The sequence below is a fragment of the Alosa alosa genome, chromosome 18 (assembly GCF_017589495.1).
Source record: "Alosa alosa isolate M-15738 ecotype Scorff River chromosome 18, AALO_Geno_1.1, whole genome shotgun sequence".
Taxonomy (NCBI): Eukaryota; Metazoa; Chordata; class Actinopteri; order Clupeiformes; family Clupeidae; genus Alosa; species Alosa alosa.
This window is the reverse complement of record NC_063206.1, coordinates 25951816-26095994: the sequence shown is the minus strand read 5'-3', so window position 1 is coordinate 26095994 and position 144179 is coordinate 25951816. Positions and strand designations below refer to the sequence as shown.

Genomic DNA, 144179 nt, shown 5'->3' with positions numbered 1-144179 from the left:
GTCTCTTTTATGGCTGTATTCTATTTTATGTGAAATCTTCATTGTCCTGTTTGTAAAATGCTGTGTGGCTCAGTCAAGGCCTTATATTCTATGCCATGTCATTTTATGTAAAAAAGAGAAAATGAAAATCAGGACATCATGTTTATTGAATGTATTTGATAATGCCTGGTTGTCAAGACCTTTGTTTGATGTTTAGATGTTTAGATTTTGAAATGTTAATAAAGAAAAGAGAGCTTGGAGATTTTTAGACAGCGTTTATAGGTTTTTTTTGCACTTTTAAGTTTGTTAGTTTGTTTATAATTTTTTGGTTTTGTAATTTTTACATTGATGAATGAATAAAACTTTCTTCAAGGCACTGATCTTTTCTGAGACTCGCAATAAATTAACCTTATCTCACGACTTAAGAAAATGTGAATGGGTTGCTTTTATAGGAACATAAAAAATGATGTAGTCTGTGTCTCAGTGCAGTGTTCCATGCCCCTTGGTTATAATCAGAGTAAACTGGCTCAGTCTTATTGATTCAGTCTTTACAGAAAAACAACATCAAATATAACTGTCCAGTGCTTACGTCTGTATACAACATATATAATTCAAAACAAACATAGAAGTCGAGTCGAGTCTGGAGACACAAACATAGCTGGCATCACTCATAGTCCACGCTAAACCAGCAAACCATGCTAAATATGCAATGAAATAATATATTAAAATAATGATTTAAGCCTCATAATGTTATTGAACAAAAATACATAGCACAATGTTAAAGGGAATGGCAGGGGTTTGTTCAACTCAAGTGGAGCATATTAGTTATTTTCAGCTGCCCTCACTCTCCACAGTGGACATCATCACATCATCAAATGAGGAGATCATTAGTCTGGTGAGTGACCCATTTCCATATGAGGTCCTCTCCTTGTGGAAGCACCATCAAAAACGAATGCCTTTGATGTATGACTTTCAAGCAATGCTGCTTCTAATCAGTCAGACAGAAAATGCACAGGCCAGAAATCATGTGACCGGTAATCCACGGGTTTTTACCAATGGGAAGGACTTCTAAACCTTTTCAATGCAGCAACTCCATAGCTAGAGTTGAAAATGGCTTGGGTGTGAGACAATAGTCTGTGTTCTAAAAATTCTTCCGGATTTCTCACAAATTCCGCAGCGAAATAATTGACCCTTTAACGCTCTGCTTGTCTCTTTCGTTCTCTCTCTGGCAGCTTTCTGCCACAAGTTAGCACATTTGAAACCTACAGTTTCCTACAACCTATGGCCTCAGCCAGAGACACACCAGTAGATTATTGCTTTCTGTGTGTCACAGCATTTGTATCCATGTGGAGGTTCCCTCAGGGTAGAAGCTGTAAACTGCTCAAGTAGATTACGAGCTTGCATTGACCTCACCTTATCAATGTGGCAAGCCCCTGAGCTATGTTTGCACAGTTTTTACTGAAGACGCCCGCATCTCATTTTCTTCTGAAAACAAGAGGGGATCTCTGGGTACTGCAGACAGAGCACCGGTGACATTTGGACTGTCTCTTCCATTGTTGAATTGAATAACATGGTCTGTTTTGAGGACTTTCAGTATAAGTATAAGTATATATACTCTTTTGATCCTGTGAGGCAAATTTGGTCTCTGCATTTATTCCAATCCGTGAATTAGTGAAACACACTCAGCACACAGTGAACACATAGTGAGGTGAACCACACACACTAATCCCAGCGCAGTCAGCTGCCTGTGTACAACAGCAGCGCTCGGGGAGCAGTGAGGGGTTAGGTGCCTTGCTCAAGGGCACTTCAGCCGTGCCTACTGGTCGGGATTCAAACCGGCAAACCTCCAGTTACAAGTCCGAAGCGCTAACCAGTAGGCCACCGCAAAACAGAACATGACATGACAAAACACAACATCAACATCAGTTGAGGGCTGCAACTTCACTTTTTAAATGACAATAACCTGGCCGGACTACTGTTGTCAGTGATATAAGTATTTGAAATGAACATGATTTTTTAATGTTTAGTGACATGTCAGGGCCATTTTATGATTAATTGAAATACATTTCATATGGTTCCTTTAAAGTATATTTCATTTGAATTGAGTTAAAAATTAGTTTGTGAATTTTCTATCTTTTTCTCAAAAGTGCACTTTTTGGACCTTCTTAATTCTCAGTAGACAAAGTTGACGTGTGTGCCTACAGCACAAGACCCATGCCCTTGGTTTTAACTTTCCTGCTACCAGTTCTGCTGCAGAATCACCCTTTGACTTCACCTCATATCTCCCTGTCAGGCTCTCTGCACACACATTGAGGTTGGTTTGAAAAGATCCGGACATAAAAGAAAAATTGGTAAGAGCATAATCCTCACAGTTCACATGCACAAGGACATTCAGGCGGGTTTCGATATGCCGCAAAGACATCATTTGACAGAAAAAATAATCTTAGGGGAGGAAAGGCCAAAAAGTTGTGCAAGGGCAATCAGAATACTGCTGGTGGTTTCCATAACTGATAAGGCTATCTCTGTTTAGGAAATTTTGCCAAAAGTCTGTTGCTTTTCTCTTAAAGCTGCAGAGTGCTAATTCTGATGCTTTTTAGCTAAGAAGCTAAAAGGACTCATGCAGTACCCTCTGACCATCAGATCTTACCGTCCAAATCCACTGCCACCCGCTCCTCTCTCACTAAGCACCTATTATACACTGTGCTGCACATGCCAAAATGATTGATGAGCAGGTAGATGAATGTTTGCAAATAGCTGCTCTCCTTAGCGTGTGGGAATAAATGTGTGAAAATTGCCCATTAACTTAAACAGAGCCACAGGCATGGAGGTCAGTTCTGGGGTACAGTGTTCCTAAAAAGTTTGAAGCATAATTGTCCAAAATGTGATCTCTTCACTAACCCAGGCCCAACCCCAATGACCATTATGCCATTATTCCTTCACCAGCATGACTGTGCAAAGTGCACAAAGCAAGGTCCATAAAGTGATTTTTGGTATGAAAGCGCTTGACTGGCATGCAGAAATCGTTCTCTACATCGTTCTCTGCACCTCTGGGACAAATAAGAACAGACATTGTGAGCCAGGACGTCTTGTCCAAGATCAGTGCCTGACCTCACACATATTCTGAAGGAATTGGCAAAGTTTTTTTACAGATACGAAAATCTTGTGTAAAACCTTCCCAAAAGAGTGGAAGCTGTTACAGCTATAAATATATCTATGGATTTAGAGTGGGATGTCACTGCAAAAGCACAGTCCCCTCTACATTTGTATTTGGTTTTGGGTACAGTGAGCAGAAAAAGATCAGAAGATCTGAGACTTCTTACAAGGGAGTATTTGTGTAATTGGTCTGAGAGATAGGTGGACTTACGTTAACTAATCATATCATTATCAGCCTTCCTTTCCACCCGCATTGCCTGCAGACTTATATCAGAAGCCCTATGCACACACACACACACACACACAGATATTGTCAGGAAATAAGGAAAGCCTTCTGATTGATTGATAAGGTGTGGACTTAGCATAGTTAATGAGATGCAGTGGATGGCTAGCGTTTGAAATAACAGACTCATACCCTCTTCAACATCACTTTCAACAGCACCTTCAGGCAGAGAAACCTACAGATGTTCTTTGATTTTACACAATGATTCTCCCATGCCTGCATGCGTGCGTGCCTGCGTGTGTGCCTGCGTGTGTGCCTGCGTGCGTATGGAGGTGAGAGGTGTGTGCATAAGGCCACAGTACGGTGTTCAAAAAGCACTATATTCAGCAGCATACTGCTGGATCTCCAGCAGATCTCATTTACCGGTGGTCAGCACATCTACAAAGCCGCAACTCAGAGTCCAGTACATCAATATCCTGTATATTCAATATTCTGTAGGCAGGTGCCTTTGTCCCAGTCAAAAAATTAACCAGCAAAATGTGTCTCCTCGATCACCACAGAATCTCCCCTCTTCTTGTGTGACAATCTCCAGTCCTCATTATTGTCCCAGAAAATTGAATATATGACATGAGTGTTTTTTTCTCTCCTTGAAGGGAAGCACAGACACCAACTAAGATGAACAATGAGTCCCATTGGGAGCTCTTAAAGTGGCGCAATAATTCCCACAGCAATGTGGAACTTGACCATGGAGAATGATTAACAAATTTGATTCACAGGACAGCATTGAATTTCAAAAGATTGCTAAGCTATTCATACAGTGTTGTGAGTGCCTTAATTTTTTTTTTTTTTCTTGTTCCCCAATGTCAAGGAGACAATTACTACCCTGAGACAAAGTGAGCGCTGTGAAAGGTTATACTAATTGTCTGCCTCTCTGCTCTGCAAATCGGAAAAAAGTGCAAAACAACTGACCCGGACCTCATGGAACTCGTGAAACTTATACTGAATTAACTGAACAATTAACTGGATAAGTGACACCTCCTCAAGTCTGTCTTCTCAACACAGTGTCATTAATATTCTCTAAATTGCTCGTAATGCCATGTGCATGTACATGGACAAGGCCGACTGCTAATGTCATGATTCTCATTATGTTGGGAGCTACTCTGCAGCTTTTTATACATCTGGAAGACTTAAAAGGGATGACCATGCATGGCGGAGACAACAGCCAACATTCATTTCTTCTCTTTTCTTTCCTTGAGGCTGTGATATATTGGGTACACGCCAGAAGGGCCCCGAGTACAATGTTGTGCTAATTAAATATCATGGCAAAGGCCGCTGGTCAGCTGACCCGATCTTGTGTCTGGCTGTGGAGATAACGCTCTCGTGCTCGACCGAGGCGGAGGAAGCCAGAGGACAGAGGAGGAGCTGGGGTTTGTATTCTGCCTGATCATTCAATTGTTCTCTGGCCTCACGCTAGGGGATGTATCCAGAAGCTGTACACGTGTTGGAGACCTGTATGGTGGAGGCATTAAATTCTAGACAACAGCGGGGGCTCTGTGTGTGAGTGTGTGTGAATGTGTGAATGTCTGCGTGTGTATAACTGTGATGGACTCGGTTTGCTCCTGAGCTGTGGAAGCTCCTCATTGTGATTCATGGCATTGAGGACTCACACGAGTGGATGGTCCCCAAAGCTTTGAGCATTCAGAGAGAGACCCAGGAGTCCTGGTCCACACAAAACAAAGACATGGGCGCAGGAGAATGGTCTGATGTACTCAAATATAAAGGGTCTGACTCAAATAAAGAGGCTTATTTCACATAGTTTGTTTTTTACATCTGTTTATATATGTGGCTTTCTTCTGATGGAAAGATGGAATTCAGGCTATGAGAAATGTTGTGAAAAACTGTGTTAGGCCTAACTAAATTCAGAACACAGCCATAAGGGTTATGTTCTTGCATTGATTATCTGGGTCAATTTCAATGTTGGACCTTTTACATGGCTTATGAAATAAAATGCTGAACTTGGCTGTGTTATATATTTGTTTTAGTTCAAACCAATAATGATAATCCAAAAAAAAAATCTACCAGCAGCACAGAGGTTCCCATGGTAACTTGGCATGTGGACCTTCCTGCACACTGCAAACACGAACACACACACACACACACACACACACACACACAGAATGGAAATCTTGTGAGGATTATTGATGCAGAGCCACTGCAGAGTTACACCTTGTGCAATCGATATTTGATCTCATAGGGCACAGATTATAGAGGCAGCAATTCATTGTTACTAAAAGGAAGTTTTTTAAAAAAAAAAAAACCCTTTTGACATATTTAACTTGTTAACTGACAAAGCAGATCTAGATCTAATCCAACTAGGAAACGGCCAAAAATAATTGATCAGAATTCTATTCTTGAAATGAACAAGGGTAAAATGACATTTATCAAATATTTGAACCTCGAAACTGTCTAGCAGATAGCTCTTAAACCATTGCTCAGTCATAGAGATTCTTTATGTTTCCCTCTTTGTTTCCCTCAGCACAGCAGAGCAAGACATGGAGCCCACTGAACCACTTCTTACAGCTCTGACAAACCAACACCAGGCAGCCTCTGTTTGTAACTCTGTTTGGGACACAAACACAGAATCACCACCAGTGTGCAGTGGGGCGGCTGTTATCTGTTGAGCTAACTGAAGCGTTTTGCACTCAAGTGCACCATCTAAAAAGGGCCCTTTTAATTGGCGTCTTCGGTGAAGGACTCTTAACATTGGGAGCATGAATTAACTGTGTTCATGGGGCACAGTCAGGGTCAGAGAGCTAGCCTCAAATAGCTGCCCTGCCGGGCTTGTTTACAGTCAGATGAGCCCTTTGCTGCTCGCAGCCTGAATCTGTATGTTGAGTGAAACATACAGGTAAATGAGTTAAATAGAGTTCATCACATATTTATCTCACCAACATCATCAGTATTCTTACATTGAGACATGTAGTAATGTATATGTGAAGAGTTCAGATGCAAAACCCTCTAAATCCGTCTGATCACTTTTCTTTTAAACAAGCATTTAAGTTCAGGCTCCTATAGGTTTTTGCCTATAAATCGATATTTCAGACCAGGAAGAGAGTGGTATTTAGTGGATTTAGAAGTTAAATTATTTGATTAGCGTATACTATGTGTGGAGAGCATCCCCTCACCATCTTTATCTCATTTTTGACATAGGTGGCATTTAGAGGCTTTTGCATCTGAACCCTTCATGTATAGTTTCACGGTTATATTATATATTATATATATTAGTACACAATAGATTAGTATGACAATTTTATACTTCAGTTCAGTTTATTCTGTGTCCCAAAAAAGGGCAATTTGGATGCAGCAAGAAGACATCACATGAAGGACATACAACACAAACCAAACCACAATTAACACTGGTAAGAAAACAGCAGCTTCAGTCTGAGTAAAATAATAAATAGTTGCAGAGTTGTGTTGGAGTGAAAATACAAGTAATGAAGAACTACAAGAAATAAAAACCAATAAATACTAATAAAGATGAAATAAATAGATAAAGGGGGGGCACTAATGTAACAAGGGCTATCACCTCCCCTTGGCTGAGTCAAGTGCCTGTATGGAAAGAGGAATAAAAGACTTTTTGTTTAAGAGTCATGGGGGTGCTAAAACGTAAGCCAGATGGTAATAACATGTATTCTCCATACAGAGAGTGAGTGGTGTCCTTGCAAATAGACATGGCTTTTTAAAAAAATCTGTTTATTAAAAATGTCAGTAGGGCTACTGAACTTCATCATCTTGCTGGCCAATTTTTGAAAGCGCATTTTTATCCTTGGTAGCGAGGTTGCCATACCAGCAGCTGATAGAAAATGTCAGGACAGACTCAATAAAAGTTTTATAGAACAACATCATTAATGTTTTGTCCACCTGGAATTTGGGAAGTTTCCTGAGGGCAAAGAGTCGGTGTTGGCCACTCATCTCTGGCAAAACCTGTGCAAACCAACTCCGGACACTGAGAGCGCGTTTCAAAGAGGAGTGGCATGCTCAACTTCTCCTACTCCTATGACATACCAGTGACTACGCGGACTCCTAATCAAAAGGGTTGAGATTTCAAAGGCCTTGGCTGTAAAAGGAATGCAGTTCAGATAAGTTAAGTGCCAGTCACATCGAGTGAAAGCAGGTGAAATTGACAGTTTACAGCCCATTCTACCCTACTGCAGAGGGGTTGCATTCTAGAGTCTAGGGACCTGTCCTTGGTCCTGAAACCAGCTCCTGCTGCTCTCTGCGCTGTCCGTGGTACTGAAACTAGAGTCCGTCTTTGCAGGCCCCCACATCTGCCAAGCCTTTATGGATTGGGTTCACCAACTGACCTACAATGTAGAACACATCTGCACTATCAGAGAGACAACTTCAATGGTTACACTATTATGCTTGAACCACATTTAGATAAATATAGATTTATTTAATACACTTGAAGGTCAGTTCAGTAAATCACTAGGCATTAGGACCACACTTGGTGATGTATTACAGACATGAATGTCAAAGAGGGTGCTGACTCTGAGTCTGAATCTGCGCCAAAGCCTTTTTTATTCAGCCCGCTCTCTACCATTCTAACTGGGGTGGAGGTTCTGCTATTCTAACTGGTTCTTCACCATGCCACCTACCAGAAGCAGCAGCCTCGGAACCGGAAGGTATTTTTGGCACGTTCATTCTCGCCATTTTTGGACACATTCTGCCATGTTAATCTGTGGAGGCCCTCCCCCACTATGTACAAAGACTTGAGAGCATACTGCAAGATGACATTGAACTCCTTCCTGGGTACAATTGTTATAATGTTTCTTTCAGCTTTGGGGAACAGTGAAAAGCCTTGTGGTTTTGTCTTTTTGAGGAGAATTTGAATGAATAGGATATCAATTATAAGCCTAACAACAGCCTTCACAACCCATTTTATGATGCTGAAGACGTTATGTGAAAAGAATATTTGGACTGGAATATACAGTGTGCGCTCCCAGTGTGACTAAATCATTTCATGCATTTTTTTTAATTTGCTTTGATTACAATAATTAACAGAGAAAATGGCCCCAGCCTCTCATGGTGAAAAGCACATCAAAAAGCATAACCAAGGCCAGAGAATCTCTTGCTAGGAGGTAATGAATGTGCTTTTGGATCAGAGGATCCTGTGAAAGAAAAATAGTTTTTGTTCAAAGCTGTATTGTAATATCATTGTGTGCCATCAATACTTATCTCACTTAAAGCAACACAAATCCATATGTAGCCAATGTTAGACAAACATTGAATATGCTGTTCAGTTGACTGCTGAAAAGTTTTTTAAAGAGTCTGTTTGGAAGAAATAACCCTGTTGTAGTGTCAACGTTACCTAAGATGCACACAAACTAAATGCTATCTGGAACTGACATTTTTTCACTTTCACCCTGCAGACCTCTGTGAAGACTATCCTCTTGCAATGAGATTGATTTCTTTCTTAAAGTCGCCCAGCCATCAGAGGCTTATCTTGATGTGTTCATTTGAGAAAGGGAGCATTGTCAACACCAAGCACTGAAATACAGTATATGCTGTTATATTCTATGCATGTATTTGTAGTCTTTCAGTTTCTCCATAGGAAGTACTTATCACAACTTAGGGTTTCAACTCTCCTGAAGCAAGTGCTGGTGTCCACGGGGTTCTGTCCATTGACATAACCAGAAGGGTAAAAATAATAACCACACACACAGACACAAAGAGAGCCACTCAGCCAGTTGATTGCCAGCGCCATTATGTCCTCCCAACACTCTCCAAAGAATTCCAGTCGCTCGCAATTCATTCCATTAACAAGGGGGTCTGTGGGTTTCCATTCTCCCTTTGATGTGTCATGCTCTAATATGGACTTGTTTTTTAATACGTGTGACAGGATCCACTTGGCGGCATGAGGAGGACGAGGAAGAGGAGGAGGAGGAGGAGAGACTTATTTACCTCGAGCTGTGAACCCCCCAATGACTACTTTCCAGAGAGGAGACACTACCTCAGAATGCAGGGGCATCCATTTCAGAGTGAGACAGGATTAATAAAAAAAAAAACCTGATCTGTGATCGTGAACATGGGGTGAAACTTGGGTGTTTGAGCCAATCGAGCGAGCCACAGTTTCAGCTCTTTCATTGCTATTTTTGTCTGCCTTTGTCACTTAATATCCAATTAAAATTAATGACAAGCCCATATCCCCATTCACATTATAATGAATAATATTCAGATCATCTTCCAAATGCCCTCTTACAACTTTATAATTTGAGAAGTTTCTTGTGTCTACAATTCCGTCAGTTACCATGTCAACCTCTCCTTCAGTGCATGTTCGTCTCTCCTAGATATTACCTCAGATCACAGGAAGCTTTCAAAGGCTCCCAAATGATCAGGATACAGGTTGGACATTTAGTTAGGATACCCAGTGTGTAAGCATCATTAATCAGCCAGGTTAGGCCAGATAGCCTCCAAAGAGCCTTCTGTGACATGCTGATTCATGATCTGCTGCATGCAAAATCAAACTCTTTTTCCAGAGGTTGTCTCCAACTTAACATTTAATCAGTTGTGACAGTATGGCCGCAGGTGGGGCTTACAGAGAGAAAGAAAGAGAGAGAGAGTGAAAGAGAGGAAAATAGAGCCAGATTGAGAGAGAGAGAGGAAGAGAGAGAGAGAAGAAGACAGAATATGAAAGAGAGTGAAAGAGAGGGAGAGACAGACGAAGAGAAAGAGTGAAACAGAGCGACAGAAGGAGAGAGAGATAAGGACGAGACATTAATCAGATATGCAGACAGAGGTCACGTGTCTGGGAGGTTAATGAACTAAATATCAACAGAATAATGAGAGGTTTACACGCGGCCCCAGGAAGCCAGTTTCCAATTTTGCAACCAGCAGGGTTTTAAGCATGTTGTGCAGCCCTAGCTAATTTCATCACAGAGACGGGACTTTGATGCTAAATGCCATTTTGTTCTCTTTGATGTAGACTCTGGAAGTTGCCTCCCCATGGAGTTTTCCATATGGATTGCAGCTAACGACAACAGCGTAAGACAGTTGAGGTGTGGTCACCTGTGTGGTGCGGCAATTATGGTGTCAGTTCCAAACAACAGCCCACCAGGTGCCATTCAAAGCAGTGGGACATGTGGATGCCACTGGGAACGCAACGGCACAGCTGCTAGGGGAACTCAAATTAAGCTGGAATACAAGTGATTGAAGTTAGGGGATGCTTGATGTTTGGAGATCACAGGGAGGTTGAAGGTACACATTAAAGGCATAATAGATTCATGCACCTGAATGTAAAAAATGCTTTAGCCATTCTAGCACATTGCAAACATGGTGATTTACTAAGAATGTAGTAATCTAAACTAATCAATAAGTATAAAAGGAATAGCACAATAAAGCTAATTACAAACAAAACAAAACACTTACTCGCTCTTCTCTGAAAAATCGCCAAACAGCAAAAAGATTAATGACCCTGTTATAATGGCAGGCTACAGGGCACAAAAGCGAGTGAAGGGTTCTCACAGGAAAAAGGGGGGTAACGTCCCCTTAACTACTGGAGCCTTAGGGCCTCCATCCACCATCCACTATAACACTCCTACATTTAAACCTCTCCTTCTTTACTTCTGCACCACAGGCTATTAGAGCTAAGAAAGGGTGCATTAGACAACAAATTGTTGATGTTGTTATTGTTGTTGTTGATGTATAGTATAATATAATTAAAGTATATATACTCTTTTGATCCCGTGAGGAAAATTTGGTCTCTGCATTTATCCCAATCCGTGAATTAGTGAAACACACTCGGCACACAGTGAACACACAGTGAGGTGAAGCACACATAATCCCGGCGCAGTGAGCTGCCTGCATCAACAGCGGCGCTCGGGGAGCAGGGAGGGGTTAGGTGCCTTGCTCAAGGGCACTTCAGCCGTGCCTACTGATCGGGGTTCAAACCAGCAACCCTCCGGCGCTAACCAGTAGGCCACGGCTGCCCCAACTGTTACTGTTGTTGTTGTGTTATCTGTATCCTGAAAACAACCTTGAAGTGTTGATATCGAAATATTGCTTTATAGATATTTAATAACAATAGATCAATAGCAAAAACAGTGTTTTCCTTCCAGGATCTGGAAACGTGTGATGTTTTTGCAGTATTAAATGTTTTTTCTAGTATTTGTGGTATCTGTCAGATCCAACATATCCAAGAACTTCCTTCTATTCACTCCTTATGCCTTTCATTCAACTCTGTAGCCCAGCATTATTTACTTCTACTTTTATAACACTATTATTCTAACAGAATGGTTGCTAATGTTCAAGTTGTTGATTTAATTATGTAAAACAATGAATTGAGTTATGTTGATTATGAGATGAAATGATGCATGTTAACTCATTTAATTAATGTAAACAAACAATCTCTTCACTATTTAACCTTTTTTCAGATGTATATTATACTGTAGGTCATAGTTTGGTGGTTTTTATCCATTGAAAGCATCTCTGTAAAGTATTACTAAATGTGTTTCTTATTTTGTCCACTTGGTATCTTTCCCAAACATCACACTGTTTATTTGTTAATGTAATAAGCAAACTATGGCAGTCTGCAGTACTGTTGGTTACATTTTTTGTCAAACACAATATTGCGTCTCCTCCTTTGAATAGGCTTCCTAGTTCAGTCAAACCCCATCAGTGAGGTCTCTGGACATTTACTTGGTCCACACTCAGCCGAGAAGACCAGAAAGGCTTTATCTTCGCATTTTACCATACACACTGCTGAATTATGAGCTTTAATCATTTGCTCCGAGCTGTTGTCCTAAATCACTCCCTGCAATTGCTACGGCCTTCCCTGGTGGCCTAGAATGGCGTCTAGATGTAAGCAGAGGAGGAAAATGTAAATCCCTCCTGGAGCTCACTGTGATTGTTGTCCAAACCTGTATTTTATAAGGCCTAGCCTACTTCTTATTCTGGACCATCACCTCAGGTGAAATATTGGGGTCACTTCTGAAGCCGGATTAATTTTATGGCACAAAAAGGAATGACTTTTTTTTCCTGGTGAATCTTACATTTATTTCAGCTTACCATCTTTTTCCTGCCAAGTCTAAAAATAGATTTTTTGCTGTTGTTTGTTGTTTATTGTTTCTGAATGTTGTCTGCTCTGCACGACCTTGCACGAACCTCATAGAAAGAATAACACACTACACATGTACTCAAATTTAGTAGATTACTTAATTAGCGTATGTAAATACTATTTGGTAAACAGAAAACATACAGAACTGAGTAAATCGTTGAAAAACTCTAGAATTCTGTGCTGTTAGTTGGTTCCTTCTTGAGAAACTGTAGAATACTGTGCTGTTAATTCCTTCTTGAGAAACTCTAGAATACTGTGCTGTTACTGTAAGTTTCTTCTTGAGAAACTTCTTGTATAACTGAATGACTCAATCAAATCTAGCGAATCTTTATTAGACAGCCCTGTTCCAGCCCTGACCTGATGACAAGGCAGGGAAGAAAATAAATCCCCTCTCACAAAGGGCTTCAGCTACAATCCCTCTGCTTGTAACTAGGACAGAGGAAAACAAGTCATGACAGAAGCACTGCGGTTGTGGCTTTTCAGGGTAGTGACATCCACTTACACTCTCTCAGGTTTGGCTGGTATCATTACAAACTCTCATGATCCTTTTTTTGTAATGACTTAGGTTAGATTTGCACAAGAGTATTTATTCCAGTTGTTGCAGAAGGCTTGTTTGTGTTTTCAATTATTTTTACAGGGTACTATGTATTTATTTCCACCGAGTTTCACATTAGGTTTCAGGTTGAGAGGTGACAGGATTCTACTACTATTGTGGCCCACTTCCCAATCACAGAATCACTCACCGTATCCAAAATAAGAGTTGCACAGAGACTATTATCAGAAGATAAAATCATCCCCAAATCAATCTTCACAAAGCAGTGTATTTTTAAGCATCAAACTGGGGGCACAGATAATTAACCTTTTTTTCTGAGGCGGCAAGCCATCCACGGCAGTAAGTGATTTGTGGAAGCAGATTTGATTAAAATCTGGCTGCAGAGGATTTCTCACAGTTTTGATTTCCACTTTTTAATCAAACTGCTCGTGCACACACCCACTCACACCATCAGGCCGTACACCCATACCGTGTCATGCCACATTCAGCCTCTAAGGAGGTGCTCAGTGGGAATTTATTTTAACCACACTGTGGCAATCAGTCTTCCATTGCCTCTGTATACACATGCTCTCACTGTGCAACAATGCACTTCAGAGAAAATGGCTTTTAAATGGCTAATTTGAAAATCACTTTGAAGGAGACACATTTTTCCTTGACTTTTTTTTCCTCTGGCAGGGGCAGAGCTATATCTCTGATGGGAAATGTATAGGCCTACTTAGATGACATTTCTTTCGATGCCGGTGAAACATCCTCTCTTTTTTTCTGCCCCTCTGACAGGATAAAAAAGTTATTTCTTCTCTTGTTTTACACTGGGCGGTATGTGTGTGTGTGTGTAACAGAGAGGAAGGAGAAACAGAGAGAGAGAGAGAGAGAGAGAGAGAGAGAGAGAGGGGAGAAAGGAAGAAAGAAAGAAAGAACGAGGGAAGTCAGGCCGCCTGGGAGAGTCGCGTCTCGGCTCCTGATGAATGAGGGAGCTCCACGCGGCTCATTTATTTCCTGGCTCCTGGTTGCCGTGGCAGCCACAGCAGGGGATTCGCCCGCCTTGCAGCGCTCCCGTCCTCCCTCAGCGGGCTCACCCGGTGACACCACAACACCACAACACCAACTTATTAGAGCTATTTGTGCCATTCACAACACGGATAATGATGTTAGCCCCGCCACCTGCTCAAGACTTCTCTTGCTGTGGACAGTGTCTGGGTGGATGCATTTCGTAGGACAAAGGGAAGAAAGGAAAGAGAGAGAAAGAGTGAAGGAAAAGGGGGAGAAAGGAGAGAGAGAAAGAGCGAGGGAGGTGTATGACATGGGTACATGATAAACTGTTCTCCCAAACAGGCACATAGCGGTTTGTTTGCCTGTGTAATGGCATATAACCAGTACCCACATCATCACCCCTGGCACCCATATAACCAGTACCCACATCATCACCCCTGGCACCCATATAACCAGTACCCACATCATCACCCCTGGCACCCATATAACCAGTACCCACATCATCACCCCTGGCAAAGTTGAATGTAAAGCTAGAGGAACAGGCCACTGCTCGGCCGATGATAGCTATTGGACAGCTGTAATGTATGGCGCATGGTGTATAAGAGAGTTCTGTCATCATCTCTTTTGTCTCAGACATTCAACAAATGAAGACAAATGATGCATGTGGTAAGCCATTGCGTGTTTCTGGATGCACAAAGCACTGTCCATTTGTTCCTTTGAGAGGAGCCTTTCTGTTGTGTGCAAGCATTTGTCACAGACTGTATAAAGAGATGAGTGATGACCAAGCACATTTTAATTGTGTTTTCATCAAAAACCTGCCCATCAACAAATGGCAGATTTGTTATCATTGTGCATTTCTAAAATTATATCTAAAACGATACGTGTCTGCTGCAGAGTAGAGAATCTACCTGTTCTTTCACCATCTGAGATTTCATATAAGCCAAATAACCCTCACCTACCACATTTAATGGAAGCTCACTATTTAAGGCTGACAGTAAACATGCTCATTTTCATAGGACACAGGAATAGTGATTTCCGCATGCAATTTAAACATCTACATATTCATGACAAGTGTGAGACAGAATCTTACAGCACATCAGTGTCAATGTTGAAATAAAGGATTGATAGCAATAATTTTACGGTTAAAATTATTAATAATTTAATTGCCATGTGGCCCTTCTTGGTTTAAAACAAAGACACCCTCCCCTCCCCCAATCAAATGCTAATGTAGTGGTTCAGGTACACAGGACAAAGGATGTTACCTTGATATAATGTATCCATGTGTCATGAAATGTAAATGTATTCATGTTCGGTATCATTGTGATAGTCTCAGTACAAGGATTGTAATGATTTGATTGTGAGAATGTTTGGAACATTCTATAAGTGATATTTCTGATATATAAGATATCTCTCCTCATGCTATTCAGATAGGTGTGAAGTGGGTGTGAGTAGGTGTGTCTGATGCCAAGTGGAGAGCCAACCAATTGGGCTTGTTTTGGCGCCAAAATTCTCCTTTGTTTAACCCTTACAAAAGTAACTAAACTGCAATGTTTGTCAGATTTTGGATTTAGACTTGGACTTAGACTAAGATGTAGAACGGAAGAGAGGAGAAGTTGGCTACATGCCAACCTAGGCCTTCCAGGCCTGGGCTAGGCCTACATAGACCATAGACCATTTTTTGTACCCTCTCTGCTTGTAACAGAATAAACTTGATTCCTGTGTTTTTCCTGAAGTTTGCCAGTCTAAGATTAATATTAAGTAATTATTCACCACAATTACTTTCAGGATATTGATTTTAGTGTTACAAGCTGTATTTTCTGCATGGAGATTCCAACTGATGCCATCTGTTCCTGAGCCTCTGAAAGACACTGATCTGATCTATCTATTTATAGGAGATGTAATTAGCTGTCAACTGATTATTTGCATTATTTGATGGCAAGCTGTTTGATCTGATTTTCTCAGGATGGTTGACCACGTGCTACACACAGCAGTCCAAGCGATTTAGGGAATAATTCCGACATTACCGTAGTAGAACATCAACGACACATAAAAGTCAGCCAACAAGAGTACACAGACTTAAGGACAAGCCGCACTTGAGAATGTAATATAGGCACAACATCAACAACCACAATAATAATGAAACATCTGTGATCATTTGGCTGAGACTACAAGCAATATGAATATGAGACTGCAATAATATGCAAAATAAGCTTAAGGCTGAGTAATTACCATGGTTACAAATAAATTATATTGTAGTAATAATAACTCTACAAGTTAACTGTTACCAAAGTCACATGTAAGTTACCAAAGAAGAAAAACATTCTAAGAATAAAAAAACAATTCAAAAGCCATAGGTGAAATGATACTCATTTTCTGGATTCATGATTTTACTAAATCCAGAAATATATGGAAAATATCATTGGAGGCATATAACATAGTAATAAAATGTAAAAAAAGGAGAATGAGGAGTACCAAGGGGAGTGTGTGTGTGTGTGTGTGTGTGTGTGTGTGTGTCCCTGTGTGTGTGAGTGTGTCTGTGTGTGTGTGAGTGATTATCAGGGTGTGTCTGTGGTAGATAGATAGATAGATAGAGAGATAGATACTTTATTGATCCCTAGGGGAAATTCAATGTGTGTGTGTGTGTGTATGGATGTGAGGGAGAATGAGGAGTACCAGGGGGAGTAATAGAGAAGGTGGGTGCGTGAATGGGACATTGAAAGTGCTGAAGGCAGCTGTGTGTGTGTGTGTGTGTGTGTGTGTGTGTGTGTGTGTGTGTGTGCGAGTGTGTGCTCTGTCTCTGAGCCTCCCAGCACACATCTGAGGGAGTCATTTTCAGAAGTGAGGGTTGGTGGGTCTCTCTCTCTCTCTCTGCTCACACAGCCCATGCGGAGGACACCCTCTCTTCTTCAAGACAGCGCTCTAGTAGGGGAAGGAGGAAGTGGAGTGTGAATAAGTCCTCTGTTCCCTCACCTTTGTTCAGGGCACTTCATTAGCATTTCAGGGGGCAGGTACAAACGCTGGCAGTGAAGGGGGTGCAGTGGAGTAGGGGAGTTTGTAAGGGGCCCTTAACTCCCACCGGCTACTCTGACTGTCACAGAAAATATGCTGCCCGCCATTGTGGCCTACTTCATTTTCGCCAAGCCTGGCATGAAGTCAAGTCCGTGGAGCAGGTGTGTGGTCAAAAGTCAGGACAAATCACTCTCTCTCTCCTGTGCAGACTCCCCCCCTCCCACCCATACTATGCTATTGCAATGGGTGATGGTGCGATGGGTGATGGTGTACGTATGTGCACAAGGCTAATTTGGCTTCGCACACTCTTGTTTTTGCCAGGGAGGGTAGTGGGAATATTTAATTAAAGAAAACATTTTATGATGCACCATTAGGCTGCAATAGAGCATCCAGCACCACTCCCCAGTGCAGCGCTTTGTCTTGGGCTTTGTAGCGCCACAGAGTGTGATATTTCCTGGGTCAAAGTAAATCCGTATATTTTTGGAAAGCTTTTTCTAAAACCACTGCAAGCCCCTGCATCAACCCCTAAACAAATTATCACCATGACCATGAGTGTAATCTCTAAGGAGGGGTGCTACGAGAGAGGAGGCAACACTTGCACAAAAAACACACAATACCAACATGAGAAGCTATCAAAGACCAAGCGCTTTCATGAGAGATCCAGCCCTTTCTCTGTGGCAAAATCCAAATCCTTCTCTCAACTTTTGTGTGATATTGTACAAAGACCACAAGAATCAGGGGGAAACTGGAGTTGTTGCTAACCCATGTGCCCTTCCAAAAAATTTTGAAACCCTGTTCTGGCAAGCCCAGGGATAATCTATCAGTCCTGCTGCTCTAAGAGTGAGGGGAACATGTTATATTTCTGACAAGGTCAGAAACTTATTTCCAGTCCCTGGTCAGAACTCTAAATATGTGTCTAATTCCTCTATGACAAAATTGGCTACTTTTTGTCCCAGAGTCCTGCTAGGATTTGGGGGAGGAGTGCAGAGTCGAATGGATGGCTGAAGTCTTTCCTAAAATAATTAATTGGGGCGACAGAGCATTTGAGCTTCCCCCCCCCACAACTCACAAGAGAACTTCCTGTGAGAGTCCATGGGGACAAAGTCACATTAGCACAAGACTGGATGATTTATGAAGCGAGGATGACTCGAGCTCTATGCTCTATGCTATGCTATTTGAGAGACCGGATCACTCCGTGTGGACACTTTGAACCGTTTTAAAACACCATGTCCCAGAGCAATGGTAATTAAGACAAGGAAAGTCAACATTGTCTGAAGGAGAGAGAGTGCTGAGGTGACCAGGCTTGACGTGAGAAAGATGTTTGAATTGGGTGCAAGCCCTTGCTTGTTCAATCAGCCATGGCTCTATATAGTATTAATAAACCTTTTTTAAAAAGGTATCTCGCTTCGGTCAGCTCTTGTCTAATACAGAAACAACATAGAACAAAATACACTGACACAAAAACATCTCTGCTATGAGTGGCCTCAGTTTGTGGTCTCCTTCACCTGCTCACATAGATTTTTACATAGGGGACCCAAGTCTATGATTCTGTGGTTTACTATGCAAAAAAAAAGTGAAACTGATTTTAAAAACGGTCCATGAAAATGTCTGTATATATTAGCATACTCCTACTGTCCTCCCTTGTCCACGAGAAGGGGTGTATAAAGTAGATTGTGCAAAATATCTCTGCGGGGGCAAGATTGGATCCTGAAATTCTTTTTAAATGAGGCCATTTCCTAGATCGTGTTTTGCTGTCTGATGTTCTTTGCCTCTTGAAAATGACAGCAAACTGTTTAATATACTCTTGCTGTCACATGCCTCACAAACCTGCCCTGATATGAGACCTACCCTGAAGGTAAAGCATGATCTAGTCCATGGCTGGGCACAAAAAAAAAAACATCGCAACTGAAGATTTTTGTCATTTGACTCGAGAACGGGTCCTCCTGATTTTATGTCTTTCACCATCTTATCTCAAGCATCAAATGATTGGCCATATCAGGTGGGTTTCTGCCTGGCTAGATTAGAAACCTGCAGCCATATCATATCGGTCACTGCAGCCATATCATATCGGTCACTGCAGGAAAAGCCAATCCAGCCCTGATCTGCCCTGTTATCATCTTCCTTGTTAATGCCGGCCATTATGGGAGTGAGCTTGTAAGAAGATTTCTGTATCATCAAAATTGCTCTGATACAGTCATATGCCGACAAGATGGGGGCAGGCCGGAGGCCGAGGAACAAGAAAAGATTGGGCCGCATAAAACGGAAAGTGGTTCTTTCCACAATGATGATATCAAACAGTGCCACACTCCTATTACCCACATAAAGAAATGTCCATGATTCCGATACAGCGCGCAGCGATGCTTCATCAAAGTAATGGATGTTCTGTCCACACGCATTTGTTTTCTCCTATTACAGTACATGCACTGGGGCTTTGAGATTGCTGGAGAGCACGGAGGAGCCGTCATCCAGGAGCAGGCAGGAGAAGATTAGTGCCAGACGTGGAACACGGAGCTCGTTATCCTTGTTTCCATCCCTGTCCAACTGCAGCTTACGCTTACGTGTGTATGAAGTGATGCCTTGTCCAGTCACATTTTGCCTCTAACAGAGATCAGGTGGAGCCCAGTGTCCGCGAGGGTGTAGGTGGGGGTGGGGGGGGGGGGGGCAGAAAGAGGAGGGAAAAACATGCAGTGAGGTGATGGGCATGAAGCAGGTGTCATGGTGAGTATCCATAAAGAAACCTGAAAAGAGGTGAAAGAATGTGTAGCTAGTAAGGAGGCCATGGTGGAGCAGGGGTGGCATCACACACTGACAATCGGTCATTGATTCCCACTGTTGCTAGCCTGTGTCGCTTTTGGATAAAAGCATCTGCTAAATATCAGTCAACTAACTTTAAAAATATCAGATAACTAACTTTAGTGAAACCACATCCAAGCCAAGGACTAAATCTTTGCTAAACCTACACTAGTGTGCCGTTCAAAAGTTTGGGGTCACTTAGACATTTCCATTTCACTCCATTATAGACAGAATACCAGCTGAGATCAGTTGCATTGTTTTTTTTAATCAGAGCAGCAGTTTTCAGATTAAATTATGTGCTTACGTAATTGCAAAAGGGTTCTCCAATATTTTCTCAGTTAGCCTTTTAAGATTTGTAAACAGAATGTGCCTTTGGAACATTGGATGAATGGTTGTTGACAATGGGCAACTGTATGGGTCAACAGTAAGAGAAAGCAAAACAAACAAACAAAATACACAAGAACAACACTCACTCAGTTATGGAGTGGGCCACATGAGCAGACAAAAATGCAAAGGATGAAAGACAGAGTACCTACCACGTAGCTACTATATATTCTAATGGCATTAAGACGTGCAGTCATTAAGACGTGCAGGAATGCATTGAGGAGCACGCTGCCTCATGTCAGCTGCTGTCTCACCACAGGATGACAGGCCAAGCCTTCCCTACTGAGATGAACCTTACTTTCTGGCGCGTGGCTGTTACCAGGCACCAGGCTGCCACCCCCTCGCCCTCCGAGGCACTCGAGCGGAGATGAAGACCTCATGCTTGCCAGCTGAAATTAGCAGGACCACCACTCGTGCCCTCCTGCATGTCTGCTTACTCGCTCCCGCAGGCAGCCGCATTGCAACTGCGACGAGACGCAACGTTGGCTGCCACCTCCACCACCTTTGTCGCTGTCGCCGCAGAGTGATTGAATGTGTTGTGATGCCGCCGCGACTCGCTTTGCCTCCGACCACCCCATTCTGCCGGCGCCCTGCTTGGCCACCACCACCACCACCACTCTCACCCACCCCTGGAATTCCTGCTGCAGTGGGATGCTGGAATGGAAGAGAAAATGATGAGTCTGTGTGAGAGCTGCCGCCACCACCACCACCACCACGCTCTCACCCACCCTTGTGTCATGGACTGCACGGATTCCAGGTTCAGAAGCGTGACTGCAGTGGGATGCTGGAATGGAAGAAAGGAAAATGAAAAGAGGTGTAAAATAAACAGGCTGTGTGAGACAGCTGTGACTCCACACACACACACACACACACACACACACACACACACACACACACACACACACACACACACACACACACACACACACACACACACACATGCACACACACACACACACACACACACACACACATGCACAGAGAGAGAAAAAGAGACATACACACACACACATACACAGAACTACGGTAATTATTCAAATTCAGAAGTGATTAAGTGCATGGAAGAAAGCTGAAGTATGTCTGATCATCCTGAGGCCAGGCTTGAATGTGCTAGGCAGAGCTACTCTAAAATCTGTACACCTTTAATCTAGTCAAAGAACCAAAATTATTCATTACTGCATCACAGCAATGCAGTACTGGACATCCATGCATGAATTTAAAGGATTACATGATTGATTCACCAAATCCATAATGTCTAAACATGCACATGTAAGCATTTTGAAATTCTATTGTCAAGAGCCACGAAATGTGAAATTCTAATAGCAAGAACTGTGACGGCGAATAACTTTGAGGTATAACAAATGTTACAATAATACAACATTGAAGAACCCTTAGAAACTAACAACTTGCTAGCCTAGAAATCTAGACGCACCCTAGCGGCAGCAAATTAATTTGCTCAGCCTGTATGTCTAGTAGCAAACCATAGGGATTTCTATTGGCTGACGCCGTAGACGTCATCCAATCACAGTGCTCTATTTTGTTAGAGTCTTAAGGCGGGCTTAATAGGATGACGACAGTCCTGCTACGGTGAACAACAAGGAAGGTGGCTATGGCGAACGAAAAGCGGTTGTTTGAATCAGCGTTGCCGTCATCCTGCTCTTTGTTCTGATTGATCTGGTCTATTGCATGCCTAGGCCTATTCCAGACTATGCCAATGATATAGGATGGCCCGCCAGGCTAACAACTTGCAGTTTTTCTTTTTGAAATGTGTGGTGAAATTCAACTTCCATTGGCTTTTACGACCACTTCTCTATAAAAACAAACTGAGCGTTTGTTTACTCCTTTTGGTTGCAGAAAGCGAAATTGTTGAGAGCAATCGTTTATAAGAGCATTTTTTTTTTATTCATATATCTCACTTTGTCGACACAAACCTTTACAGGAGACCTTAAAAGGTGCCTTTGACTATAAACATTTCAAAAATGATAAAGATGATCTTTGCATCTTTTTTCATCACAAATGTGGAAAAGCACTGAGAGCATTCCCCGAGGAAAGCCCGGAAAGTGCTTATTTCTGACATTTCTTTTGTAGTTTCTGCAAGCCAACCTAGTGAATAAAAGGGCACATGGGGATCAAGATAACACTCTATAGCCCCACCTTGACCCAGAGATAGGAGGTTTTACTCTTCCAGTATGGGGTGGAGGTAGATTTCTAGGCTAGGGTGGAGGTAGGAACAGCACTCAAATTTATGAAATAAGCTTTAGAAAGAGCCATTGTCAAGAGGCGCATCATCAACATTGCTGAACAATGGCTTTTGCGATCACAGAAGCATTGCAAACCCTATTTTATGCCAACCAGGATGTGGATCGACACAGCACCCAGAGTAAATTATGGGCCAGCTCATGGGTAAAATGAGTTCTTGCATACACGTCTGTGCGGTCATATTAACCTCAAGGAAGTCTGACAAATGGACCTAATTACCAACTGGAGGCTAGAGACTTGAGAGTGTGTATGTATGTGTGTGTGCGCGTGTGTGTACGCATGGTGCCGAGGTGGTAAATTCATTCAGCACGTGGCATTTCATCAAGGTCATTTATTCCTCACCATCAACATTCTTATGAAGCTGTAGAACACGATCCTGAAATTGGGACAAGTCGGAATGCATTGATCGCACACAGAATATTCTTCTTGCGTGGGAATCTACGAGAAGAGCATGATGAATGGCAGTTCTCCAACTGTAAAATTTGGCACTGGTGCCAGGACCTAAATAATAAATACACAAGCGGTAGGCGATATGAGGGCGGCGGGGCGTTAAAGAAATTTTCATTTCGTACACCATGGCGCACGGTAAACGCATGTAAATGATTCAAGGCCCGTCATTGTTCCTCCCTCGAGATAAATGGAAAAACAATACCTTCACACGTGAGGAGGTAGTCTTGGAAAACAAAGAGGTGCGTTATGCCTCTCCAGTACCATGGATCAGCTTAGAATTCACTACAACCCCCCCCATGAGATGTTCCTTCAGAAACAGGCCATGGCCTGAGTAATCAGGAGGAAAGGGGAAAAAACACCCTTCTGTATTGGCACAGGGCACTAAAACGGGGTTTATAATTGTGAATCTATTTGTCAAGGTGAATGCTAGTTTGCTGAACTGACACAACACCATGGATGGAGGTAAAGAGAAGGCTTTGTCAAACACACAGGCAAGCAATACTAGATATTAGGCCTACACATCAAGGGACAGATCACTGGTAAGCGTATTGGCAATGCAACTACCTATGTTATTACTTAAAGCAAATTCCCCACCGAGTTGGGCTCAATTTTAAAAAGTAATTTAATTCTGGCGGTGTGGGTAAGGCATGGGACTCCTGTTAGCCTTGGCCTATGTTATGACTGCCACTGTGTCGCATTAAATGGCCAACAAAAGGGAGCAGATGACAAAGCCTGTGGGTCACAGAGAGCGTTAATTAGGATGCATCTGTTTACCGGACAGTAAATAGGGATTTTAATGTGAACAGTGGCCATAGAAGGTGTGGAGACGGCACATGTCTGGAACTGCAATGCAGAGGCAGACATGTTCATGTTCAAGAGAAGTACAGCATAGATATAGTTTGTGTTGTCATCATGCACTGTGTGTGGACTGAGTGACCATACTTGACTGGTTTAACCTGATTTACTTGTGTCCATTTGGATAATCCAAAAAGTGGACCAGAGAAACATGGGCGGATTATGAACTTTTGGGCCCCTGGGCCCAGATGTATTAAGGGCCCCCCACTAATTGTCACATATTTTACCAATTAAGTCCACAGACAAACATAACATTCAAGTAAACAATAAATGAATAAATAAGAAGGCACCTTAACCAAGACTAAACATTCCTCTTGTTGGGTGTATGTGGGTGGGGTGGGGTGGTGGTGGAGGTGTTCCGCCACTTCTGTTTAAACATCAGCCACTGTTCTCCACTCCCTTTCCTAGAGTTAATAAATCAAAATGGCAGAGGTGCATCTAGAGCAATCCCAGACACAGCTTTTCTGTGCTGAAGATAATAAAAGGTTATGGGGTCAGGAGGGGTCCACTGGTTCAGCCTATTAGTTTATAAGTGAAACAAACTGCGCCATTTTATGTCGGTCATATTATCAATGAAGTACTATTTGGCCTTGCATACGGATCCGTGGGAACTATTTTAGAAATAGGAAAATAATTTAGGTACAAAAAAGTGTATTTTGATGTTCACTTGACTTGACACTCCCTGGGGCTTACCATCTCTATGGAGTTCATTTGTTGGTCAGGAAGATCTTTCTGTCGAGTTCATATTTAGAAACCTACAAATTGCATCGATTAAAAAGAAATACCGTTGTTAAGACCTCAAGAGACCCCATCTGTGGTCCTACGTTCCAGATTAGACATTTAATCACTAATAACGGTGTTTGAAATAGTGGACACAACACTAGGTCTTAAAGAACAGCATCAAAATACCCACTCTGGGGTGAGAACGCTCATTCAATTTGTTCTATAATGGCACCATTACTTGGCTTTCCCTTACCAGGGGACCCATTTGCATTCACGATGCAGGTCCCAACTCCACTGTGCTCCTAATTGCCTCTAAATTTAGCAGCCCAGGCTTGTTCAGAAGGTACAGAGTGTACAAGGAAAGATGGCTGCATAAAGCCATTATAGAATAAATGTATGCAGACAACTAACTAGAGTAGAGGTGACTGTGCATGTTAAGGACAAATTTATACGGGCAAGGTCATTTTTTCTCTTTTGCACGGAGAAAACGAAATGTGGGCTTTTCAAGTTTTATCTGTCCATGGGATGTTTAGCAAAGCCGAGGGATGTCGGTGTGCATTTTGTGTGAGTGAGAGGGGAATGCATCTAATTAGTGCTAATTTATTCATCATGCCTTATCGCCATGTAGAAAAAGGTCTGAAATATCAACAGGATTTAAAACGAAGACTTTTCATTTCTTCGAGGCAAAGCCCTAGTATAGACACTTCTTAGATGCTTAGGAGGACTTTGTAACACAGGCAAGATTTTAGACTAAATCATTAAGACAATCTTAAATAAATAGCACACCTAGAGGCACTATTTTGGCATGTCAAAATGCACAGACCACACATTGCCATTGGTGGACGATTATGTAAACATAAAAAACATTATTTAAAATCTCCTCCATTCCCACAATAGCTCCCCATGTAAGGGGTCGTGAACTCCACCGGGAGTATACAATTAGAGCTGTAGGTATGCAAGCTGAGGAAAGCCACGACATACATTCAGTATTCAGCACATGCCATGTTGTCCCGTGCATGAATACAAAGACATTCAAACTGGCTCACTGTGTCCCGTACAAGCACTCACCCAGAAAATCAAACAGCTCTATATTAATTTCACTTAACGTTTCCCTAAAGATTGGTGATATTGGTGGTGGGAGTATTTTTTAACCCCTAACTACAGTAGATCGGGATTTGGTTTAATTCACCTCCCGAGGACAAATAAACAACCTCAGACAATCATACAAATATGCCCAGATGGAGTTGGCTTTAAATAAAGAGTGCTGAGCACTATTGAGCAATGGGATGCATACAACAGTGGAAACAGTGTTTACTCCAAGCCATTCGCCTGACAGGAGAATCAGCCGCAGCAGCGAAGGCTCGGTTGAAGGCGGTGGAGAAATATCCTGGTCACGGCCCAGTAGGCAGGCAAATCCTCAGTCTGCTGTTGGACACTGGCGATAAGCCACCACTGTTCACACACCTTGGCAAAAGGAAAACATAACCCCAAAAGAACCAGCAGGCTGTTCCAAGACAGATGGCTAGGCGATAACAAAAGATAACTGAGCAATTTCTTTTATAGGGCAGGGCTTAACAAAACAGAGATATGCCACTCACAGAATTGCATTTCTCATTTGTTTTATTTATTATTCTGAAAGCCAATGATAGTCTATTTGTTTTTACAGTCTGCCACCATGAAGATATATATCAATCAAAAAGTGATTAATGTGTCATAGAAAACAGACATTGCTGAAAGGTATTTATAAGGATATGTAAAAAAAAAAAAAAAATGTAAATATTCTAGACAGGCCGTGTATAAACAATACAGTAAAAAGCTCGATGGGTAAGAGATTATAGGGTCTAGATGCCTGATGCCCTCTAGAAACAATCTACAAAAACTGTTCAGAGACAACAGAGACACTTGAAAGTTCACAGACACCTGAAAATAACTTTCCCAACGAGGCCATTACTCTAACAGAACTGCTATTCGTCCTGGAAGAGTGTGTCAAGATCTTCCATTTCGGCTGCGTCTTGCGCGGAGAGCGTTTGCGTCTTGGGGGCGCTGGACGTCTTCGTGGCCGCGCTCTGGTTCTGGCCTCTCTGTGGCGTCTCCGGTTCCCTCTTCACCTCCCTCACTCCTCCTCCGAGCAGTTTCTGGCTCTCGATGAAGTACTGGTTGGGGTGGTTGAGCGAGAAGCCCGAGTCCTCAACCTAAAGGGACAAAAGGGAGAGAGACAATGTGAGGGAGAGAGAGACAAATGCAAAAATGTGTTTCAGAGACAGAGACGCTTGTTTCACACACACAGAGCAGTCATTTGGACCACTATGAAAGTCCCCTGAGTTTTGATTAACAGCCAAAACCATTGACTGAGAAACAAACAAACAAACAAACAAACAAACAAACAAACAAACAGTAAAAAACACATTTTTACAGATTTCTTATAACTTCTTTTTGTAACGAGTTATCCTCTATACTCCTCCCTTGCACAGTGTCTTTGGTGAGAAAAGTGAATCTATTTGTGAGGCGCAGTGATCCATCACCGCTTGGCAGATCATCGCCCTTTTCCCTCCTTTGTCTCTGCAAACGACAGCTGACTCTTAAGCTGCGTCTCCCTGGCAGAGGCGCGGCCAGTTCAGCACCCCGTTCACCTAGCTGTAAATAAATCCAAGGTTTGCCCATCGGATGCTCGCGAGGGGGAAAACAATCCAAATCCCCGTCGTGGTTCAGCACGAGATCGCCGCGATCCATTATTCGCAAATCTCTCACAGCGCTTAACTGCATTCCAGGTGTTGGGGACCGCAGTGGCGGCGACTCTCTGACCGTCCTCTCTCAGGTGACAAATGAAAAATGCATAAACATGAAAAACTAAACCGAGGGAGCACAGAAGGGGAAAAAAATCAAATCAATAGAGTATTGTTCTTTTAGAGGCGCACTAATCCCCCCCACCTATTCTGTCCTCAAGCCAAGCCCCAAGTCTTTCAGGAGCATCGTGTCCGGCGAGGCTGAGGGGCCTCCATGCACCCACACCCCCCGCCCCACCCTCTTACAACTCTTGCCATTTCATTACTCCTCCTATTGTTTGATTTATTGCCCTTGTGTAAATATTTCATCAGTGAAGTATTACATTTTGACCTTTAATAAATGCAGCAGAGAGGGAAGGGAGGATCGCCGGTGATCTATCTGTTCTAACTCACAGATCTGGAACCAGGGGGGACATATGGTAGTGATTAAAGGCTCTCAGGCATGAGCATATGAGTGCGCTGCCGCAGCAAACTGTGCCAAGGAGGACTCCTGGATGTGGCGGGGGGTGGCAGTAGGCGAGAGAGTGGAAAGAGGGAAATACCCCCTGTACCAACACAGTTCTCTATTTTTAGTGGATGTTTGAAATTCTGTCTTTATATAGACATAATTCCATACAGGGAGGGCCAGATTATCCTTTGATAGTTTTTGGATCATTGTGGCCATCCTAGCATGCATTCTCCGATAAATTTTCTTTTTTTGGTCGAGGCCTACGGATTGGTTTGACTGTAAGCCTTCAGGCAATTTGTCATGCTCTTAATGTTCTTTAGTCCACCAGAACCAGCACCACCACACGCTCCCCTCACCCACTGTTTCCACACATGCCTGCAGTGTCAGTGTGCGCTGTGCTGTCCTTGGAATGTAATCACACAGCAATTTCAAAAGAAGAACACTACAAACCATTACGGCCCCATCAGTGGCACTTTGAGCACAGTGCAACATTAAGGGGGAGAGGGGAACCGGGACAGCAAAATGGCAATTATAAAGTGGTGGTTGTTGGTGGCACAACGCGGACCAGCCTGAGGGCATTTTTACAGCCTTTCCAACACTTGGTATACTGGCCTCATGAAACATCTCCATTGTGGGGCTATTAAAAAGCTAAAGCAAACAATGCTGTAATGTGTTATCTGATCCAATTACATTTATATGGACACGGCGTACACAAACACACACACATGTCTGATTATTGCAAAGATTAAAGAGGCGCTGAAGATAAGGACTGCTGAAAACCTGTCCAGTAGAAAGCTAGAGAAAAAAAATAAAAAATTCAGGCAGACCAGACAGATGTGATTTTAGTGATTTGCAATTTAGAGTTAATTGGTTAACTTCTTGAAAACAACTTCTCTGGCAGATTCTGGTTTAAAAACCCTAAAGTGTCTGAGGCAAAAAAAAACGATTTTCCACAGAAGGTTTGAACCTTGTTTGCACGGTCGAGATGACAAATGTTTGAAGAGCTCGCCTCTCTCTTTCATATCGACTGTTTTCTTACATTTCAAATTGACCTGTCACCTTGCAGATATGGGCGGTGTGTGCATCAGCACACTATGAGCGCACATTTCCATCCCAAAGTGTCAGCTCCGCTGCTTTGAAAGTGAGCGAGCGCGTTGGCACATGTCAAGGAGTTAATCCTGACTGACATCACTCTGGATTATGACTTCCTTGGAGGGAAAAGAGGGGGAAAATGCACACACACACACACACACACACACATAAACAGAAGTGCGTGTACACACATACACACAGATACACACGGAGACAGAGACACAGACACACAGACACACACACACACACACACACACACAGAAACAGAAGCGGGTGTACACATTCACACTCACACACACATGCACAAACACACAGCGGTATCCAACACATGAGAAATACTGCAGTGCAGAGGCAGGGGGAGAAACAAACAAACAAACAAACAAACAAAAAACACAAATAAATAAATAAAATAAATAACAATGATCTCACAGAAGCTGTCAGCACATGAAGGCTCCCTAACTTAGGCTCTCTGAGCACTTGGCACCACCAAAAGGGGCTGCATTCATGCCCTCCGGAGCAGACTGCATTAACAGACCCCACAAAGCAGTGTGAGAGCTGGCTGAACAGTACAGTGCAGTCGGCATAATGAACCCTCAACGGGGAAAAAAAAAAAAGATTTATTGTACTTCCGTAGAAGTTTACAATGGCTCCTTCCACACAGCCCCTGCTTGGCCCATCTAAATAGGGACTGAATATTAATAACATGGGACGAGTTGACTGAAAGTGCTGATCCGAAAGGTCTTTGCTAAAAAGCAGTAGATCAAATAAATTAAATATTCATGAGTGAAATGGGGGTGGGGGTCGGGTGGGTAAATTCATCTAAAGTGCTATAATAAACCCATAAAAATTAAACAGCAATGACAGCTAATGATGGATGTGCGTTCGGTGGCTGGTTGATGCAGAGTCTTCGCGCTTGAGTTGCGGCAACCATCCCTGAGCAAAGCTGACAAGAGACAGTAAGGAGAGGAGAAGAGAAGAGAGCAGAGGAAAGGGGCGTAGAGGAGAGGAGAGGCAAGCCTCAATTATATCCGGCTGCAAACTTACCCCATGTGTCAACTCAAAGTACTTCTGGCAGGCCAGCTGATAGTGCATTCCCTTGACTAAGTCCAAGATCTGCACAAGAAAAAGGGTTGGGGGTTGGGGCAGGGGAAAAAAGGACAACCAGTGTCATAAATGAAAGCAGCACTCTAGTATAGAAACTCTCAGTCTTTGAAGTTCACACCTCATTATCTGAACGGTGTACCATGCATGTAAATACAAACTGAGTGGATCACGTTGCCTCTCTTGCAATCTCTTCCAATGCCTCTTGCCTCTCTTCCAATTTAATAAACAAGTGATGGTGTTAACAGAAATGTTGCAATATACTGTAACTTGCTCCTGGATATTTAACAAAGTTTCTTAATTATGGAACTGTTTGTTTTTGTTGTGGTATACACAGAGAGGTGTACACAGATAAACACACCTGTTATGTACACGGTTATTCAGGTGCCATGTGTACCTCTATAGTCTGGGACAGATGGATGAACAAACATGCAACATTTTTTGAAAATCTTCACTGACTAGCACATAACTATATCGCCACACATCACCAGTTAGCATACAGACAAGCTTTCAAAACCATCTGTTATGTTTCTGTAGGTGAACTATATCCAGATAAAGCGTTAAGAAAATATTTAATTTGACTGCTCCAGACTATTTACTGTATTATAGGCCGCATCCATTTTCACTGTAAAACTAAAAAAAAAAAAAACAACAAAGGAATGACACGATTCATTTTACATGGATCGGTTTTAGGTGTACATTCACAATCGTAATACTGTAGTAAAAGTGATGAGAGTTCCACAGTTTAGATACTTTAGCAGCCAATACCATGCTGGTTAAATTGAAACCTCTGCATTTAGTAAGTGTGGGATTTCACACCTCATGCATGCTTATAAAGGGTTCATTATACAGGCTAGCTGCACATCATTAGAATATGGTGGTTATTATTCTCAAGATCACACATCCCTACTACCCAGAAATGATCCAGCTCTTGTTTAATTACTGCCGCCGGTTTTCCCATTCCCTGTTTGATTAGTCAGATTTTCTGCATGGCGACACAGCGAGTGTGACAGCACCAGCAGACCACTGAGCTTTTAAGTCTGACACAGTCGCTGCACGAGAACCCAAGCTCTGTACTGCCGCAGTCTTGCTGTCTCCAGGAACTGCTTCTGACATGCATGCAGGATTCCAAAGAAACAAACTCAGTTTATAATTCAGAGAGCATTCAAGCACGGTCTTTGCAGGGTGATGTCCATCATTGAAACACAACTCTCTCTCCATGTTAACTATCCTACTGGTAAGGGACCGTTCGTTATTTATAAACGGGGTCACCGGAGTGATTTTGAGTGCTTCAAATCAAAAGTTGCATGACCCTCCCCTGCCTGCAGGAAAATGTTCAATGACCCACCAACAGTATTCTCAAAAAAGACATGACCCTCCCCGGCCAATTGGCGATACCTTCCACCCACCCTGAAAAGCGCTATGAAAACACGTCAATTAAACTATCGTTCTAAATTCACCCTCTGCTTTCTGATCTTAAATATCACACTTCACCAAGATGGTGGCCATTTCAGTAGATTTACTCACTAACATTGTTGTGGAAACACAATAAGCATGGAAACTAAATGCACACTTCCTGCAACTGCATTAGCCTACTTGAAATAAGTTACTCCTCTAGTAAGTATTCACATGAAATAAAACAATAAAACATTGAGACCATTCAACAAAGCACACTGGGTAATAACAAATTCAACACATGAACTTGTTGCTATGGACTCGTCTCTAGGCTTCCTCAGTCATTGTAAAGCCAAAGATTGTTAAGGCGGAGCAAGATGTTTCATCAGGAGCCACTTCCGGGAACCCGGATCGCACGAGGGGGGGTCAAAATCCCCCTTTATGCAGAGCAGAGGCAGCGACTGCTCCATTGAAGTCTATGGGCATAGCTCAGAATTTCACCACATATGCTAAGGTCTTGGTTCTATAGAGTTAGGAATGTGAATTTCGGGCACGTTTTCATGATCATCAAACCCTTCTGAACATTTCAGGTAAATTTTTAGCATTTTTGAGCATTCCAGTCTGGAGAAAATCAACCTTATATCAGGTGTGCGCCGGTTATTTATGCAGCTGCTGTTGGCCGGTTGCAACGTACGCTCGTCAATACGTCATCGACACGCCTCTTTATGCAGACAGGATTCGATCCCCATTTCGCGCCCATAGACATGAACTACGACGAAGTATCTTGCTCCGCCTTAACAATCTTTGGTAAAGCTGCCGAAGCTGAACATTATCCAAAACTCAGTTTCTCAGACGAGCGTCAATTTGGGAGCTTGCTACGCTCCTTCCTTCTCAAATGACTTGAAAAGGCCGTTTGCACAATTTCACAAATAATCACAGGGACCGAAAAATACCTAACATGCCAACTTTTTCCGGGTTTAGGCCTATCATTTTAACTTTTCCCCGCTGTCTTGCCGTTTTAATATTTTCCCGCAGAATATCCCATATTACTGTAATACTCTCATAACATTAGTCCTGCATTCTGGCCTGTCTCTGTGTTGTCCTGTTGTTACCCTTGCCCTTCCAGAGAAACAGATGCATTCAAATCATCGTTTTGCTTGCTTGAATGCGAACTCAGAGTGATGTTAACCTACAGTAGGCCTATTTAAGTTAACGACGTGGTTGTCGTGAGAGCACGATTCATTGGCGCTTGCAGTGTTCGGCCGTAGGCTATGTCTTCGTGCGCACCTGCCAGTCTAAGAGCCAAAGAAATCCCCCTGTATATTCACTCCCAAGTTGGCCTTCCATAACTAACCAACTCTACACTGTAGACCATAAACTGGCTATTTATATGACCAATTTGTTCAACTTTATGAAGCAGAATTACGCACTGCTACTTGGAACGTAACACATTTTTGTTGGCAGGAGAGAGAATGACAGCGATTAACAAATTGCACTTGTTGCTGGTTACTAAAAAATAGGGCCTACTATATATTTTTTTGCAAACAACAAAAACAGAAAGGATGGAGACAGCAAAGCTAGAGATGGGCAGGAACAAGGTCAATTGGTAGAAATGCTTGTCAAAACGTTAGGAGCTGGATGTGTGGATGAATGAAGCACAAGTATGCTTTATAAGCATGCACACTGTTTAAAGTTAGGATAGGCTACACGGTAAACTACAAGTAAACCAAAGTTAAATTTAGCTTTTTTATGGCTGGATAAAGTTGACCAAATGGATATAGGCTGTTAGGCGTGAATAAAGTAGGCTACTTTGTTGTTCCAACCCTTCCAACGTTAATGGGGGCCGGATGTTGACATTTTTCCGTATTTTTCGTCAGAAACCCGGGAAATCTCCCTTATTTTCATTGTTCAATGTTGACAGAGCTATGGAACGAAAGAGAACGTTATATGGCGACACTTTGATTTTTTGCTGTTTTTATTAACCTAATACAAAAGATGGGTGACCCCCCCTCCTAGATAAAACAAGTTAGGTAACCCTCCCCTCAACAAAGAATAAAAAGACATGACCCTCCGGTGGCCCCGTTTATAAATAACGAACGGTCCCTAAGTAGTCTCTCGCTCACAGATATGGACTGCAGAAAGTCTTAATCTTCTCAAGTTCCCGATTCCTGTCAAAGACGGAACACAAACAACTTTGCATGTCTCAATCAGAATCTATTTCACTTAGAGACAATTGGTAAACAAAAGCTTCCCCATCATCTGGAGACATGTCCACAATGTTGTTGACAACCAATGAAAGCAGATATGACAGCATCCCCCAGCATATCAGCATGTGATATAAATCAGGCTATTTATAGTACTCTTTGAGTAGGCTAAAGCAGAGGCAAACACCTATGCAGGCAAGAGAAGCAGCATATTGCAATTTGTACATTTAAAGAAACCTGTACGCAAGCTGGCCTAAAACAAACTCTTCTCTAGGTCTCATGTTGATGTGATGTGCTTTGACTTCATGTCCAGTGTGTCTGTGTGTGTGTGTGTGTGTGAGGGAGAAGGAGAGATAGAGGAAAGGGAGGGAGCATAAATCTGCAAATGAGCAAGCGAAGAGAAGAACGAGAGAGAGAACTACAGAGAGAAGGGGAGACAGAAGAGTCAGGCATGTGGACAGGCATATTCTACACACATGCCAGGGTTTGAGAAGATGCCCCCGCAGGGCCTCTCTGAACATCACAACTCTGAAACACTCCCACATATTGACAAGATGCAGATCTGCATAATACATGGGTCAACACCTAGGCTGCTGTGGCCCTGAACTTTAGATGACTGTGTGTGTGCGTGGACAGATGGAAGACAGTATGTATGTACTGTGAGTGAGTGAGTGTGTGTGTGAGTGTGAGAGAGAGAGAGAGAGAGAGAGAGAGAGAGAGAGAGAGAGAGAGAGAGAGAGAGAGAGAGAGGGTTATGTGGCAGGGGCTGACAGGTCAAACCATTAGTGCTCTATCATGTTGAAGGCAAAACGGCAGTAGTTTATAGATTGGTGAAATTACATCTATACCGTTCTGTGCATTTTGCATTAATAAGTCATTAACCTCCTATAATTCACCGACTCCATCTAAAAGAAGCCGTGAATGCCGCACCACCACAGGTTATGGAAGGTGAGGGGATGTGGCGCTCTCTGCATGGCAGATGAGCTCTTACTCTGCCTGTAAGAGAGACTCTCCTTTGTTTGTTTGACTTCTGGCCTCCCGTGTGTCAGTATTCTCTTACCCCCCCCCATCTGCCTGGTGAATGACAGCGGGGAAAATAACACACAGATTCTTTCTATTTTCTTTTTTTATTAAAAAATGCTGCATATTTCTAACTATTTATCTGTTTGTTTGTAGTGAATCTTTAGTAAAGTTAAAGTATGTCTCAGTCCACCTGTTCAAGGAAATAATAATAATAATAATAATAATAATAATAATAATAATAATAATAAAAAACACGCCTCTGGTAAGCTTGTGTGCATTTAAAAGTTAGCGGATGCACCCAGTCTTACGGCAAGGGTTTAGTAAAATGGCAAAAACAGCCAAAACTCTTGTTGAAATGCCAGCTTGTCAGCTATTAATTCCTGGTTGTTTTTTAATTCCACCACAAAACGGCAACTGTGAAAGGGGGGTGCAGGTGGCGAGATGACAAAGCTCTCGCTCTCCCCTTCCCCTCCGGGCTGCCCCTCCCCCTTGTCTGACACTACAGCCTCTGGCGTCACCTGTTCCTCTCTCCATACCTCTCCGTAACAAGCAGAGTGGACTGATGTCTGGAGCATGATGGCCTTCGCCCATACCCCACCACTCAGGGAACTCATTAATTGAATGCTACGGCAGTGCTGCTCCAGCGGGTGGAGTGGGGGTGGGGTGAAGCTGTTTCTTCCCAGTGCCAGAGTGTCCAGTCCTGCTTACGGGTCTCACTGCGGCTCTTCTTTGACTAGTACTGCCTGTGGCTTTCCACCAACCCCCACCCCTCCAAATTATGCATTTCATTTGCGGAGTGAGCAGCAGGCTACTTGTCCTTTAGCGCGGCTGTCACAGAGTATTAGCCCCATTCTGACTCGGAGCTCCGAACGGCGACACGGGCGAGACGGACAAGGAGGCCCCTGAGTATGACAACCTGTGGCTTCTTTCCAATCATAATAGTGGAGTTGGGGCGTACGCCTGAGTACACAGCAGTGGTGCTCAAACCCTGCAAAATTTCACTTGCTTTGACCTCAATGGAGCGAATCCACCTTGTAAAGGATATATATTTAGGGCGCAAGAGCTTGAGGCTGTCGGGGCATGTTTGGCATTTAAAAGTAAAACCTACATGTTTGAGAGGAGATTTAGATGCTGAAATACAGGCATTCCTTTACACAATTTTACTCCTGTAACTACAAAATTATTGGCGAGTCTCACTTAACTCTACTTTGCGTTGTGGTGGCATTACTACCTTTTAATTGAGTATTTGTAGTTAATTTATGAATTTGAAGAACAAAACATAACAAGTACACCCATTCTGATTGACTCATCTTCTCCGCCACACAGCGCTATTGTCAGTAGGTGGCCAGCACAGTGGATGATTGGGATTTAGTGGACATTTATGAAAGCCTGACAATTCTGATACTCATGGAGTTGTTTGAACATTCACCAAATAAAACTTTATCCACTTACAACATTACAGTACGTTACAAAGGTCTAGCAGATGTTTAGACCACAAACATATGCAACATGGACATGAATAGAAATATATGTGGATCCCTAGCCAGATTCCACTTATATATAGAAACTTAAATGCAGATAATGTCTTGCCAATGAATAGAATTTCAACAGCATGTCAATAACTCACTACCTACACTTTTTGTTTACATATAACAGTCAACAAGACTGTGAGGCTATATTGGCAAATCTGACATTTGGAGATCTACAAGCCTATCTTTATGTGTACTGTTCAGCAGAGGTGACAAAATCAAGTGCATTGCCAGGCATTTTGATATTGAGCCTTGTCAAGTGTTGAGGCCCCACAATATCCAGCTTTGACCTTCCCATCAATTCCAATCATCCTTGGTTATTAGTAATTGCTTAACAGAGACTTTTAATCTAAACCCTTGGCAGTATGTTATACTTGTGATTATGTTGGGAGGTATTAGACTTCATGTATAGCTTCTTTTTAACAGGCACTGAACATTGAACCTTTATGGCCCAATTAAAATCAGGACATTAATTACATTAAATCTGGAGTCTGGAGGTTCATAACTGTGTTAGAACATTAATTTTGAGACCTTACCGGCTTAACTTCATTACCTGCGTCATTGAATCGGCTGTAATGTGTTGAGAAAGAGCTCGGAAAGTGGACTTTATGAGGTGATGGGACTTTAATGGGATTCCATGTTTTCTGAGAGGTCAAGGCCTTAGGACTCGTACTCCCAACAGGAAACCGGTGAGACTTACAGGGAGGCTACACCAGGCATGTATCTGAAGCTCTCTGTTCGCGTAGTGTCTGCTACAACAATTAGCTCCAACTATCATCAATGGAACTGGCTACACCACATGTGATTTTTCAAAAAAAGTAGAAGAGATTTTTCAAGAAAAGCAGTCTTCCAAAATTATTTTTAGGCTACGCCAACGGAGCGCTTCAGCGGACCCCGTGAAGATCGGGTGTTATGATCGGCATTTCTCTTTGGAATGGTGGAACATGGTTGCCACAGTGCAGTGCTTGCTCCAGGCATTTAGGGGAAGACTACAGTCTGGGCCTAGGTCCTGTAAATATTTTAATCGCTATACCATGGCTTAAAGCAAGGTACAGTTTTATGTCTGAAGTTATCAAAAAATGTTATACCCTTTATATATAATTATCTATTTTAAATCTTTAAAAACCTGACTCAGGCCTGAATACCGGTACAGAGCCTAAGAACTCTAAACCCTGAATGGAAAACCTCAAAACCTCCAGCTTAGCACCTTGCAATAATTACTTTACAAGACAGAATAAACAATACTACATTTTTTTCTCTCATTTTGGCTTTAGAGAAATTCTGACATTAATCTGTGGGCAGACTTGCTGGGCTCTGACAGGTTAGCTACCTGTTAAACAGCCTCCATCCAGCGGCACAGTAAATGAACAAACAGGCCCAATGCCGTTAGTCTCATTTGTGTGTGTTTGTGTGTGTGTGTGTGTGTGTGAGTGTGATTTGTGCTTATGTTTACATGGCCCCAGCGGGCCTGTGGTTCGCCTGGCCCAGACCCACCTGAGCGATGCCACTGGGAGACAGCTTATAGGACTGCAGCTTCTGCTTCAACAGCTCCGGGTCACTGTGCCGGAATGGACACCCTGCAAGGACAAGGTAATGAGAGACAGGGAGGGAAGGAGAGGGAGGGAGAGATGGAGGGAGAAAGGGAGCAGAAGGTGAGAGAAGAAAGAGTAGGAGGAGAGGTGGACAGGGCAGGAAGATCATAAATATGAGATAAAAATACAGGAGAGAAGAGAAAGAAAGAAAGAAAGAAAGAAAGAAAGAAAGAAAGACAGATAGTTAGAGATAGAGAGAGAGAATGAGAACAGGTAATGACAATGAGAGAATACAGCATAGAGAAAAGAGAGAAAAAAAACAGGCAAAGAGATGTATCGGGAGAGACAGAGATGGAAGTCTAAGGGGAGGGCTTAATAGAGCTTTGTGCATAATGACAACTAATACACACTTCAGATCAAGGCCAAACTCACATTAAACTGGCACCACCGATATTATTAAGCTCAGGGGCTGCAGAGCATAAAAAAAATACTTCATTCATTGAGAGCCTTTGGGATGGGCAGAAATGATCTAGAATCTATTTGTTTTATTTCTAGAGAAAGGTGTCTTATACCGAGCATTCTGAAACAACTCGAAGGAGGGCTCCGGGTGGTTCTACTACGGCATGCAAAAGGCCAAGATTTATTACATGAGCTGACCGTGGCATAGTTCAGCGGTGGGACTCACCGTGGTGGTCGCCTTGGCTCGGTGTGTTGGACAGAATCACCTTCATGCAGCTGTAGGGGGTGTAGTCTGTACGCTTGCCTTCCTTCCCAAACATGTGGCGGACGTTGTAGGCATACTGTTTGTCAAACTAGAGAGGAGAGAAAGATATATATATATATATATATATATATATATATATATATATATATATATATATATATATATATATATATATATATAGAGAGAGAGAGAGAGATATGGAGAGAGAGAGAGAAAGAAAGACAATGTGCATTAGCATGTGCATGTGTGTGGGGTGTGTGAGTGTTTCGAGGTGAGCGGGAGGGAGTGTGTGTGTGTGTGTGTGTAATGAAGGGAGACAGAAACATGCAGAGAGCAAGCGCACATGTGCAGAAAGTCATGAGAGAAACAGCATGTGCATTATAGACAGGAGTGAGAGAGAGAGAAAGTGAGGAATAGAGAGGGGATGAGAGGAAGGGACAACAGAGAGAGAGAGAGAGAGAGAGAGAGAGAGAGTGGGGAAGGGGTGTCTGTAAGGGTCGGGGGTCGGGTACAGTGCAGTGTGGCATGGCGGGATGGGGTGGGGTTGGTTGCATTGGTGTGGGGGGTTGGAAACAAAGATGTTGTCGTACATCATGTTAGATGTGGCAGGGTGCTTTCCACCATGAAATATAGAGCTATTAGCACGAGCCTGCTGTAGAGGTGTCGCCCAACTCCAGACAGCTGTGACTGGATTATGGATAATGTGGCTGATCCCCCCCCACCCACACACACCTCTTCCTCAAGCATCTACGCTCTGATCTCCTTTTGTGGTTTAGAGTTGCAAATCACTGCAAACACTTTATGATAATAAGATTAAATGATGAGACAGAAAATACAGCTCTTTTATTTCTGTCTCCTGCCTCGTAATAAATGCTCACTTTACAGCAAGGACTAGTGGCGTCCAAGTGCTGATCAAATTGCACACTGGAAGTTACAAATCGAGCTACAGTATGCTACTATGCCTAACAAAACAAAGTAACAATACCAACAACGAAAATCAATAGAGCTCTCCACCCATACACACCCATACACAGAGAGAGAGAGAGAGAGAGAGAGAGAGAGAGAGAGAGAGAGAGAGAGAGAGAGAGAGAGAGAGAGAGAGAGAGAGAGAGAGAGAGAGAGGAGACTGCCTTAGACAGCCAATGCTTCCCAGGCCTGCAGAAATACGACATCAGCTTTAAGGAAAAAAAAAAAAAGAAAAAAAAAAAAACATTACAGTGTTTGCATTCGTTGGGGGTCAGTGTGTTCAATCTCCACAACGGCAAACCCAATATACCAATCATACACACACGGTTGACCATTCAGGGAGGAAATACAGCTTCACAAGGTGCTTAAATCATGCGCATGTGTGCACATTTCTCTCTGTGTGTCCTATCTATCAATCCCCTCCCCCACTCCACACCTATTAAAGAACTCGTAAAAAAACCCTCTGAACTTGACAAGGTGACTATCTGCATAGCCGCAGTAAAAATATATAATAAAGTGATAAAAAATGACTTACCAATCATACATTAATTATGTGGTAGTTCTAAGGATTTAGGAAGCCATTTCCAGTTTAAAGATCACAACCTACTGCATTAAAAACTGGGCGCAAGGCGATTGTCACTGTGGTGATGCAGATTATTTATCCTGCAGAGTGGCCTATGCTTTTAATTTCACTGCTGTTGGTATGCATGCTAATAGACTCATGGCACGCAAACCTGCAACTCAATGAGAGTGAAGGGGGCTAAAAGCTCTCTCAGTGGAACAAATAGTCAAATAAAAGCGTTGTTTACAGCTAGAGAACACTAAGACTAATAAACAAAACTTGGGATTTGAGAATCCTGTTATAATACTGGAGAATTGTTTATTTCCTTTTAATTCCTATTCTTTTTTGTTTATCTTTATTATCAATGAATAAACTCAACTGCCCACAAGTGCACCGATTCATTGATGATCTATAGGAAAACTGTACAATGACTTGCCGTTGTCTCCCATAAGTTTATATTTGTATTCCAGGGCACAATAGTATAATTGGGCATGATCTTGGCAATAGTCCTTCCCTGTATTTGGCTATTGAACATCCAGCTGACTGACAGGTGCTCTACTAAACTCTCCTGGCAGTGTGGTTTATGACGTCAACCACTACAGCTCTATTTACCTCAACTTTAAGGCGGGGATCACATTGGCCAGCATTTTGGTATGACTCCTGTTGCTTTTAAATGTGCTATGATAAAATGAAGTTGCCATTATAGTTCAGCATAATCATCAGCAGCAAAGACCAATGAGGCCAATGGAAGAACACCTGGGGTACGGAAACAAAATGAATACATTTTCTTATCCTTTTATTACCTGTTCGCTTGTTGTCCACTAGTTCTACAGTGCAATTGGTGTGACTTTTCTGTCAATAGCTTTTATGCATTTAGCAATTTTGTGTATCATTGCAGATATTTAAGTTCTTGTGCCATCTGGAAGCTCTTACATGGAAGGCACACTGTTGACCAACAAAGCATAACAGCGAAGCTCTGTGTTATGCCTAAACAACACAAATACATTGCTTCTCCTGCCAAAGAAAGAGGAGTTGAGGGAGGAATGGTTACAAGCGAAAAACATTAAACTAACTGTCTCCCGCGCTGTCTCCTAACTAAATGTGTCACAAGGCGAGCAGAAACTAAGCATAGTTAGCTTTTCCGAGCAAGGATAACAAGTTCTCACAATGATCACACAGTTAAATAATGTTAACATCTCGATTACAGAAGGGTTGGCTATCACAATCAGTTGGATAGTATAAATCAGATGTTTTAGGTAGACTGTGATGTAAGTTACACGAGAAGTCAGGGATTGAGTAAAGAGTTATCTGTAACGTTAACCATGGATACCGCTCAACTGTCCTGCTTGCTGCTGCAGAGGCAGGCGACGTGTAGTCCGTTTGTTTTTTGCAGACTACCAATCAGAGCAAAGCTTATTTACATATTAAATATTCATGAGAAAAGCAGTCGTCTCCTCTACCAGGTTTTTCAGACAATGCTAGAATAGCTTAAAATAAGCCATCCAAGGCATTTCCAAATAATGTTACAAACTCGATCAAAGGACATCAAGGATATTTGGATGCTGCCGTTACTTGTTGTGGTGGTAGTGCTCTAATTACTCCTGCTTAAAAAAGAAACCCAATAAACTTGAAGAGCAAGGAGTTTCATGAAAGTACAAATCTCATCCATTTGTTCAGTGCAGCCATTAGAAAACACCTGTATGTTGGACATTCTTTCAGTTATACATGTGGGTGGCTGGCATACAGCATTCAAAACTGACAACTCATCAGAGGTGCAGAGAACTGGAAATGTGTGATACAACTGATCGAACTGATCCACAAGCACCCCACTACTCAAGTGGAGCAGCTCTAGCTGTAGGTAATACTCTGATGAATGGGATGTGCTGACTTTCACCTGAATGGCAGTTTTTATTAGCAGGACGCTTTTATTCTTAGACTGGTAGAAACTCAGTTCAGTTATGTAACTGGCTCAGGTATATTACTGATGTGTGAAAAACCTCAACCCTGTTAAAGCATCTGCAGTCTGTTCTCACAAAGTAGTATATTATGCCACCCACAATATAAGCCTTACTGCTAGGTATGTCTGACATTCCTTTCTAGGAGAGGTTGAGCAGAGTAGTTGTGTGCACATCCCACTTATTCTGAGACCAGGGACAGGACAAACGTGCATGGTATGAGGTAAAGAATGAATGACCGCACACTGTAGTATTTCCAAATATCTAATTGGACTAAAAAAAGGCCTGAAGAAATCCTGTTGAAGAAGACCGGTCAAAACCTTGCTTTCTTTTTTTAGTCCAATATATTGGGAGCTATTCCAGTGTGCGGGCGTTCATTTTTCCTATCCATAACATCTTTGATGAAGCAACCTCTTAATTTGCAATAATTGTTACAGAATTCTTGAGCTGCAATAAGAACTCCTCATTAATCTTTTTCATTTCAAAGAGACATCAAGACAGACAAGGCAGTGATGGAGGCTTTCCCAATATACTGCAATATTTATGATATTAATAATATCAATGTACTGAATCAAATCCCTCAAAATGACTGAACTGATGCATTGCCTGCCTACTCATTAGCTCCTGCGTTTTTATAAAGCTACATTGATGACTATTCTCCCTCTTTAAAAAGTGGACACTCTTAAAATAGAAAAAAAAAAAAAAAAAAAAACCCAAAGCAACTTACAACATGGTAAACAGTTTAAAGCTTTTTAAAACAATTCTCCCAACAATGCTAGAACAATTTAATACCATTTTTATACAGTCAAGTGTCAGTTCTAATCAGGTGATAAGTGCTAGAATTAGCAAGGCTAGTTGTAAGTAATGCAAAGAGAGGAGATATTCTCTGGAGCTGGGTCTTCAGGAGATGTTTAAAAGATGGAGAGGGATGTCCCTGCTCTAGTAGGAACTGGTAGCACGTTCCACCAACAAGGAACAACAGATGAGAAAAGTTTGGATTGGCCTGAGTGTACTGTATTGGTGGCAGAGCTAGAAGTCGTTCATCTGAGGAGCGCAACGGTTGGGAGGAAGCATATGCCTGTATGAGGGCATTCAAGTAGGTAGAACCGGAGATTACTTTGTCCCCTTTTGTATGTCGCTTTAGATAAATGTGACAGCTAAATGACTAAATGTAATGTAACACCAGTTCCACTTTGTGAGCACAACCTTTTCTTATTAACATCTTATTAACAAGCTTTTATCTATTAGGGGTTTGCACAGCATGTCATCAAATCTGGATGTCGCCATATTGGAGATACTCGCCTCATTAGAAAGCATTAGGCACTGAAGTAAATCCCTAACATCGTCAAGGAAAATGGTTAATTATTGCCGTGTTTTAGGTTGTACCAATAGGTCACACTGAGAAAAACATCTGGTGTAGGTATTGACTTTCAAAAGTTATTAAAAAACCAAGGAGAAAGGAGAATAATGTCAGAAGTTATCAGAGGAAGGGGGGCGCTTGTGGTTGAACTTGGTACTTCGTCTCCCTCTTCCAACTCATATGGATCTGCGCTTGCCAATAAACCGTAATTTCTCGAAATATCTCGCCTTTTCTTGTGGTCCAAGTCCTGCCCTATATGCCTTTGCATCTTAGACGCATTTTGATGAGCTTTTCTGTTGTTTAGACACAGCTACAATCACGTAAGATATCCAAAGTGCATAATACTCCATTGTACTTCATTCACTGAGTACCGCCAATATGGCCACGCGTGCTGGGTTACCATGGTTATCAGCCAGAATGTAACGTCTGTGCAAACCCCTACTACTTATACAAATACAAGCGTTTACCTTTACTTACAATACGTTTTCCAAACTCTAGTTTGTTTTCTTTTTAAAAACACATTTTGTTAATTAAATAAGTCTATATTTCAAAATTGCCAAAAAACTGTCATGTGTAATTGGATTTTGAGCCAGGTTTTCTGTGTTTTGGTACAGTCATTCTTTCAAAACACTAGCACATGTTTTCTATCCATCATGAAAATGTAGTCCATCATAGCACACCAACTTTCAAAACACTTGATGACATAACCAAAACGACATCACTTTTCATGTGTCAGCTTTACAAGTACCTGCACATAATAGACAATATCAAATACTTTTTTACCCTAAATTCAGTTTTTGGTGGAGTGCTTAAACAGACAAGACAAGTGTGTTCAGTGATTGGAAAAAAAAAAAAAAAAGTCATGTCAACAACCTTTGCCATAATGAATGCAAATGTGTCTCCAAGTCAGCATCATACCGGCGTGGCAGAAGAAACAGCTTCTCCCACCTTTATGTAGCCACATATATATACACACGAGTCTGAGGCTTGAATCATCACAATTTTGTTTCAGAGGATTCAAAGAAATTATGACTATTGTGGGTACACCTGCCTGTGGCTTCCTGGCATTCAATATATAAAAAAACAGAGTGACTTTTGTAGACCTTTGATAGGGCACAGGTAATAAAAGAGCTGTTGTTGGCAGTCATAATGTTCCACATATTCATCTGTCCTGCGGGCCAAATTACTGCCTTCCCTTTCTGTGCCCACCGTTCTTTTAAAAGGTCTATCGATTCACAAACACCCTGCACCTGTTCACCACCAATCCCTAGTCAACAAATTCTGCCTGTCATAAAAGTCCAGGAGTAAGGAGCAATTGCGGGTGAATTTTTCAGAGACATACCCCTTCTGAATGTGGTCAGGAAAGGTGAAGGAATAAAGTAAGGGAAAAGCCGGGTGGGGGGTGTAAAAAAAATGTACTGCTTCTTCTAAAAGCCACTGTTAAGTTCCGACAATACAAAAGGCAAGAAGCCCAAAGAAAGCCCCAAACATTGCAGAGCAATCCATGTCAGGCAATTGTACTGCTTCTTCTAAAAGCCACTGTTAAGTTCCGACAATACAAAAGGCAAGAAGCCCAAAGAAAGCCCCAAACATTGCAGAGCAATCCATGTCAGGCGTGGAGGGATGAGGGGCAGCGTGTAAAGCAGGACTGACAATCTTCGCTTAACACACCGCCTGCCTCCCTGCCTGCCGCCATGTGCCCCTGAAGCACCGCTGAGGCAAAGCACAGGGAAACATGCATCTGCATGAGTCAATACTCTTGAGTGCAGGTTTTTCTGTGTGTGTGTGTGTGTGTGTGTGTGTGTGTGTGTGTGTATATATCTGAGGGTATGTGGTAGTGTCCTTCTTGTGTGTGTGTGTACTGTAAGTCTGTTTGTATTTCCACACAGGCAGAAACCTGGCAAGGCCTCCCACCTGACAGTCCATTGTGACTGATGTGACACTGGCCCCAATCCATCTTAAGCGTAATGCCATTAAAATGCTTTTCATTTGAAATCGCCGTTGCAAGGCCCTTTCACAAAGAGCACCTTTGAATGAAGTACAAGAATAAAACAGTGAATTCACTAGCTAATACCATAACACACACACACACACAAACAAACACAAAATGCAACCAAGCTGCCCAGCTAGGTTTAAGAAATGTTACTGGCGCCCACAAACCACATTCCTAGTGAATTAGGGGATATTGTGAAAGGGATGTGAAGTCAATTCAAACAAAGTATTAACATCTATTACATTTTGTGCCTTTTTTTTTGTTTTGTTCCTCTGACACACAATCTCTTCCTGCAGAGAAAAACACTTTTTCCCTCGCTGTGAGACTGAGATTGGCACACTCACTATTTAGTTTCTCCCTCCCAGATAGCTGAGCATAGACGGACTGCGGGTGTGAATAGCTCAGAACTATCACAATTTCCTTGCTGGCGCTCGGCAAAACGTATGACAAAGAGGCAGGCAGGTTAAGAAAACAACAAGCGTAAAAAAAAGTACCAGGGTAGAAACAAGATTGGAAGCAAAGGACGAGTTGAATACCAAGAATTTGTTTGTGTGTGTGAGTGAGAGAGAGAGAATGTTCGCCGTCACCCCCCCACCCCAACCAACTTCTCCCTCATCACCAACCCAGTTATGCTGTTGTTCTAATAAACCAAGTGGCACTTTGGGTCAATTATCTAATTACCCAATGTGCAATCAAGAACAAATCCAATGAAAAGAGATAGAGATAAAGCTAAATTAAAAACAAATGGGATTCTGGAGGAGCTTGTTGGTGGGACAGACATGCTTGCCTATTATAATGAATACCTTGACTCACTGCAGGAGATCATTGTAGTGAAAACAAGGCTTTGAGTGCTGAAAATTAGCACATGACAATTGTTGCTAATGATGCTGTGTGAAACCATAGGGTCCACACTAGGCCTGTGTGGCCACCTGACTTGGAGATCTGGGTTGAGGAAAGTGGTTAGGACGACTGCTGGACGTATGAATTAAAACTGAGGGACACAAATCAAGCATGACCCACATATCCTCTCAGCTTTTGCCAGAATTTATACAAATTCCATTGGGTTAAATGAAGATTTAAAACAAACTCTTCATTCCCTGTGTTTTAATTCATTAAACCAAGCGATCAATACAATTAAGCCAGGGTCCACACCATCCAGAAATCATATTTTGTTCCTGATCCATACACAGAGACCTTGTTGTAAAATGCTGACATGAAAGACAAAGTGTGTATTTCTAAAGAGTGATTTGCGCATCCCACAAACTCAAGGACGGAGGCTGTGTCCTGCCAAAACCACACAATGGGCGCACATTAAAGCAGCCTGCCCACCCTCCAAGGCTGAGGCGTCACTGTGACTCGTTGGCCTGTCAATTAGTAGTGGTGAGTGAATGGCTAGGAGGCCGCCTAGTGCCTACACAATGCAACCTCAATAAGTGCATTGTGTATGGCGTGTCTGTAACTACCATTATTATGCACACACCCAGTGTTACTATTTGATGCAAGTGTGTGTCTGTATATGTGTGTGTGTGTGTGTGGAGGTGGTGTAATGTGTAAGAAGGTGAATGTGTGGCTTTATGGAGGCTGTGGAATATGTAAGCACATATCATGTGGTTCTATGGAAGCAGTGAAATACTTCAGAGTGTTCATATGAATGTGTGTGTGTGCCTATCTGATATCTGTCTGTATGTATGTATGGAGGCTGTGGAATAAGTAAAACGATGAACGATGTGGTGTGGCGTGAGTGTGGCGTGAGATGTGTGTGTGTTGTCTGTGGATGTGGAAGTGTGTGTCTGTGGATGTGGAAGTGTGCCGTATCTTTGTGAGTAAATGTGTAGCTGGCTGAGAGTGTGTGTGTGAGTGTGCACACATGGGGGAGATCTTGAAATGGCTGTGCCCATTAGAAGCTTGGGGGAAGGCAATGCAGCACTGCGCCTACATTTCTGACATTGGGAAAGGGATGGATGAGGGTAAAGGAAGCAAATGGAAATCCCACCCACAGCTCACTGCAACACTGGGGCTCTGAAGAAGGGAACACAGGTCCAAGGTCTAGAGGAGTAATCCCCCAAAGAAAAGACAACAGCTTACTTAAAGCTCTGCATACACACATACGTACCAGAAATATAACACTAATAAAAAAATACCAAATTGCACACCAAGATGAAAGACTTCAGCTACATGTATCCACCGACACATTGAGCATTTACTAGAAGAGGTGAATACTTTACACGCTTTGGAGGTTTAACCTTCATGCCAAGCTCATGAGCTTCATATTTATTTCTACATAACGCTAAAGGTTAACCTACTTAAATACAGATGGAGCTGACGTGTGTTTTTTAAAAGGCTCAAGAAAAACAGCCCAAAGAGTATAACTAACAGGCTTGGGAAATGGGGTTAGGCAGCTTTTGGGTATGCTTCTGGCTTGACACCAAATATACCGGTAATGCTTCTGCACTCAGGCCAAATAGCTGAGGTGGGTTCTCAAAAAGCCCAAAATTGCCTTCAAGGAAGGTTGCAGGGCTTCTGATTTGAGGCTGGCCATTGTTGGAAGTAGCCCTGCTTCTGCCTACTCTCTCCTGGAGAGTTATTCAGTCCTGTAGAAGGTTGAAGAGTCTGGACTTTTTCCTCTCATATCAGTCGATGTGCTCTGCAGCTCCCTGAGTGCAGTAGTTTGCTATTTCTCTAGCTTGTCATTTTTGACACTCGTCTGACAATTGCTCCTCTTGTCTGATTGCTCAATTTTGGAAGGCTAAGAGCTTTGGTTATCTTTCCCTATCCTTGTTGAGAGTTCCAAAGGGCAGTTCTCCAGTCTATCAGGACTGAAGTATAAAAGGCATCATATTAAGCATCATATTTTTTGAAGGCTTGGATTGAAATAAATCCATGTGCAACATTCTTTTACTAGATGGAGGCTCTTACACTCTTTGCTCTTTACACTCGTTCTTGCGTTTGTGTCTCTTTGTTTCTGTCAGTGTTTGTGTCTCCAGGTGACTCTATAAGGACGTCTTCCACACATGCTTTCCCAAGTTGCCCCATGACACCAGTCACCAAGCACCTGTGTGACCCTGACAGGAGCCAGATCACAGCAGCAATACCTCCACATCTGTCTCCGCTTTCCTCTCTGGACATGTGAAAGCAGCCTTCCGTCGGTAATGAGGATGTGGACCTCTCCTTGGCAGGTGGCGAGCTGTTATCGCCCCGCAAGTCTAACGAGCTTCACCCGGTAGCACCCCACCACTACAGACTCACTGACACACACACACACACACACACACACACACACAGAGTAGGGAGCAACAGTGTCAGATGAGGAATGAGCGTTCCTGCAGGAAACCGGAACAGCACCTTTAAGGGGCACGGACAAGGCTCCAAACCTGGAGTGGGTGGTGCAATATTGATGAGAGGTTTCAGAGGAACTTGTATCCTTCAAGCACAAGAAAGGCCAAAAGGTTGCACCCATCACTTATTTAAACCCACATTTACATCATTAGATTAAATGATGTTGCATGTGGACTTCTTAACAGGTCACGCTATGTGTAAGTCATCCCAGACTATGGCTTTTATTTAGGGTGTATATAGGATGGCTTCATGAACTACTGTGAAATAGGTTATGCTGTTGTAAGACATTGACAAGACAAAATGTAAATTTATAAGGTCGGTGGAACAATGACTCCTCAAATGGTTAACTAATCTTTCTCGAGTTGGAAACAGTTATCCTGGCCCAGACAAAAATTCAGTACAATTCACTATGTTCATTTTTTTGTCTAGTGAAAGAGCTGGGATCTGTTTTGCATTCATAGTACTGATAATGGGTGTTAACCTGGATTACAGTTGAAGTGAATTGATCAGGCTTTTCACCAATCAGAGCAGAACAGAGCACTGCTCCGTCCCCCTGGTTGTTGATGGCTGTACTCCAAAACCATGGCCTGGGAAACCGTCTAGCCTAACGTATTTCCAGACTACGATCCAGCGAAAACTGACCTGGGGGAGCTTTAGAATGGCTTAGTCGAGCTGGTGAACAGCAAAATCAACAAAGAAATCCCTTCCTGAGAAAAAAGGGTGTGGATGCTTTCCAAACAAAAATAAATAAATAAATAAATAATGTTTAATCACACTGCTCCTCCTTTCTGTGCAACTTGGCCTTTCACAATCCCTCTCTCCTCTCTTTCCCAATCCCTCTCTCTCTCCTTTCTTTCCCAATCCCTCTCTTTTCGGTCTTGTTCGTATTTTCCTTCTTTCCCCTGTGCCATCTACATGCCTTCGGCCTTTTTCTTCCCTTTTGCCCTCGCATTCCTTTTCTCTGGATTTATTCATCACTCGTTTTCTCTGTCTCTCTCCCTCTCTCTCTCTCTATGCTAATCAGAAGGTCGGTGTGGTGGCTCTGTGTGCTGCCATCACTGATGCCACACATACATCACCCTCAGAGCCACCAGCCAGCTAGTTGCCGCGCTGCCAAGCGGCACGTTCTCTTCTGCTGGCTGCGGCATGGAACACCGGCTGCGCTTGGAGTGTCCTGCCCAGTCGCGTCACACCTGGGCGGGCAGACAGAGGGGGCTCAGTTGCCCTGGAAATGGGGCACTTTGGCAAGTGGCGGTGCGTGACCACAGGGGAATGTGTTTGTCGTGCGGGGAAGTATCTTAAATGTGAGAAATGGTTTGCGAGTGGATGGTAGAGGGTGGGGTGGGGGGGGGGGTAGGGGGTTACGGCAGTGGTGGCGGGGATAACAGAGTAGCAGTCTTCCAATTCATTTAAGTCTGTGAAAGTGGCTTAGCGGTAGTCAAAGCAAAAGGGCCTCTTTGAACTGCGTCTTTTTCCTCTAGTCAGTACGGCATGGCCAATGTCTACTGCTTAGGAGGGCTACAGAGGTCTCAAAGGAGAGAGGCTAAACTGAACCGCAAACAATGTGCACTTTAAAACCTAAAAGCATCTCAAGTGGGACAGTATTCATGCAAAAACAGCAATCGCACAGAAAAATGTATACTCACTCACACACTTGAAAAGCTCTTTAAAAACGCTCCATACGCCACAGTATCAAAGCACTGCAAACTTCAAACTGTATGAGGATTAGCCTACAAGCTCAGAGATTTGGACAGCATGAGCTCACAAAACTGCTAAATCACAGGGCTTCATCCTTCTCCAGACATCAAACCACATTCTAGTCATCTTAAAAGGGCATCACTTGGCAGTCCAGAGTGACTCGCAAACGAATGAAATAACAATAGGCAAACAGTGGGAAAATCTGACTCTCACAATATTGTAACAATCTTGTAGCGAGTCAGGGTGTGTGTTTGGCTTCCTTGCCATCTATTAGACACGGGCATAGAGAACAGGTTGTCACTGGACTATGGGCGTGGTGTGTTTGGCATAGGACACCAACTCACATCAGTAAAATCATACAAGGCAGAAATCAATTTTTAACCAAAAACAGTATGTGCAGACTTTAAGTAAGGGAAAGCACAAGACAAATTAATATAGAACATAACATTTAGAAATTAGACATTAACTAGACACAAACAAACAATCACACAATAAACACTCCCATTGCACAACACACACACACACACCAATATATTGTTTGAAAACCTCTGGCATTTAAAACATTTCAGAACATGAGATGCACTACACTAAGTTTAACATGAAGTGAGCTGTGGCATTTTTACAAACTTGATGCCCATGGCATGGTAGATGCCCATGATATGACTACATACACTACTTGCAAAGTTGTCGTAGGATACACTGTACATCACTTCCATGTTTATAACTTGCTACATCAATTAGCAGGCAAGTGTCTTCATTTCAAGCAGGCAAAAACAGTCAAATACAAGATGCTGGATGGCAGAGCAGCAACCATGGTTATCAAGGCAAATATTTATTTATTTCATAACTCAACTAGATGTACCGTATAACGGTACAAAATATGACCGCCGCTCAGTCCTGTACATCCGTTCCGCGAAAATAAATCACACTTCAATTTGTCTCCATATTTTACTCCATCCCCCACTCTTGAAACTTTTGTGTATGCTTGTTTGGCATGCCTGAGTGTGTGTGTGCGGCTGCACAGAAAGTAGCCTACTGGTGCTGAAAAGGTGAATAGATTGTAGAATAGCCAAAGAAGATGTAGCATTGTTATAAAACCTTTAAAATCTCTAAACAATAACAAGTAGGGCAGTTCATCACAGTTCATCCATTGCAACTGGATTGATGAAAGGTCACTTACACCTGTAGGCTACATTGTATTTGGGAAAAGCAAAAGGTATCAGCATAATGTTATTTATTTATTTATTTATTTATAAACAAAAACATCTCTGTCAGTTCCATGCCGTTTTCAACAGCTATCAAAAACAAAGGTCATTTTTGGACGGATGGATTTTTTGTGAATGTTTCTTCTTCTTCTACATAAGATTTTAGTCATCTTTAGTTCATGTGATACTTTATTGTTAATAAATAATTTTTTCCACAAAAATAAATCACGCTGAAAGGCCTATGTTTCTAACTGTCTCACTAAATTGCATTATCCACACTCAATTCTCACTGGTATCTGCTAGACAACAAGTACCAAAACATGATTAGTTCATAGATTTCACATGTAAAATTAATTTTATACAACCCCACCCCCATCTTGCCTGTTCATAATTCTGAGAAATTCTTGAATTGTGTGCATGTGTGCGTGTACATGTTTATGTGTGTGTGTGTTTGCCTGCGTATGTGTGTTTGTGCATGTGCATGCATGCGTACATATGTCTACTGTGTGAGTATGTGTCATACGTATGATTACTGTGAATGTATGTGTGTGCGTGTGTATCTGTTTATGCACTTGTGTGCACATGGAATGGGTTAACATGACCCCTGGAGGCAAACATACGGAAAAAATTGGTCATCCTAGGCCCTACGGTTCTCAAGATATTCACAGAAAACTGTGTCTGCCCTGCCCTCCTTTCGGGGGGTCCAGTACAGCGGGGGGGCTACAGATCAAAACAAAAAACGATGGTTCCATGCTATCCATGTGGGGTTACATGCCCACCAAGTTTCTCGTACCCCGGTCTTTCAGTGTCCCGGGAATCCTTGTTGGTGTACGGTCACTAAATGTACACATAAATTATTTTATTGTAAGGCTCCCCATGAACGAAAGTTCACAAAACTTGGCATGCATTCAAAGGGTGTCAATGATCCTACACTTCCAATTTCGTGCAGTTTTGACTATGTTAGGTCACAGATACCTGCGATTACAACACCTCATTTTTACTTTTTTGTGTTTAACTAGGTGGCGCTATACATGACACGAGTGGTTATGGAATGGGTTGACATGGCCCCTTGAGATCAACATACAAAAAAAAAATGGTCCTCCTAAACCTTACGGTTCTCGAGATATACAGAAAACTGTGTCTGCCCTACCCTCCTTTCGGGGGGTGCAGTCCAGCGGGGGGGCTACAGATCAAAACGAAAAACGATGGTTCCATGCTATCCATGTGGGGTTACATGCCCACCAAGTTTCGTCTACCCCGGTCTTTCAGTGTCCCGGGAATCCTTGACGGAAATTTGGACATGCGAAAAATAAAAATAAATAAAAAATCTGACTAAACCTATATGACCGCCGCTTCGCTGCGCGGCGGTCATAATAACTGACATGTCCAAATGGGCCTTGATGAAATGCGTCGCTAGACTGTTCATACACATTTTAACGGGCCAAAGTTGAAGAGCTGTTGTCCGTTATTGTTCGTGCAAATATAGGCTGATTCATGTTCCCTTGCATTGTGTAACTGAGGTCCATGGCTAGTCTGGCTTTCACCAGACCAAGCTCAATCTTTTAAGAAATCAAAAAATAAATAGCGGGCAGATCAGGCTGGGTTCACCCAGCCTAGTCCATAGGCACCGATATTGTTTAATTTTCGATTGAGATATCCACGCTCTGGCTATTCTAAATGCAAAAATGCATCAGGGAGTTATGACAAAACTGTAACTAACAAACTAAATCCTAATAGAAAGCTGTTAGCTTCCCTAAGCTACAGGTAGGCTTATAAGGTAGGCCTATTTACAACATAAATTGTCAATAGGCTATGCTGGCGACACAAATAAAATCACCTTTGGAAACTAATGGCTTACGCCTTACAGTATCAAGCGGACTTAAATTGCCATATCGTTATATATACATATAAGTTGTAATAAAATTCACGCAGCTCCATGAGTCAAGGAAAGCGTGAATGAAGTAGCCACTTCTAAATGGGACCCACTACACAATAGCTTAAGGTGTGTTGCTAAAGCAGCCATAATGAAATGAAGGTGTCATTGTTTGGATACTTCACACACACATGCTTTTTAATTTCACAGACTACAACTACCAAGCTGGAATCAAAGCACATCGATTCCCCTGTCACACCCTGCACGCACTTAAAACAAAATAAACAGGCGTCTCAGTCTCACGCATGTATAGGCAAAACTGTATCAGACCGGTGTAACGTTGGTAAATCTTCCATTGCACAGAATGATTTTTGTAGCACGTGCAACAAATGACAGTCGAAAGATACAATTACAGTGCTGCTATCAATTTGCTTGGTATAACCGCATTTATAGTTTTCTACAAATGCAATCAATCAAATTGGCCTCCATCACTCAACCAACGCTAACGGTAACATTACCTAGGTCCTTATTGATATTATAGGATTAACGTACCTGCAGTAAAAACCAAGCATGTCCGATAAACATCCTCAGATTTATTTCGGCTTCAAGAAGAAATGGGAATTACATTTCATGTGAACATCGTCCTATCCTTATTAGACATTCTCTGCGGTAAACTACAGTCCTTGTAGGAAGCGTCCATTGTTTTTCCAACCCACTTTTAACTTCCAACAAAATTACGTCTCACTGCAAAGATGCGCCATCTAGTGGACAAACGACTACTTATCGCCAATACTGGAAATGCAGCCATGATGATGATGATGAATATTTGGCTTTCTTTTAATCCTACTGAATTTGTAATTATGTATCTGCCGTTCTAATACCGATAGTATGTGGGTGCCTGTGTGTGTGTGCATGTTAGTGTTAATTTTGTCACCTATTTTTAATTTAGTCTTAGTCTTAGGACGAAATGTCCTTTTAGTCTTTATCATATTTAGTCATTCAAACATAATTTTTGTTAGTCAAGTTTTTTATTAGAGCTAAAAGTCTAGTCATTTTAGTCTAGTTTTAGTCAAAAGAAAACTAAAGGTATCTTAGTCTTAGTCAGTTTTTAGTCAACACATTTTAGTCTTTTTTTTTTTATAACAAATTATTTCTGATTACCATTTGAGTCAAATAGTGTTTCACACATCTCAATTTTCCAACAATATTGTGTGTCCACAGGGCTACTCGTCTGTTATAATTACTCATTCTGTCAGTCATTTTTGTCAGTCAGTATGTTTACATGCACAGGTAAGTCGAGCTACAGTTATAGCTCGGCTGGATTTGACCATAGACAGTAAAAGATTCGACTGGACCACTGTCATATTAAGTAGACCAGTGTTTCTCAAAGTGTGGTCAGGAAATCACTAGTGTCCATAAGCTATCCCAAGTGGTCCATGAGCAGGCGTGGTAAAATATAATATAGAGGAGTTGTTTGCAATATTGAACCAACTTGTATGTAAAAACAGTTCTGCAACACTGTCTATGTAAGATATGCCAGTTTAAATCATACAGTATGAATCCACACAATAAGCAAAGTGCAAAGACAATAAGCAAGGTGGTTCAGTGAGTAAGCCTATAGTGTAGACTAATTATAGGCTACTGTTGAAGTAGGTCTAATCTTTTTTTTTTTTAGCTAGGGTTAGTAGTTAAGTGGTCCTGAAACTGAAAAAGTTTGAGAAACACTGTCGTAGACCAAAGTATTAATGTTTTACTCCGCCTCACTAGATGGCGATATCGCATTAAACACAACACATTCCCCAAACAGACTCTCCATCTTAGCCATAGCTAACTTGCTATGAACTTTCCATATTAGCTTACTTGCATCATCAGTCTAACTAGTTAAATAGTTGACATTACATGATGAACATTTTTCGTATGGACATTCTGGGGGATGTTAATTTGTATGAGAGAAGCTTCAACTTCTGGGTATATAGCATTGTGGCATAAAGCTTAGGTAGTTAGCTTGCTAACTCTGCAAAAATCTCCAGTGTTCTTGTTCCATGTAGTTTAGGTGTTGCAGCCACAGGGTTGCAGCAACAGCACATAGACTAGCCTACAGGAAAGCTGTTTAGCGTATGAACTCATTCGAATATTTTGAAACGTAACAGCTAAATATTCTGTCTTCTCATTTTGTAGATGAAAATGAAGAGATGTTATCTTAGTTTTTATTTCATGCAAAACATTTTAGTCTCGTCTTTTTTTCGTCAACAATAATGCATCTTAAGATAGTCTTAGTCAGTGTTTCAGGACATTACTGCCGTCTCGTCATCGTCTCGTCTTAGTCATGAAAAAAAAGGTTGTTGACGAACATATTTCCTCTCGTCTCGTCTGACGAAATTAACACTAACTCATTCTGATTTTTTGTCAGTCAGTATGTTTACATGCACAGGTAAGTCGAGCTACAGTTATAGCTCGGCTGGGATTTGACTATAGACAGTAAAAGATTTGACTGGACCACTGTCATATTAAGTAGACCAGTGTTTCTCAAAGTGTGGTCCGGGGATCACTGGTGGTCCCATAAGGTATCCCAAGTAGTCCTTGAGCAGGCGTGGTAAAATATAATATAGATGAGTTGTTTGCAATATTGAACCAACTTGTATGTAAAAACAGTTCTGCAACTAAGATATGCCAGTTTAAATCATACAGTATGAATCCACACAATAAGCAAAGTACAAAGACAATAAGCAAGGTGGTTCAGTAGGCCTATTGTGTAGACTAATTATAGGCTACTGTTGAAGTAGGTCTAATCTTTTTTTTTTTTTTTTAGATAGGGTTAGTTAAGTGGTCCTGAAACTGAAAAGGTTTGAGAAACACTGTCATAGGCCAAAGTATTAATGTTTTACTCCCGCTGATGGCTGATGGCGATATACCAAACACAACACATTCCCCAAACAGACTCTCCGTCTTAGCCATAGCTAACTTGCTAGCGAACTTTCCATATTAGCTTACTTGCTAGCAAACTTTGCATCATCAGTCTAAGTTAAATAGTTGTTAAATAGTTGACATTACATGATGAACATTTTCGTATGGACATTCTAGGGGATGTTAATTTGTATGAGAGAAGCTTCAACTTCTGGGTATGTAGCATTGTGGCATAAAGCTTAGGTAGTTATCTTGCTAACTCTGGCAGAAATCTCCAGTGTTCTTGTTCCATGTAGTTTAGGTGTTGCAGCCACAGGGTTGCAGCAACAGCATGAGACTAGCCTACAGGAAAGCTGCGTATGAACTCATTCGAATATTTTGAAAACGTAACAGCTAGATATTCTGTCTTCTCATTTTGTAGACGAAAATGAAGAGAGATTTTAGCTTAGTTTTTATTTCATGCAAAACATTTTAGTCTAGTCTTTTTTCGTCAACAATAAGGCATCTTAAGATAGTCTTAGTCAGTGTTTCAGGACATTACTGCCGTCTCGTCATCGTCTCGTCTTAGTCATGAAAAAAAAGGTTGTTGACGAACATATTTCCTCTCGTCTCGTCTGACGAAATTAACACTAGTGCATGTGTATATGTGTGCACCGCCATCTACAGGCCAATGAATGTACAGTCACTAAATGTACACATAACCTAATTTTTTTTAGACCCCCCCATGGATGAAATTCTACGAAACTTGGCATATCCCCCAGAGAATGCCAGGTCAATCATACACATAAAATTTGGTGCAGTTCTGAACATCTTAACTGAAGATAGGGGCGATTAAAGCAGAATAATATTGCATTTTCATTTTTTACCGGGGTGCAAATCACAAATGAGTGATTATGGGCCAGGTTGATGTGGGCCCTTGAGACCAACATACCATAAAAGATTCTTCATCCTCAGTGCCACAGTTCAGGCAGTTATTTAGGAAAAACTTTGCTTTTTTTGCGGTTCGGGGGGGCCCAGCACGGGGGGAGTGGCCCCCGGGGACGAAACTAAATTTTTCCGTAAAAGTCTAGTGGGGCTACATACCCACCAAATTTCATGTGCACCGGTGTTTCGGTGTCCCGGGTATCGTTGACCAAAAATTCAGGAGGGGGGACTTTGACAATCATTATATGACCGCTTCGCTAGCGGCGGTCATAATAAATCTATTAACTACTGAGATAAGTTTCACGCAGGACTGGAATTTTATCCTTAACGCGGCGTCACACAAGGCGTGCATTTGGACCTTATTGTTATTGGCCCGTGGTTTAAATTATAAATAAATAAATAAATAAATACATAAAACACTGTTGTCTGAGCGCCAGTCAGGGTTCTGTCTGCCTAGTACTGCATCGCCTTTCCTGTGTAGCCATCCATGCTTTCCCGCCCCACTAACAAGCCTCGGAGATTGGAGCAGCAACATGCCCAAGAGGTGGGGAGCCTTGTCACGTTCCTTGCCCATCATCAGCTACACCAGACAGACATGTATTAACGTATCCAGATCAAGATCTCCTCGACCTGCCAATAGTGCTCATGTCAAATCATGCTCCGTGTAGCATTCTTCCATCCATAACCACTGCATCTGACATGAAAAGCCTGTGGAAGTTAGAGCGCGTCAATTCACGACGTTGAAGGCCTTTCCATCTCTGTCTCTTATTTCCGTTCCCTCACCTTTAATCGGCTGTCTACGAAGTCCTGACAACCTTCAACTCCCCGTTCCTTGTGATCTTAATTTAACACTTTCAAAGAATGAAATTACATTTCCGGGAAAATTGTCATGTCTGTCTTGATGGAATGGGAGAAATAACAGGAATTCAACTGTCCAGCAAATTTGTTTTCACAGAAACAAAAAATAAGACTATGGATGGCAGACACATTTCTCACACTCACACACAAAAAGGTGGAGTCATTGTGTTGTTTTGTTTTTAGTTTCAGATAATTTGTGATGCAGACAGTCGCTCTCTTTTTCCTCGCACAAAGGATGCTCCCCCTGCCATTTCTGCAGAAGATGTATATGAAAGCATGCATAATGCATTTCAGTGGATACTAACCACCACAGCCAGATAAAACAGCTCAGTGGAATAAATAAGAACCATCCTGAGGTATTTGTTTTTCTTCACTATAAAAGGTGCACTGAAATGCCCCCCTTAACCCATAAATTATTCAGGCTCAACAATATTAAAGAGCAAAATGGCAAATGAATAAGAGTCAGAAATTACAGTAGAGCAAATACATACTATTGCATCAATGCAAAGAAAACTTCTTAGTTAAAGTTAAAGCAATGTTCATGTCACAGACAAAATAAGCACATCTCAATGTCAATTCTCTGCAATCACCCAACCAGACTGATCACATTAGAAAGTTTCACTTTAGGGTTGTTGGAGACATTCCCTACACGTCCTTACTGAGCCACTAAAAATGTCATCCTACACAAGAAAATGAATTACTTTATCTTGTTTTAACTTATTTTTTATTAGATACAAGTTAAATATTTGCACCTACAAGCTATGGTTTCTGGTGGTGGTTTCAGACAGGTTCCTTCCATATATAGCAAGTACTCCATGACCAGTAGGGCTACCACAATTAATTGACTAGTTGTAACTATAAAATTAAATTGGCAACCATTTTGGTAATTGGTTATTGATATTTTTAAGAGAAATACATCAAATATCTCTGATTATAGCTTCTTAAACTTCTTTCAGCTTTACTGAAGTCCTCTATGACCATAAACTAAATATCTTAGGCGGGTCGACAAAACAAAGCACATGAGAACATAATCTGGGGTTTTGGGATGTCAACACCATAGACTGTATATACAGTCTATGGTCGACACTGATCAACATTTTGTCACCATTTTCTGACATGTTTCATCTAACAACTACATGTATTTGAGAAATTAATGTACAGATTAATCAACTATGAAAATAGTCGTTAGTTGCAGTCCTAACGGCCTGGTTAAGGCAGAGTGTGCCTAGACTTTGATAATACTTATAGTAAAACTGAAGCTCTCCCTTGCAGTGTTTTGAGGAAATGTTGCAGGATGGGGTTATGCAAGAATGAAGACCAGAGTTGAAATCTCAGGAAACCCTAAAACTATGCCTAGAACTATGAGATGACACAACACAGAACTATTAAGGGGAATAATTTTCCACTCAGGCATTTGAAAGTTTCTGCTTAGTTCCATTTTGTAAAAGAATAACATATCCTAAACTTTTCATCACACCTGGCTTTGTCTACATTTCTGATGGAAATGAAGACACTCTTCCCATGAGTGGGTAGTAGAGCATTCAACTGCAAAACTTAATAAAGCTTGCAATAATTGAACATAATTTAAGGTACACTTCATTTAAAAAAAGTATAGACTGAGCATTTAGAGAGAGCTGTAACAAAGGACATGTCCCAGTCAATCACAACCAAACAATCTAGAGAAACAAATATACGTATCAATCAATGACATTTTTTTATGGTCTAACTATGGTCGCCATTCTTCTCCTGAACAGATCATGATGATCATGTTTTTGCTATCCAACATTGCATGTGTTCTGAAATGTGTGCACAGAAGGCAGAGTGACTCAATGTTTTGTCTTCTCTGATCAAATTGGGCTTGAAAAAGCAAACCAACACACAACAGACAGAGGGGGGAAAGCTTTTCAACTGACACACTACCCACTGTCAAAACATCGTCAGTAGAGGACAGTCTAAACATCTAGAGAGAGCACTAATTTAAGCATCTCCTCGAAGACTTACAAAACATCACCAGATTCCTTGACTGACACAGTAAAGTGGCATCAACTTGGCAGAAAATAACACTGTACTGCACTAGATACAACTCTGATAACAAAACACAACATCACACTGGCTCAGCCTACATGTAAATAAAAAAGATGATACTTGCATGCTTGTTTGCAATTTGGAGAGCAAAATAATGTGCAATCATTCTAAAACCTCTAGAAAGAATCACTGAGGCTTGAAATGGGAATGTGACAGACCCAAAGGCAAGGATGATTATACATATTTGTATGTCTCAGGAAATGGACAACAATCCTATCTAATGTCCCTGACTGCAGATCAGCTGAAAATATGCATTTGCCTGATGAATAAATAATTAATAAAATAAAAAATAAGCACAAGACAGGGAATCAGAAATATCAGCCAGGGAGCCTAATTTTCCTGTTAAATGTACCATAGACGTAAAAATAAGATTGCATAAAGCAGTCTGCTGATCGCTCCTCTAGAAATGTGTAATTAAGGAGGAGGAGGAAGGGTGCCCAATTATCTTCAACATCAATACAAATACCAGAGATGAATAGCTAAGGGTTGAGCAAATCAGCCCTGTCTGAAGTCTGTCTTTTCTTTGCCTCTCCTCTAAGCACCTCATATCTATTCATTTAGGAGTTTCACAATCCTTAAGACTTACTGGAGGGTGAAAAGAGAAAATCATATCAGCCAAATTCATAACAATAAACATGCGATGTCTCAGAGGAGAGAAGCAGAGAGAGAGAGAGAGAGAAGAGTGGGCGAGAGAGGGAGAGGGGGTGAGAAAGAAAGGGGGTGAGAGACGGTGCTGAAAAATGAAAAAAATTAATACGGTTGTAGCTCGGGGCTCGGGGGGGGGGGGGTCGGGCCGTAAAACAGAGAGATTTTTGCCAGGAGAACATCATTATCAAACCAGTCAACCTCTAAATGACACTGAGACGTGATGGCAGGCAGTAACCCCAAAAGAGATCACAGATATGTATGATTAAGAAGATGCAAATCAAAGTGGGGAGAGCTTGCAGTCCTACAGACTAAGAAGTTAAAAACTTTTTTCCTTTTATATACTTTACGTACTGAGGTTTCAATTATAGGTCAGTTATTCTATTTCTACATCCATAGATCATGATAATCACGGTTTCTACATCCATAGATCATGAAAGCACCATTTATCAAAGAAACTGTTGCTACAAAGACCATCATCTAGAATATGGAACTAGCAATTCTGCTTTGTTTCACTGTCTGTCTAACACATCAAAAATCAACTGCGTGCCATGCCGGCTGCATATAACTTACCTTGTCGGCGTCAACTTTGCCTTTGACAAATTCGGACCTCCAGAACTGCAGGGCCTGATCCAGCGTGAGGCCGATGCCCTTCAGGAAGAGACCGTACTGCATGCGGCCACCGTGGCGCAAGTGGTGGTTGTCCCTCAGCGCCTTGTGGAGCTGTCTCATGCACAGGGGGAAGGACTTGCCGGAAAGCTGGGGGAGTCAAAATGAGGAGGAATCAGCAGGTCAAAGGGATGCATCATGGGAGATTCAGCAATGGTGGCCAGTAATGACACGTTGGAACAATAACAAACAAACAAAAACAGAGCAAAACAAATACAACTGTAGGCTGTAATATTTGAAAGGACAGACGTGTCGTTGCTGGCCTTTGATTAAGGTGATGAGTTGTGGCTTGACTTTTTAGCTACCACACACCATTTCTCTCAAACAAAGCATTTAAAAAAAAAAAAAAAAAATCTAAGTTTTTCATAGTTTTAACGTAGAGGTTAAAGGGGTGGTTCAGGATTTTGGACATAGATAGGACCCCATTTCCAAGTTAGCAAGTGTGATATTTATCAGTGGAGATCGTTTTCAACACGTTTCATATAATTTCTTTTCATTTTGTACAGATCTGTGAAAATGAATTTCCCCACAGACACATTAAAATAACTACCTACCGTAAGGTGGTTCTCTGAAGACGTTAACCCATGGGAAGTCATTCCTGCATGACGTCATCGATCTAAACAAATCTCCCATCTCAGGGAATGTTTTACTACATAAGATAAACTAGTCCTCTTTCATTTTTTTTTTTTTTTTTAACTATATTTTTTTTTGCCTTTTTATGCCTTTAATGATACAGGATAGTGGAGAATGACAGGAAGCTAGTGGGAGAGAGAGTTGGGAGGAGGATCCGGAAAGGACCACGGGGCGGGAATCGAACCCGGGTCGCTGGCGTACGGTGCAGGTGCCCCAGCCAGTCGCGCCACAGCCGGGACCCTCTCATTTTCTGAAATGGCCAAACTGACCAGGTTCAGGGAGTCAATGAGGCTAAAAAGGGGTTAATGTCCTTCAGAGAACCGCAGTTATATTGATAACCTTATGTTCCCTTTCAGTCCAGTTCACTCAACATAATACAAGAAAAGACTCCCGACACATAAGATGAAGTTCTGTTCATTGGACCACATTGGGGGAGCTTGCTGGGCATCTTATAAATTCATATACAGTACATGTGTGTATTTAATACTGCTGATTCAGTATCTCCCATTTTCTGGGGAAAGGTAGGACATAGTTCCAGTAGCTGCAAATTGCAAATGGTCAGCACTAATACAGGGGGGCATCTGGACTCATTGAGCTCTGGAGACCTTAATTGGTGCAAAAAACAGGCTGATTTCTACACGCATTTATACAGTGTCATTAGCGATACAGTCAGAGTACAGTCTTCTGACACTCAATTCAACTACAAAGTCCATGAGCGTTTTCTAAGGGAAAATGAAATAGAAATGCATGTTAATGTGAGTGTCAGAAGTCCTCAGGCATTTTAACCTGACCTACGCAAACCAGGCTTCTCACTGTGCATACTTATTGAGCTTACACTCTACAACTGAATATTTCATAGCAGTGGGCATGCGTGTGTCTGTGCGTGTGTGTGTGTGTGTGTGTGTGTGTGTGTGTGTGTGTGTGTGTGCGTGTGTTTGCTTACCGGATCAATCTGTTCCAAAGAAATCTTCCCAATGTTCTTCTGAATACTGTAATCCTGACCCACGTAAGCATGACTACAAAATCAAGAGCAAACACAAACATGGAATAATCAAAGAACATTCTTTGTCAAGGAAAAAGAAAACAGCAAAGAAAGAAAGAAAGAAAGAAAGAAAGAAAGAAAGAAAGAAAGAAAGAAAGAAAGAAAGAAAGAAAGAAAGAAAGAAAGAAAGAAAGAAAGAAAGAAAGAAAGAAAGAGAGAGAGAGAGAGAGAGAGAGAACATTTGCCATCTTTTGATGAGAAGCTTCAAAAGGCTTTTTGAGAGGGGGCTGGTGGGGAGGCAGTTGAGGAGCACTCAGGCTGCATTTAGTGAGGACCTCAAGGCCACAGCTCCCCATGCATCATTATGCAAACGTCCTGACCCGCCAAAAAAATAAAAAAAAACACACACATAAATAAATACAATGGGAAAAAGAAAGCAAAATGTGACAAACAGAATTTGGGCTTTCAGGCTGATGGGGTCACAAGATGGCTGAAGTGTGACTCCGAGATTTTTACTTGGAGAAGGGAGATTGGGTGAAATAATAGGCATCTAAAACCACCTGCAGTGCTCAGGGTTTCCCATATGTCCATCAGTGTCCAGCAGAATGCTGTTTTTTTTATTTTGAAAGAAATGATCAACAGCTTCATGGTGAAGTTTCAAAACTGACAATATCTGCTGATATAGTTCCCACAATACAATCTGATGCATCTTCATTTTCATTTTGTTCCGTATGCCATAGATACAATGGCCTTGACTGCAATTGGATATTGGGAACATTGTTTCTGTATACCTGAAAATGACCTGGTTATCTAGGGCCACCTAACCAAACACATACATACATATATAATGTATGGCATGTCTGTTTGTATCTTTTCCTTCATTTCTTGCCAGTATTCATTTGATTAAAAACCCTGCCATCACACATACCGTTTCAAAAATATTAATTTCCACAATTAAAAGTCTATCCCATTTTACACAAACTGCTATGCACAAAAAATTGGTCTAAAATGCCATGGGGGAAAATGTGGCTCCTCAGATTTAATCAATATTAGCATTCCAGACACATGTTTTTCAAGTAATTTCCCAGCTCTAAACATTTCAGTGACAGTCTTGGGGGTCTGGCTGATCTGGTTTCCTTTGTGCTTTATATGAAAGACTGGCTGGATACCTACCCCGGCCCCTGGCAATAATACAAGATCCACAAATGCAGTCTCACAGCTGAAGAGGCTAAAGAGAGATCTGCTGATATCAAACTTCAATATCTATTCTCCTCAGTCAGAATGTGGAATCCTGGAAGTCACGGTGGTGTGGTGATGTTTTTTCTCTCCCTTTCCCAGCCATTAGTTTACCATCTAAAAATCTGTTTGGTCCTTTTAATTTAATCATCCAACCCATTCGAAAGAAAGAAAGAAAGAAAGAGAGAAAGAAAGAAAGAAAGAAAGAAAGAAAGAGAGAACGAAAGAAAGAAAAACAGAGACAGAGAGACAGACAGAGATAGAGAGTGAGCGTGTTTTTAATCTCAGCTGAGGCTCCCAAATGTGTGGTTCCTGAAAAGCCGGGCCGTGCTTACACCTGTAGGGCCTGAAAAGCTGGGCCGTGCTTACACCTGTAGGGCCTGAAAAGCCGGGCCGTGCTTACACCTGTAGGGCCTGAAAAGCCGGGCCGTGCTTACACCTGTAGGGCCTGAAAAGCCGGGCCGTGCTTATACTTGTAGGGCCTGGAGTGGATCACTACAGAAGGAGGTGCCCCAGAGGACACACTGAGAGTGACATTGAGATGTTGTGAGTCGGAGTGTGGGAATGAGAGATAATGATGGAGAGAAAGAGAAAAGAAGAGAGAAGGATAGACCAGGAGAGGGGGAGGGGTGGTAATGAGTGGATGAATGAAGACAGAAAGAAAGAAAAACAAAGCAAAGGAGAGCAAGAGAAGTATAAGTATATATACTGTTTTGATCCTGTGAGGGAAATTTGGTCTCTGCATTTATCCCAATCTGTGAATTGGTGAAACAAACTCAGCACACAGTGAACACACAGTGAGGTGAAGCACACACTAATCCCGGCGCAGTGAGCTGCCTGCAACAACAGCGGCGCTCGGGGAGCAGTGAAGGGTTAGGTGCCTTGCTCAAGGGCACTTCAGCCTGGTCGGGCTTCGAACCGGCAACCCTCCGGTAACAAGTCCGCTAACCAGTAGACCACGGCAGCCCCAAAGAAAGAGAGGGAGGAAGAGTGAGAGAGACAGACAGAGGGAGGAAGAGAGATAGAGAGAAGGAGGATGAGAGAGAGAGAGAGAGAGAGAGATGAAAGCTATAACTCCATTATCAAAGGAAAGTGGGCGTTCAGTCATCTTCAGGAGGATGAAAGACCTTTAAAAACAATTGTTTGTCGAGTGCAACAGCTTTGTCTGGAAGACTGTGCTCTAATAAAGGCAACCAGTCTCCTGAAACCCATCAGGCACTCTTTTAAGGCAATCAGCTTCTTTGTTTTCCCATATTCATTTCACACTATCAGCTTTTAAAAGTGCTGCCAGAATGCCACAGCTATAATGACACATGGACTCGAGTGAAGTAATACAGCGGTAATGCAGCAATGGCGTCCGTCTCTGATAACGCTTACCTGAGGTGGTTCAGAAGAGGCTGCAGTCGCTCATCAGACTGTACCGCTGGCAGAGATCTCGCCGTCAGCTATTAAATGACAAATCAAAACAGAGACCAGAGAGAAATAAGACACAATGATATTGTTCATATGAGACTACTTGAAAATGACACGCTGTTCATATTGTTTTAATATCAGAATACTTCAATGTTATGGAAAGCTTGTGTATGTGAGTATGCCATTGAGGAGCCTTTTGAAAGGTAATCAGGTGATGACTGTTGTTGTTGTTGTTGTCAAATCAAGTGAAATTGTATCAATTAGACATTTTAATCAGCAAATTAAGTGGTATAAAAGAGGAAGTAGGTACACTGGCACTAATTACTAATTCACCAGAGAGTTCGAGACCCTTGCATTTGTGAGTGACACAGCCTTAAAAGACAGTCGAAAATCGTTTACGGAAAATGCCTACTGAGCTAATTTTCACTATGGAGCCACCACAGCCAAAGATCAATCCAGCGAGTCATAATTCATGCTTTTTGTCTCCACAAAGATATCTCCATCTTATTATGTTTCCCACATCAGGAAACTCTCCATCACTTCACTCATTTGACTTCACCATCGTTACAAATCCGCTCGAAATGCACAAACTCAAGAATAGGAGGCAAGAAAGGAAAACAAGGGAGGAAAAATCATTAAAAACCCTAAAAGTGCAAATGAAGATGAACAGACCATTCCACCATCTATGTCTCATCATTTATTCAGTAGTGATGACCATCGAGGAAAACGAAAGCATACTCAAGCCTTTCTGAAGACGGCAGGGAAAAATTAAGTCGATGCGCGTTTTCACCTAAAAGCCATCCATCAGTTTCGGAGGCCTGAACTCTGGGATATCTGTTAAGCAAGGCAAAACACAGACAGTGATGAAGGGATGTGGCGTGCGGGTGGCCAAACTATTGCAGCTGTGACACATTAGATACATTCTGCAGTTGGCAGCCACCCGTCTGGTCGAACGGTCTCTCGAGCAGGCCGTAAGAGGAGAAAGAGCATTTTCAGCTGACGTAACGTACAAAGTTTGTAAACCAAATCCTGATCAAGCTGGTGTTGCATGGCTATGTGCAATAACTGTCAGAGGTATGGTTACTAACTTGGCTATGACAATACAACGTGGCTATGAGGTTATGAATTGACAGACCAAAGTAATCCTATACTAATCATTTATTTAAGTAAGTAACTAACTTAGGAATTAAGCCTTTATTTATATAGCTGTACTGGGACCAAGAACAATTTCATAGGAGTAATTTATAGCTTTTTACAGATTGTTTTAAAATGTGCTGCTAATGTCTAACACTCCAAGAGTGGATAAACATGTAGGTATTGTAACGGTCATGCGGAAAGAAAAATTAATAATTGCACTCTTCAAAGCCTTGTGAAAGTCTTTGGAAACCATACAAGCACAGATGCACACAGACTCCCACACAAATGCATAGACAGACACACACATACTTGAACGCATGCACGCACGCACGCACGCACGCGCACACACATACGCACGCACGCACACACACACACACACGCATACACACACAGACAAACGTTCTGCAAAAGAAATGCAGTCAGATGGCTAGCAGCTTCCAATTTCACGCTCCTTTAATGAAACACCCTCAGTGATGTCCTCTCCATCCTCTCGCGAGTATAATGGCACGGAGGCTCGGCCACAAAGGGCCGCTAACGGAGCCCGCCGGAGAAGCCACTCCATGCCTTACTTCAGCCTACGTCTGTGATCCGGATAATTGCCAGGAAATGGAAGTCTGACATGTGCAGCCGTCATAGTCCACCACCTCACTGGAAGGGGGTGGGGGTGGAGGTGGTGGTGGTGGGGGGGGGGGTCATGCCACTGTACCGAATACAGAGCCAACACAGCCACTGGGGAGCAGAACGAATCTCACCTGCTGACCTGAACCAGGTGTGTGCTCTCTTTATTTCTCTGCAACTGACACGGCTTTGTTTTTTTTTTGTTTTTTTTCACTTTTCTTTTCTTTTTTGCCTGCACATCCTTAGCTCTGCTTTGTTAAAGAAATAATCTTATTCTAATTTTGCAGTAGTAACATCATGTGAGGTTTTGGCAGCCACTCCTGGTATTAGCACATTTTAGCAGTAGTCTCCTCCAAAAATAGTAGGTCACCTACCTACTGCATCTAGTGGGGACTTGGACAAACATGTGCCACAGGGACTGGGAGCTTGGTGCCAATGGAAACTGCACTGTGAAACCCTTGAACAATGTAGAGACCGAGAACACCCTAGAGAATCTGACACCTTTAGGGCTAGTTTCCTGTACATGGGGATTAAGCCTAGTCCTAAACTAAAAGAGAACTTCAATGAAGATCTCCACTGAAAACAGGCATTTCGTCTGGGATTAGGCATTTAGTCTGGGATTAAGCATTTAGTTTATAATTAGTCTTGATCCATGTATAGGAAAACAACCCTTTGGGCTAAATTCCCATATATGGATTAGGCTATGCTTTTTTTTCTAGACTAAAAGGACACTTCAGTGAAAACTTGGCTGATGAAAGCTCTTAGTCTAATACTAGGATTAATCCATGTTTGGGAAATTGGCCCAAAGGGTTACAAATGGTCTAACACCATTGTAAGGATACAGAGAACCAGTGAGGACTAGCTTTAACACATTATGAATGCAGTTACATAGTGAACAGTGATAGGACTCAGTGAGCATAGGGTCACTAATGTGTTAATAATGTTCACCATTATTCCAATACAGAATATGAACAGATTTTAACATGCTTGTACCTGCGGCTAAATTGTTACTGACAGTCATGCTACTGTAGCTAGCAGGGCTCTCTTCAGTTTTCTGTCCTACTACCTGTTTCCAAAGATTAATCCCCCCGAAAGGGAAATGCCCAGTCCATTGCAACACAACAGTCATTGGAACACAACATCCCCGTCTGGACAATTATTCATCAACTGATCTAAGAACCATTTTGAAATATGCATGGTCTAATTAAATAGAGACAGAACCTGCAAATTGGTAGTGGGGATTGCCAGGACATTACATGCACATGGCTAACATAACTTCTGTGGGCTTCACTATTTATATGTGACAGAAAAAAGGCAGAGATAATTTAAGGGTACGCATCATAATTCTTAATATTGTTATTCAAATTCCTGCTACAAGGCTACACTGCATATAACAGGGTATTTTATCATGCAAATACAAAACACACACACACAAAAAAAAACCCACATATTTGCATGGCTACTTACTTTTCAACTGCATCCCAATTAAATTCCTGTCTGTGAAATGCTAATGGATATATCATTTTACAGGGCTTCTACAGAGCAGGAACATCTGCATTCTGGCACAATTAGCTATTTTTCTGACTAGTTCGACAGACAGGGTCTGTTATGGTGAGCACCTGTTAATTTAATGAGAAATGATTCACAACCTCATCACATCAAGTTCACACAAGACAGACAAAAAAGCTTGTAAGAATATTCTAGAAGCCAAACAAACATGACAGACCTCTAAAGGAACCTGTTGGTATTTTAGAGGAAGCCATGCAAACCATTAATACATCAAGAGTTCCTGCAGGTCTGGCAATTTGCAGAAAACAAAAGATGAAATGTAAATAAATAATTTAAATAAATAAACAAAGCAAGGACCCCTTATTGTCAGACTTCAGCTGTGAGTCGCCTATGCCTTACACACACGGAACCTAAACCTCCTAAAACCTCCAAACTTGTCCCTCTTGTTTCCAAGGGAAGAGAACCCCTCTGTCGTGGAAGTCACTCACCCCCAGATTCCGAAGGGTACTGCACAAAGGCATGACTTCCAGGTACTGAATTATACCTGGAGCCACAAACAGAGGCAAAGTGAGCAGAGAGAGACCCGTGCTTAACAAAAACGCCATTCCTTTCTCAGGTCTATTGACTAACAGATTGCCATCAGTCTGGCGCTGGTGCAGCCTCTGGTCCTGGCTCTAGGTTCGGGATCCATTTGTGTAATGGCGCTGTATGAGGCCACAGAGGAAACACAAAAGCTTCCATTTACAAGAGGAGAAACAGATCAATACTTACTCGGGCGCTTTTCACACTGCTGTTAATTAGACCGTTTTCATCATCGTACATTTGACACAAAGAGTGAGAACCCAGTCTATAGTGGAGAACCCCCTTCCTTTTGTGTAAGAACAATGCTTTCTTTAACTCCAGGAAAAGACTATTTCTGGCATTTGTAAAAAAACAAATATTCCAATAACAGTAGCACAGTCAATATCTGGCCCTAAACCACACATCAATCAAAATGCCTTCTTTTAAAGTGTTAAGTGTGTAGTCCTATAGTTGCTCTCTAATCTGAGCTTAAATAACTCAAAGAAGCTGGAATTTGAGAAAATAGGCTCCTTCAAGCAGAGAACACCGATACAGTGCTCAGTGACAGGACAGCTCCACCATCTGGTTAAAAACGAGTCAAATAAATAAGCAGGCAGGCACACACGACACACACACACATGCAGCCGCAATACCATACCATCAAAGGGAATATCTGCTGCATCACATATTAAAGCAATTAAAGATTGTTGTGGGGCAAAAAAGCAAAAGAGTAGCAAGATGTGCCTTGAGGGCTACACTTATGCTAATTAATTGTCTCCCCAATGTTGTCTGGTGAACGTGAACACATGAATGTGATTCATTTTCTCATATCATTGCTTAAGGAAATACCTTTAGGCTACAGTTCCCAAAAGATGTGTACTTACAGAGGGCAAGCCTTAATACTGTGGGTCTTTTTGCATACTGGAAGATCTCTTACATGTCTGACAGTCAGAAAAAAATACAACTAAGAGGCAAAGAGTGGCGACATGATATTCCTAACAACAAAGGACAATTGGGATTATCAAAAAGAGATTAGGAAGAGTACAGAGTAAAGTACCCTTTTTTGAAAGCAAGACGGTGAGAAAAAAAAAAAACCCTGATGATGGGTTGATGTCTCAATCAAAACCTAAAAGGAACCGCAAATGAAACAATCAAAAAAAAAAAAAAACGAAAAAAATACACCCTTACTGTATGTTATACCACTTGCATCAAGAAAGTTGATATACAGCCTTCAGAGACAACAACAGATCCCAAACTTGCAGTGCACTGATTAACCATCTTATCAGATACCCTCATCAGATGCATGAGGATTGCACAGGCCCTCTTCACCACATGTCTAGGATTCTGACAGTAGTGCAAAGCAGGTCAATTAATAACGTTTTCAGAAGACTTCCCTTATTGCTGTTAAAACGAAATAGACGGCACAATAACTACAACACTGCATTAAGATTCTTGTCAGCTTCAGAAATCACTTCCAGAAGAGTTAATTCAGTGCATTCTTACCAATGAAAGAAGTACAATCTCATCCATTTTTGTAAAAGTTTTGAGCACTCAGAAATGCTGCCATGTGAAAACGAACTTCAAAAGAGTAAATGAGATATTCGATCCCTGAGCCGGAATAAAGTAACCAAGCTAAAAGGAAATACACTGGCTCGTCATCATGTGGCTGAAGTCAAAAACTAGAAGAAAAAACCCTTCTAAATGTAAACACATAGTCCAAAGGCCTTTCAAGGACAGAGGATCATACTGTAATTGCTGGGCACCTGACAGACACAGAGTACGACGACGACTGCTGCTCAGGGGAGCTTGCCAGTACAAATGTTCCTCTGGAACTTCAAAGCAGTCCAAGTGCAAGGCAAGGCCAGATTACATCCACTAGCCCTGTGACATTTATTAGGGTTTAAAGCCACTGGAAAGATGGAATTGGTGTTGTCAGATATACATTGAACACCAGATAATGCTCGGCATACACACACAACCGTAAGATGAATCTTCATACCCACAATATTTACGCACTGCAGCCCCGAGCCCCAAGCAAACATCAATACAAAACATGCAAAACAGAAGGTCAAAGCATATAGAGGCAGAGCTGTCTATATAATCAATGTACACAAACAGCAAACAAATGGCGGATTTGAGATGCAACTGCCTCAAAGTGACAAGAGCAGGGGTATGTAAGCACAGACATTGTGATTCTGTGTGGATAGACTGCTTAGAAAATACAGGTTCACACACACCATGAGGGTACACAACTTAATAGCATACACTAGCATGCAGAGGCAACAAATGTCCACAAATATGTTTCCCAACAGCCAAGTTGAGGACAACTTGAGGACAAGTATTATAAAGACCTGATATGTAACTGCTTCAAAAAGACAAGTGCAAGTATATGAAAGGTTTCAGATCTTGTGGTTTCATCATTGATAGAATATAAACACAGCAGATATATTTTGTGCACTTTATTTTCACTTAAAGCAGAACCTCATTACCGTAATGATTAACAAACAATGATTTGGTCCTATAAGCTTTGTGCCCATTCACTTTGGACATTTCCTGAAGGTACTAACACAACTTATTCCTTAAGTATTTCCAAACACCAGGATTTCCAAACACCTCCGCCAGGTGAAAGGTAACAAAGTTGCAACAAAAAAAAAATTCACTGCTCAAACAGCAGCAGCAGCAGAAGTAGCAGTAGCAGTAGTAACAGCAGCAGCAGCAGCAGCAGTAGCAGTAGTAGCAGTAGTAGTAGTAGTAGTAGTAGTAGTAGCAGTAGTAGTAGCAGTAGTAGTAGTAGTAGTAGTAGTAATAATAGCAGCAGTAGTAGTAGTAGTAGTAGAGCAAATAAATAGAATTGCACAGATAATTTAAATAAGATTCTTCAAATCTACATTTGAAAATCTATCCACAAAAATGTCCAAAGCTTAAAGTGGTGGCACCTTATATTCTTCTTTAAGCAGTGCATAAGCATGAGTCTCCCTACACATGCACAGTTACAGAGAGTAGGGGGTTGACTTCTCAACTTCACTGAGCACAGCCTGATATACTCGGCCGAGATATTTCACAGAAAAGTTGCAAACCAAGCCATGCTGCTCTAAATCCAGCTGATAGGCTAGGCATTGACCAGTCACTTAGCATGATCTCCGAGTAAGCTGAAAAGTCATCTTCACCCTGTTGACAGACGTTGGCATCCACGATAAGCAATCGGGGATACCTAAAATTGACTTGACAAGATTAACTATCTGGAACCACTGAGGGGTATCTGGCCAGCAAAGATATGAGAACAAGGCCAAAACAAGGTGAGATGCTTTGGCCATTCCTGCAGATTAGTGGCAAGAACATTAATTCGGTTTGTGTGTGCCGATTAAAAACATGGGGGGAAAGCAAACCTTTTAGTGTAGCTCCGCCAAATTGCCTGTTTGCTTTGCAAGCACATTTCAAATATTACTTTGACTATCAGAAGCCGAAATCAAATGACATTACACCTTTGATATTCATGACTTCACAGTTCTATTATTTCAAGAGATTCATTCCATCTTTGGTGGAGATGGGGGTGGTGGGTGGGGTGGGTTCACCTCACAGGAAAATCTTTCAAAAGTCTGCTGAAGACCATAGACGTTAGACTGAGTAGTAATCTACATGTACAATGACAGTCAAAATGTCTAAAAGGAATCATAAAAACATAGAAACCTTAATGGTAATGTTATGACTCGCATGTTCATTTCTCATGCATATTTGTCATCATCATTACATAAGAGCAAACCCTCCTGTAAAAGATGCAAGAGCAGAAAAGATAAGTGATGTATGCCGCTGGTAAAAGGTTCAGCTCTGGGCCTACCCCTTCCTACTTCTGCTGTCAAAATAAAAAGCCTTAAAAGGCAAGAGTGACAGGTAGGCTAGACACTGGTTTCTAAGAGACACTCCATCCTGTCCCGTGCATCTCAACATCGACAAATTAATGAGTTGCAGTATTTCGCTAAGACTCCGTGAGCACTAAAAGGGGTGTGACTGAGTAAGAGGTAAAGTGGTCTCGCACTTCTGATCTCTGACAAAGAAGTGTGATTTATCATTTAAAAACCCAAGTGTAATACCCCATAAGCTAGATGCAGTCAATTGCTCCACAGTCAAGCAAACAGCTGTTTAATAATGATCATTCAAAACTCTGAGATTACATATAGAGATGAGTGATCTATTACGTATATCCAGAGGTAACTGCTGTAACATCATCAAGGAGGGAATAAATGACAGAAGTGTACGGATATTTAGGAGCTATTTAGGAGCTGTTCATTTATATTACAACTTAGATACAAAATGTTGTACAGTACATTGAATAGGAGAATTCCTTCAGCGATGAGGTGGGTGATGGTGGTGGTTACCCAGTGCATGTTTGCAGCATAAGCACAATAATGTCTTTTTAGGTCTGCTACCAAACCTCTTTGTTGACATCCAAGGGGAGAGGCTTTCAACAGCTGATTGATTGAATACACTGGCTGTCGAGTTAGCGCTGCTGCAAAATGTCATTTGATGTAAATTCACAGGTGCTCAGGGACTGGGTCAGAAGTGCAGAGTTGGCATTAATACTTGGCAGAGTGAGTAGGTGGATGACTGTGCTCAATTGATGCAAGACGATGAACCCAGGAGAAAGCGTTTGGCAAAAAAAAAAAAAAAAAAAAACTTTGTTGCTAGTTGACTTGCCATTTAGTTACAAAACATTTCCCCCTGCTGTTCTGCAATGCAACACCCACTCTTAATATTTTTCAGGAAAAAAAAAAGTTCAAAAAAGTTCAAATAATAAAAGGGATGTAAAGAGCACTAGTGTGGATAAAAGCATGTGGGGGAATTCAATCAGTGTTCTGAAACCTTGTGGCCTTTTCCGAGGCAGCCCTGAACTAATAAACCTGATGTCTCCAGCACCGAAAGCTTATGAAAACGGACGGAGGTCAAAACCACCAGTGGCCCCCCGAGTTCACAGGCATATCACTCAATTTCATCCACAACTTAAGAAATGAAGCTTTGGCGGGTTTGGTAGCCGAACAGCCAGGCCGCCTCCACACGGAAAGATCATAGGGGATCACAGAGGCAATTTCTTCCCTTGATCAGTAGAATTCCAAAGGTCTCAGATGAGGACACCACAGCCCACAGACAACACAGTAGCGTAAATACATGAACATGTCCTTGTACCGAACTGCGACAAATTAATGAGAAAAGTTGTTGAGGGCAAGACATTTGCAGAACACACAGATCTGCAACAGGATACAAACAACATCCCACATATTTATATACAAATGTACAGATGTACACCACTTGTGTAAATGAATGAATGAATCAATGTAATGCTCTCCCACTTTACAGAAACTAGGGATGCACGATATATCGGCGGCCGATATATTATTGGCCAATAAGTGAAAAAATGAAAATATTATTAATCGGTCCGATAACAGAATTCTGGCCGATAATTTGCGCCAATATTTTGTCCTAATTTAGGCCTACGTAAGGTCCGTCTGGCTACACTGAGCTACTTGAGCTTGGTTGGCTATACTTTTTTTTGTCAGCGGTGTGAATGTATTTCACCACTCTAACAAAATCTGTGGATATGCGTTCATTTGGGAATCTGTGCATCTCAAAATCCTCTCGTGAATGATTCGCTATTTAAACCTTACCAGAGCGGAGCTCAGCCCTATCTAGAGTCGTCTTGTGCTGATGTGTTTGCACTTTACCGCTCTGGTCGGGGAAACAAATAAACAAACTCGTTAGTGGGACGAGTACATAAGTAGGCCTAGTTCTAAGTTGTGTTTTAGTATTATATTTGCATATTTTAGCTTGGGTTTTGTATTATTACCTAGAAATATGCTTCAGTTCCAGACAGGTCATCATAATAAGTTATTAAAACCTTCGGGGCTAACCCCTTTCATTTCTGCTGCAGCAGGTTGTGCGCAACAGAGTAGACGGACATAAGATACAGTCTGAGGAGTTGCAGCTTTATTCAGTTACCCGCAGTTGAAACTAAACCTAAGTTTCCCTCACAAACTCTGATTTGGTCGCTATACTGTTAGTCCATGGGCCAGGACCTAAAAAAAAATCACATACCGGTATCACCTGAGGTGGCAAAATCTACCAATGATTTTTGTAATCCTCCATGCCTGAGGGACATTATTTGGTATGATAACCCTCTCTAAGTGGTAGCTTAGTTGTATTTTTCATAGCTTTTATACCTGCACACAGTGAATTATACAATACAAGCCTATGTACAGATGTGGGTGCCTCAAAGTCTGGAGGAAGGTGGGACATGTTTTAATCCATGTTATATCACATCTAGATGACATAGGCTTGTAGAAAATATAAGCCTATTTATTTATTTATTATTATAAATTAAATAAAATGTACACATTTTCGCCTATATAATACATTAATATATACATGCAAAAGGATGGAAAAGGGTGAATCAAGTCCAAACTCATGTTTTGTGACATCTAGAGAGCATGGGCTTTTAGAAAATATATAGATTAAATGGCTGAATAGGCATGTTTGGCTTTGATAGAGACCATAATGTCTTGGCTGCAAAAATAAACAACTTTAGGCTACAGTGGAATTTATAGGTGTATGTGCTCAAACGTTTGAAGACAAGATTAATGAGGACTCAAAAATATTTTTTTAATCTTCATCACTATCATTATATTCATCCAGACTGGCATTTATGTTCTCCTCATCCTCCTCTTCCTCCATCTGATTGCTACAAGTTTGTAACCTACACAATTCCGTGCACTTTAATTTGTTTGAAAGGTAGGAGCAGTCAGGAAGTTTGCAAGTCCGTACACATTTGCAGGCCAAGTTAGTTTCATCTTTGTCTATGTCTGAATCTTACTTTGTGTACGCATAGTGGATAGTACTCTTTTGTCACCTTTCCTGACGGCTGCTCTTCTGATTTTGTCATCAGCTCTTAACTCTGTGCATTTTGTTAGACTCTCGTTGTGTTGATACTCTGGGCCAGATGTACTAACGCTTTTGCGCCCATTTCAGGCGTATTTGTTTCGCAATGTGCGTGTAAAATCATTGCGAGGTATGTACAAACAGGCCATAATGATGTAAAAGCGCCAAACTGCCTGTCGCGGGGAGCTGAAAGTGGCAGATTGCGATTGTCATGTCATGCATATGCATTCATGGGAGGATCCAGGGGAAAGTGGGAGTTTAAGCGTGAAAAAAAGATGGGAGGGGAAGAGTAAAGAGCCTAGTTATGTATTCCACGGTATGTACAAAGACTGCTCCTGAAAGCGCCATCGTCTATTCTGCGCCCTAAATACTTCCGCCTTGTAAAACAGGTGTTAATCCACATTGCAGTTCAATCGTCAATAAGAGAACCTTTCAAAGACAACAGAATCGCTATTTTAGAACACCAGTTTTGTGGTGAAAGTATTTGTACTACCAAAAGCAACCTTAATTTTAGTTGGCCTTTCTCGTGATGTCTTACTTTCACTTTCACGTCATTCACTTAAACTTTCCTACTTGCTAGATTTGACCAATCTTCCATAGCCTCGTGCACAAGTAGTTTGAGTAGAACTACTGATCTTCATTATCTCCTGCTTGTTGACATCTTATCATGTATGGTATTATTTCATGATCGCTAAACGTTTGATTCTTTTTAATGTTGTCATCAGTTAACTTCATTCAACTGTGCTTGTAGGCTACACAATCATGGGGAAGACTGCTGACTTGACAGTTGTCCAAAAGACGACCATTGACACCTTGCACAAGGAGGACAAGACACAAAAGGTCATTGCTAGAGGCAGGCTGTTCACAGAGCTCTGTGTCCAAGACCCATTCAAAAATGAGATTCACAAAGAGTGGACTGCAGCTGGAGTCAGTGCTTCAAGAACCACCACGCACAGACGTATGCAAGACATTTGTTTCAGCTGTCGCATTCCTTGTGTCAAGCCACTCTTGAACAAGAGACAGCATCAGAAGCGTCTCGCCTGGGCTAAAGACAAAAAGGACTGGAATGCTGCTAAGTGGTCCAAAGTTATGTTCTCTGATGAAAGTAAATTTTGCATTTCCTTTGGAAATCAAGGTCCCAGATAGCCTGGTGAGCCAGACCCACATTAAAATGTAGGGTCTGGGCACTCACCGTTCGCAGTGCTCAGTCCGAGGGACGGGATAATCAGTTGTCTTTCAAATTCCCTCTGCACGCAATAGGACGCAATAGGATATTTGTTTTCAAGTAGCAGGGAATTCAAGCCAAACCGTTGCAACTCTGCCATCAATCATTATGTTAAGCCCACCAAACGACTCTATACACGATTTCAATGGCCTGATTAAGTTTCGATTTCTGGAGCTCACAAGCCAACGGAGAGTTGCTAGACTAGCCCTGGCAGCAAATTTAATTTGCTGCCGCTAGGGGCGCGTCTAGATTTCTAGGCTAGGTCCCAGAGTCTGGAGGAAGAGAAGAGAGGCACAGAATCCACGTTGCTTGAAGTCCAGTGTAAAGTTTCAACAGTCAGTGATGGTTTGGGGTGCCATGTCATCTGCTGGTGTTGGTCCATTGTGTTTTCTGAGGTCCAAGGTCAACGCAGCCATCTACCAGGAAGTTTTAGAGCACTTCATGCTTGCTTCATGCTGACCAGCTTTATGGAGATGCAGATTTCCTTTTCCAACAGGACTTGGCACCTGCACACAGTGCCAAAGCTACCAGTACCTGGTTTAAGGACCATGGTATCTTGACCTTAACCCCATAGAAATTCTATGGGGTATTGTGAAGAGAAGATGTGATACGCCATACCCAACAATGCAGAAGAGCTGAAGGCTACTATCAGAGCAACCTGGGCTCTCATAACACCTGAGCAGTACCACAGACTGATCGACTCCATGCCATGCCGCATTGTAATTCAGGCAAAATGAGCCCCAACTAAGTATTAAGTGCTGTATGCTCATACTTTTCATGTTCATATTTTTCAGTTGGCCAACATTTCTAAAAAAACTTTTTTTGTATTGGTCTTACTGTAAGTAATATTCTAATTTTCTGAGATACTGAATTTGGGATTTTCATTAGTTGTCAGTTATAATCATCAAAATGAAAATAATTAAACATTTGAAATATCAGTCTGTGTGTAATGAATGAATATAACATACAAGTTTCACTTTTTGAACAGAATTACTAACATGATTGAACTTTTTGATGATATTCTAATTATATGACCAGCACCTGTATACATTTGGCCTCATAAACTCTTAAAGTCGTTGGACCTTCCCTTGCGGATTTTATTAGGTCCTCTGTGACAGACGGTTCTGCAGATTCTTTTGCAAGGATCTTGTCAAGCAGTTTCTTCATAGTAAAGATGCTACGGCATTTTCTGTGATACAATATGGATGGTATTCTACTCTCAGGGAGACCGCAAGATCAAGGATGGGCGATAGGCTCTTATTTCAGCTGCTCTCAGTAGTGTGTTCCATGACTTTATGTTCATACAGTAGGTGCCACAAGGTTTATCATCTGAACAATGTATTAAACTCTCCTCCTGAATACCACTACTTCTGCCATGCTTTTCTATTCTGGGATGTACAACAATTTGAAAGCAATAGAGATATATATTAGGAATGATGTGCTAAAATGAGACCTTTTCCTACTCAGCGACTGTGTGTGTGAGAGAGAGAGACAGAGGGAATATATGAAGTGTATGTGTGTGTGAGTGAGTGAGTGAGAGAGAGAGAGAGAGAGAGTGAGAGATTGTGTGTGTATGTGAGGGAGAGAACATGCTTGTGTATGTGAAGTATGTGTGTGTGTATGTGAGGAAGAGAGAGAGTGAGAGTGCAGTGGCTTGACTGTGCATCATCAGTATTCTGCCACTCAAAATTCCCAATTCAAATACAGTAAATTCAGTTAGCCTACCAACTGAAACTGCTCTCTCACACATAGGCTACATCTCTGTATATTATTTTTTGTCCATTCTTTTGTTCACACACAAATTGGGGAAGTCTACAGTTTACAGCAGACATCATTGCTTGATAATGATGTTAGTACCTTACTTGGGCCGGTTGGGTTAATATACATATAGTCTTTCACAAGTAGCCTAGTCATTGGTCATATCCTTACTCATTCTCACACATCTGAATCATAACACAAATAAAAATAAACAGGACTCACCTTGTAATCTGTTTTTGACACTACAACAGCCATTTTTGTTCTGTAGCCTAACTAAACTGCTTCCATCCACATACTGGCCCTGTGGCCCAGCAAACACCAACACCAGTGTTGCCAGATTGGGCGGAAATCACTAAAACCAATCACGCTCAAAAACCCGCCCTCTTCAGCAAAAAAACGCCCCAACAACGATTTTGTTATAGAGAACCATTCAACTCAAAATTTTATTTGCCCGCCTAAAGCTTATTTCCCCCCGCCCGACGAAGTCAAAAGAAGCCCAATTGGGCAGGCACCCGCCCAATCTGGCAACACTGTCCAACACACTCTAAAGTTGGCAGTTTATATTTGTACTGTAAAATGTTCAGAAAACAAATCTAGTTCTAGACAAATTGAAAAAACAGAATTTAGGCCTAATAGTTATGCAAGATCTACATGCATTCTCTTTAGAATTGAAATATCATGGCATGTCCGATCATTATAGTTCTGGTATCATTAAGGAAAACAGATTAATTACCCTAAAATATATTTTTCTGAAAAGTCTATATATTCTAGATGTGATATAATGTGCATTGAGACATCTCCGAACTTCCTCCATACCACTATACCTTACTTCTGTAATGTATTTTGCATTACATTGAAATGCATTGATTGGACAGCTATTAGTTATGGGTCTTAAATAGCTGTGTAAAGTGTATTCAGCTATCTAACCCATATATTTTCTAAAAGCCCATACTCTCTAGATGTGATATAGCAAGAGTTTGGATTTGACCCACCCACTTTTAGTCTTTTGTCTCTATCTAATCCTATATTATATAGGTGAAAAAGTGTATGACTGATCCATTTTAGCCTATGTAATTTATGGAAAGCTAAATTATCCATTTAAACTGTATATTTTCTAAAAGCCTATGCCATCTACATATGATATAACATAGATTAAGACATATCGCATCATCCCACACACTTGCATACACCTATACCTACACATAGGCATGTATTCTGAATTGTACTTGGTATTGGTATAAAAGCCAGTAAAAATACAACTTAGCTACCACTTAGAAAAGGTTATCATACCAAAACATATCTCTCAGACATAGAGGATTATGAAAATCATTGCTAGATTTTGCCACCTTTGTTTATACCAACTTCTGCTCTGGCCCATGGACTATGTAGCTTATTCCCAGCTGAGCCGTTTATGAGTGTTTAGTCCTAAATGAAAACGATTCATACTCTCTAGCCACTCACTTAAAGGAGCCACACATACTGTAGGGCTAGGCTACTGTTATTTCACTGCTGTACTATTGAGGACTATGAGTTCTGTCCATCATTTGGTGGTAGGTAAAATTACTGCAATAAAATTATGCTTATTAAATGCTTTCCCCAAATCACTTTTCACAATTTTTTTTCAAGAGTAATATTATCGGTTATCGTATCGGTATCGGCCACAACAAAACAATAAATATCGGTTATCGTTATCGGCCCTAAAATTCCATATCGGTGCATCTCTAACAGAAACCTTACTTTTTGTGATCCCCAAAGAGGACTTTTTTCGGCCTTCACACCCACAGCATTTTTAAATAAATGATAACTCTGCTCAATAGAAAGGGTGCTCTACAATGACCGATAAAGTATGCTTCAAAGCATCAGCCCTTCTCATTTTTAAAGACACTAATTAACTCAACAGGTTTCATATGGCTGTGGTCTTTCCAGAGTTTAATTTTAGAAAACTGATGAAGCCTCTGATACAATATGTGTCTAGTGAAAACTCTGTACTGATTGGCATTGATAAAAAAGCGAGAGGAAAACTCTCATTACGGTCTCTGAAATACTATTCCACATGAAAAATCCACTAAGGTTTTGACTGACTATCCAAAAGGTTCAAATCACACTCCTGCTCTGACAACACTGCCAAGACACTATACAGAAAAAAGAAAACGGTTGGCTTTCTAGGCTCCCAGAAAAAAAATTGTCACATAAAAAGGCTTTTGTCTGAGCTGGAAAGGGCCCTCATTTCCACAAAAAGCAGACAATGCATTTCAAATAAAAAAAATAATTGACTAAAACATAAATAATAGTATTCTCCACTTCATATTTTTTCTACCATAATGAGAAAAATGTTACAACAAGTAACCAAGTCAATAAATGGGCAGCGTGATAAAAACAAATAATAAAGATGTGTGTGAACTTTGGCCATTAAGCCCTAAAGAATATTAGAATATAGATAGCTGTGAAACCAATTTAAACGAAAAAAGCAGGCACAGTTGAGGAAAACAAATTTAGAAGCAATGGAATGGAAGAAAGGCATTTTTTTTTTTTTAAATGTTTTGTTAGTTGAGCGCATTCAGCTACTCTGACACTGACCTACCACTCTACCCAAGAAAAGAGTTCTCTCACTGCAGATGGGCCTGTGCTGGGTCACAGAGCCCAAGTTTGTATTTAAGTTGCACATTTTCTTCCTCAAGATGAAGGTGACAACTCATTACAATTATGAAATATTAATTTGAGCCGTGTTTAGGAGACTAGTGAAGTCAGGGAGATGAGGGGGCAGATTGATATTTTACAGATCATGAGTAGTAGGATTTGAGGGATGCTCTTCAACTCACTCAATGTGAGGAGGAAGAACAAGGCCCTATGTTAATGTACCTTTTCAAACAAGCTCAGGCCGTCCTTCTAGAGGACAATCTCCTCTCTAAAAGCATTAATTGTGAAGTAAATTATCTGAACCACTTCAGTAGAAAACACTTGTGAAATTAAATTGATAACACTCGTTAAAACAGTGTTATCAATTTAATTTCAGTGTTATCAATTTTATTTCAAATGTGGCATGTACCTGACACTGAACAGAAAATATCCGCGTCAACTTAACTTTCATGGAAACCTGACCTGTTCTACCTCCTTGAGAAACAGTTTTGAAAGCAGCAAGCACCAAAGTCTAACAAGCAGACTACACCAAGCACGTAACTGAAGTATTCTATTCATGGAGCGCAAAAATAGATTTAAATATAATTTAAAAATATTTTTTTCCAAATATATGTGCCACTATCACATCTGGTGTAACCAGTTCCCCTGATTATTGTGGAAGCTAATTGTCGCAGCATATGCTCGGTGAATGGAATGCTTCAGTTACGTGCCTGATGTAGCCTAGCGATGCATTAGACCCACCTATTTCCCACTGAAGTTATATAACGCACAACTTTCCAATCATTTCATAATAATGATCACAATCTACAATTTCAAAATAAACAAGCCCAATTTAACATAAAAAATAAAAGCTAAATGATGAAATGCAGAAAGGTGCCCCCAATGTTCTTAGTGTCACACATTTTCTGTCCATCAATATTTTTCACTTCCACAAACAAACAATAGAAACTTCCATTAAAAAGCAAACACACCCACATTAACACAATGTCCAACACCTTTCTCAGGGAAGAAAAACAAAGTCCCTGCCATGGCCGTTAGCCTCATCATACCTTCTGGGCCACACGGCAAAAACTGATGACTCCACAGCCAGAAAAGCAATCGTGGGACCTATTTGAAAGGCCATTTTCCCCCTGCCATATCCCCAAGGCCCTTTCTCTCCTTTCAACAGAAGCAAATTATTCCAAACAAACTGCTTGTTGTTGTGCATTTCAATGAGTAAAGAGAGACAGCAATGGAAGCAGCAGGAGAGGGTTTGATAAATGTTTGGACATGTCCAACTGTTACATCCCTGGCGAGACTTGGTTGACTGGAGCACCAGATAAATCATCTTCTGTTAGCTTTGGAAGGCATAGAGGTCATTTAGCTCAATAACTCAACGTAAAACTGGTGCAAGCACATCTTTTAAATGATGGCTTGGTTCTACACAGAACATTATGTCTATGTAATTTGGAGTCATTTGCTATAAACAAAGTTTATGAGATAGACTTTTGTTATTAGTTGCACAATTTATGTTTGATAGTGACAGCTATTAATATATACTGGTAGATGGTGTTTGGGAGCAAACACTATTGATCACAGGAAATGCGTATGAAATCACTGAATAAAAAATCATTAGCTATTTAATGTCACACACTGAGTTTTACAGGGGAGATTTACAACTCTAGCTGGCAAATACAGTTCTTGCAGTGGCTGCAACTAAATTGCTTTTTTTGATGAGCAGGTTATATTTCTCACTTTAACATCTCACACAGACACAGACACAGACAGCCAGTGTATGTATTTCAGTTTGACTTTTAATATCACTATTCATTCTAATCTGCCAAATTTCTATCCATATTGTAGACATTTATAAAACAGATCCCTGACAAAGTGACAAGTGACAAATGGTCTGAGTCTGACCATCATATTTGTACAGGTAACCTAGCGGTCTTCCTTGACTTGACTGAAATAGAAGTGGCATATTTATTTCATGCTTGCCATTCTTCAGCTCTCCAGCAGACAATTACGCTGGATCACAAGTCATACTATCAAGACACAACTCCCAGCAAGTAATTCTGTGGACCTTCGGTCTCCCAGCAACTAATTTTGTTGACCTTCGGTCGCCCAGCAAATAATTCTGTTGACCATCCTCACCTGGCAACCTTGCTACCCATACCCCACCCCATGCCTCCCTTACCCAAAAACACAGTTGATTCATTTTGTTCACCCAAGCACTGGTGTATCAATCTGATTAAAAAAAAAAAAAAATCTGCACTGTCCTTCCAACAGGGAAATCTCACACACACACACACACACACACACACACACACACACACACACACACACACACACACACACACACACACACACACACACACACACACACACACACACACAGCCTGCCTGGGCCTAGACTGGTGTTTCTTTGCATTGAGTCACGGATGCTCATTAATCAAACCGCCAGACAGGGTGCAAAATAAACCTTCAACTTTTCAAGATGGCCTTTCAGTTAAGGGGCGAACCAACAGTGATGGAGTACCCGCCTCTGCCATCTTCTTCAACAGGCAGCCATCCATCCAGACAGCCAGCCAGTCGCTGTGGCCACAGCCAGAGACATCAACGTATCCCTCTGAGCACCTTGCGCTTGGAAAACACCAAAGACTGACAGCTTCAATTGGATTGCTGTCAGTTTAAACTAAAGTGCTTGTGTCTATGTGTGTGTGTGTGTGTGTGTGTGTGTGTGTGTGTGTGTGTGTGTGTGTGTGTGTGTTTCTCCCTTTCTTGCTTTGTCTTCCTTTGCTTTGTGACATTCTATGAAGCCCTGTTAACATCTCAGGAGACACAACACTATGTTTTTAAACAACCACTAAACAAAGAGCGGACCGAATGCACGATTCCTTATCGAGGCCTAAATTCAAGACTTGAAACATATTTGCCTGTTGCCTATTTGTCTATTGTGTTATGTTGGGCTTTCATTATGGACCAACACAATCAGATTGGTTTTCAAATGGTTGTAAAATGAGCAATTTAGCAAAGAAATGGGCAATATAGTCTTTGCAACTCCCCAGTGTTTCCCCTACAATGTATTTAACAGCGGCGCAGCGCCGCCGCTGGATTTTCAGCGCCGCTGCAACATAATATCACGAGATTCACTTATCACACTGTAAAACCACAATGGCCAACGTCATCTCGAAATTGTTTTCTGAAAGTCTTGAGTAAGTTAAGTGCATCAAATCCGCACTTAGCCTCTCATTATTCAGGACATATATGCGGCATGATGTGTCAGGTGATTACAAGCCCAAAGACAAGTCTGCAGCCCATATGGCTAGCCTACGTTCTGAACACGGTTACATTGTTTAGCTATCCGACTGATGGGGTCTTGCTCCGCCACAGTGTAGCCTATGGTGTCATCGTTCACTTGTAGGTTACACAATAAATAGCCTACTTATTGGCCTGGTGACAATAAAAATGATATTAGTTATATTTCATCACGAAGCTGTTTGTATGCCGTGAATTCGCTTTGTAGCCTATGCCATATGTTAAGCTTGAGCAATTCCTCTGATCCAAAGCCTGCTTTGACACATTGACACTAATGTGAAACATGCATCCTCCTCTCCTTGCCAACATCAAATAAAAGAAACCAATTCATGATTACCGAAATGAATTTAACATGGGGGAAAAAAAAGTTTGTTTGCGATTTAGCCTACTGTTGTGATCGCGGTTCTTTCTGCTGATTGGATTTACCCCGTGTCGTCAACTCTGAGAACTCTTGCTCCGGCTGACAATTTTATCCAGAGAGCTGATTTCCAAAGATGAGCCTCCATCAACATTCAACGACAAATTATTAAAACGTAAGTAATGCAATAGAGTAAACCAATGTGCTACAAGGTGTATGGTCTTAACGTTAATTGTAGCCTAGACTTGTAACGTTAGCGTAGGGCTATATGTAATGTTTGCATGGGAAAGCTAAGGCTTAACACAGTCTAGGCCTGTTTAAACTGTCTGATAGTTAAAGGAAATATGAGCATATGTTGGCATATCATGTATAGCCTAAATTCTGTCCACTTAGCTATAATAGGCTATCACAAACAGACCTTTTCTCGTTTACGGCATTAGACATATAGGAGCCTATATTCTCTTATCAGAAAGACATGTTCTCATAACTTCAGCGTTCTCTTGACGGTGAGACGAGCGGTCGCACTTCAATCAAGTAGCCTAGGTCTTTTGAGTTAATTGTGAGTGAGTTGTATGGTAACTGTGGGAGTGATGTAGAAGAAAAGTGAGTATTTACTTTTTTATACGTGGGTTTGTTGTTTTGGGACTGAGAATTAGACTACAAGGAGAGCATCTGACTACGTGCATGCGTGTCAGCATTAATGGCCCCCCACAATTCAATTCAATTCAAAGCCCAGAAAAATTAAGTGCTCGCAGATTGGGTGTGGCCTTTGCCATTAAGACAAATTTAAATAAATTGTAAATAATCTTTTAATTATTAATGGTCATTATTAATTGTGCCATTTAATTTTTCTTCTATCATTTTTAACCAATAATGTAAAAGAAAGCTGAAAATGTCCACAAAAGAAACACGAAGGTATGATATAAAAAAAAAAAAAAAAAAAAAAACCCCCAACACCCCGCCAAGTAATAGCACCGCTGCTGGAAAAATTTCTAGGGGAAACACTGCTCCCTATACATGGCAAATAGCGTATTAACAACTGCTTATTACAAGGCTTCTTAAGACCTTAATCATAGGTGTTTTCAAACAATAATCCAACACAAGTAACCATTCACCACAACATTTACTGTGACATATTTGGTGACTCGGAGATCCAAGTTGCTAGAGAAAAACATAAAATAAACATCTCCCTATAATGCGGATGTTGTAAATGGTTCCACTTGTACAAGCCATGGAATAACGCACACTTCTGAGCTTGGATGAAACAGGGAATTAAGAGGACTGCAAGGCCGAGAGCTGATGGGGCAGCATAAATGGAACGTGGAAGCACCCCAAAATTACAGAGAATAAAATAAAGACCCCCCCCCCAAAAAGTCACACTCTTTTCCCAGCCAAGCCAAGTCATAAATGGAGACATTTTACGGAATTCATTATAAAAACTTGGTAGATTAATTACCAGCCACATTAATCAGTTCTGGGGTTTCAGAATTGCTTCATGGCACCAAGCCAACGACTTAAAATGACCCCAAATTTTAAAAAGTATCTCTAGAGCCAAGATAGGAATGATATGGGGAACAGACTTCAAATGTTATCAACAAATCTGACAGAAATATTATCAGGTCAAAAAAAAGCCTACCTCCTTATTCTGAAAATTATTTTTTAAACAAATTCACAGAAACTTCAAAATGGAAAAACATAGGAAAAGTAAAGCAAACACAGCCTATACTAAAGACTAACTTGAAATGCATGGAGGTTCCCCCGGTTTCAATGGCAGGAATACGGCTAGACTGTACACTGGCACAGACAACAAGCATGAATAAATTTGAACCTAAAAAAAAAAATAACCTCCATCCAGTGCTGTCTGCACACTACGGCAGCCTCAGCCTGGCTGTGCAGAGGTTGTTCTATTTTTCTCAACAAGGACCCGCTTGTGGCTTGTGGATGCGTACTTCACAATGCTTAAGTGGGGGAGCATCAAATGAACCGTGAATGATTTGTCTGGGCCCTGTAGAGGGCCCAATATGGAGGAGTGGAGGCCTGACGAGCCCAGAACGGAGGGAGAACGTGACGGGGGTGTGAGGGTGGAGAGAGTGAGGGGAAGAGAGTCATGCCTCAGGAGAGAGCCGCATGACTCCAGACATATGTCTGAGCGCTTAACAACAGGCCGCGATAAAGCTCATCCTTCTCAGCAGCCTCTGCACTGCAGTCTACCTATTCTCCTCATGTCTGAGGGGTAAGAGTGGGTAATCTGAGCAATAGTTTTGCTTTTTGATCAAGTGTTTCGGAGGTGGCTAGAGTGGTATTTTAGCAGCCCTGGTGACAATTAACATCAATTGTTCTGGTTTTACATTTCTTTTGCTCCACAGCTGACAGGATTTCCATGACGAAATTGTGACACTGCAGTATTCTTTTAATGAACTACCTTTTGGGGGTTACAAGATAGACAGAAAAGAACAACAAATGGCTTCAATATGATGATGATAAAATATGTCTATTACCTTCTAAACAAGCTGACAAACAATGTGCTGTGCTGTGACTCAAGGTCATAGCACATTTGGCTACACCTGTGCATTCAACAAAGCAATAGTTCCTTGACTGGCCCTGGATTCAAATCTTTTCCAAAGCCCATCCTCCCTTGTCCATACACATTCTTTAATTTCATACCGCTGTCCTAACTCAACTAAGCAAACTTAAGATCTCAATCCGTCCTAAAAAATGTAGAATGGGAGGACTCAAAGGGGCATTTCAGCCATCAAACAAGCAAAGCTGATCAGAATTTCAAGACGTGGGACGATTACCGCTATTACACTGTATGTTTGCTAATCATGGGCATAGACCATGAGCATAATCCTCGATCCATTACATACAATTTCAATCTTGCATTTTACCCAAAAAACCATTTGCTGTCATACCGTGCAGCAGCCATACAATACAGATAATTTTCTGAAATGTCTTTGTGTGATAAGTTAAATGCATCGATTTAAACATTTATTGAACTTGAACATGAACTGGCTCACAGGCTAGACTTTAAATATAATTTTCATAGACAAAATAAATAAATAAAAAAGTGTCTGGCGAGATCTTCACGTTGGCAATTGATTTCAGCATCACTCCCAGGAAACTATTTTGGGTCTCATAAAAAAAAAAATCTCAGAGCAAGACCCCAACTGTCTGCGGTCTGTGGAGAAGAGGCGGCATATGAAGATTGACACATTTCATTTTCTCCCAGCCGCTAGATAGTCTGGACCCCATCGCCGGGGAAACGTGTGGGCAGCATATGTTTTCATTTACAGAGATGGATTAATACAGGCAGCACTCAGAGGCCTCTTACGCCGGCGAAAGTGGTACTTCTTGACTGCTATTGTCTGTTTCATCTCTGACGAACACAGGGTTTACAAAATAATAATTCAAATCTTTGAGAGACAGCGGGAAAATTCAGCCGTGACAAAATTCCATCCCCTGGCTGTCTCTTCTCATCTAGCAGGGACTCCAGGCAGGCCCTGGAGCCCTGAATGATGCCTGAAACAGGCGAATGGCACAAAAAAAAAAATCAAAAAACAGGGAGACAAGAAATGAACAAGTGTGTGAAAAATAACAGCCTTCCACCAAGATACGCATAGGTTTTTATCAATTTTACATATTTTCATGACCTGTTCAGAGTGTCAACTTTTCCCCAGCGATAATAAGAATAAGATGGAATGGATGAGACCTCGTTAGGCATGCATTCAGTCAGAGCCTTTCGGAACCTGCAGCATCTTGACATTTCGGGGGGAATGCAATCTTTAACCTAAAGCTGGCATCGCAGTTTGAGCCCCGAGAGGTGCCATGTGCCGAAGAGGTCCCCTGGCACACAACTGAGAGCACCTCATGTCACGGGTGAGCTGGAATCAGCTCCTGAATTTACAATCAGCACTGGACAGCTCCCTCATATCCGCTGGTTTCCAACTGACAACCGGAGAATTTGAAAAAAACACGATTTGCGTATGGGAGTCTGATTGAATCCTAAATGACTTTCAACTGAACATTGGGTTTCAGTGGAGGGCCCTTCTGTCTCTGCAATTACAATTCACATTGCCTGGTATTCTACACCTGGCATAAGATGTCCTATACAAAAATGTCCACATGGCTTGTGTGTGTGTATGTGTGTGTATGTGTATGTGTATGTGTGTGTAGGACCTCTTAAGACCTTCAAACAGAAACCCATTAAGAGATCGCAAAGGAGGTGAGGAAGGGGAATGCAAACCTGTACACAGAGTTTGTCCTTGGCAACAGCTTTTTTTTTTTTTTAACTATGACTGACTTGAGAGGCAAACTTCTTGTGCTTTCCTGCAAAAATTTAATTAAAATGCTCAATCAAGCTTTGGCTAGTTCTAAAGCGGTTTTCGTTCCCAGAGCTGTCAGATTTATTATTACTCTCCATGCTCATGCTCCGCGTTTAATACCTCTAGTTATAGCCGCAATTAAATCCGCTTCTACATTGTTTACTATGACCGGGTTTCAAATTTAAATTTTAGAGGTCAGGAGGCTCAAGCTGACGGAACTGTGGTATTACCATAAAGATTATTCACGTCCTCCTCTTTCCACTGAACAAGCTTAATGCGTTTCAGTCAACCTATTCAGAAAAGGATGTAATTCTTCCAACTGCTGCATTAGAATGTGATTAGTTGCATTTTTTGAACAACAAAAAAAGGCTGAGGTCCGTTGAAGTTCATCTGATACAAGGCATCACAAAGATATTACGGACCAGCCACAAGCACTGGATCCCTCCCCCCCATTCCCTGGCCCTCCTTGCACCTGTAGTCCCTGCAGAGCCTGCATAAGAGATCAGCATCACCAAAGCAGGCAAATAGTCTTTGGGCAAAAAACCCCTCACCTGTAGCAGCTAACTAAACTGACAGCTCCATTTTGTTTCCCTATGAACAAAGGCAACACAGAGCTCATCTCCTCGACAACAAAAGGAGGCGGCAATGATAATAGAAGCAGAAGCTCTGTCCATGCATGAATAATTCCACTACATCATAGGAGACGCAGACACTCCTTACAATATGCTTTTTATGGTCACTTTCCCCACTAAACAGCCCATTGGGTTCTAATAATATCGGGAGAGCTTCGAAAGAGGCCTTCCAATCACTGGATCCCAGAGGAGGGGCAGCTCGCCTGCTTAAAAAGAGGGAGAAGCGGTGTGGAGTGGAAGGTGCATTGGGGGAAAGCAGTGAAGTGGTACTGATATTTTAGAGATGGGAGCTGGAGTAAAGAGCTTTTTTGTTGAATTAAAAAAAAACAAAAAAAAACCTGAGTGTTCTAAAAAGTGCTACATTAAAAAGACTGACAATCAAGTAATGGAGAGGCATTTTAAAGATGCTACATGGAGCCAAAGAAAACAAACAACTCGTTTGGTACTTGTCAGTTACCACAACACATTAACTATTTGCGCGTACTTACCTTGCCCTGCGCACATGAAACCACCCCCCACCCTCAAAAAAGTGCGCTGCTGTACTACACACTTTGGGTTTGTTCTATGCTTTGGGTTGCACTCTGTGCATGTTAAATGCGCTATACAAATAAAACTGGCTTGACTTGCACAAGATATTACATTAACATATTACATTTGTGTTGCTTCCCTATTTTATCAAGCACAGTTCCATTAGGATGCCAACAAAATAATTTATTTTCACTGTTTCACTGAGCAACAAATCACAATGGTTGGCATCTTACAAGCCAAACCTTGTGCCAAAATGCCACGGGAAAACAAAAATCAAGGCTAGTTAATTCTGCACCACCTCACCATAGACCCTACAAATGGGCACCCTTTGTTAGTCGCCATTTGTCTATTACTTTTACTATGATATTTAAACAAGGAGACAACACAGCAGAACAATTACCAAAACAAAGCCCTCAAACCAAAAGCAATCATAAAAATATAGCTGCAAGCAGCAATGAGGGGGCCAAGCAGATAGGCCGGAGTAACCATGGCAACGAAATGCTGTTAGCTCAATGCTGCAATCAGACGTATGGCCATAAGCTGTCAAAGCAAGTTTCACGTCTAGCACGTCAAAAGTTACAAGGCAAAATGCATAATTGCTAATTGCAGTGACCCTAGAGGTCAAAGGTCACAAAATTTATTCGGCATTCACCTGATGGGGTCATGAGTCCATGTACCAAGTTTGGTTTTGATACATGCAACGATTGCTGAGATATAAGCTCACTTCCTGTTTGGTGGCTTCGCCACAAATTTCGATTGGATGATGTGACGCTTCTATCAATTGTTACAGAAATAAATGAAGTGACAAGGCATGGTCTGAAGATGGTCTGTGCCAATTTTGGTGAAGATCAGATGAAATTTGTGACCTGTGCGAAATTGTTGGTGTTTTTGATCAAATCAAATATGGCGGCCGAATAAATTATATTGATGTAACAAGTTGCCCTCAATTGACCTAAGGACCTTTCACAGTATTACCAGACACCACTAGTACAATTTAATTCTAAGCACAGCAGCAGCTACAGGCCAAAAGGCATGTTTGTGAATTACAGCGCCCCCTAGGAGGTCAAACGTCACATTTCTTGAGGGTCCTCCTGATGGGGTCATGAGTCAATGTACCAAGTTTGGTTTTGATACATGCAAGGGTTGCTGAGATATGAGCTCACTTCCTGTTTGGCGGCTTTGCCGCTAATTTTGATTGGCTTTTACGGGCGAACGGTAATACTTCCGAAGACAAAAAGTGATAACTTTTGTGAGGCTTGGTCTGAAGATGATCTGTGTCAAATTTGGTGGGAATCAGAGAAAGTATGTGACCCCTGATACATTTTAAGTGTTTTTGATGAAATCCAAAATGGCGGAAAATCCATCATGGCGGAAAAAGACGTCATAGGGTGCGTTGAACTCGGCTTGGTCCAAGGATTCCAACAATACCTGACTTTTGAAAATCGGACAAACAGGTCAAAAGTTACGTGCATGAACGCACGTCCAACTTTGGCCTGTTGGTGGCGCTAGAGGGTTCGAGTTGCCGACATGAAACTTGGTGACATGAATCATGGGACCGTCCCCAATCAGTGTGCCAAATTTCCCAACTTTTTACCATACGGTTCTATGGGCTGCCATAGACTCCCATTGCATATAATAATAATAATAGGAAAACGTAGAAACACAATGAGGTCCTCGCAGCTTCTCTGCTTGGCCCCCCAAAAATAACACATTTTCAGATGGTGCCTTGCAACTTGAAGGGGATTTAGAGAAAGGCGGAGACCATGAGATCCTGCTGACGCAGGGAAAAAAAGTCAGGCATGACATGTCCAATTATCCCTCACCTTGAGCGGTCACTTTGCTTTCAGCAGTCTCTGACTTCTTCATTTTGTCAATTCCCCCAGCAGGAAATAATTTGTACTGCCAATATGGTATTCTTCGTCAACACACTCTCATTGAACACATCCATTCAAGATTGATTGATTAATTAATTAATTAATTATTTGAATAAAAAGTCTCTTTAAATAAAAGCAATTTGCAAATGTGCATGAATGCATATTTAATGTGCATGTGCTTTGCAGAACACACTGCTGTGAGATGTTTACAGATATGCCCCGTTACCTTGCCTAATATAAATAACCTTGCTGGGAGAAAAACAAACAAAAAAACACCAGGGCGTTAAAACCACACAGCTGTTCATGAAGGTGATCTTAATGCATGAAAGAAGAGTGATCATGTGACAGGGAAACCAAGTAATGGTTTAGTGGTTTTCCTGCATTCCTTCTGGCTCCTCAGGTTTGACCATCGGCGTCAGACACCGTTCTGCTTTTGTAACGCCGAGTGCCCAGCTCGGCTTTAGCCACACACACAGGATCTTGTGATGCAGGGGGCAGTTATGGGCTGTGGTCACTGGTCAGGCAGGCCAGGAATGACTGATGGCTTCTAAGTGCGCTCGACAAACTGCTTTTCCGGACCAATCATCTCTTCTTTCCCCACCCACACCCATCACACAAAGGCTGCAGAAAATAAGGAGTGGATCTCTATCCAAAGGCTATCCAATCTCAGAACGAGCTTCGGTATCCCACACAAAAGTCCCTCTCCTGACTCGCCTCATCAGCTTATCGCTATGGTTATTACTATCCTCCCTCACGAGGGGGGGGGGTGGCATTCTCTTCATGGGGGAGCTTCCTATACTATATTTCTCCCTGAGAGGAAACCACCATTGCTGTGAAGCCAGATATCTGAGCGAGACATTATTCACACTCAGAGCAGAAACTGTGAAGTCCTGAAGATGTTTCAATTGGTGCTGTTCGGTGACAAACCAATCATACATTTGTCTGGGCCTGGCTGCCAAAAGGTTAAATTAAAGGTTCGACCTGAAAGTCGATATTGATGTGCGATTCCCTTTCAAGATGACACCTCAATTCACAGGTTTCAAGAAAAGACTTAGACTAGGCTGGGTCTTAGGCAGTAATTGAATCTCCTCTCCCAGACACACTTAGTGGACTGAGATTTTAGCAATTAGTGTACTGACTAGACAAAACGCCATGTTTAATTTGCTGCATTATTATTGGTATTGATTTGTGCATAAATCTTAGATCGCCCCCTCTATCTAGGCCAGCAAGAGAAGCTTGAATTATCCTCGAGCCATGACGGATGGCTTGCAGGCAGGAGAATGAGAATTACAGTTTGTCACATGCTAATTCTAATGAATAAATGATTGGGCCGAGGCAGACGCATCCATCTAACAGAATGTGTTGATTTTACAAATAGCGAAGCACACTAATACCTCCGAGCCGTACTTGTAAACAAATGTTCATTCACTAACCCCAAGAGAGGCATTCTGTTCAAGCATGTGGTTGTTTGTGTGTGTGTGTGTGTGTGTGTGTGTGTGTGGTTTTTCTCTGCATCCATAAAATGTACTTCAGGAAATGCAGCACCTGCCTGATTCCCAGGCTAATGGGATGAGAAGGTGGCTTACCGCGAGTGCTTTGGAGAGCCTTGTGCGGAAGTCATTGAGGACGATGGATATGATGTCCTGGTGGGGAATGTATGCATAGCCCCCTTTCAAGAACACCTTCCTGGATCGTACCAGATCTAGTGCATCCTGGAAAGGCACCTAAAAACACAGAGGGTAAAAAATGATAGTCCTTCATTTCATCCTAATTAATGCTATTGGATTTAAAGTTGTTTTCAACTGTCAGATAAGATTTACACTGGCAATTCTAAACATACTGGGCCATTTTTCCATACATGGATTAAGGCTAACTTTAGTTGTCTTCACACAGGGCCACATCAACCTAATGGAAGAGCTGTGCAACACACAGCAAACGACTCACCTTGTAGTAGTCCTGTTCTATAAGCGAGGCTCCACTGATTCCATAGCTGGAGTTAATGAGCTTGTCCGTCAGGAGTTTCTTCTCCTCGACACTGAGCTGATGATGGAGGGGAGAGAAAAGAAAAGAAACATTTGAGTTTCTAAAATAGGTCACATCTGATCAATTAAAAAACTGGCTCATCATAGATCAGTGCAAAATAAAAACTTTGCAAAGAAGTGTTTAAAGCTATCCAAAATAAAAAAAGAACACTTGATCCAGTAACTAGTGCTTTTTGTCAAGGGGGAGGAGGGGGCAAAAATATTACTGTTCATTAGGCTCTAATACATACAGCCAATTGAGAGGGGTAGGAGGGAAATTATTATTCAATCTTTAGAGCTCTCCTCAGAGTCATCAACGGCACTTCTTCAAGCAGTCTTAGTCATTAGCCATTTAAACGGCTGGCTTGGCTGTGAGAGACCATAGCTATAACAGGGGACCAGCCTGACAGCTGTGAGAGACTGGTAGCCAGACCTTTTGAGTTAAGGGTCGCTCTGCACTGTCTGTGGCAGCTACGTTTCACCTGAGGTAAAAAACAGACACATCACAGGCACGCTGCTCAAATATTTATGTACATTCAATCCAAATGCAGCTCCTCCATTCGTTTTTTCCCCCCCCTTAGGGGAGAACGATGAACAATATCAAGCCATGCATCATGCCACTTCCCTCACAAGAAGGGCTCCGTCTGGTACATGGTTAGAATAACGATGAGACCTAGCTTCCAGTTCACCTCCCACTGCTCATTTACAGTGGTTGTTTTCTGATATGCCAAACCATGGGTAACATTTAGTTTGCAGCTAGACAGGTAAAAGAAAATAACTGAAAATTGTACACAAATATTTTGTAATACTATTCACATAATTTATAGTATAGATTCAGAAATCTCTAAGGTTGTAATTCTAGTGCTACAATTTTGTTAATGGGATGCACTGTTAGATAATTAAGTACTAAGGTGCAGTTAATCTACCTGAATATCTATATATTATGCAAGAGTTGTGGAGCAAAAAAGAATATCTATGTATTGATGCAAACAGAAAATGACCAACCCACTCAAAGACTTCATCTGTACTCCTAGAAAACACAAGGTCAGCTGTTCTTAGACTGCCACCTCCTGGAGACACATGAAATCATGCCCTACTGTTGTCTGCACACGACAGATCATTTTATGGAGTATCAACACTTAAACCTGACCGTTCTAACAAAGCTAAAATGTGTTTTGTTTGTATTCCATGCATGACTGCATGAGTCAGGGTTCCTACTCCTTCTGGAATACTTTCTTTATAAGGTCTTTCCAGGCCCAATTCCTCTAAATTCAGAGACCCATCAAACCAATTGCAGTTACAACACAGATTTTTTTTATTATTTCATTTTTTTATGAGTGCTATCAGGCTTTACAGCTGCTCACAAACCAGACAGAGTTGAGAAAGAGAGGCTTGGCAGTGTGAACACTTACCAACATTCCTCAAGTGTGCTGTGTTATAGTGCTGTGTGTTATAATGACGGCTTCTTGCCTTTTTTAACTCAAAACATTACATTTTCAAAGACTTTCAATGACCCATATCTATTTTATCTCTTCCAAAAATCTTTCAAAATCTTGGTTTATGGGGGATATCATGGCCACCTCCGGTTTGGGACAACTTGGTGAAAACAATGGCATGGACAACTGTTGTGAATTCAAAAATGGCACCAAATATTCTCATAAAGGTCATTAGTCTGATAAAAGTATTTTTTCATGAGCCAGCTAGTACTTAGTATGGGCACTCACTCAATCTAGCTGTGGTCAACTCCATACTGTAGCGGTTTGGCTATTTTATCTCTCTCATCAGAATAGTTGTGGGACAACTTCAATGAACCAACACTACCACGCTGATTTGTTTTCACCGAGTGCAGACAAAATTACGAGACACTTTTATCATCCATATTTCTCAAATTCATAAACTCCCACTTCAAGGACCCATGGCAGCTGTATGTACGGATGATGAGACCAGGAAAAATAGCCTTAAGTGTCAAAGGTGTTTGAATCTGAAGCCATATCCAGCCCCCGCTCTTCAATTGTTTTTAAAGCTCTTGAACTGAACCTTTTACATTGGCGTCTGTTTCCGTAACTATTTCATCTTTGTTACGTCTCACCTGTCCGTTTTACACAGAGAAGGAATGCCTGGTTAGAATTTCCCCCCAATTGTTCCGCCATCAAAGGTAATCAGAGGCGGAAACGCATCAGTGTAAATTGGTCAAGGATGAATATGGGGAACCTGGGCGCAGAGTTTTGATGACTCTACGTGTGTGCAACCAACCACCGAGAAATTTTAAAACTGAATACGCACCCTGTCAACAGTATTGTAGCTTTTCCTAAGATTCAAACTCAAGCCAGTAATTGCATATTCTTGTGTAATATGTAAACACTCTTACAGTGTCATACTGCAGATTGTTGCGGTGTAGAAACTCAGTCTTGTACTTGGCTGGCAGGTCACTGAAGCGGTATCGGAACAGATCCATTTCCTGCTGGATGAACCAGCGTCGCAGGTCTTCACTGCAAAAGAAAGAAATGCATCACATCATTAGCTATGCTGTAAAACTCAATTCAGGATAAATCACATTCAGATACATTTTAAAATTATTTACCTTCATTAATCTACCAAAACAATTCACAACATTGCTAATACAAGTGAAACATGTAGATAATGTGCATACGTTTGACAGTAGGCAAGACGAAGAATGAAATGGGAGATGTGATCTTTTCTCCGCTTCTCAAACTCAGTCGGTCCATTTTGATCTTTACGGTCATCCTGTCATGGTAGAAAATTAAAAACTCCAATCAACTCCACCAGCAGGCAAGTCATTTGTGTGTGAGACTGTTTGTGACTGAGAAGAATTTGTAAAATGTGAACACAAGTGAGATAAAAAATGTAATCATCAAAAAAAGGACAGCATTATTGCACACTGACCCCAAAGCATAAAGTATGTCAGACACTTTTCAGCCTAATCTAATTAAGACAATGTTACTGTTTCTATTGTTTCTAATGAGAAATGAGACCTGATTAAAAATGCAGCACAGTATTTATTTGAGTATAGTACACGCTTGTGTATGTTGCACAATGGGGGGAAAAAAACTCTTGAGTATCCAAGATATCCATGAGCCAACAATGGGCATTGCCATGACACTTCAGTATTCAGAAGTCCAGCGTTCTGTTTCCAGCTGAAGCTGCATTGTATTGTATATGATGGCACACAGTGACTGACACATCCTTAGCCATGTAAAAGTACACTTATATTTTTTTTCTGTCAGTCATACACTGCATTATATGGAATATCTATACTGAATGCAGAATTGTCAACATTTCTAAAGATATAAGTTGAAAAATATTTTAGTTAGCCAGTTAGGCTGCTAAGACAGAAGATTAAAACCAGGCTGAAGTAGGGCTTCATGAATAAAGTGAATAACCGACTCTCGTTTTTCAGATTGTCAGACATGGAGATGTCAGCGGTAGACCATGCCATAATGTATAGAAAAATGTGTGTTTATTAGGGTTATTTCATGTTTGTCAAAAACTTAAATGCTTCTGGATGATGACATATATGCTTGCAAAAGGGATTTAACATACTTACAGCCTCTGTTCTATAAGGGAAGTTCAAATTGGTGAGTTCAGCATGCAGTTTCTTATTGTATTGCTCTGTGGTCTTCACATAGCTGACACCAAGGTTTTCCACGGTCTTCAGCACTACAACACAAATCCAGTTGTATTAGATGGGCATCACCATTTCATCTGCCAAGCACATCACAACACTGCACATTTTATTGCAGAGGGGGGACTGGGTCTATAGGGTCAAGGATAGAAGATTTTAACTGTTTAAATGGGAAGACAAGTTTAAAGGGTGTCTATGTAAGAGCTGGTGAATACCTGATTGATTATATTGAAAATCACTGCTGATCAAATATATTAACAATCTTCTGTCATGAAAAGTAAGGGAACCACTGTCTCAAGTAAACTGCAATGGTTTGATTGATTTTGCTGACAAAATACAATCCAGGGCCACTTAGGCTGTTTCCATTAGTGATTGGTCACTAATGGAAACTGGTCATTTGAACTGAAAGAAAACAAAGTTACTTGTCTTAATGATGCATTACACAGGCACATGCAGTACCAGGGCCCTTACGTTTCAATCTCTCCACTGCAAAGGTTTCAAACTCCGCAAGCGAGATGTTTTCAGTCGGAGGCTGACTGTAAAACTGGAGACAGTGACCGTAGAGCTCATTCTGTGGATTGCTTATAAGCTTTCTTCTCCTGTTAGAAAACTGCATGGTCACACCTGAAAAAGTATTGCCATCAAACAGATCAACAAACTGCCCACCTCGAAAATGTCGTCTGGGTTAGCCCTGTAAGTTTTCGACAAATGTTTTGCATTGGCGGCTAGCTATGTCCCCACCTGTTGACTTTCACTGAAGTGGTTAGTTCACATATCATATGTTACGTTACGCATTTAACAAAACACATCACTAGCTATCGTACACAGTAAACAATGTATGTAACGTTAATCCTAGCAAAGGCAATGATGCTGAATGATAAGGTCACATTTGAACGTTAGCTAGCTATAGCTATATCCTAGGCATAGTTATCGTTTCTGCTCTTTTTGTTTTTAGCATACCCTAGCATAACCCTGAGGTTGTACATGTTTATCGTGAAATAACCACAGTAATCACATAACACATCGCATGAAAACCTGAGTTATCGTATACAACTAAGAAAATGTGTGTGTGTATATATAAGAAATACAGTAGTTACCAATATAATTGTTGCGAATGCTAAAGCTTCAACAATGATTCTTACTTCCTCTTTGACTGAAAGTCCCGCGCCAGGTTGCCAATCCAAGCAAAACGCGGGAGAATGACGCAAAACTGGCAGACCAATCGCGTTAGTTGAGCAACAGACTTCCGATATTAAAAGTTGAAGATTGTTTAATTATGTCTTTGTATATACTGTATTTGTAGAAATCATGATTTCCATAACACCATATTTCATTCCATTGAGTAATATAAGCAGGGACATTACTGAAACGACTATGTTGTTGCAAGGTTCTCCCTCACCATGAAACCCTTTCACTGTTCAACTCTACATCTGTTTAATTCTACAACTGCTATCGTTTTATTGTCTAATGTTATTAACGTTACAAGGAACACACAAACATATAATTAACTTAGCACCAACCACCATTAAAAGTGGTACCATTTTATTAACTGGACTTCAATTTTGAAACTCCTCAGCAACGTTTGCGACCAGGCGTCACCTACATGGAAGAGAAGGATGCGCTATCAGTAACCAAGGGAGGCTATGGGCACTATCGATATTTTGTGTATGTTGAATTGTCTAGTTAGTAACAGTTATTTGCTTTGCAGGCTGATTTAAATTGTTAACGGGTATATTTGGTGAATGTTGCCAAGTGAACTCTTTGCTGCATTGTTGTCATTCATGAAGCCTAAGAGAGTTGTGAGCAGGATTGAATCCACAATGAGCTAACCAGTTTGGGAGGGCTAATGCTAGCTAACAACTGGAGCAGTAGCAGTAACGTTAGCGTAGGACCTATGCGAAAGGGCCAGATATCGTGAGGCCGTATAACCATCTCTCTTCCATAGAAATAGCAGTGATCCCAATTGGATAGAAAAACTAACTGTAGGTAACGTGGCAAAATCTCTCTATTTCAGTTATTTTGTCACGCACAAATACACGTGACAGGTCTGCAGGGTGTGTGAGCAACTTTCCATTCCGAATTTTCGTAGCAGCCCCAGTTTCATCGGATCCAGAAGTAGCTAATAACGTGTAACGTTCATGCAGGTAAGATGCAATACTTCGGCGTTGAAAGCGAGCTTTTGCACTGACATTACCGTTACAGTTTATAAGATGTGTTTGCACACATTTTTTTCTGCTAACGTAACCTTAACATGTATGGCTTTGTTGACACAATGAAGCAGCAGTGTATTTGTGTATTGAAATATAGCACACTAGTCGTTGCTCGCCAACATAATTAGCTTTAATCTGGTCTCGGCTAGCTAGCATAGCTTTCCTCTACTGTCTCAGTTTTCAGCTATGCCTACAAAATAAATTAGCCTACAACAAGTGTCAGGTAACGTTAGCTGAACTGGGCAGTTAACTGATTGCTTGGATTTATTGAAATGCTAAATCAGTGGCATGCATCAAAATGACTCTTCATTAATACCAGTCATGTTACGTTAATTAAGCTATTTCATCAGTGGTTTTGTTTTCGAATTGCAAACAAGTTCGCTTTCCAGTTAAATGAATCAAAAAGATGCTTTGCTATGAAGAGATGACTAGGCCCAGGGCATTACTAGGGGGAACGATCATTAGATCATCATAAGTGTTCATCAGTGGCGGACCTTGTAAGAAGTTGCAGAAATGCGTTGTGCAAAGAAACTAGGACAAAACTGAACATTATGTGCTTTGTATGTTTGAACTGTACTTAAGTATCTCCACCGTGATGGGTTTTCGTCTTGCATAGATGCTTTGATGGAGGGCTCACCTTTGTGTCCGTACGCTCCCATACCCTCTCCCACGTTATATGGGTGGATGGATCTTGTTTGTATGTCTTGGTTACAGTGGTTAAGTTGAGAGCAGTATTAAAAAAATAGCAAATCCCACGGCAATACCTAGTGTAGTAATCAAGTCTTAACGAGACATCGTCTCATGTGCCTGTTAACACTTTGTTGTCTAAAGGTCCGTTTGTTTTTTGTTGGGAGAAAAATTATATGCCTCTACACACTGGTATAATGACCTGTATCAAAGAAATGGCTGACAGTTTAGAGGACCCAGGCATGTGAACGATATACAATTGGTAATCAAAGTGTACACTGCATGCTTATGTAATACAGTCAGTGTTATGTCATTGTTATGAATCCTTTTTGGCAACTATTGCACTTTCAAGTTTATAGCCCATGTGACTGAACCAGCTGGGTTTGAACAAATCACACGCTTGTGCTAATGTTAAAGAGCATAGTTGCACTGTTGACCGCTATTTTGTCACTATGCATGTGTTGGTATTTTGGTCTATGTAAGTATTTCATATGTTTAGAATTGAGAATACATAATACAATTAAGAATACATAATCCCTCATTTCCAACCTGGTATGATCACCAGTATTTAAAATTATTATTATTATTATTATTACTAATAGTAATGTATTTAGTAGTTATTATTCATTATTAACTTATCAGTATTGTCATATTATCATGGTTTATCATTTTAGTATCAGGCCTAGGTCCAGTTCACTGTTGAAATGTTTGTGACATGAGAAGTCTTTTGAAGTCAGCACTGTCCACCTCCTGCTTCTTTGAAAGTCGGAAACACGGGGGCTCTCAGTTTACAGGCCTGGGCAGCTGCAACCAGACTGTTGTGTAGTGTAGGTAAATTCTTTGACTACACATTACGTTTCTCCCTGCCAATGGACAAGGGCTATTAGAGTGGATATCACTCTGGTGCCGCTTTCGTATGGAAGCTTTGTTGTGTGAGGTTGTATCACTGTATTCAGTTACCTCTCATAGGGATGGATGGCTGAGGGGAGCCACTGCATGCTGTAACCCAATCAGGCTTCACTGACTCAGGGTTTTCATCTTCATGAAAGCTATTTTGTGTTGTTGGTCTTGGTCAGGTCAGGTGTAGGCATACTTGAATCTGAATGATTTGAATCAAGAAGTTGTCGTCTAGAATGTCATTAAAGCTAAAACTTGGTTTTTAGCCTAAGATTTGCCTTTTTCAGAACAGCTGCTGTATTGGAGCAGAGATGTTACAGATGCTGTGTTTGTGGATGAGGAAAGACTAGCAAAGCTTTTTTATTTCTCCTCCTGTCGCTTTAATTTCTCACAACTCCTCAAGTTCTCCTCTACTGTACAAGTAAATTGGCATACAGCTGCACCTCTCCATAAATTATTCTTTGACATTCTCCAACAGGCCAGGGCCGCTCACATTTTGCCTTGCTGTCAGATCAGCTGCCACCACCTGTCAGTGAGGGGAACAGAAGTAGACAGCTGCATGATTCCAGAATTAGTGAGGTTTGGTCCATGTTTCTGCTCAGAATCAGAACACTTGGAGACGGTGACATGGTGATCAAATCTGCAACGCCTAGCTTGTGGCTTGGAAACAGAAGCGGAATTTGGCTTCACGTGGCAAAGTTCCGTGGCTCATCCTCCATAACCCAGCGGAATGTTATGACCTCAACCTTGGAATCCATTCTTTTTTTTTTTTCTGAACTTGTGCCCTGTGAACCACACCTCCAAACACAGATCACTGCCTCCTTCATAATGAAAACAGTATGAGACCTAGAATGAGCTAGATTATGTCAAGTGGACAAGAGGTGAAATTCCAATGTGTGTTTGTTTTCTATGTGTGGATGCTTCAGGTTTAGGTCTTTACCCTGCAGCAACGTATGGGAACCTAGCAATGGAAGAATTTATGGTAGGAGAGGAAAGCTGGCCTAGTTCAAAGTACACACGCAGAGTGAACAAGAAAGCAAATGTTGTGCCAGTTAAAGCATCACCATTTGTTTTAAGTCGTAAAGTGCATCAAGCCTCTCTGTCTTTTATAAAGTAGTCTATAAAAAGCACTGTGAATGGTAAATGGTACTTGATGATAAATTAACTTTACCGGCATGTTTTTTTTTTTCTCATGTTCTTAATGCCTCAACAGAGCAATCCAACGGTGACCTCACAGAGCCGTCAGAAGGAGGACCCAAGCGCACTATAAGGGGAGTGGAAGGAGGAGGTAGCCATGTTGGAAGAGGATATGGAGGTGGCCATCAAGGTGGTGGTGGTCGGCAACGGTGCTGTGGGGAAGTCCAGCATGATCCAGCGCTATTGCAAGGGCATCTTCACCAAGGACTACAAGAAGACCATCGGGGTGGACTTCCTGGAGCGCCAGATTGTGTAAGCAGGGGATTCTATATGTCTCTATATTTATGAAGAAGAAGACGAAGAGAGAATTTCTGCAAACCAAGGCACTCTTTGAGTTAAAATGTGTTTAATATAATTACAATAACATTATGCTATTATGATGTCTTTGGTTTGCTGAGATTCTCTTGAATTGATTTTTGTCCCTTGATGCCGAAGACTGACTCCTGAGGCACCTGACTCAAACAGGTCATTTTATACCCTTTCTTTACACTTACAAAGATAAAAAAATACTTCAATTTGTCTCCAGGTACCTCTCGTCATAGTAGCATAGACATATAATGATATTTTTAGCCTAATCAGTGGCCTTAAGGGAACAATTTACTTTGATGTAGTGACACTGCCCCAAGTCTCCATTATATGGTTATTTTATTGTAAATGTATTTTCTGGTATTACTCAAAACTGGAAGAGGCTATAAGTGGTTCACACTCTGAAAAAAGTGACTAGACAAAGTCTTGTAAAAGGAACAACTTGTTTTAATAAGGAGCAAGAGCAGAAGTTTCAGCCATCCGGATTCACATCATTGGTTCTAACGCACCTGGACTCAAAAACTTTGCGCGCAACAAAACTTCTCTGCCTTCTGATTACTCAAAACTGCACTGATTGACATTTTGGTCCAAAGTAAAAATGGGTTACACTTTACTTGACAGTATCGACATAAGAGTGACATGACACTGTCATGAATGTGTCATAAACACGTCATAAACATTTATGACATAATGCTTCTGTCATTAAGTGTCATTTGGTTTTGTCATAACAAGTTAGGATTAGGGTTAGAGGTTAAGATTAGGGTTAAGGTTCATGTGTCATAACAGTGTCATAACAGTGTCATGACAGTGTCATATCACTCTTATGTCGATACTGTCAAGTAAAGTGTTACCCAAAAATGTACTAAAACTATGATATATTATAATATATAATACTATACTGAAATATTTCACATGTTTAATTGGGGGCCAAGCAGCGAAGCTGTGAGGCAACCCATAGTGATTCTATGTGTTCTTATTAAAACGCTCATTTGCCATTGAACCATACAGTAAAAAGTTGGTAAATTTGGCACATTGATTCGGTATAGTCATATGATTAATTTCACTAAGTTTTATGTCAAGTGCTCTAGTGCCCCCAATGTGTCAGATTTTGCATTACATCTATGCACTTAACGTTTCAATCATACAAATTGAGGTATACTTGGAATCCTTGGATGAGGCCGAACTCAACGCACCCCATGACGTCAATTTCTGCCATGTTGGATCTTCCGCCATATTGGATTTAATCAAAATCACTTAAAAGTTTTCACAGGTCACAAAGTTCATCCGATTTTCATGGAACTTGGCGCAGATGATTGTCAGAACATGACACACAAACGCATTGCTTTTTGGAGCAGATCCGGTGAGAAAAAAAATAGGATGGGGGGGGGGGGTCTATCACCTTTTCTTTTCCTTTTTTTAAGGCAACTACAAATATTAGGTCCGATGAATGAATGTGTGTGATGGTAAATGTTTAAAGACCTAATAGTGTTTTTGAGAGCTTTCTGTGTCTCAATCAGAGATCGCTCAAGAAGATACGTCAGAGTTTCGCTTTGTTTATGTTGTAGCTACACGCTTGTCTCATTGGCCTGGGGCGGTTGCTTAAAAAAAAAAAAGAACACGTCTGGAGGACGGTCTGACACAATTGAGACAGCTGATGAGGTTGCCCAATCCGTTTAACTTTTTTGGATATGCTATTGTGAGCTCTATGTGCGAATTCAGAGGCTGTGTTCTTTCCATGCATCAATGTAGACAATTTCTTACTATCGCGAACTCTTGTCAGGGGAGATCATTCATTTTGGGTGTCACCTATGACTTGAACAGAGCCTGCTATGCCACCCGATGTACTATTATTGTTACAGTTTTTAATCAATGCAACTAACATTATGTGTAAAGTGACGCTAAATAAACCGTAGCCTATGCCTTCCGTCTGTTTTGACATGTAGGCTACAACAATGTTTTTCACAATTTGCGACGGAAGGTTTTGACTGAGCGTGTTAACAGTTCGCAACATTATTATTTTATGTTGAGTAAGGGGATCAGTCGTGTTTGACACACAGACAGCCTTGTAGCCTATTTTGCTTAGGCCTCACTTTTAACGACAGTAGGTTGTGAGCGTATGTTGACAAAATAACATGCAATTAAAATAGTCAACTTAAAACTTTGCTATTATTAATGTATAGCACAAAGCCATAACCAGTAGGCCTACCAGAACCTAGCGATATTAGCCATGATTTGTGTCACGTTTATCTATGGCTGACCGTTTTGCGCTTAAGTAGGCTAATGATGTTCTTTTTATAAGCAACACGACCTGTCCCTCACCATATCGCAACCTCTTGTCAACCTTATACAATCTGTTGCTGAAGACAAAAGCGCCTGTGAGATTGAGGCTTGCCCACCCCTCTCTCATATCAGGATGACCGCAAGAAAAACGACTAGGCAACTCAAGACTAAAGTGAAGCGGGTGCGAGTTTTATTTACAGTGCAGTAGCAGTGATTAACAAAAGAGAAAACAACAACTGAGAATAAACGGAAAACAAAACCGGCCTCAATCAGGCAACACAAATATAGTGCTGAACGATCACGTGCTATAGACTGAACGATCACGATCACACTTTTTCTTGCCCTTACTTCACTGCACAGCTTCACAGCAAGCGTGCTTTCCCCTTGCTCTCTCTCCCCCCAAATGAAAACCCCTGCCCTTTTGAAGGGCTCACAATCTACCCGAGAGCAGTGATTGGACAGACAATAAACCAATCCGAAAATGGCATTACAAAAACCTTTAAAAAAACACACATTTGGAAGTACATACAAAATATCACAATATCCCCAGAAAATAGCTTTTTAAAAAGTAGAAAACATACATCCCATATTTACTCAGTATACTGTATGCATGAAATAAAGCTACAAAACAATTACTCACATATTACGTCACCATGACAACCAAAGTTTGCGCCACTGAACCGGACAGTGGTTAAGAACATTGGTTCCGCAAGGGCTCCGGTTTCCCCACGGACCATTCCGATGGAACACCCATTGGCAGCGGTGAGTGAGAAATGTTTGTTTGTAGTGCAGTGAACTATTGTGTTGCGAGTGGAATATTGGAGAGTAACTAGGAGAGGAGTTACATGTGTCCTCTTTGGCTGATTGAAGACCAGGCGTGCTCCAGCATTCTGAATCAGCTGTAATGAATTATTTTTTAATTAATTTATTATTTAAATTCAGAAACAAAGGTGTGCTTTAAGGAAGGCTTCTTTGGCATCACCTTTCCAGCTATATTGTGCAACAGGTATATGTTGTATACTTTTATTGCCATGGAAAAGCAACTTGAAATTTGCACGAGATTGGCTGCTGGCCTTTTTGAATTATGTTTGTAAACCTTCCAAGCAAGCATTTCCCTCTTTTGCAGCTCAAGGTTACAGCAAGAGTTAGCAGCAACAGGAAAATACGAGAACAGGATTATCTATGGGCCTCTTTCCACTTCTAGAACTCAATATTGCAGCAGAACCATGGATAGCAAATATGATGACCAGGATATGCCCCTTTCATTAGAATGCTATTGAGTTGAATTTCACTGTAATGGCATCTTCACCTCCTAGTACAGTCCCACTAAGTCATAGACAGAATAATTCTAACCACTCTTACAAGGTGCATCGACTAACCAATAACCGGGCTAAGATTTCTCAGCCACAGTGCTGGAATTCAGGCATTGGCCAGGCCGATTTGGAAATAGATAATTACATGTACATGTAGGCTGTGTCCAAAATGGGGAAATTGCCTTTTAAGATATCTTAACAGGGGAGCGAGGCATGTCCTAATCAAATATTTCTATGAAATGCTGCCTTGTAAGATACCTTCGTTTTGCCGAATTTTGAAGGCAGCGTAGATGCATCCCTCATGCTGCCATCAACATCCAAAATTCTGTTTAATTGTGAGCAGCTGTTGCTGCAGTTGAACGTTACGTTATTCTTTTTTCTGGTATCCTGGCAACGGCGTTCTGTGTTGCTATCTTGCTAGGCTGTCCGAAACAAAATTCGTAGCTGGTACCCTGATGCTTGCTACAGCAAGTGACTCATTAGAGAGCTGAAGACAGCGAGACAGCAGACAGCAGCCTTCTGTTTCGGACAGACCCGTAGTGTTTTTTTTTTTTTGTGCTTGGATTATTAAAATAATTTACAGTGAAGCATACCTAGCTTTGGATTATCTCTTGCATATTGAACCTCAAATCGCCATATTCTTTATTTTTTCTTCTGTCATCAACCTCTGACTTAAATAGCATCCCTGATGCCCAGTCCTTGCGCTGGCAGAGAGAGAGATGCGCTGCGTTGCTCAGTGTAGCTTCCACCCCAGCCCTTAGCAGAGTTATGTGGGAAATGCGCTCCTAATCCTTTTACACAGACATTGAGGTCATCTGAGTGAGTTGGTCTCCTGCACTTGTATGCCAAACAGATGTGAGTGGAATGCCATCCAGGGGCAGGGATTGCGCTCTCTCTCTCTCCCTCTCCCTCTCTTTCTCCCCCTCCCTCTCTCTTTCCCTCCCTCTCTCTTTCCCTCCCTCTCTCTCTTTCCCTCACTCTCTCTTTCCCTCTCTCTCTCTCTTTCTCCCTCTCTCTCTCACTCAGGAGATTTACTGTCGCTTTGAGCCAGATCTGGTGGGGAAGCCCGGAACATGAATTACATGCGCACAGTTTAGGGATTCCTGGTTGAGGAAGCATGAGAACTATGTGTTGAAATCATCTGATGAGACATTTGCTCAAACAGTGAGACTCTCTACTAAACAATAAGAAAATATACTTTGTTTTGGTTTAAGCACTTTTCAAACAGTCTGACTGAGACAAATCTAACCACTTTCCAAAAGCATTGTGCTCCATCACTTAGTTTAATCCACACAACAATAGATGCCCATAAATCTTAAGAGGGTAGGTGACGCCATTTTTAAGTCACTCATTTGTAACAAAACTTGATAATTGTATCAAATCTGTCCCTATGACCGCTGGAGGACCCCTCAGAGATGTGTCCACTTTTGCTCTTTGCTGGAGAGCATGGTGCAAGCAGCAGCAGCAATCATTGTTCCATAGCAAGTTTAGATCCTGGTGCCGATGGTCATTTCCAGTTTCAGTTTCTTATCCACACCATTTCTCGCAACGGTCCCTGCTCTGTCCTGTTTAAAAAAGATCCAAAATAATGAATAGAGAATGAGAATAGTTAGACTGATGTACCCTAACTTGCTTGGATGACTGTATAAATGCACTTGGTTATGGGTGTCAACTACCCTAGAACACGTCAGAGTAGCTCGACCGTACCTCCGCTACATCTTTGGCTTGGAGAATTAAACTCGGTTCATTTAACCGTCCCACTTAGAAACAAAAGGTTCACTAATTAAAAAGAACAAGATTGCTTTTGTTTTTTTGTTGCTTTTTTAGTGTTCAGCTAACTATTAAGTTATTTAGACGATCAACTTTCTATTTATTCACATTTCCAGTGGTTCTAATTCACTACATAATTGAGGGGTTTATGGTTTACTTTTTGTGTCGTTTTGTGTATGGTTTTCTTACGTAGGCTACTTCCTTGCCCAGCTATTCAGGTACAATTAGCTGTCAATATCCAGTTGTCAGATTTATGGACGATGGCCCAGGCATCATACATGCCACTTTGCCTCTGACTTGGCAGGACTTCTGCCCGTACCACACAGAAGTCTGTTCCATCAAAATCGTGAAACAAAATTTCCTGGACGTGTCCAGATAAAACATATTGATACGTCTCTAACGATTTATATGCTAGCAGTTTCTCTTTGGTATATACGCTCGGCGTTTCAATCACATAATTATAGATATTGGGCCATTGAATATTAGGCCATCTGCTGGGGTCCTGTACCCAATTGTTAATCCTGTAAGGATCCGAAAGCATTTTACTATTTACCAAAGTCAACTTTGCAGCGTATCTTTCTCGGTGTAAAGTGGAGAGTTGTTCACCGTAATTCACCATTTATTTTTTTTACAGTTATTTACATTATCGGAGTGTTCTGTTGCCAGGTTGCGCACACAGGTTCATTGTTTACTAACTGTAAATCGGTCTATAGCAGCACAGGATGGTGTTTGCGGTGTTTGCCGAAGTCTTATGTGTCCACGTGCTCATGTTTCCCCCTCCCAGAGTCAACGATGAAGATGTGCGGCTGATGCTGTGGGACACAGCCGGACAGGAGGAGTTTGATGCCATCACAAAGGCCTACTACAGAGGTGAGACTGACTGGACACATACACACAGGGTCACTACTTTAATTAGTCCATTTTGTTAGCAAGGGCCCCATGCATGTTGGGGATAACTTGATGAACAATGGCAATTTGGCATGTCTGTTTTTGGTTTTGGTTTTTATTAAATGAAATCAGCAGAGTAATGTTAAAACATCATAGATTGTAGATTATGGTTGAGATCATCATCTTAAGTGTCATGGTTTGAAATCATTATTTTAAGTATCGTAAGTATATTGGGATTATTTGAGGCTTTACCACCTGCCTCTAATGTGAAGACCATGACAGCTGGTTTGTTGGAGTGGTTGTGTTTCAGGCCAGGTGCAGGACAAAGTAGACAAAGGCTAAAACAAAAGAGAATGTCTGCCGGAGTAGCTCCCAAACTTTAATTAAAAACAGTGTTGTTTTTTTTTTAATGCATTGGTGTATTGGGTGGGTGTGTGTGTGCAGGTGCCCAGGCGTGCGTGCTGGTTTTCTCCACCACAGACAGAGAGTCCTTTGAAGCCATCAGCAGCTGGAGAGAGAAGGTGGAGATAGAGGTGGGGGACATCCCGACTGTCCTAGTGCAGAACAAAATTGACCTCTTGGATGACACAGTGATAAAAAAGTAAGAAACTTTTTTTTTTTTTTTGTCTTGAAGTCTACTAAATTTGGAAACGGGACAAATGTTTAGCCCACTTGCTGGAGAGAACTGATGAATAGATCAAATGTTTTTTTTTTTTGTGGTGCAAGATTCCCTGGGGTTCTTTAGGGAGTTCAATATTATCAACTGTCTGCAACAGTCTGGTTGTGGGTTTGGTAGTTTTTGAAGTCCTGATGTGTGTTACTGAAGGTCTGTTTATTTATTTTTAATTTGTCATGTGTTTATCCTAGGAGGAGTCAGGTCTTTTTTTCACAAGAGAGCCCTGGCCATCACCTAGTTAAGGATAATATATAGCTGTGTTTGCTAAACATCGGTCATCTATGCTTTCAGTGAGGAGGCCGAAGGTCTCGCCAAAAAGCTCAAGTTGAGATTTTACCGGGCATCTGTAAAGGAGGACCTCAATGTCAATGAAGGTGAGTGACCACAAACACCTCACCCCACAACCTACCCCTGTCACAACCACAACAAAAAGGAACTGAAGAGAGGCCTCTGAATACATAAAAATCTGACTTGATTCATGAGATGTATAATGTATTTATTGTGTAATGTAAATGGAGTATGTATTTATTGTGTGTTGAGTGGTACATCTACTTCTAAGATGTGATCCAAGTGTACATGCAATATAACAAGCCTTTATCATAAATCTGCCCAACTTTCCCTGTAGTTTTTAAGTATCTGGCTGAAAAATATCTTCAAAGACTCAAGCAACAGACAGCCGAGGAGCCTGAGGTTCACTCAACAAGCAATAAGATTGGTAAGGCTTCCCTTATTGAAGCGTCAGATCCTTTTGTTTTAAGAGAGAAGAGTAACTTGTTTTCCTTTAGCATTATTGGTATTTTATCTTACCCCAACATGATGCTTACTGAATATTACAGGCTTGGACAACAGTTTCAATACCAGCACCACCATAACCAGGTTAATTGTTGTGATCATGCGATAATAAGAGTCCTTTTCTTTGCAAACACCGCTCTCTCCTATTTGTTTTCTTGTGGGTGTGTGATCCAGGAAACTTATGGCCTTCGTCAGTGTGTTACACTGTGTGTTCGTCAGTGGAAACACACTGACGAAGGCCATGAGTCCGAAACGTTTGTTCTTTTCCCCTGATGCTAATGGAATAACCCAGCAAAAAAGAAAGATTTTTGGAGTGTGACCATTCTTTGATTTTCTGTGATCATGTGATGTAATTGCCATTTGTCATGATGATTTTATTGCAGGAGTTTTCAACACGACAAGCGGAGGACACTTAAGCCAGAACTCTAGCAGTCTGAACGGACGCGAGGTCATCAACTTGCGACCGAATAAGCAGAGGACCAAGAAAAGTAAAAACCCTTTTGGTGGCTGCAGGCTGATTTAACAAGATTCCCTTCTCTTTCTAAAAAAGAAAAATAATAACATTATAATAACACTAATAATCCTGTCTTGGCTGCCAGGTCAGAGAGATGGAAGTCTTAACAAAAGCGTGGCTTATCTATAGAGACTAGTTTATTTCCTGACCTGACTTGCCATTAAGAATGCAATGAAAGTGGAGACATCTCTTCAGTAAACCGGAAGATGTGGTGACGGCCTTCATTTAGATCAAAAAGCAAAAACAACCTGGGGGGTATTGCTTTCCATTTTAACCTATTTAATCTAGCATTGCTAGCATTGACTGTAGTCTGCTTCCTAGCATTGCTGCTAACCTACTCCACGTATGTCACAATTCTCCACCTCTTTTGCTCTTTGTGAATGAGCAGCAGGCGAGTCCGGTTGTCTTAGCGGCAGGTTGGGATTCTGTCTCCACCTGGTGTTTGCAAATGGTACTGCATTTTAGAAAATAAGTCTGGCCTATCTATGATGGTACACAATGAAGTGCACAGTTCTGATAGGTAACCCAAGTTGTGCTTTACTTGTGGTCTAGACCAGGGTATGATTCTTACACATCAATGGGACATAGCTACATATGTATGTAAATTCTGCCTTTTTTTAGTTTTCTGTTTTTTTTTTTTATTATTATTTGAAACAAATGACCTATGTGCATTTGACTGCTCATCTGTGCAATATGTTTGTACTGGTAGGTATACTAGGCTAATGGCCATAAACTTTGAGCAGGATGTTAGCATACGACTGTGCCTTATTCAAATACTAGAGATCCAAAGGTCTTTAAAAGTTTAGCTTTTTCCTAGTAGAGTAGCTGATTCTGCATGCTGTGTGTCAGCGGCAGTAACTTGGGACCAATGACTGGTTGATTCCAGTTTACCCGACAAGAATCCCGGAAAAAAAACATTTATTTTTACTGAGACGCCGGAGAAAAATTCTCCGAAAGAAAAACAGAAAGGGATCAGTCTCCTGCTAAATTCTTCCTCTAAGTGTATTGCTGTTAGCCCAATCAAAACACTCCAGCTCCATAGTATTTCATTTGCTTTTACTGAAAATGTAAATGTTTGATAGTCATATATGGTACATATCACGGAAGAGAGCCACCTGATGAGAAGTCATCAGGTGCACTTTTCTCCTAAAGGTATTTTTATATGAATGTTGTTGGTGTCTCTGAAATATAGTCAGACCATGAATTGCCTGAAACTTCGCAGGAAATTCCGTGCCAAATAGCTTTGAAATGATTCTAACTGTTTAATATTAATTGTATATATTTTAAAGAATTAGAATATAACTGATAGGTAAATCCATAATTATACAGAAATACTAAACATTTGTTATACAGGCATGAATGGTGAGTTGAAGTGTGTGGTTAGAAGTAGGGCTTAAATGATCACCCAAGGTGTGGGGACCTGTTGCACAATGTAACTTCAGCTGTAGGAAGGCACGGAAAGCAGTCAAGTCCTACAAGGTACTTCCATTGCACTTCAACTGTAGTAAAAATTCATATCAAATAATTGAATTGATACAAAACAGAGATACCTTGGTGCTAGTTTGCTTCTGTGGTCACCCGCAAGCTTCACTAGTAACCATTTTGCCGCCCTGAGTCTACGCTCAAACAGGAATTTAAAAAGTACAATCACGTCTCATGTCATGGAAATATTGTGGATTGTTCTGTTACACATACGGTTTACTTGTATCCTATATTTGGAACATTATTTTGACAAGTTGATTGTTCTAAGAAGAAAAATGTAAAATTCCAGATGCTTTTTTTTTTTTTTTTTTTAGACCTCTGAGTGTATATTAATGTTTATGACTTGTGTTGGAGATGAAATCATGCCTATCCATGTACCATTCTTTTAGTTAGTCTCTTGGTTTTTAAGGTCAGCGAATATTCTCTCAATCATGCATGCCCTCAAAAGTGGGTTGTACACTGTTACAATTATTTGCGTTTCACACAACACTAACTGAGACCCATAGAAAACCAAGTAGAAAACTACAGCTACAGTATGTGTTCACTTCTCATTCTCATGAATTGCCTTGGATGCACCTAATGGACTTGAGTGTATGAAGTATCTTTGTAAACAAGCACACAAGTACATGTACAACAGTGTTTTTGGTACTGTCATTGAATGGAGTGTTTTCAGATTATGGTGTGATTTCAGGAATTGGTTAGGTTATTAAGCATTTCAGCATAAGATCACTACTTGCTAAGAGCACAGAGAAAATACAGTTTCCTTATGTGCCTGTTGCATTGCACATATTGAACCCGAGTTTGGGTTTTACTTATTTTAGTTCATAGTTTTAACATAACTGTTTATTTGAACATGAAAGACCCATTCGTCTTAAACCAATTCATGCCTGCCTTACATCTAATGCCTACAGCACATTTCCTGTGTAATGTATGTTTACATCTTCTTCATTGAAGTGTGGCTGCTTATTTTTTTGTTTTATTTTGCCCTAACTCAGTTCCTAGTGAAAACATTCATGGTGTGCTATTTCATTATTTTCATAATTGAGACTATGTTGAGATTAAATGAACAATAAAAGACATTAAGGAAACGCCTACATATCTGCCTTCTGTGTTCCCTGCCTCTTGGTTCAAAATAAGGAAAGCATTGGTTGTACACTAATTTGAGTGTACCTGATCATATCTATTCCTAAGTTAATAAATAATTAGGCAAACATCAGAACTTTTGTTTGGCAACAGTAGGACACTATGTGCATACACATCATTGCTACTAGCAGATATAAAGGATGTTCTGCTAACTGAAATGGTTACCTTGAATATGATTGTGTTGTATATTCTGTAAATGACCTCATAAAGGGCAGTACATTTTTTTTTGGTTGGTTGTAATTCTGAGATTTTTTTTTTTTTTCTTTTATTCTGCACCCAATGTCATATTTAATGCAGGTGATGCAGCGAGCAGTCACATATAAGGAGGTGAAAGTCCTCTATGACTTTCTCAGTGCACGCCTATAAAACGAGCTGTGCGTTCTCCTGCGATTACATCACTGGTTTGGGTGAGGATAGAAGGATTCATCACACAAAAGCCTCCCACCCGGCGCAGCCCTCCTGTGTCCTCCCCAATGAGTCAGGGGTTACAGAGATCACAATACATGAGCAAGCCTCCCTGTCTCAGGACTCTGGTCGATTGGCTCAGTCTGCCAGGCGTTCACAGTTCAACCCATTCATCTGCTATGTCACAGAATTCGATTAAATGATTACGTGATGTCCGAGTTACATTTTTGCCTTTGACTTAATGGACTTTCAAAGTGCTCTTGGACTGAGGAATTCATACATACAGACATGTCAATAATGATTCCATTTTATTGTGCATCAGTGTCACTACTAGAAATTTCACAGGACTGAACCCTTTAAGATAAAAACAAACGGCAGTAAGCCTATTTGTTAAGGTGAATACGATTTCTCTCAATACAGTGTAAACATCTATTTTTAAAAATATTATTTGAACACATATTTTTAAATAGCATTGTTAATTGATCAGTGTTATATACAGAGGCTTGCTGGCGCCTGGCGGTTAGAATACCTTTCAAGGCAGGATGGGCCATAGGCTTGGTTTGACAGCTCCCCTTCGTGCCTCCATGACAAAAGTCCATATACATTATCATTCCTACACCCACCCTCTAATTGAAACAGTCCTTAGTTACAGTTTGAGGACAGAGTGTAAACAGAGTAGTGAAATGTGATTGCGTCAATTTCGTGCTATTAAAAGTCTAATTGGAATGTTCTTGTTCTTTCGTAACCATAATAGGAGGGTGTGTTTCCTCTTTATATGGGACTCACTTGGTATTTAAAACTACATTTGAGCACAGTTAAATAGCCTACATTGGCATTCGGACTTTTTTTTTTTTTTTAAGAATCTTTCAAATCTTTAATCATGTGTTTATGGGGATTATTTGCAGAACTATTTGCCATTCAATTTTGACTCCTCCACATTCTGGTGATCCATAATCTTGATGTTTTTTTCGGCATTGTCCACGTTCCTGATCAGGGTTTCCAGTCGTCTTTTGATCTTTTTTTGGTCCTCCAAAGCGCAACTAATCACTATGCTCTGGAACTTCTGATCGATGGGCACGGGAGGTGCCTCAGTCACGCAGGCTGCGTGCAACGCCATCAGCCTCTTCTTCGCGCTGTCCAGATCATCAATCACCTTCTTGGCGATATCGTCGATAAGCGCCATAGCTTTTTGCAGAGCGTCCTCTTGCTGAGGGTTGCGAATTGTATCCACAGAAATGTTGACCGTCAGCGTCCTTCCCATGAGACGGTTGGCTGTCAGAGTAAGCTCCTCTCTTTCGCCTATGAGAAAATGGTTTACAAATTTGTAAGGTCACTTGGAGAGCCCTTGCGCAAGAGCGCTCATGTGGAGTTCACTGACAGCTGTCACACTTCTGTCATCTACGCTATTGTACAATAGCTTATTCAACAAGATCTAGAATATTCAATGCTGAGCCATACACGTACGATCACATACAACCATACAAACTCAAACTCCTGATTTAAGTAAAGGCCCATGTTCTCATTAGTAAATGAAGTAACACAACCCTCAACTCATAATCATGAACATCTCAAAGGCCTGCAACCCAAACTTACCATCAGAGATACTGCGCATTTCCTGACTGTTCTGTATGGACTGAATAATCTCTAGTAAGCACTCCCTTTCTTGTTCCATTGCAGTGGCTGCTTCTCTCAGAGTCTCCACCCTGAAAAATATTCATCGGGGACAATTCTTACATTACTCAATGCATTTTAATTGGAGACAAAAGCACGGCTCATTGAATGAATGAACGAAGAGACGTTACATTTGTATAAAAATGACAAAACTGAATTGCTTTTTTGTAACAAGACAGAACAATGCAAAAAATGCAACAAGTGTTGCAAATAGTCGGTCTCGTCTCACTGACAGGGTTCCGATTCACTCACCCACGAAGACACAGTGCACAACCACAGCTGACAAAACCAGCCTGTTTACATCATTACTTTAATCGAAATATTAAGGTAGCCTAGCTAGGCCTGAATCATTTATAGCCCACTCGCAAAACGTTGGTTGCCTACAACGTAGGCCTATGGCAAGTTTCGTTAGGCTTGTCCACGAGGAAATATGTTACATGTTCATGGTCACACTCATCGGACATTTGTTCAAAAGAGAAATAATGATGTGAATTCTGAGCGTGCAAGTAAAAAAGGCAACTGTATAGTGTAAATTCAAAACTGTCATGCTTGTTGATTTAACGATACCTTATCTCAAGCTGGTCCAAATTCTCTACAAGTCGCGACGAACGATCGGCCATTGACATAGATCTACTGAACAGCCCTCCTTTTGCTTCGTTCATTTTCGCCTGGATCTTTGCTTGGGCCATACCGAAGGCACAATTAAGTTGCCGTTGAAAGGTGCCACAACTATTGAGGACAGCCGGGGGAGTAGTTACTCCCTGGAGCACGTTCTAGCGGTTTCCTTGACGGACGGTGCAGCCCAGTAAACATTTCCAAACATGGGTGGCCGTTATCCAGCAGACTCCTCGAGCAGGAGCGAGAGTGTTGGGGGAGGGAGTGATTTCTAGTCAAGTGAGAGATCTCATTTCATGAACAATTCGCACAGGACCACAAACCAGAGTCCCAAGAAGAAACAAAAGTAGAGCATTCCAGTTTTATTCAAAATAATTTACAAACAGCCAGACATCACCTGTACACATACCCTTGTGTATGTTTTGAACAACAACACATATAAAGAACAGCAAAAACAAAACAAAAAACAAAAAAAAATAGGGTCCTCTGCAATATTAGAACTCTTCCAGACTTCTTCTTAAAGCTTCCTCCATTTCTGTGGAATAATAGACAAGAGTGTCTGTCACATGAATTGAGTAGTAAGAAACCAGTGTGATTAATGAATGGGCCTATACACATTGCATGATGTAATATACTGTAGCTTTAGCATCTGATATCTATTTCTTTCCACAAACTTGGGTGATTGTGCATGTGCCTTCCAGAAGCTATGATACTGATGCCACATTTGTTTATAACAGTTTAGACAACCAGTACAAAATTATTCATCCCTCAAAAGTTCATTTTGCCCTTCTGTTTTTATCATATATTCATTTGATGTATAATCATTTGATGATATTGAAGTTTTCCAGGTTGATGTTTCATGTCTCCAGGTTCATGTTTAAATCTGATTTCTCACCATGATTATAACATTCCTGTACACAAATAATGTTTGGGATATTGGGTCTGCGAAGATCAAAGTCCATACATTTTACCGATTTAACACACACACACACACACACACACACACACACACACACAAACACTTAAATTGTGCCTCAATATACCTTAACACCACACCAACCTATAAAGATGCTGTGAATGTAGCCTACAGTGATCTATTTAAACATACCTACATTGAGGTCACACTGATGCATGAACATCTGTCAGAAAAAGATTCCATAATCAGCCATTGCTAGTACTACCACAAATAATCTTTTACACAGCTCTTCATAATGCTGCAGAATGCTCCAAGGTAGTGTCAAGGAAAATGGGTTTTGTGCTTGATATTGACGTCTTTCATATCACTCCGCAAATAGTCCGGTCACTTCTTGCAATGGAACATTTAAAAGTGAAAGCAGACGGTTGATCAGCTGTGTTCTAAAGAATGTTTGATTCAAGTTCAGTGTGTGCTGCAAACTATTTGTTTCTGCAAAAGCCATGATAAAACGGTAAAAAAATAAAGAGTCATATCTTGTGGAGTTTATTTTTCTGTTTTGACAAGTAGCCGTGTAATAAGCGGGATAATGTATAGAACGCCGGTCATTATCAGAAAATAAGTCCCTTCAGGACATAACCTATTCGCCCTGTCGGGACTTATTTTCAGATAATAACCAACATTCTATACATTATCCCTTACATATTTGGGGGTGGGTGGGTACTCACCATTATCAAAGGGTGTGGGCTTCTTCGCTTCCTCCTCACTTAGGGCCAGGGCGCGTTTCAACTCCTCATCAGACTCATCTGTACAAAAAAGGGACGGGGAGTTGGAAACGTCTCTCATAAGAAATGGTATATGACAGGAAAAATACAACGTCAGGTAGCTACACACCTTCATCAGATTTCTTGTCTTCTTTTTCCGAAGACACCAGTGACATGACCTGCTTCACGTCTTCATATTCTTCCACTGGAACAATAGTTAGAAATGCATTAGCTATGTGTTGACTGTTCATACGTTTGTATGTGTAAAATGAGTCCCTATCGGGCTGCATTTAAGGTAAGGTAAAAAAGTTCATTCACAGAAGATAATCAACCCTTCAACTGAACACAAACAGCACTTCGTCCCTATTTCTCAAACTACATATTAGTTTATTGTTAAGCATAGCTTTTTTCTATTTGCTTTGGTGAACATCAAAGTCCTTACTGTGGATGTCGTTTGTTGGAGAACATTTGCCATGCTTTTCCGGGCAGATCTCCTCAGCATGCAGAATCTTGGTGCTGGTCGAGGTCGAGGCCTCGGCCGTTTGGCTGCAACTGCGGGAGCTCACACAGGGCTCTAGGGGGCAGTGCTGGGCGTGGTAGTGACTGTGGAAGGCCGGTACGTCTTCATGTTTCTCCGAACACGCCCCGCACACTACCGTGAAGGCCTTGGCTTGCTTCGGTGCGCCATGCTTCGTGTGCACATGAGTCTTGATTTGCCCGTAGGACAGCACCTGCTCATCGCAAAGGCTGCAGGCGTAACTGCACTTGCGGTTGTTGGCCATCTGCTTCATGCACCGCGTGTACGTGGCCTTGGCCTTGTCCTTGGGCAAATCCACGCTCATGCAGGGACAGAGCCGCTCAGGGTCCACATCCATTGCGGTGGCGGTGTCGACCGGCTGATCCAAGACCTGTTGATGCGCGGTGGAAGTGCTGGGCTGGGGTGCGTCCATGCAGTAGTAGTCTTTCCCATGGAGGCTGGCGTAGTGCTGGAGGAAGTCCTGCTCGGTGTCGTAGAGCATGCTCTCGCAGAGGCCGCAGAAGAAGCGCGTGACGAGCTCCAGGCCCTGGTGCTCAGCGTGACAGTGGCGCCGCAGCGTGGCCTCCTTGAAGAACTTCTGGGGGCAGTGGGCGCAGGCGAACCTCTGGAAGCTGTGCGCCGTCAGGTCGCCGCAGTGCTCGGCCACCGCCGCCTCCGAGCCGAACAGGTCCTCGCACATCCGGCAGAGCCACGCCTGCTTCTCGGGAGACGCCCGGTCCGGTTCAGGTCCAGCCCCTGGTCTCCTGCCGCTGGTGGACGCACTACCCGGCTGTTCTAGATCGCGCGCTTTGGCCGCTGCTTTGGCTGCTGCTGCCACTGCCACCTCCTCCTTCTTCTCCTGGTAGAACGTGTGACCCTGGTGTGCGGTGCCCACGTGAGCCATGATGTCCTCCATTCGCGGCATGTCCACCTGGCACTTGCGGCAGTGTAGCAGGAAGTTGGTCAGGTGGGCGCCGCCGTGGAAACGGCTCATGTGTAGCCGGGCGATGGACGACTCACCCATCAGCTTGTCGCAAACGCCACACTTATGGAAGATCTGGTTGGACGCCAGCAAGTGCTGGCTCGCCAGAGCCTCGTCCGCGAACCGCAGGCTACACTCGCAGTACCACACCTTGGCCATGCCACGGCCGGACTTGCCGCCATCGTGGGAGGTAGCCGGCCTCTTTCTCTTGGCGGGGGAGCCAAACCGGCTGCCCTGTGCCTGGGGAGAGCGCGTTTCGCCCCTGACTCGCTTGGACGGCCCCGGCGATGGCGCTGCAGCCGGTGCTCTGTGGGAGAGCTGGCTCTCCTGGTAGTCGCTGTAATGCAGGATGGCTTTCTCCATGCTGCCGGTGGGCTCCACCGCGTGCTGAGTCTGCTGCCTGTGCTCGTCGATCTCATCTTGGCTGTGGAAGATCTTAGGGCAGGCGGCGCAGCGGCCTCGTATGATGAGCTGCCGCATCACCTCAGCTACGGTCTGATCAGCCACAGCTAAAGCTGTCGCATTTCTACAGTGTACACTAAAAAAGACAGAGAAACACAGTGCATGGAGAGACAACAGAGACAGTCCGAGCACAACCACAAAACATCAGTTAACACCTTCAGAGCAAACTTTGAGCACCGGTGATCATTTGGCCACAGGTGGTCATTTCAATTTTGTAACCGAAAAATTGTTGCTGTAACACACTGCTTGTTTCGGTCACATATGGAAAAGTGCTGTTGACAGCTTTATTCAATATGTATGGACATTGTATGCACAAATAGATAGGTAGGTGTGTGTGTGTGTGTGTGTGTGTGTGTGTGTGTCTGTGTGTCACTTACTTGAAGTGTGCCCGGGCCTCCATGTGTGAGGTTAGCCGTTTGTGGCACCCTGAGCATCGGATACTGAAGCCCACCTCCTTGCACAAGGCTGTCAGGCGGTTTTTGGCATATCGGGGTACAGGTATCGGTGTGGCTACATCTTTTGAAGCTGCACTCCAGGGAAAAGTACCAAAAACAGCAAGGTCACAAACATATATTTGCCTAATATACAAATCATCTTATGCTATTTTGAGAAAATTCCACGATACGTACGGGTTAAAATGTCGATTTTCACGTTTTCGCATAATTCGACAGTATACAGTCTACACTTTCATATTGTGAACAAATTTCACAGATAAACATACGTTTTGACTGTTAAACCCTGACTTTATTTAGGTGAAGATTCAACACATTAGCAGTCATTCCCTTTGTCCACACCGCTATAAGGTTTTACGGTAGAGCTAAAATGTACTCATTACTCAATGTGTCAGCTCTCTATCTTTCTTGGCAGATGTAACCGAATATGAATGTGAAAGACTTGCCTTTCAAGACACGAACGGTCAAAAGCACGAACTTATAGAAATATCCTGGCGTCATTTTACGGACCAGGAATTGTTTTCCATTGACTTAGCGTATTTTAAAAGTAGGCCTATACACAATCATAGACATATGACCGTCCTAGGTATAGGGGGCAGAAAAAGACACTCACTCGGTTGATGACACTGGAGGACATAGTCATTCGCTTCAAAGTCCTGCTACCGTAAGGCTAATAATAGCTGTGTCCTCACACTATCGCATGTGACAATTTACTTAAAAAGGTGATTTTCTCCTCTTCTGGCGTATCGTGACAGGAGAACCATGGCAACTTTGGATGTGGTTATCTTAGCGATACTTTTTGCAATACCCTCGCAAGCTTAGTTAATGGCCGTTCATGTGGGCACAATAACTTGATTTTGTAATTTTACCAAAGCGACTGGTTTCGCCTTGCAGGGTCACATTTGAATCTCTGCCTGTGGCATATTGTCTTTGTCTTCCACTTCAACAAAAGCAGAAGTCCTACAGTAGTTTACTCTAACAAAAACTATTGGCTAAAATCATTATGAAGCATGGGGCCTCTTAAGACAGTAAACCATGTGTGCTCACCAAAGCCTTTAATGCACTCGGAGAAGTGATCTTTCTCTGCCATATGCCGAAGGCACTCATCCCTGATGTTGAAGAGGAGGCAGCAAGTAGGACAAGCAAAGCATGCTATTTGCTGACAGGTCTGAGAGCTTCTATGACTCCCGGGATTGGAAGAGGATATCTGAAGGGATCAGAACCAATACACAAACAAACACAGACATTACTAAATAATTCAAAACTTGATAAATAACTTGTTAAGGAGTTTCTGTTCTGTTCTGTTAAGGACTGCCAACATCTTCACCACACCACAAAATCATATTATCTTATTGCACTATACAAATGTAATGCAATGTTTTACTTTCAACACCATTTAACACTACAGACTGGATGCATTTCATTAATAGACATTTTCTCCTATATATATATATATATATATTTCACATATTTGATTTTATATATAAAATCAAATACGTCTTGATTAACTCATTGAATGCCAAGCTGTTTTCGGGAGCTTTGTCCTAGAGTGCCAGCAATCTAGAACATTGTTGATGATTTTTGTACAGCCACAGCATATTCTGTGTTATAGCTATGAACACATACAATGGCTCGATTAAAAGGTGAGACTTTAAGCTCTCGGTGGGTGCAAACCATGTATTTTTACTCGCCTCTGTTCCTGAGAAATCCTAAGCTAAACAGTGGCTAGTTTTCATCAAAATCGCTATTTTTTTTTCTAGAAATGGAGATATAACGTCTTTCATGAAATAAGTGTTGCCTGTTACTTACTTGTGTAAACTTTCTGGGAAGTGATCAGCGAGACCTGGCGAGACTGCCACCTAGTGATAGACCCACGAAAATGGCCTGGTTTTGACCTGACGTGCATGCGTCACTGATTCGACCCAAAGCGGCAACTGAGTTATGATAAAACGTCCAGATAAAATGTCCAGATTGTGCGTTTTTATGAGTTTTCGAAGGTCATATATTTCATTCATCACAGAGTTCCCAAAATCACATATAAGGTGTGTTAAGTATAAATTTCGTAATTTAAAAAAAAAAAACGTAAACGTAATATTACGCTTTTGGCACTCAACGCATGGGAAGGAAAAGGCACTCAATGAGTTAAAGTGAAACCTACAAAGCAGATGTAGATGGGCACATACCTTAGACTGCTGATGTGTCCTCCATGAATCTTTGGTGTCAAAATGCCAACCACAGGCAGTGCAAGCATACTGAACTGAGGGGGACCCCTTAAGAAAGATGCTCGGGTCACAAGGAGAGTGGTCAAACCTTGAAAGAAACATAAAAAAATAACACTCAACAAAAATCCCAACTCGTCTTAAAGTGTCTTAAAGAAGAACTCCTGCCATTTTTCACATATATCTCGAGTACTGTCAAGACGAAACAAAAGAAAACAATTGGTTCTACCTAGCTCGAGTTGCTGCAGCCCATAGCTTAAGCCCCCATTTTCATGCACCCAGAGTGTAGCACTGTAGCTGCCTGGCTACATAACAGTAATCTTAACAGCTCTGACCTTATGAGGTGTCCCTCGAGGAGAGCTTTGTTCTCGTACACACGGCCGCAGTTGACCACTGGGCAGGTCTGAGGACTGGCCTTGAACATAGAAGCAGAGGCCGCAGACTGCCTTCGCCATCCCATACCACTGGTAATCACTCCAGGCTTCACTCCTGTACCAAACATCAGGGGGATATTCACGCATTCATTTTCATTTCACTATTTAGAAACTCTCTGCTTCAGCATATTTGCATTTCTACTCTGTTGAATACCAATTGTATTTAAAGGTGCTATACGCATTTCTAAGATAAAACCTTTTGTCACACACAGCTAACATCACCTCACCATCCGCTAGCTGCCTGTGCCTAGAATAAGCTCTAAAAAAAATGCGGTCTCCGTGGACAGCCTAGGCTCCAAAAACGGCCACAAAACAACTTGGGCCAACCTTGCCCATAAAAACATAAACTGTTGCAGCAAAGCACAGACGAGATGCGCATTTGGGAGAGTTTCAATTGCACGGGAGGGAGGGAGAGGAAGTAGCGAGCTAGCTCTCTGTTTTGTTTGAACATCAACAGAAGTGACGTTACCCTGCATCGCTTATAGCACGTTTAAAGCTTACAAAATCTCAAGTGAAGCCCAGCTATCTTAACCCGTCAGCAGAATGTTTTTCCCCAAGAATCCTGTTGTATCTCAACTGCTGTACAGTATCTTGACATGCTCTCTAGGGTCCATGACTGTTTGAGGTTACACCATTCCTCTCTCAGATAGATTTGCAATATGGTGTCAACATATACATTTACTGAGTTCCCACTCATTCACACTGGCATGACAATGTTAGTGGATTGAGTAAATTGAAATCAATTTACCCTATCCCCCTATACTCCTTAGCAGTTCAACAAGCTGTAAACACATTAATTATGTTTAAAGATGCTGTTTGCCAACACTATCAAATGGCAAGATTAATTGTGGTTTTATTTTGAAGGAAAATTTAAATGTTTTTAATAGATGGATGTCTTTTCCATCATCAGTAACATCATCAGGGGAAAAAAACTAGATGCTTTGCTTAAAGTATTACAAAATATAAATATGCAGTCTGCCATTTTGGTGAAAAGTCAATATTTGAGCTCAACGGCAAATCAGAGACAGACTGCTGGAGAACCATACAAAAAGTGTTCCCTATTAGCTGGTACCTTTAGGCGGGAAAATATTCTACAACAGTACAAGCAGCACATATTACCTGGCATTTTCAACCACATATCAACACAGCGCTTGGCATTGTGAGTCTCCCCGTTACTATGACTAACAGCCAGTTCTTGTCTACCATGAGCCTGCTGTGAGATCACCTTTCTCTGTTAAAAAAGAAACACACAATAATCAATAAACAAAATTGAGATGACGTTGTTTCAAATATGTGATGCAATCTGGGAAAACCCTTCACATGGTGCAATTTTACCAACTTATGATTATTATATACCATCCTAGCAACATCCAAGATTTTGGGAGGATGGTATCCAGGATTTTACTAGGGGATAGTGTCCAGAATGTTGCTAGGATGGTACCAGAATCTTAAATTGGTGAAATTTCACCAAAGAGGGTTGAAACAGAGCAAAAATCCAGGATTTTTGAGTGCACCGTGTGAATGGTTTTCCTAGATCGCATCACATATGTATGTATAACTCATAAGCTACCTTTTAATTACCTTGAAGGCCTTGCATTTGTCAGCTCTCTCTTGTTTTTCTGCAGCGACTTGCCGGGCAAGCCTGTCCAAAGTTGAAGTGACCTGAGCTTTGTGCTTGTCAATATCATCCTCCATCTTTGAATTGAAAACAGAATGGAGGAAACAATGACCAGGGGTAGAACAGTACTGGATTCTGTCATTATCCAAGGACCATACCAGTACTCACAGGTCAAATTCAAATACTCACAGGATTTTCGTCATTGTCTGCATCCTCACTGGATAAGTCAATGAATTCCAGTACAGGTCTGAGAGGACCCTCCTACATTTTAAACAGGTAGTGTGTCGTTGGTAGTTTGTTTTGGTTGTTTTAGGTCAAGTGACACAGATTTTAATTGTGACCTTCATCAGCAGAAAAGTCTACTTTATGTTGATTAAAATAGAAAATCACTTACGGATACAAACTCCACATCATCGTCATCCACATCAACCACATCCGAAGACATGTGTTTCAACCTGTCACGTGGAAGAAAACACACAGATAACTATTGACTCAATGCACAACTGAGCTTATCAACTTGACGTGTTGTGGTGGTCACCACCACAAAGGTTTGTTGACGTTACAAAAACATCACTGAAACGACATAAGAGAAGAAGGAATTCAGGAGGGCGAAGGAACTAAACGTCTGTACACTGCCGCTTTTTATTACTCTTTACAGACATGACGTGTTAATGTGCTATGAAAGAAAACTGGAAGAATAATATACTAATCACACAAACAATTGACGTTATATTTAAACTACTGAAGCAATCTGCTAACGTTAGCTTCCTGTTAGCTATTTATTCCATGGGGCTAAGTAGGCTAGCAACTATTTTGTCTGTTTTCGTCTGTGGTGTCTATTTTTTTATATATATAACAGTGCAATCAACAAACGACGGATACAGTGAACAAAAAAAACATACTTGCAAACGGCAACATGCACTTCCAGCTACGTTGGTAAAATCAGAGACTTTTGGTCCCTTCCTCTCCTCTCCTCTTCTACTTCTTCTGTCGAGACTGTTTCGGTTTTCGACAAAATATTTGGAGCATTACTGCCACCCTTCGAAAGAACATGTTCCTACAAGACCAATGTGGGGAACGACCGTAGGGAACGAAGAGATCTCCGTACCGCGTACCCCCGTAGGAATACTGTTTGCTGAATACTGAGATTGCTCAGGTCTCTGTGACTGTGTTCACTTTTTGACAGTCTGGCTGTATTTTTAGCTCAACCGCAGAGGAGGGGTCCTTCAAGGTCACTCTCCTCCCTACAGTTGTAACAGGCTTCGAATTTTATTCACTCTCTTTGATCCTTGAAGCTGTTTATTTTATTAAATTGTGCGCTTGAGACTGAATTTATCTCATTCACAGTAAGCATATATTTAGAGTTTCCCCAAATGTTTTGGCTAGTTATTCACCAAAGTGTAAAGGCTTTGAGTTTATTTGACATTCAGCTCAAACTCATCACTCAGCATGCCTTTTCCTTTGGCTTATGTTTTTTGGGTTATTATTCCACTGTTCAGTTCAGTGGCCTTGTGTCAGGCAGTTGCAGCGTCTTATTGGAGGAGACATTCACAAGAAATGCACTCCTTATTAAATGCATTATTAAAGCTGCAGTTGGCAAGTCTGATAGATTGAGGGGACTTAGCCAAAATTGTATACATGGATTTCTATGCAACGTCGCACAAAACATGTGTGCGCAACTAAGAGGCAGAAAGCACCATAGAACAGCATAGACCAGTGCTCTCCATGCAAATAATAAAATGAGTTTTTGTGCTGAAAACTGCACCAATTCGAAATCACGATGGTTAGAGAATGTTCAATATGTTCAATATCCCTAACGGAATGCATGTCTTCGCCAAAAATGACAAAATACAATGTTATATTAATAATGCAAACTCTGATAGTCTGAAATTAGATGTTATGTTGAGACAACAGGGGTATACAAAAAATTGCGATTGTAGCTTACAGCAGCCGACTATTGGGTTAAATTTATAACGTTGTGGACGGCCACCAAGCGTCTTCTGCCCCACGGTTGCGTGCGCATCTAGTTTTGTTGGTAAACGGAAACCCGTGTATATGTTTACAACTCTCATGCCCCTACCCCACTACCACCGAGCACCCTCTCATGGAGTTCGTGCTTGTCAGTGCGCACCAGACTGCACCAGACTGTGACTGACAGTCAGATCTCACACAGCCCTGCTCTGATTGGACCAGAAGAACCGGGAGCTGTGGATTTTTGCAAAACAAATAACAGGCTCTAGGTGGAGGTAGAGGTGCGGGGTTTTTTTTCTAAAACCGGCTGATTTATGTTGTTCTGTCGGAGCTTAGTGTTGGTTTCAGTGAATATGATCAAAAAAATCTTGCCAACTGCAGCTTTAAAACAGGGTTTTGTTGGGTTTTTTTTTTACATAAGTAGGAGGTAGGGCTCACCTTCTGGGTATGGGCAGGTTGCATTAGCAGACTTCACAACTATATTATAAATGCAATCAGGAACACGACAAAAATCAAACTAAATTGACTTTCTTTGTTCAATCTCACTGATTGTCGAGATTTATTAAGATACAAAATCATTAACTGTTACAAGCAAGCAAGCTAATTGTGCTCAATTGCGTTTTAATCTGTTTGGTTATACTGGTCAGAAAGGCCTCCAAGGGGTAGGACTAAGACACAGAGGCTCTTGAGTGGGAAAAGTACTGCCTTGGGAGGATGCCCCACACACCTGACAAACAACAACACACACACACACACACACACAGCAGTGATGTTGAAGACATATAAATGCTTTGGGGTGTCCGTATTCTCTTTTCAACAGTTCATGCAGCTGCCAAGATTTGTCTGGCTTCTTCTGGGAACCTTTCATGTATTAGTAGTCAGGAGGATGCCATTCATCAGCTTGCATATGTCCTCCATAGACAGCAGGTCTGGCGTGACGAGGGTTAGGGTAAATCACCTGTGGAACAGCAAGGCCTCTGGACAGCGGGGGCCAGGCTGAGAAGTCGTTTGGATGGGGATAATGGTTATGGTAACTCTGAGCGTGGTGGTTGTTTGCAATGGAGACTGTGTCCATAGGTCCTGCATTTCTCCCTTGTTGTCTCTCCCTGTGCCGTACCCATCTCTGGATCTGTTTCCTTTAGTTTCCATGTCTTCGTGTCTTAACAGGGACCATGGATCGTCACAGAAGTAGACAGTAAGTATAGGCTGCTTCATGATATAAATTTCATTTGAAATGTATTGATGACTGTGTTGGCCTCAACAAGGAAAGGTTTGGGTGTGATTTATAAATCAGAAGTTGTATAGGCTGTATAGGCTAGACCTGTAGGCACATTGTCATGGGTTAATGTTGCAATCTATTTAAAAAGTAGGCTAACAATACCAATATCCCCACCTAATATCTTTGTGTATGCCTCATGGATCCCTCTGTACATATAGCCCACACAAATCCCAAATGGACTTACACACACACATGCAGACACACATATGCCCATACACAAACAGACACATGTACGCACGCACATACATACACACACACACACACATATATACTATCCCAGTGTGTGCAAACAGACTTTTCCCAAACAGGCGCATAGGTCCACACTGAGCCCATAATGGAGTGAAGTTTGACCAGTCTCCTTCCTATTATGACTTGTAAGACCATTTATCATAATGAAGGCAGCATCCATTAGTGGCACCCATCTTTTGCAAAGTCATTCATTGGCCGGAAATGGCAAGTAAGCACTCGTTCACTAATGCTGTGCTTATAGGCCTGACATTATTCTCTCACTGATGAAAAGAAAACTGTTCCAGTGGAGTGCTTATTTCAGTTTGCAGACTTAGAGATAAGAAGGCCTCATCTCTCTCTCCCTCACACATGCAAGAAAACACACACACAGAGCCTACTCACACATGCATTCTCTCTCTCTCTCTGTCTTTCTCACTCTCACACCGGAACTTCTTACATAATCTGTATACCTGGTGCTGGCTATATATACAGACAATCAGTTTGTCATGATTTAATATAGAGATTTTAGTGTTAGTGTTCTTTTTATATCACTAGTAGCATGTGCGTGTATTAGCCACACATGTCAGCCATGGCAAACTTGGATGACAAAATGATGAACTGAATAGGCCTTTGTAAAAAAAAGGAACTGCGACCTAATTTGTTCAGCATCAATGAATGAAAGAGCAGTTGTTGAAATTTGAAATCTTGCCATCCTCACCACAAGCGTAACTAAATACGTGTTTTACCACATTATAATACCTTTGATGCCATGTATTATACTACTTTATGCAATCATCACTCCCTGAATTACTTGCAGGCTTTAAAAGAAAACTGCAAAGCAGGGGTGTCACTAGACCCAAAACTCTACTGGGGCATGGTCCAATCTAATGATAATAATAATAATCTGCCAAAGACCTATAAAAACCTTAATTATTTACTGGGGCACAGCAGTTCAGTACTAGGAAATGTGCCCCAGAAAAAAGGGTCTAGTTCCACCCATGCCACAAAGAAATGTACTCTTACCAATTTAAAATATACACCACAGATTCCATATCCACTGAACTTACACAGCTGAGAGAGCTGACAAAACTGACCCTGAATTTATTTGTCAACAACAGTGACAAAGTGAACACCAAGAGGAGGCGCTTAATTGTTTTTACTGGGGTAGGCTAATCATGTTACACTAATTCATAAGGGAAACAGGGAAACATTGTGATATCAAACCCTCAAACTCCACACGAAACCAAAGCAACCTATGTTGGAACATTTTTATTGATGGTAACATAATCATGTTATAACAACATAACTGGTAATCACACTCATTGGTCTGTTTTTGCACAAATAATGACACAGAGAAGTCAACAGTAAATCATAGCATGATACTACAATGGACACGCCAATTATCTACAGGTTCAGACACATCCTTAATAGAGCATGTAATGACAGTTTTTCACAAGTTGAGGAAATTATTGAAAAAAGTATCTTTGGCAAATCCCATCTGGAACATTTTTTAAAAGAACATCAACACATAAGAAAAATAAAGAATTTCCCTTCAATATAAACCTGTCATATGCTGTAGATGATTTTTTTTTTTTTGCACCTTCTCCAGATGAATGCTGTGTCAATTCTTCTCTCATCCACACACAAAATATTGTAAAGGAAGTGATGGAAAAGACACTCCCTTTCATTCCTGGGCTGGAAACTAGATCTTCGTAGTCCTAAACAGTTTTATTATTTAAACTGGAGGATATAATAGAAGCTGCACAGGCACTTGAAAGACATTAACTTGGACACTGAACCGTGAATACAGTCATGCAATAATACAAGATGGCCGACAGGACCTTGAGGTAACAAATGACATACCAAGGTGCTGTTTGAAGCATGGCACAGTACAAGAGTTTCCAGCCATCTGGCTGTTCACTGTAACATCCATCTTCATTTTGAATTGCTCGTGCAACAGAAATAAAAGGGAGCCACCTTTAGCATCAGGGAATATATGTACACATCATTTTCTTCCAATATATATATATATATATATATATATTTATAAATATACATATCTGTTCAGTTGTTTGAGTCTTTTCCATATGCTGTTTTTGCTTTTTAACTGTCAAGCTTGTCCACAATTTTTGCAGACGTAGGCAAAGCCATCCAGTTTGCATAAACACTATCATTCGCATATCTTGAAAAGACAGGGTTAGTGCCATCAAGTCTGTTGAGCTGTACCGGGCTCCCCTCTGGCCAGTTGGGGTATGACATGCCTAAAAACGAGAACATATCATTTGTCCGCACGGAGGGTGACTGGCATGTAGAGTACAGACAGTAAGGCTCTCAACAAAATCTCTGATTAAAGTGGACTTAATGGTGTGTAGGACAATGTCTTGTCAATTGGACTATAGAGGTGAATAACCTGATGTGATTGCAATCTCTACATGTGGACAAAAGAGATATCATTTTAAAAACTATACGGGTAAGCACTATGTAATGTAGATCTGCCATGATTTCCTTGTTTTGAACATGCAAGCTCAATAAAGCTCACTCCTCTAAATGAGGCTTGTAGTGGAAGACTAATCACAAGAATTGTGTCTGATATTATTGCTAAATACATTTAAGGGCTTACGACTGATTGTTTCTAGATTTTTTCTTAATTTGTTTTTTGTTTATGTTCATATTCAGAAGAATTCAGTTGAAAAGCCTTACTGTTCCTCTGTTCAGCAATGCAGAAACCATATATACATTTAATCACTATGTACAAAAAGGTACAGAAATCATAGGACAGTTTGTAATCCAAACCAAATAAATAACTGACTTACATAGGACCTGTTTCGAATGTATTCCTTTTTATATTGCAGATAAGTATTCTAAAATTAAAATAAAACATTGCATATGGTGGTGATGTCATAAAGGTACTACTGCTGGCATGAAATATACAAAATAAATATTAAGTAATAATAATTAAAAGCCACAGTCCATTTAACCAGTGCAAATAATAAAAATGGTACAGTTTCCAAAATGTTTGTCACTGTTACTTTATTAAGCTTCACGTACATCAGAAGCAGGTCCATGTTAAAATTAGACAGCCGATTCTCCCCTTCACATATCAAAGACAATCAAAACGTTTGTCACTAAAGACTGAAGATCACTGGTTAGCATGCCACCACTATCACCACGGTTACCACCCACTCCCTACACAGAGCCAAGCACAAATTGCCAGAAAAAAGACAACTCATGTTTTTTTCTGTCACTAGAATCGAGTAAATGCATGGGAAATTCTACCATAGAGCTTGTTTTCAATCCAAGTGGAAGGGAGGTTTCGAGGGAGAGGGGCGTTATTACAGTCCACTAGTGGTGTATCCTCCTCGGAGAGTGCATCGTCGTACAGGAGCGCGTCAGCCGGCGTGGATGCCGCCAGGTCTAGGTAATCCTGATGGGGAGAGAGAGGAACTTGGTTATCAGTGAGGCTCATTGATTGACCAGTTGTAATGGGAGTATTTTGCTCTCCCTTAATTATACTGTGTTGTGTTTTGTTGTTGACAAATAATAATTAGGCTATAGCCTAATAATAACTCGACGTAAAGCTCTCTTGATGCACAGTCCAAGGCTGAGGTTGACTAAAAGTTAAAGTTGACTGGTAATGAGCAGACACTTTTATCCAAAGCCACACAGACTTGCAATGGCAAGTTCGGGAATTGAATCCAGGTTAATCAAATTGTCAGGCAGTGACGTTACCACTGCTCCATGCATGCCTGCTAACTATGGTGGACTGTGGTAGTTGTAGAGTTGAGGGTTTAGGGATTTTGACGATAAAATGTCAGGCTGCTTGGTCCAGATCATCCTGATAGGGAGATGACAGTTCATCATCAGTGATGCTAAAGCTGTATTCAGACATGACGTGACTGTCCTTAGGAAAGCAAAATTAGAAATGAGATGAGATTTCACCTGTTTCTTCTAAGGGACCCTTAGGAATAAAAGGCAAAATAGAAATAGTTTGGGAGGAAAATCATAATATTTTGAGATCTTAAGTTGAACTTAAATTAGACATGGGCTGAGGCAAGAGGAGGGCTATCTCTTAGCTGCAAAATCTCACAAAGAGCTTTAATTGCCACGAGACAAATAAAAAGACAAGACATTTTCCTTTGGGGAGAGAGCAACTCAGGTGCCGTTTACACGATGCCGGTTTTTGTGAAACCGGTGAGGTTTTGTTAATGGTTACGCCTTGCGTGTACACGACGCCGGCAGTTTAGAAGACTGAAACCGATAGCTTTTAAAACCGGCTTCCGAGGTGGGAACTTTTGACCGCTGGCTAACTTTCGCCGTGTAGACGACGCCTGTAGGTGCGAAGCCGGCAACTTTATGACGACATAGCCCCACCTCTCAACTCAGCCACGGCACTCGATCTGACATGCTGCTTGTCAAAACAAACCAAACCATTTATTTATCATATTAAAATGTTTTTCTTTCCCCTGTCATGATTTATGTGCACAATGTACACCTATCAGCCTTTAGTGGCTAAGTTAGAAGCACACGTTAGCTTAACTCAGTTAAACATTAGCTTACTGCATGTTAGTGTTTTCTCCAGTGGTGCTCAGACCTAATGCAATGCGTAGGCTAAGCATTTGAAATTTCACATAGCAGTCACATACCTTGAAAATTAACTTTATTAGTTTAACAGTTGAATTGAAAACCGAATTGTCTGTAGTCTCCTTATTTCATGCGACTGCTTAACCAGAGCCCTTATTAGACATTCTCTGGCTTAACAAACTGTTTCAACAATGTTTTCTTCTACGCGATTCACGCGAAATTATCGTGAAGCTTCTGCACAGCGGCGCCATCGACTGGTCTGGCATGCACTACAGCACATTTAGCCGGTTACACCTCTGTGTGTACACGCAAAGTTTTTTCTTGCCGGTGTCGTTAAAGGTGTGAAAGCGGTAAGAGAAAATTCACCGGCGGTTTCGTGTAAACGGCCCCTCAGTTAGGCGGGGATCACATTAGCCAGCAGCAAGCGGCAGGTTTCCTATTGTTCTCTAGGGTTCGGCAGCGGAACGGTGGCAACGCTGGCATAACGCTAGTGTTGAACAAGCTGAGCGTTGAACTTGGTTCAACTTTCAAAGCGCAACGCGAGCGTATTCAATTGACAAACCGTTTGTGTTGCTTAAGAACGAGATATAACTTATTATGGTCTGAGCGTTGCATTACGTTTGCCGGTTCAGCAGTGGAACGGTGGCAACGCTGGCATAGCCTAACGCTAGCATTGAACAAGCTAAGCGTTGAACTTGGTTCAACTTTCAAAGCGCAACGCGAGCGTATTCAATTGACAAACCGTTTGTGTTGCTTAAGAACGAGATATAACTTATTATGGTCTGAGCGTTGCATTACGTTTGCCGGTTTGGCAGTGGAACGGTGGCAACACTGGCATAACGCGAGCATTGAACAAGCTGAGCGTTGAACTTGGTTCAACTTTCAAAGCGCAACACGAGCGTATTCAATTGACAAACCATTTGTGTTGCTTAGGAACGAGATAAGACTTATTATGGTCTGAGCGTTGCATTACATTTGCCGCTGCCGCTTGCCGCTGGCTGATGTGATCCTCGCCTACAGTTCACCACCCATTAAGCAGAGGCTGACTGCGATGGTGTAGAGGTGACTGAACCAATGGTGTAGTATAGGGGTTTTGGAGTTAAACTCTCCAGGAGCCAAATATGACAAAATGTGTGTATAATGATGTTGGTTACAGTTCACCAGTGATGTTTAAGCCTCATTCAGACATGAAGAGACGATGAGAGACTGTGAAATATTAATATAATTCAACTATTATAGATGAAATAACCACTGATGGTGTGAAATGCGACAATTATTTCATTATTTCACCTGTCGCTTGTTGCCTAAAATGTGTTGAGGTGATGAGCGTGAGGTGATGAGCGTATCTTCAGCAGTGTGTATGTATGGGGTGCCAATTGTAAAAATTTGATTACAATTTTTTAGCTGATGAATTTTCAACATTTAGCTCATTTAAATTCGGTTACAATTTTTTAGCTGATAAATTTTCAACATTTAGCGCATTCTCCTCACATTTGAGACAGAAATTCATGTAAAACAACATGTTATGTATTTGTCAACAGTATGTTTAAATGTAAAAAATGTTAAATATTCTATATATATGTAATATCTAAATCTAAATGTTACATTTCTATCTAAATGTTAAATGTTATATCTAAATGTGTCGGCAAGTGTAAAGCTAAATTTAGAAAATATTCAAATCCCCAAGGAAACCACGCCCACTGCAGAGGCTTCAAATCGCACGGCACCAATCGCACGGTTAGATATGACATTTATATATAATAGTATTTAACATGTATTTTTTAATTTCTGTCTCAAATGTGAGGAAAATGCTTACATTCGGCACCCCATATGTATGCAGCTTCAGGCTGACGATAGTGGTTGTAGAGGTGAATTAACTATGTGAGTCTAGGGATTTTGGAGTTAAAATCTCAAGGAGGAGAACAAGTTCAAAAGAAAATGTGTGCATAATGTTCCTCAAAACTGATTTGGAGTGGCTAATTCATTTTTGTGAATGTTGTGTGTGGAGAGGTGGGGTGGAGAGAACAGAGTGAGTGAGTGAGCTTTGATCTTACTCGGCTCTTCACCATCATCTTCTCCAACTCCTTGCTGATCTCTGAGAATGTTGGTCGTTTGTCTGATTCCTGTTTCCAGCATCGGAGCATCAGATTGTACCTTTTGGAGAAAAACAATTACTTCAGTCGCATACCACAATACAGGATGTTTGCATGACTTGATGTTTGTTCATGACTATAAGGAAAAGAGTGCATGGATAACTGGGAGGCTACATCGGGCACGTAACTAAAGTGTTCTGTTCGCGTAGCGTCTGCTGCAACAATTAGCTTCTACTAATGGAGCTGGCTACACCAGACTTAATAGCAGCACATACAGTACGTTCGAAAAAAATAGACCAGTCTTCCAATAACTATTTTTATTTAACGCGACGGAGCACTTCAGTTGTGCACCCGGTCTAGCCTCCCTGTTAGACAACAAGTGAATAATGAATAATATATATGTAAGACTATTTAAAAAGTCATTCATAATATGTACAAGTGATACACTGCATGCACAAGTAAATGAGTTTAGAATAGTGAACATACATTTCTTCAGAGCAGTTTTCTGGTTTCTCCATGCGGTAGCCTGTCTTCAGAAGGTTAAAGAGACGCTCAGGTGCAATGCCTGGATAAGGATTTCCTCCCAGAGTCATAATCTCCCACAGGAGCACACCAAACGACCAGCTGTTGGGAAAGCAATAATATAATATCATGTTAACGGCTGATCACCTGTACTGTTGAGATATGTTGCAATAATCACGGTAAGCAAAGGTTTATATTTTTTAATTTTGAGTCCCTGGTAACCTATTAACCTTAAATGAACCATAGCTAAATATAAATATAAATAAGGCATATGGATATAATTACGTATATGTATTTGTTGTTAAACGTTTTGACAGCAACAGTTTTTACTCACACATCACTTTGGGTTGTGTAAATATGATCAAACAGTGACTCTATGGCCATCCATTTGACGGGAATGCGACCCTGAGAAAAAGAAGAAATAAAACAAAATAATTAAATGTAACTGATTATTCTCTTCAGTCTTTATACTGATGAATGAAAAGATTAATTAATGTTACCTTGCTTCTCTTAACATAGGAGTCTTCCTCATACACGTCTCGTGACAGACCAAAGTCTGAAATCTTCATCTTCCGCCCCTCTGCCACCAAAACATTTCTTGCGGCAAGGTCCCTGTGCACCAGCTGCAAAGCAAATGTCGACAAAGAAAATACAATTTGTCAGAGAGCCCTCTTTACATTCTAAGTGCAGCCTCAAGTGGAACACAGTTGGCATTGAATAAAACATAATTCATCTCAGTTAAACAAGACATCCACTCCTACCCTCACTATAACAAAGTTATTACTCAAACGACTCCCTATACGTACCTTCATTTCTGCCAGGTACTGCATGCCTCTCGAAATCTGCCAGGCAAAGGAGATCAGGTCGCCCATGGTAAGTGCCCTCTCGTCTGGGTTTTCCAAGTAACTGGAGTTACGATTGGCATCGTTGCCCATGTAGCTGGGGCCCACCTTACGGCTCTCTCGCAAGAAGTTACGCAGGGACCCATACTTGGCATACTCCACAATCAAATACAGAGGACCTGAAGGCATGGCAGGAACAGAAGCCCAGCATACAGATTTGAGCAACAAAAGCGTGGTCTGAAACTTTTGATCAAGGTCTGGGGCTAAGAAAAGAAAAAAGAGGTTGATGAAGTCTTACCATCTTGGCTGCAAGCGCCGTACATCTTTATGACATGTGGATGGTTGACCTGCTTCAACAGGGTGAACTCAGACAAAAGGTCACGCAGTTCACTGTGAGAGGCATTTTCTGAGGAAAACAGAGAAATGACACGTTATAAAGCAAGATCGAATTGTATTAATACCAAAGGAAATTACTATATTGTTCCAGAGATCACTTATTACAATCTAACCTATTTTGTGTTGATAATTTGCTCTTACCTTTCAACATTTTAACAGCAACAGTCGTGTATCCAGCTTTCCCCTTCAGTCGGAAGGCTGTTGCTTTCACCACCTTCCCAAACTCTCCTTCCCCGAGAGTCTTACCCAGCACCAAATTCTTACGAGGGAACTCCCATTTTGGATCCTCCTGATGGCAGACCATAAAAACAAAGGAAGTGTTTATTAAGAAAATGACTGTATAAAAGCACCATATGGTTCGCTTACCAGTACTTTTCAAGCTAGTAGGTGCAAGATCATAACACATTAAGGTTAGTAACTGAACTGGCATCCCTTACCGGTATTTTGAACGTGTCGATGGCCACCTGGTTCTCCATTGAGTCCAGAGAGCCTCGCCGCACGTTATTGGCCGAGTAGCTGATGGGGTAGGACTGGGCGGGCCGGCGGAATGTCATCTCGGCGGAGGCAATGGGCGGTTTGGGCGTGCTCTTGTGGTAGCGATGGATGAAGTAGGAGGAGAGGAGGATGGAGAGGACGAAGGAGAGGAGCACGGCCGTGGCGATGATGGTCTTGCAGACGTCATCACACATGGCCTCTGCAGAGAAGCAGAGTCGAGAGATCCATTATAAATTGTGACACATCCAAAAAACTTTGATCCCATTCTGTCTGACTGACGATGCACAACATTTAAAAATACATTTAAAAATATTTCACAGACAAAATGATTAATGGTGGCAAGGTATCACTACATACTGGTAATATTCAATATTTATATAATATATAATTAAAAATATATAATTAAAATATGAGCATATTACCCTCTATAGGATCCTTTTCGCAGAAGCACCGCTCGGAATAGCAGTAGCAGGTTCCATAGCCAGCTTTGATTCCAAACATCAGCCCTTTCTCATGGCCACCAACAATTTCTCCTGCACAACAGATAAAGGAGGAAGATTAGCAAAGCAGTATATCCTAAAATGGAGCCATAGTTCCAATGATGAAATATATAATGCATCTGAATAATGGCACAAACATAATAAGCCCATAATACATCATTTAACATAATAAGATATGTTTATTCTGTGTGTAGCTGCAGTGCACTGTATTTATTTCTAACATTTCTAACTACCCCTCATCAGCTAAGTCTGCTGTGATGCTCACTTGTGCAGTCCTGAGGGCATATGATTATGTCTTTACTCTCCACTGCATCACAGAACCCATCTGGACACGTCCGCAGATCGGGAGAACAGGTGGAGTAATTCTGGGATATGCCTGTGGTGGCGCAAGAAATTTAAGTCACAAAATATCTCTGAAAAACATTTCTCAAACATTGTCAAAATAAATAAAAATCGGCTGCCACTGTAAGTAGAAAATGACACAGTAAACCTCTTGTAGATTATTAGTTTCTTTAAAAATGGAGGCAGGTCCTCCACTCTATGCAGATCAGATCATGTAAGAAGAAGGTGGCAGTGTGGGAGAGGGTTTGAGTGAAAGTCAAAAAGTCGGGGTTGTGAACCTTTCTCTGTGCTTTGTCTCCACTGGCATCTCCCAGTCGGCGTTCCCAATCCCCGGAATGCCTCACATTCCCCTTGTTTCTTCTTTTCCGCACATGACAGAATACGCTGCTCCGAAGAGTCCAGCTTATCTGCTAAACATCAAAAGTCCAATGGTTGAATGGGCTGTCAATTTATTCAGTTTGGTGTGGGAATATTATTTGGTAAGTCATGGCATTCTCAAGCAGTCAAGAGTCCTCTTTTTAGTAGATTACTAAAGACAGTGTTTGTGACATTGTTAACCACTGGAATATTACTGAAAAGTGTGTGTCTTTCATTTATTGTAAAAGGTCAATATTTAAATACAGAGGCAGAGAGAGGGAGAGACTATGTGCGTGTGTTTTCTTGCATGTGTGAGGGAGAAAATGGTAAAGACTCACATTCTTCTTCAAAGATGACAATCAGCTGGGTCCTGGCCTGTAGTTGCAGTTGCTGCTCTTGGGCAACCACAACATACTGAAGCTCCTGGCATTCTGGCCGGCGAAACACCTCAGTGTCGTTCACAAACAGCACCCCCGAAACTTCCCTCAGACTGCGCACAATGCCCACTGCTGCGTAGCATGGCTGCAGGTCCACAGACGCATTCCTGTCCACAATCTCCAGCTGGTATTCCACATCAATGCCCTGAAATTTCTGGCAGTTGTCCACACACACCTTACCGATCTGAAATATAACATAATGCATGTTGAAGTATACAGTATATGTACTTCTTTTTTTGTTTGGACTAACATGTTTACTGCATACTGTACAAAAACAATGATGTGCTTGAACACATTTAAGATCGCTAAATACTGCTTGATCGCTGCTTGATGTATCTGCCATCATGTTGCAGTGATTTTCTGAAAGGTCTTGATAATGGAGGGCTGAGTGCACATTCATTTTTATAACTTTTGTTGTTGTTTGTATAAGTTGGAGTGTCATGTTTTTGGTTTGTTTGTTTGAAGTGTGGTTGTTTGTTTATTTGTTTTCTTCAGTGGATTTCAGAATGGATCCATGTTTTACTTGTTGTAAAAGTGAAAATTAATACATATATTATTTTAAAGAAAGGTTAATTATACTGAAAAAAAGATTGCCAAATACTGCACTACCAACAATGGCAACCGTCAGTAAAGTTACTGAAGATTTGTCACACACCTTTGAGTAAACAGTGGATTTTCTTGAGATGTTGAACACATAGCTGATGTTGGTGAAGCGAATGGGCACAGGCAGGATGGACACGTTGAAGTGTAGTATTACGCTCCCATTCCCACCAGTAAATGTCCTGTCCGTCAACAGATAATCCAACTGGAAGGATCTATTCTCCATGACAGACAGGTCCCTGGTAAGGGTCAGCTCTGAAGAAACAGTGAAATAGACAGAATTAACCAGTCAGTCTCTATCATCTCTCAATCCCTGAAGAACAAAATAAGGACAGAATTTTCTTAAACGTGCACAACTTGACTATTGCATTGAAAGATTTCAATGAGACTAAGGATTTTTTGACAATCAAAGATCAATAGGTTCAAATTCAACATCTCACTCTCCAGCCAATAGAAAAATAGTTCCATATCAGCAGCAGACTTTTTAAATCTGACTTACTGTACTCATGGACGGTGCCCCGCACATTGCCAAACATGGCCTTTTCCTCTCTGAGGGAATGGGCCACAGAGAACGTGTTTTTGATCCAGGTGTCGTTTGTGAGCATGGTGCCTGTAAGTTTGTTCTGAATATGATCTTTGGGGTAGACGGGCGTGGTGTCTCTGTCGTAAACAGTCAAGTTGCCAAAAACGGCTCCCTACAAAAACAAAAGGTTAACATGTCATGTTAATGACTGCACAGTGAAAGGCAGAAGCAATGGGCCATGTGTTTTCATACCACTATTAAGAAATATGCACACTTGTAATTCTGCTCGTCATTGTATGATGTGACGCCCATGAGCCGTTTCTCATAAATGGTGTTGTCAACATTTCCAATTATCACAGCCAAGATATTGGCTAGTATCAATTTACGTGAAGCATCAAGCTACTTGATATCTTTGGAGGAGACACTGAATATCCCATTAACCGAAACACTTGCTAATTATAGACAAGAGATTAGTCCATATATTAATGAGGGTGCTATAGAACTGCTGATTCAAGCAGGTTTTAGCCACAGAGGAAATTATGTTCAGACATTTTTAAAATAGCACAATGCAGTCTTTGCCTGCAAGTGACATTGAGCCTGAGATAATAATAAAAAAATAAATCTTTATACTGTTCCAGGGCTTCTTTTTTGAAATCACAAAAAAACTCTCTGTCCAATTACGTCAGGTCAAGGTAATGCTTGACTAGTATGCATACAGTACATTTCCCATTCAAGGCTAATAAAAGTATTATTAAAGGAGCTGAGAAACAAACAAAAGTGGGCACTCACTTTCATTCGAATGAACTCCACCACCACGTCCCCAGTGTCCGTGCCGTTTATGTACGGTGCGTTGTCGTTCTCATCGTAGACGTTCACGTGCATTGGGAGGAAGAGTTTGTGTATGGTCTCGTTGGTCTCCACCATGCACACCACCTGCATGCGGTACACCTCCCGCTCCTCCCTGTCCACCGGCCGGGTCACCAGCAGCTCAGAGGTGGTGTCGTCCACCTCAAATGGAATAGGGTCGTCTGTAGAGGGGAGCACCATAATACAACAAAATGCAAAAGGATTCATTAGTCATGGATAGAAACATTAATTTGTTCATTCTTTTATCCATTCAACCTTGATTTATTCTCAGAAGTTCATTGAGGGTATATACACGGACCGTATAGTCCTCATTTTCAGTGATGATGACTTTGACAAGTTTACTATCACTATAAAACAACAACAAAAGAGAAAGTAGACAATAGATGTAGTGAAATGTACAAATAAGCCAAAACAAAATAAGCAATAAAAAGAAAAACAATTTTAGAGGGGGAAGGGGAATAGAACAGTAATGGTGCCATCCCAAATCACATACGGGTCCAGTGCCCACAAGGTGCCCACAAGGTGGCCAGGATCAAGCCTGGCCTGATTCATCCATCTTACTCCCCATCTCTCTCCCACTCATTTCCTGTCTAGTCTCCACTGTCCTATCAATAAAGGCTAGAAAAATCCCATATATATATTCTTGTCATTACCTATGAATGACCTACCTATCTATATGTATACATAAACACAGTTAAATATTTTATTAGTCTACTATGCTTAGTTATGAAAGGGGACACCTTTACAGATGCATCATCTCTCACTAACACATCATTACTGAGCGAAACAGGGTGCAAAACAGCAGAATGGAATATGACAAGCCCAGGTTTACCTACCTGCATCAAGTCCGTAGTTGATGGTGTAATTTGGGCACAGGTGGGACCTGGCCAGCCTCCTCAGCTTGTACAGAGGCCCCGGCAGACGGTTCTCTGTGATGTGAGGAGTCACTTCCTTGTCAGGGAAACAGAGTGACTCCAGCTTGATCTGGTCACAAGGGGGCGCTGTGGTATTGATGAGGATGAGGCTGATCTCCACGGTTGGCCGAAGGTAGCAGCTGACTCTCTGCACTGGCTCGTAGGCGACAAAAGCCTTTAGGCTGAGCTTCTTGAAAGATCCCATGGGGTCTGTTACCATAAGTAAGAAAAGCAGCAAGTTTAGAGTGAAGAGAGGAATAAATTAAAGAGACTAAATAAAATGTTGTTTTTTCTATCTGTCATAGTGACCCTGATATTTTTAGTTATAACTGCGTTTTCACTTGCTTCTTTGTGTTAAGGTTAATGTTAGATGTGAAATCACTGAAAATATCCCACTGCTTAAGCTGTAATGAAGACAGAAGTTCATGTGTATGTACAATACCAGTCAAAAGTCTGGAGACACTTAGACATTTCCATTACACTCCATTATAGACAGAATACCATCTGAGATCATTTGCATTGTTTTTTTAATCAGGGCAGCAGTTTTCAGATTAAATTATGTCCTTACATAATTGCCAAAGGGTTCTCGACTGTTGGCGAAAGAAATGTCTGATCTTTAATGCAATATCTGCATTGCCCATTATCAGCAAGATTCATCCAATGTTGCAAAGGCACATTCTGTTTACTAATCTCAGATTATTTTAAAAGGCTAACTGAGAAAACATTGGAGAACCCTTAAGCACATAATTTAATCTGAAAACTGCTGCCCTGAGTAAAAAAAACAATGCAAATGATCTCACCTGGTATTCTGTTTATAATGGAGTGGAATGGAAATTTCTAAGTGTCTCCAAACTTTTGACTGGTAGTGTAGGCCTAGCTGTTGTAATTCGACACACATATCCTTCATAAAACATCTTTTCTGAACATTTGTATTGATGGCAGACTTATAAAGCGACATGACAGCATGGAATGTCATAAGGCTTGCAGTAAAGTGGCCTAATGATTAACTAATCCCTGTGGCAGCGGAGGGAGATATAGGAGCACGTTAGAGCACCTCTGACCTCAAAGTCTCCTATCAGGGAAGTGCACTTAACGCACCTGCCTCTATTCTCTGAATAAGCAGCATCACTGGTGAGGTCCAAGGATACAGAGTAGTGCTAAGGGATATGTAATGGCTTTGTAAGACAGAGCTAATGTTGCTGTTGCATGTTGCTGTTGACTGAGAATCTTTAACAAATTCACATATATCAAAATATTAAACAGGAAAATGTGAAAGATATCAGGATAAATGTAGGACTTACTTGCAAGTGAGTAAAAGGCACCATTTGAACTGAACTGACAATCCTCAAAATACATAATCATTTACA

The 144179-nt window shown here is 41.4% G+C and overlaps 5 protein-coding genes across 12 annotated transcripts in view; 1 reads left to right on the top strand and 4 right to left on the bottom strand.

Annotated features, from left to right (window-relative positions):
- Window positions 1–26088: 26088 nt before the first annotated feature.
- On the bottom strand, window positions 26089–99847 carry prim2 (DNA primase subunit 2). 2 transcript variants are annotated; one of them, XM_048268904.1, is made up of 14 exons: window positions 99756–99847; window positions 99130–99282; window positions 98581–98693; window positions 97666–97760; window positions 97384–97504; window positions 94939–95034; window positions 94581–94718; window positions 65579–65646; window positions 62927–62999; window positions 61255–61440; window positions 38279–38405; window positions 37556–37638; window positions 29854–29922; window positions 26089–26678 (listed from the first exon to the last, which is right to left on the bottom strand). In XM_048268904.1, the coding sequence occupies exons 2-14, from the start codon at window positions 99272–99274 to the stop codon at window positions 26451–26453; spliced, it is 1542 nt and encodes a 513-aa protein (XP_048124861.1). In that variant the 5' UTR covers window positions 99275–99282; window positions 99756–99847; the 3' UTR covers window positions 26089–26450. The 2 variants fall into 2 exon arrangements, with proteins under 2 accessions (XP_048124861.1, XP_048124862.1); XM_048268905.1 differs by having other exon boundaries at window positions 99801–99829.
- Window positions 99848–100242: 395 nt separating this feature from the next.
- Window positions 100243–114764, top strand: rab23 (RAB23, member RAS oncogene family). Of its 4 annotated transcripts, none has more exons than XM_048270445.1 (8): window positions 100243–100323; window positions 100673–100802; window positions 103666–103901; window positions 110103–110188; window positions 110651–110807; window positions 111174–111256; window positions 111508–111597; window positions 112058–114764. In XM_048270445.1, exons 3-8 carry the CDS (start codon window positions 103747–103749, stop codon window positions 112195–112197), a joined length of 711 nt encoding a protein of 236 aa, XP_048126402.1. In that variant the 5' UTR covers window positions 100243–100323; window positions 100673–100802; window positions 103666–103746; the 3' UTR covers window positions 112198–114764. The 4 variants fall into 4 exon arrangements, with proteins under 4 accessions (XP_048126402.1, XP_048126404.1, XP_048126403.1 ...); XM_048270446.1 differs by lacking the exon at window positions 100243–100323 and adding an exon at window positions 100330–100640 and having other exon boundaries at window positions 100748–100802; XM_048270447.1 differs by lacking the exon at window positions 100673–100802 and having other exon boundaries at window positions 100247–100323.
- Window positions 114765–115509: 745 nt separating this feature from the next.
- Window positions 115510–117741, bottom strand: bag2 (BCL2 associated athanogene 2). Its single transcript, XM_048270369.1, has 3 exons — window positions 117457–117741; window positions 116812–116921; window positions 115510–116517 (listed from the first exon to the last, which is right to left on the bottom strand). Exons 1-3 carry the CDS (start codon window positions 117576–117578, stop codon window positions 116126–116128), a joined length of 624 nt encoding a protein of 207 aa, XP_048126326.1. The 5' UTR covers window positions 117579–117741; the 3' UTR covers window positions 115510–116125.
- Window positions 117742–117851: 110 nt separating this feature from the next.
- Window positions 117852–126969, bottom strand: znf451 (zinc finger protein 451). 2 transcript variants are annotated; one of them, XM_048270368.1, is made up of 14 exons: window positions 126768–126969; window positions 126260–126320; window positions 126055–126126; window positions 125829–125942; window positions 125367–125478; window positions 124149–124302; window positions 123778–123904; window positions 122642–122801; window positions 121520–121667; window positions 119624–121218; window positions 119312–119386; window positions 119146–119223; window positions 118613–118643; window positions 117852–118039 (listed from the first exon to the last, which is right to left on the bottom strand). In XM_048270368.1, exons 2-13 carry the CDS (start codon window positions 126308–126310, stop codon window positions 118624–118626), a joined length of 2706 nt encoding a protein of 901 aa, XP_048126325.1. In that variant the 5' UTR covers window positions 126311–126320; window positions 126768–126969; the 3' UTR covers window positions 117852–118039; window positions 118613–118623. The 2 variants fall into 2 exon arrangements, with proteins under 2 accessions (XP_048126325.1, XP_048126324.1); XM_048270367.1 differs by lacking the exon at window positions 118613–118643 and having other exon boundaries at window positions 126768–126966.
- A 3628-nt stretch (window positions 126970–130597) lies between these two features.
- Window positions 130598–144179, bottom strand: part of ret (ret proto-oncogene receptor tyrosine kinase) — a 28629-nt gene continuing 15047 nt past the window's right edge. The window contains exons 3-20 of one of the 3 annotated variants that reach the window (XM_048270567.1): window positions 142735–143022; window positions 141821–142059; window positions 141008–141203; window positions 140564–140763; window positions 139810–140092; window positions 139393–139524; window positions 139038–139148; window positions 138695–138805; window positions 138215–138471; window positions 137919–138066; window positions 137680–137787; window positions 137346–137560; window positions 137040–137162; window positions 136874–136944; window positions 136504–136641; window positions 135979–136078; window positions 132620–132767; window positions 130598–131604 (exon numbers count right to left, since the gene is read on the bottom strand). In XM_048270567.1, coding sequence (XP_048126524.1) covers window positions 131447–131604; window positions 132620–132767; window positions 135979–136078; window positions 136504–136641; window positions 136874–136944; window positions 137040–137162; window positions 137346–137560; window positions 137680–137787; window positions 137919–138066; window positions 138215–138471; window positions 138695–138805; window positions 139038–139148; window positions 139393–139524; window positions 139810–140092; window positions 140564–140763; window positions 141008–141203; window positions 141821–142059; window positions 142735–143022 — 3026 coding nt within the window. In that variant the 3' untranslated portion in view covers window positions 130598–131446. Of the gene's footprint in view, window positions 132768–135978; window positions 136079–136503; window positions 136642–136873; window positions 136945–137039; window positions 137163–137345; window positions 137561–137679; window positions 137788–137918; window positions 138067–138214; window positions 138472–138694; window positions 138806–139037; window positions 139149–139392; window positions 139525–139809; window positions 140093–140563; window positions 140764–141007; window positions 141204–141820; window positions 142060–142734; window positions 143023–144179 lie in introns of all 3 variants that reach the window. The other 2 variants (XM_048270568.1, XM_048270569.1) reach the window with 2 other exon arrangements.

Excerpts from the sequence above, each read along its gene's own strand:
- znf451 (XM_048270367.1), bottom strand. The coding sequence starts at position 126,310 with ATGTCTTCGGATGTGGTTGATGTGGATGACGATGATGTGGAGTTTGTA. Across the intron at positions 126,127-126,259 it reads ATGATGTGGAGTTTGTATCC|GAGGGTCCTCTCAGACCTGT; the intron begins GTAAGTGATTTT and ends TTTAAAATGTAG. Across the intron at positions 123,905-124,148 it reads CTCGAGGGACACCTCATAAG|GTTTGACCACTCTCCTTGTG; the intron begins GTCAGAGCTGTT and ends GTTTCTTTCAAG.
- bag2 (XM_048270369.1), bottom strand. The coding sequence starts at position 117,578 with ATGGCCCAAGCAAAGATCCAGGCGAAAATGAACGAAGCAAAAGGAGGG. Across the intron at positions 116,922-117,456 it reads TTGGACCAGCTTGAGATAAG|GGTGGAGACTCTGAGAGAAG; the intron begins GTATCGTTAAAT and ends AATATTTTTCAG. Across the intron at positions 116,518-116,811 it reads AATGCGCAGTATCTCTGATG|GCGAAAGAGAGGAGCTTACT; the intron begins GTAAGTTTGGGT and ends ATTTTCTCATAG.
- rab23 (XM_048270445.1), top strand. The coding sequence starts at position 103,747 with ATGTTGGAAGAGGATATGGAGGTGGCCATCAAGGTGGTGGTGGTCGGC. Across the intron at positions 103,902-110,102 it reads TTCCTGGAGCGCCAGATTGT|AGTCAACGATGAAGATGTGC; the intron begins GTAAGCAGGGGA and ends TCCCCCTCCCAG. Across the intron at positions 111,598-112,057 it reads CTCAACAAGCAATAAGATTG|GAGTTTTCAACACGACAAGC; the intron begins GTAAGGCTTCCC and ends ATTTTATTGCAG.
- prim2 (XM_048268904.1), bottom strand. The coding sequence starts at position 99,274 with ATGCAGTTTTCTAACAGGAGAAGAAAGCTTATAAGCAATCCACAGAAT. Across the intron at positions 98,694-99,129 it reads TGCAGTGGAGAGATTGAAAC|TGCTGAAGACCGTGGAAAAC; the intron begins GTAAGGGCCCTG and ends TTTGTGTTGTAG. Across the intron at positions 61,441-62,926 it reads CTTTGGAACAGATTGATCCG|CTTTCCGGCAAGTCCTTCCC; the intron begins GTAAGCAAACAC and ends TGACTCCCCCAG.